General features: G+C 39.2%; 2 protein-coding genes across 5 annotated transcripts; one reads left to right on the top strand and one right to left on the bottom strand.

Moving 5' to 3' along the window:
* Window positions 1-1,199: 1,199 nt before the first annotated feature.
* On the bottom strand, window positions 1,200-71,753 carry ESYT2 (extended synaptotagmin 2). 2 transcript variants are annotated; one of them, XM_081933785.1, is made up of 23 exons: window positions 71,249-71,753; window positions 48,547-48,588; window positions 47,392-47,526; window positions 44,778-44,854; window positions 40,618-40,690; window positions 40,055-40,144; window positions 32,943-32,998; window positions 27,938-28,058; window positions 26,697-26,873; window positions 25,956-26,038; window positions 25,248-25,296; window positions 23,408-23,497; window positions 21,551-21,646; window positions 15,271-15,333; window positions 12,964-13,038; window positions 11,964-12,050; window positions 11,194-11,343; window positions 8,015-8,400; window positions 7,340-7,438; window positions 6,877-7,008; window positions 6,207-6,312; window positions 5,063-5,112; window positions 1,200-4,352 (listed from the first exon to the last, which is right to left on the bottom strand). In XM_081933785.1, the coding sequence occupies exons 1-23, from the start codon at window positions 71,573-71,575 to the stop codon at window positions 4,307-4,309; spliced, it is 2,610 nt and encodes an 869-aa protein (XP_081789911.1). In that variant the 5' UTR covers window positions 71,576-71,753; the 3' UTR covers window positions 1,200-4,306. The 2 variants fall into 2 exon arrangements, with proteins under 2 accessions (XP_081789911.1, XP_081789912.1); XM_081933786.1 differs by lacking the exon at window positions 15,271-15,333.
* DYNC2I1 (dynein 2 intermediate chain 1) lies at window positions 71,333-114,730 on the top strand. 3 transcript variants are annotated; one of them, XM_081933782.1, is made up of 26 exons: window positions 71,333-71,413; window positions 76,466-76,766; window positions 79,198-79,251; window positions 81,163-81,604; window positions 82,065-82,120; window positions 84,697-85,014; window positions 85,146-85,207; window positions 87,333-87,393; window positions 88,345-88,413; window positions 88,541-88,606; window positions 89,971-90,208; window positions 91,940-92,042; window positions 93,150-93,279; window positions 94,139-94,250; window positions 94,871-94,956; window positions 95,779-95,908; window positions 96,637-96,809; window positions 97,169-97,331; window positions 98,949-99,062; window positions 101,357-101,418; window positions 102,707-102,758; window positions 103,743-103,803; window positions 109,159-109,258; window positions 109,471-109,602; window positions 111,812-112,035; window positions 114,256-114,730. In XM_081933782.1, exons 2-26 carry the CDS (start codon window positions 76,752-76,754, stop codon window positions 114,425-114,427), a joined length of 3,195 nt encoding a protein of 1,064 aa, XP_081789908.1. In that variant the 5' UTR covers window positions 71,333-71,413; window positions 76,466-76,751; the 3' UTR covers window positions 114,428-114,730. The 3 variants fall into 3 exon arrangements, with proteins under 3 accessions (XP_081789908.1, XP_081789910.1, XP_081789909.1); XM_081933783.1 differs by lacking the exon at window positions 71,333-71,413 and adding an exon at window positions 71,879-71,896; XM_081933784.1 differs by lacking the exon at window positions 79,198-79,251.
* Window positions 114,731-115,092: the final 362 nt, after the last annotated feature.

Genomic DNA, 115,092 nt, shown 5'->3' with positions numbered 1-115,092 from the left:
TAGCTTCAATTTATTCATTTATTGTAGACTGTGAAATGATCCAGATTTTAAGTGGCAATGAATTCTCTTAAGTATTTCATGCTGTAGTGAATAGTTTTTAATCAAAAGTGTGATCCTTTGTATGTTTGCACAGAACTGTATCATTGTATTTAAATTAATCAGAATAGAGCTGGAAGGGACCTTAGTGGTCTTCTAGTCCAACCCCCTGTTCAAGCAGGAGAGCCTATATCATTTCACACAAATGGCCGTCCAGTTTTTTTTAAAAAAAAATTCATTGGAAAGCACCCACAACTTCTGAAGGCAAACTATTCCACTAGTTAATTGTTGTTAGGAAGTTTCTCCTTAATTACAGGCTGCTTCTGTCCTTAATTAGTTTCCTGTCTTGCCTTCTGGTGGTTTGGAAAATGAGTTGGCCCTTTATTCTTTGTGATAGCCCCTCAAATATTGGAATACTGCTATGATGTCATCCCTAATCCTTCTTTTCTCTAGCTAGTCAAGACCAATTCCTGCAACCATCCTTCATATATTTTAATTGCAGGCCTTTAATTATCTTAGTTGCTCTTCTCTGCACTTCAAAGTCTGGAAGACGTATTCCAGGTCTGGTCTTACTAAGGGTTTATAAAGCAGAACATTTATTTATTTATATATCCGTCTTGTCCCCTTATGTTTTTGGAAATGTGGTCTATATTACTAATTGTCAAGGTGATGAAAGAATTAGATTCTGAGATTCTGATTGGTTATAACAACATTCACATTCAGTCAAATGTCACAATTTGCACAATGGATTTTTTCAAGTAGGAATCTACAGGTACTAAGGATATATAATGTTGCAAACATTTTTAAAATTGGCGACCTGTTCTAAAACTAATGTTGGAAGAAAGGAAAGGTAGCATCAACTACAGAGAAGAAGAAGCAAGATTTAATTCATATGCATAGCAACACTTGTCAAGCAATTTTCTTCTTTTTGAACACTTTCATCAAAGTTTTACGAACCAACTCAATGGATGGATTGCAAATTGCAACAAAAAAAAGCTACAATTCTTAAGAAAATGCAATCATTTTGAATCTGTTCTTCTTTATTTTGATGTATCTGTATGTAATACAATGTTTTAGGAAATGAACTGAGGGCAGTAAAAGCTGCTAATTATGTCAGGTAAACCCAGCAGATGGTCTTTGAATGAATGAAAAGAGGCAGTGAGTTCCGTATGAATCATTTACTGAATAAATACATGCAATAGCAAAATTAGATCAGCGAAAAAATGCAATCTGTAGTCAAACTACTCTTTTCTTTTCCCCAGTTGCTGCATCATGATAGAGAGTTTGAAACAGGAAAGAATGTTAAATCCCTAAGTCAAATAACAGCTTCATTGGTGGTTAGTTTACAGCAGCTCTAAATACAAAATGCCACAAAAAACTGCACCAGTTTCAATAGCACATAAAGATGGGTAAATACAGAGAACAAAGCTTGGCTTTCATTACATGAAATATTTAAGCTTTCTTTTAAGGCACAGAATAGAAAACACAGAAATCTAATCTGATGGTACTCAGTCATAGAATTGCTAATTGGAATCTCATCAATCCTCATCATTCTTCAGTGAACCATTAAATTGTGAACAGGATATTTATTCATGCACTCAGTTTCTATGTCCCAAAGGCAGAAAAAATGTTTTACTCATCATTCAGATTTTGGTCCAAAATTTCTCCATCTCTTTACTGCAAAGCTATTTTCAATATATTTCGCATTGCAGCAATTCAATTTCTTTTGCATTTCATGCAAAATGCAAGAGATATGGTCTTATTAGAAGGAACAGAGAAGATGAATAAGGAAGAAAACATTACTTTGTGTACCTTAACATCAAACTAAAAGGCTTATTTCAACTTATTAGTGGACCTTTGTTTTTCCTCATTTTTATTCATTTTGCTAATTTTAGTTTTAATTGCAAAAAAGAAGCCCAAAGTGCTAGATCATTCTGCATATATTTATTGACATTATGAGTCTCCTCTTCTCACCAGGCTACCCCTTGTTAGTAGAATTAAAATATAACTTTAGAAATTACCACTTAAGCAATGCCACCATATAGTACTCTTACTCACTGATGTCACTTTAAGCCACAACAGAATGCAAAGGTTAGAAGAAATCTTGATTTTCTTCAATAAACTTCAAATTATGGGTTTATTTATTTATATTTTTCCCTCATAACTATACTTAATGGCTGAATCATCCTCTTGCATATCATCCCTTTTTTAGATTTCCCTGAAAGTTGTCATGCAGTAAATGCATTTCTGTCATTTAAAAGGAAGTGGGGACTGCTAACCTAAGCTATGTTGTGATAAGAGTTACTCATGCTATTCTGTATGAAGCCAATGTCTGAGTGATATTATAAAGTCTACCTTAATGAGGCACATTCATAATAAAACACAGGAGAAGCATACATGCCCGTGTGCAGTTACATCACACTGAAATATAGACAACTGATTCTCAAAACATGATATAGACAATCTACTACATATTTTATAGGCACTTTGGTATCCTTAATAGTCTAGTTATTTATAGGGCACAATGGGAAGATCTCTACAAGCTTCAGCGAAGACTGCTCCTCTTGGAGAATTTCTTCAAAATTGTCTAAGCCAGAGTTAAGATTTTGTACGTTCAATTATAAAGCTAATATCCTTAAAGTTTATTCACCCATAGAAATCATTTGGCCAGAGAACTTTTTAAGACTTTCAAAATTCTGATAAAATTTTATTATTTTATACTATTGTATTATTCTTAGAAAGGCATTGCATATATATTCAAGATGATGTGTAGCCACTAATTTCCATGGAACTATGTCATTTCTTGGGTTAAAATACAAAAAATGTGTCATTGTTACAACCATCTGAGAAAGCTTTCAAAAATATTTGAATAAATATAATTAATGCTCCCCCTCTCCCGGGTTATATTCTGAAAGCAACAGTGAATAAAATGTTCACACTCAAATAACCAAGCCCATTTTCGCAAACTGTTCTTGCGTTTCCTGGGCCTGACAAAATCAAATGGAAAAAAGCTATACTGATTAGAAGATACATTTGATTTTAAATGATTCATTGGAAGTCTTTTTTTCCTGCATTATTGTTATACAGAAGCACTGTGGATCAGCTTCAATGCTGTTTTTGCACACTCTGTCCTCCCATTCTGCACTGTCATATTCCTTATTGATAATGTGTGAATGAATCAACTTTGGAACTGGTACTTTCATAAAGAATGCAGTGCTATGAATGCTATGTGGTTACTACATGCATTGATCCAAAAATAAAAATAAAAAACCCGCTCAAGGCACCAATACTGATAGTACTGAAACAACTGTGAAAGAATCAAGCAGAAATTCAGAAGTCTCTACAGTTTGACCTCATTATTGCTGGTATTCCACATACAATTGTAAACATGCTTTAAAAATCAGTTATAAACTGTTTCCTATCGGTAGCAATCAATGTGACATCGCAATTTGTATCAGGGTGGCTGCCAAATCCTAATTTGTTATATATCTTGAGCATTCTGTTGCATAGGCATTTTCCCAGCATTGTGGATAGGATAAATAAACCTTTAATAAGAAGCAGTGAATGGAAAAAAACACGGTACTGTACTACATAAATCTTCATTTTCACATCCTAGGTAAATATATAATATATGCATTTGTGAATTATATGCATTATAATATAATAAATATTAAAGGTTAATATTTTGTATTTCCCTTTTTTCAAATCTTTAATCATACATCATTACATCAATAGTTTTCATTTTTTTAAAAATAAGAAACTCTTAAATCCATAATATTAGTAAGATTAAGTCCATTTTGCTAGCTATGCTATTCTCAAATTTGTTTTTAAGATTTTTATATCATCCTTTTTTCAAAGAAAATAGTTTTCTTTGACATTTCTTCTGCATTTACCCCTCTGAGGATAATGCATTTTAAAAAATAGTATCTATTTACATGGCAGATATCTTGATGAGACAAAAATAAGGTAGAAAAAATGAAAGATAGCCCACTTTTCTTAAGGACAGAAATGCCATAACAGGACCTAATGAAACAAATGTTTATTCTACAAATCCTATTGCACAGTAATATTGCTGTAACAAATGGGGGAAAAAAACTGTTTATAAGTAAGCTGACTTAAGCCTACAGCAAAATCTCAAGATATTATAAAACGGTTGGGGTGATGGGCCAAGTAACTATGAGTTATAAAAAGTAATATTGGTACAGTGCTAATAAAAGACATAAAGATTGGCAAATATATGCTAACAGGAGCTTTTGAAATCCAAAGCTGCCTAAGGTGCAACGTTAATTCTTGTCCCATCTTCTGTCAAGTCATACCTACGAAACAAACAGAAGAAAAAAGAAACAATGAACTCTTCCCCAAATTCTTTTTTTTAAAAGAGTTTTATTGGTTTTGCAAAATTTTTAGGAAAGGGGTATTGGATATGTGTACAAATTTTGACAGCTACATCGTGCAGGAAATGGTATTCCCCCCTAGACTCATAACTTTTACAAAAAGATAAACAAGATGTTATTGCTTAACTAGATTTTGACAGCTTATTCTTACATTGTATCTTTCAATAATTTCAATCATTTATTTTGTATCAAACAAAAAGATTCATTATATCAGCAATTGCACTATTTTTCTAACTTACTTTTGTGATCTGAGTTTTCTCATTGTTGCCTCCTCCCCCCCGCCTGTCAGCAAAGCCTCGGCACCTCCCATATCTTGTGTAGTGTCCTCCGCTTTGTCTAGGAGAGCTTTGTTTTTTTCCATGAAGGCCTCCGCCTCCATAGTTGTATTAATTCTAATTCTACTGCCCTCCCAGAAAATCACCATACCTTCTGGCAGAAGCCACCGAAACCAAAATCCTTTATCAAATAATTTTTTTGCTAATTGTGCATATTTTTTCCTCTTATCTCTTACTTTCTTCGGTATCTGTTTCAGGATGGCTATCTCTCTGTCCTTGTATTTTAATGTTTGCCCCAACTCTTCCCCAAATTCTCAATGAGGTAAAATTGAAAAGGCATCCTATGGCTGTACTTACCATTGAGTACAATTTTTGGAAAGTTCTTCTGAAGCCAGCGGTATCAATACCTGTGAGAACAAAAACTAAATGATGACACAAGATTCTACATGCTTTGCTTCTGTGGAAAACCATCCTAGATTCTGGCTTTGTCTCCTAACCTCCTGTATGGTCACAATCATTGCTCACAAATGTGGTATCTCAACCGTGATTCCATTACAAAGTTAACATATTCAACACCTGGCTCTATTTTATGAATATATTTCACAGCTTCCCCTCCAAATCCATGGATCTTAAATCCTTATAAGCAATACATCGCAGAAGGTAAAGGTAACATCTGAGATTTTTTTCAATTCAAATCTTTACACATCAGCTCAATGGGATTTTGCTACAGAATGCATAAGGGGAGGAAAATAAATAATTATGTTTCAGAATCAGCTATATGTAAGGTTTATGAGATTATGCCAATAATCCATTCCCACCCTCTTGGCTTTCAGAACATGGCTCTGCCAATTGGCATAGGGCCCCAATGGGGGTTGTGATGGCTAATAGACTACGAAAGAAGATCCCACCTCCATATTGCTCATGCACTTGGTTCCCAGTTTTATCTAATTCCTGTTAATTTTAATATTTTTAAGGTGTCAGGTTTCCGAAAGATGCCCTAATTAATTCATGTGCCTCGAACCAAGTTTCAAAAGAAATCCATTTCTTTTATTTATTAGGAACACCATTTCAGCAATACCCCATTGCAGTCAGATCTGGCCTCATTTAAATTATGACTGTCCGTTTCTCCCCTCCCCTCAGTTTGTGTCATAAATCACATTCTCCAACGAGGTACACATCTCACAAGGCTGCTGTAGTAATCTGAGCACCGACTCTAGCTGAAGGTATGCATGGAGTGTGCTTCCCCCACCTTTCCTCACCATGGCAACTTGATAACAGACATGCAATTGTTTTATGAGTTGACATTATGTTTGCATGCTCTTCCTTTTACTGTCTTGTTAGCTGCCCAGTCACCTGGATAGTGAGACGTGTGGCATATAAATTAAATAAATAAATAAGCTGTTAAAAAAAGAACTAGTTGATATTCTACAATACTTCAATTCACATTTATTTGTCACATTATCCAAGCACTGCTTTTTTTTTTTACATCTGTGATACTCACCTTACCAAGCAGACCTTTATCTTTAGACAAGAATCCTCCACTGTTCTTCACTGCAACATCTAAAGTTCTTCTCTGTAGATCAGACAACGGAACGCTAAAATCAAAACTGAGAAGGGAAAAATGTTTCAGGCAGAATATATTCAAAGTACTTTGAAATCAGGAGATCTGTGGCTTCAGAATATTTGGCTAAGGAGCCCTGAAAATCAGCGAGATTTTTGAGGTTGCAACTGTTCAACTCATATCTATTACATAAGGAACATTTCCCTCTGCAAAATTATTTGCCTTCCACTTTTTAATGCTCATTTTAATATCTATGTTATCCCAAGGCTTAGCTTCAAATTCTTCTTTGCTAAATTAATTTTTTTATATTAACACCCAACTGACAAGGCTTTGACAACTTATTTTTTACAAAAAGATATTGTGATCGTACTAATAAAAGACTCATTTTTAAATAATTTTATTTATAGAGATAGTAACAAAATAAACCAAGGGGTGATAATCTGCATTTATTTTTATCTCCCTGCATTGCACTTCTAGTAACAGTGAATTATTAACCCCTTTCTAGATGCCTTCTTAAAAATCAATAGAAGTAACATTTCAGTGCAAGGAAAGAAATTTTAATAATTTCACAACTTTATGCAGTAAAATCAGGAATCAGACTGTAACATACGCCTGATCAAACACTGGATTTAAATTCTTCTTTGAAACACTTGTTTTTCTTCTTCCTGATCTCCTCTTGTCAGGCAATAAATACATTCGAACATAAGGGTCGGAACCTTCTTCTGAAAAGGCAATTAGATTTCTACAATGAAACAATAAAAAATATCCAGATCAGAAATAGTTAATAAAGCAGCACATCTGCAAATTTTGACAATGCTTGGTCAATACCCATTTTTCCAGGATTCGCTGATCTCTTTTTTCCATCTGCCTAAAGAAGAGCCCTTAGCTTGGATTCCCAAGAGAATCCTGGTTAGTCAACGTCACAGTTAAACGGGGAGATTTAACTGGAGGAATAAAGCTCAGCATTTTTGACGAGAAGGGAGAGAAGAAAGCAGAGTTTTCCCAGTTCTCCAGCATAGCTACCATACCTTACAGATAAACTGATAAATGCAAGAAATATATAATACAATCACCTGCATGTATGCACAACCACCATAAGTTTGTTTCTCTGTGAACTGTGACGAATTGTTAACTGAATCTGGCCCAATGGTGACTGTCCCAACGTTGATCCACTACAAAAATCAAGATAATACAAACTATCAGCATTGAGTTTCCACAATGACAAAAAAACAATTCTTCCTTTTGTGATTTTGGGGATATATTGTATCCCAAAGGCAAAAAAATATCAAATAAATACTTCAATAAGAACCCTAAACTACTATTCTAACCCACCTGCTTACATAAGACAATCCTAATTAGGTTCTGTATGTACAATTTACAATTCATTCTGGTTTTCCAGACACAATTAAAATTCAGCATTACTGAATATTAAGTAATTGTTGATTTGTGAAGACATGTTTTGGTTTTGAGAAGTAACAATATAAAACAAGAGGTGCTTATTGTGCAGAAAATTGGGGAGGGGGGAAATACTGGCAATATATAAATTGTGGGGTGCTGAGGCTGGTGCTTTTTAAAATTGTAAATAAATATCTGAGTCAAGGTGGAGACGTCATGAAAATGTCAACTCAATGCCCAGATACTGTAAATAAAATGCAGATTATTGTGCTTAGAATCATTAGGAAAAGAACTCAAAGTAAAAATGCTAATGTAAGAATAGATACAATATGAAAAAGAATTTGGGACTGTACTTTTCAAGTTGCCTCAGACGTTGCCTCAGCTCCTGCGTGGCGATGGGGAGAGAGATGTCTGAAGCTATACTTGGAGTAGGCTCTTTGACTGAAAGGTGGCTGGGAGAACCACTCAAATTGGAGGTCAGAAGACTGGAGGAACTTCTGCTGAGATCTGTTGGCCATTGAGGGTTAGGATTGGAGGGGAGGCCTGCTTCCATCCCGTCAGTCCTTTTATTGGCATCTGCAGCTGTAGAACTTGGGGCTTTGCTCACATCAGCTGCTGGAGAGGGGGGCACCTGAGGCTTGAAAGTACCCTTCCTCCCATCTTTGGAAACAGAAGGCCTCTTCACTTTGGACGTATATTGGTAATCTGGAGATCTCTCTTGGTTTTCAAGAGAAAGGATCTAATAGTCACAAAACAAACAAGAAGATCACTTTCATTCCTTCTTACAGTTCAGGAAAAAAAATTGCCTACATCAATGAATGGAGTTTCAAAGGTTGCAAAACCCAGCATTGGGAAGGGAGCTGAAGAACAACAAACAGATTACAAAGAGAACTAAAGCAAACCTAGAAGAGTTCTCTTTGAGGCTATTTTTTCCTCTCTCTCCAACTGCTCTATATAGAAACATGCCTGGAAAATTTCATGTAGTATGTAATTTACCAGAGAGTTATGCCTAACTAGAATGTTTGCCCTTAATCTCCACCATGATGGGAAAAAGAAAAGTTTGCCTGAATGAAACTTAATTGATAGGAAATACAAATAGCCCTCAACTTATTTCCAGCACAGAGTCTATTATGACAGATCCCTAAATTGTACGTTCCTACTGCAAAGTTCCAATAGCCACTTCCCCTGATCATGTGTCCACATTTCAGACAATTGGCAATCGATCTGCATTTGGAGCATCCCATGGTAATGTGACCACAATTTATATTTTTGCTGAAAATTAGTGTTTTTTTCCCCTGGTTTTCATCATCAACATGCCATAGCAAACAATGGGTTTGCTTAACACCCACCATAAAAAAGGTAATAAAATCTGACTGATCACATGATAGCCTGCTTTTAAACTTTCATGAGTTATGACTGCAAAGGGCAGATTCCGTTATATTCCTAAATCAAAGATTGTCTGTATTCTCTTTTTATGTTTTACAAAAGGAAAGCTTTCAATGGAACATCTATGCATCTCACTTGGTGGAAGTTTCTATTTTGTGGCTGTGGAGAATTAAAAATACACACTAGTCCAGCCTCTTCCATTTGTTAAGCACTGGCAACCTTGATATTCCTCTCAATAACAGTTAAAGATTTTTGCTATCAAGCTTTTTTCAGAACCGTTAACAATCTTCACTGGATTTAATCCCTGAAAAGAATGTGTAAAAAGCTTGCATAGTATAGAATGCCTAGTAAATCTATAGAAAGCATGGCATTTTTAGGCGAAGTATGAAATGCCTTCATTATTTTAATATGCTATATAATCTCCCTAGGCATTATGCAGCATAGTAAGAAAGTCATGTAAAGGGTTAGGACGTATACGAAAATGAAAGAAGACATGCAAAATAAAGTACAAGACTTTCTTACTGAAAAAGAGAGAGAAAAAGACAAAGCATTGACCTACTTGTTCCAACAAGAAAGGCTAGGATGGCATTTTCACCGAATTATTTTATACTTTGCCAGTTTGCCTTTTGGCATTGCCTGGGAAACGTGAAATATTAAGCATTTTGTACTTTGACATCCCATTTTTGGCATTGTATAGATTTCCTAGGCATTCTATAAAACGCCTAATTTCACACATTGAGGGTAAGATAAACAAAAGGAGCAAGCGAGAGAGAAAGAGAGGCAGTAGTCCTGTGGTATCTAAAATCTTGAGTCTGCAAGATGCTACACGGAACGTAACATCAGGTATGAGAATGATATGAGGTATTATTTGTTGTCATACACATGCAGTACACATATACTGTGTAACAAATCTGGCATTTCCAGATATTTTGGATACAATTCCCTAGAATCCCTGATTATTGGGTATAATGTCTGGTATTTATAGAAGGGTAATCCAAAATATCTGAGAGACACCAGATTGCCCTTTCCTGGTGCATATGATGTAATATATGAAAGGAACCTTGGTGGTGAATGATTGAAGTGTAGTACTGCAGGCAAACTCTACCCACAGCTAGGATGTCGATCCTAATGGGACTCAAACTTGACTCAGCCTTCCATCCTTCCAAGGTCAGTAAAATGAGAACTCAGATTGTAAGGGGCAATATACAAACAATGCTCCCAGTGTAAACTACCCAAAGAGTGCTCTAAAACACTATGGGACAATATATATGCCTAAATGCTATTGCTATGCTGTTGCTATTGATTCTATCTCATCAGAAAATATCCTTATTTACCGTCTGTTGTAAAGATAGGTCAATTATGATGCTCTTTGTGTCGTTTTTAACTCTTAATCTTGTTATATTATAGGACAAAGCAAAAGCAATTGGGAGGCAATGCAGAATGGAGAACTAGAAAGGCTAAACATGAAAGCCAATACATAAGACTGTATAATTGCTTTACATTATTATGTATGTTTTGTGTTTTGTTTTTTCTTGTTGGGTTTTTCTTTCTGTTTTTAAAGATTAAAATGTTCAATAAAAACTATTTAAAAAAAGACATGCACACACTTAGAAGTATGGCACATTTGAAAAAAAAACCTCTTAATATTGCCATTTTAAAGGGATCTATATCTTGACGTAAGGAGCACTATAGTTATTTTTATTCATTCCAAATGCAGACCTTCCTATAGATTAAGCAGGTATAAGAAGGGGAATTGTTTCACATTAAAAGTAGAGCTCTGGACATTTCTTCTTAACTTGATGGGAGAAAACTATCCAAAAATTAGGCAGTTCGTCTTAATCACTTTTGCTTTTCGACAACAAAAGGGAAGCATGGCAGTGCTGAACTCTTGCATTCAAAACATTATGCTCCTTCACTGAAATACAGATTCACTTTATGGAATATATTGACACTTTTACCACAGCCTGCAGCTTTGGTGTCAATAACTTTTAATGTGTCCATCAAGTAACTAAGTTTACAACTTCTCACACCTTTTAAAATATTTTCCTGACTTTCTTTCTTAAAACATAATTTGCATATCACTACCATTATCACAATTATTACTTGCTTAATTTTTAAATAAATTTAGGAAACTGTTGTAATATACCCTGAGTGCAAGCTTCATGTATACAGTGCTGTTTGGACCAGAATTGTTGAGATGAAATCTCTGATGCATAGTTAGATCTTCACTTGCAAGGAGTTGGTTAAGAGGAAGCTTAAAATTTCCCAAGGAGCACTGATGTTGTTCATCCTTGACCTATAGAAGAAGGAAAAATAATTATTACAGTTAAATGAAAACCTGTATTTTAAAAAGTTAACAAATTATTGAGTCCTTAATTTTATTCAATTAATCTGATTCTTGACCCATTAATAAACTTAATCAGCTTAGAATGAACCCATGCAAAAAACATGATAGGCACATTGGCTTTTTCTAATAAAGAAAAAGAGAATATAGTATTTAAAAATAATTCAATAACAACACTTAAACAAGACATCTTTGTTTCCTATAATCTGAATTTTGATGTATTGTAACTTTTCTTACTTACACACTTAAATCCGGCATTAGAGAAAGCCAAATTTGATATTACATTTATGCTATATTCAGTATAAAGTAAGCTTTACAGTATATTACATATATATATTACCAAAATAATTAAAACATTTTCTAATCACCTGCCTCAAATTTACTAAGCAAATGATTCAGCATAGGCAGAACTATAACTATTTCCAAGATAGGATCCCTTGTCTATTCAGCAAAACATTTGCAAATGTTAAAAGAGTACAACATTTTTGCTGTAATACTTCCAATGCTGCAGCCATTCTGGCATTCTACCCTCAACAGATACCTCAGATAAGGCAATAACAAGAATGACCTACCTCAACCTCTAGCTCTTGTCGTCGAGGATTATGAACAAAAAAAGTGAAATGCTCTTCCCAAACGGGTTCATTGGTCTTATAGCGGATCTATTCAAAGGCAGGATTCTTTATTAACATACATGGCAAAAAACAAAGCCTACTTATACAGATACACAGGCATTCTTCTGCCTTTGCTCCAAGAATTGCATGTGCTTGGGTAATATATTAAGCCAGAGGTCGGCAACCTTAAACACTCAAAGAGCCACAAAGGTCCGAACCAGAAGCCCCCTGTTCAATTTTGGAACCGACTGGAAGTCCAGTCCCCCTACCATAGAGTCTCCTCCTAACGCGGCCTTCTTTTTACCTTTACCTGTCCTAACTGAAAGCCCTATCAATTGTGGAGCTGGCCAGCAACAGGGAGCTGCAGCAGTGGGAGGGAAAAGCCACATGCAGCTCCAGAGCCGCAGGTTGCTGACCCCTGTATTAAGGGAACTGGACAACAATGAAAATCACAGAGCTGAATATTCAACATACACATGCAAATAAATACATAAAAACATCAAAGTGGTTTGGGAGTCTGTACTTCACACTGTACAATGGGCTTTGTCCCTCAATACAAATTACAGATATCAGGATTTTTTTTTCCTGATTGGATTTCTGGAATGGGCAACAGATTTAACCTTTTATTTCACCTGCACTCCCAATCCAGATCAGAAATATGAGTTGGGGTAGAGAGTAATGTGAAGGATACTGTCCTCCCAGAGCAGCTTACAAGTACAGTACTTCTTATCCAAAGAAGCTCACAGCAGTATGTCCTTTGAGAAAAATCATGACACCCAATTCTAATTCAGATCCAAGTGCCTGCAAATTGCTTAGGGGGCGGGAGAGTAAGGGATTCCATCAGCTTTGAAAGAAAATGTTACACAGATTGATGTGATCCTGTATATACAAAACCTGGAAAAATTAGGATGGTGTGAACTGCATTGCTTTACAGAAAAGGACAAAAGTGGTTAAGACTTACCTTGCTTTCTTGTGATTTATGTCCAACTGTCATTAAGACAAGGGGATTTGGATTACTGTTCATTTTCTTCCCTGACTGAAAATGTAAAAAACAATAATTCTATTATTCTTATCCACATTCTGTGTCACAAACATATATGAGATAAAGGAATCGCATAACTTGCCTTGAAAGATTCGACGTAGAAATTACTGAGGTTTCCAACCTCCTTACAAGTATTGTGTTTTTGAACGAATTGGTTTAAGGTGCTCAACGTTTCATCCTTAAATAAGCATTTCATTTCCCCCTCCCCAAATTAATGAAGCAACATCAGAACAAATGAATGAATGTTGCGGTCAGGAAGCAAAAGGAGCATATGGAGAAAATGCAAGTTTAGAAAGCTAATCTTACATATATGGAATGATTAAGCAGAATGTCAGAATCAAAACATTTGGAGGGTAACAAAATAGATGATATGCTATGGCTTCTATTGTAAGTTTAGCCAATTTTCTTACTAAAACTACAAAAGTAATTTTAAAGAACTCAGATTATGAATGTCTGTTAATAGGCTCCCTACCAATGTCTCAGTTAAATACTTTTTGTTAAAAAGGAATTACAGAAGTTAATTTGAAGCATCTATCAATGCTGTTAATACATTAATTAAATTATTAATAATTAATTTATAAACTGGAACTCCAAAAAGTAACATGATTAAAAAAGAAGTTAAAACAATGTTAAGACAAAAATTGCAGACTAAAGACATGGGTATTCTTATCTCAACACATATTGTTTTGAATTTTTATAGGGGAAGCCGTATTTAGTTTGATTCACCTAGCTTTTAATTATTTCTCGTTATGAAAATTTTTAAATTGGCACAAAATTCATTCAGATTTTCTCCCAGATTAGTTCCATTTCTGAAAATTATCTTCAAGGGCAAAATATGAGCTATAGGGATCTTCATCAATATCATCCACTCTTATATGACATATTTTTGAATATGTGTTCAAGAGGGTCTCAATCATGTCTTCATTTGATAAAATGTATTGTTTACTGAATGTTTAGCCTGTGTATACTGACCTGTTCAGATACTTATTCTTCTTATTTATGTTTTTCTTAAGTTTATCAATTTCTGGTTTTTAAAATGCTTACGTAAAATTTAGACAATTTATTTACTGCTGAATGGCAAAACTGATGGGACAGGCGAAACGCCTCTCCGAAAATAATACACTACCCCTTTAATATAACCAGAACTTGTTTCTAACAGCAATAAAAGTAAGATTCAAGTCTTACTTCTTAACTCAGGAAACAGGGAGGCACATTTCTTTTTTATATATGCTACCAATTAAGTTTTCTACAGGTAAGGAGAAAACAGATATGTAGTGTCTATATATTTGCTTACAGCTAGCCTTTCAGTTTAACCAGCAATTCTGAGCTGTGTATCTGCACAATTTATAAACAAGCTATTCTGTGCTGTCAGCATCTTCAAAAAAGCACTGCTCCTACTTTCCACATTAGTGGCAGGACTAAATTTAGTTTTCCATTGGCAATTTGTCTTATTAATTCCATGCTTGTATCCATAGTGGTGATCCTGAAACAAAAGGGATGCAATTAATAAGCCTACAAAGGGTTTGTGCTTCATGATGACTTAGTGGCCCTTACATTAGTTTTCTTATGAATATTTTGATTGCCAATATGCAAGTTACATTCCAAGTTTAGTAAATGTATTAAAAAAGGATCAAGGAATTTGGAAATTCTCTGGATTAAAAAAAAAAGCATCAACAGGTTTAATAAAATCATGCTTTTGAAAATATATTGGACATTCAGTACCATTTTAGAAGAATTAAATAATTTGTTTAATAGTAATAATATAGCTGACTCTCTAATGCCAACTTTTTTAAAATAATTGATTAAAATTAAAGATTATTTGTTTCTATAATTTATGTAAATGCAACCACTGATGGAATGTGCCTTCCACTCACAGACAAATTAATGTTATCGCATCCTGATCTAACTTTGTGACGCTAAGCTTAGATCTCCTGGAATTCAAAATATTTGAAGATATTTTCCATTCTTTTAAGGCTTGCCTTTATAATTTTTATAAATAACTCAAGGTTGCGAATGTATCTAATCTTTTTGTCTCCTCCTATTGTCCCCATAACAACAACACTGTGAGATGGGTTGATCTGAGAGTGAGTGATTGGCTCAAAGACGGCTCTCATGCCTAACTCATAGGCACTTGTATAGTATTGTATCTTCACCAATAGACCAAAGTGGCAGCCAGAATCTTTATTTAATTGTGTGATTTTAAATGGAAAATTGTATCACTTTTACCTTTAAGACTTTCTGAACAGCAGACTTCTTCAAGGCTTCTGGATTATAATCTAAAGGATTATGCTTTTAAACCAGAAGAAAATGAACAGACGGAGGGTTAATATGACATGCAACGAAGCAGTTCCAATTGGTTAATTAAGGACATGACAACAACCAGCAGACAAAACAAACATTCTCAGAAGAAAGAGAAAAATGCTTGAACATTAATTACTATAAAATGACTTGATATACCCTTTTTTTCTTCTTATTCTGTTTTTTAATTACAATATTTCACTGACTTTTTCCAGACAGGCTAAGATTCTCCTTTTGGCAGTAACTTTCCCCCCTATAATAGTCCATTGCATTGGATTTGATAATATGGATACAAAAATGGAGTAGGTCTAACCAGCTGATAATTTTCATTAACAATTGCTAATTTTATTTCAGAAAAACTGCACCGTCCTGAGGGTAAAGCAGGCAAATTATAATGAATTAAAACAACACTACCAAACTAATTTTAGAAATTAGGAATTCTTAAAAAGAGAGAGAGAGAGAGGGAGGGAGAGGGATTGTAGAATTTCATTTTGTCTCAACATTTCTGAGATGGAATAAATACATCGTTAAATCCAGCTTTAAGCTAAATTGCTGGGCAAAGCATGCTAGCTAATTCAAAACAGGAAAGGGAATTATCTGTCCTCCGGAATAACTGTTTAAAGTTTGTCTGCTGTGAATCTTGTTTTCAATGGGAAAAAAAATAAAAACTTCTACATGTGTCTCAATATTATACATCATGCCACAGAAACATTATACCAAAAATTATGTCTGATAAACTGAAGAGTTGTTGAGCACTAATTCAAGTTTTTTTTAACTAAGAATGACTTTACTTGTAGATTGTTTTACTCCGTTTAATCACCTAAGTTCTCTCTATATATTTTTAGATTTAGATTAGACATTTTTAACAAAATTTCTGCTTGTCTTCTTGTCAGGAAGCCACACTTCCAAATAAAGTTCCTACCTAGTATTTACCTCAAGAAATCTTATGCGGCCTGTTTATTTGAGAACACTGTTGCTATAAAGATAAACTAAAGGCTGGCACTTTTGCCTTGGGATGCGCTAGCTCCCCATTTTCTCTAATTAAACAATTCTAAAATAATAATAATAATAATAATAATAATAATAATAATAATAATAATAATAATAATAATAATAATAATAATAATATCAGATGGGCAAGAAAAAATGCAGTAGTATAAATTTATGGATACTAATTTTTAAATAAAGGTACTGTATACAGCTAATCCTTGATTTATAATCAATTACTTAGCAATCAAAGTTTTGACAGATCAACTAGGGGTACGGAGTACTTATGATCCAGATTCACACTTCCAATGATCAGCCCCCTCTACAGTCGCATGATGCATTTACGGCCACCTGCAAGGTTCTGCAAACACTTCACTGCATTTTACACCGATTTTGCTGAAAACCGCCATTTACTTTCTTACTTTCTTTTTTTGGCAAAACTGCTGAATGAATAATTGATTTGCTTAATCACTGTAGCATTTGTTTAACGGCCACCACAAATAAAATGTATAAAATTGGGTTGGTCACATGAGTGATCTATTTTATGACTGTCACGAGTTACAACCATGGTTAGGTAGGTTTCATTACGACCGTAACTCGAGGACTCCTTGTATTATTCTCTAAATTTATCCTTAGGTTTATTTTAAAAAGTAAATCAGGTATGCTCACTGTATCCTCTGTTTGGCTAGCTACCTAAGTATTGTAACAACTTGATGCAGCACAATGTACTTTAGAAATAGTTCCCTTTCTCTATGTTTTAAAAAGCTTTGGGCTAGTAGTAGTTTTATGCTGAATGTCTATTTGCCTAGACTGGAAAAAGTCTTCCGTTTCTTTTTTCCCCATGTAGTTTATTAGCATTTAATTTTCAGCTCCTAATTGTTCTTGCAATAGTACTTTCTTTGGAGGGATTCACACACATATAACAGACACATTCAAGACTGCCATGAAATTTTACCTCACGCTGTATTTTTAAAAAAAATTCTCCTTGATTTAGGATGAACACCATAGCTGCTTTTGATGAAGAGGAGCCAATGTATCAGAGTAAAAATAACAGATGACAGAGATGCTTGCGGCTTGCATGCCACTGTCATGCAAATGCCATAATGCTTATTAAGGAATCTTTAAGCTATAAAAAGAAGGAACTATTCCAGTTCCACAAAGAAAAAAAAGACAAGGTGAAGTTTAATTTGGGTCAAGTTGCTGTTAAAAGTTTTTTTTCTGATCAACCTTCACTTCTGTAACACATTGCTTCAATTGCCTTAATAGAGTTGGAAGTTTTAAACAATGCACTGGAACCAGAGGAATGATAGCAAAATTAGAGTATATGGGAATTTAATTGTAACATACTGTTTTGGTATTACATTTGAAACTTTCCAACTTGAATCAAACACATAACCAGGCCTGTTTTTACACTGATTTCAGAAACTCAAGACTATCAAGATTCTCAAAGTAAACCCAATAATGATATGCTACAAAACAGGAACGTAGGTAGTTTGCAAGCTTGAAATGATTATGCAATGTGAATTCACAACCCTTATTTTATTTTATGTTTGTAACTCTTTCAAATTTCTACTTTACTGTGCAATTTAATGGCTGTCTTTGTACCAGCTGTTATCTCTCAGCAAAATCTACTTTAATATGCTCAAATGGAAACGCCTAACTTATGGGTCCATATTTTAATGACTGCACAAGGAGGTGTATTTTTTCTGTAACACATATTATTCCAATTTTAATTATGCAACTTGAACCAAATTAAAGACCTTCTGGGCCCTTACATATGCCATACACAATACTTGCATTTACTTTCCAAAACAATTACAAAGTATGTTGATTTTTACAATTCATGACCATTTCATTTCTCTGCAAGCGTCACATTTTTTCAAGGTAATAGGTAATTGAGCATGCTAGTTTCTGAAAAAATTAGCAAATTTAGCTAGAAGCTAAACTAATTACACCACTGAAAATGTAGCCAAAACAATATAAACTTCTAAAACCATGCACTTAAAAAACAAAGTACTGCATGCTCCTCCATTCCAATGTTAGAGCAAAGTGGGTTTATGAACACCAAGGTTTAAAAAAAAAGGTTTTTTTTTAAACAACAGAACACGTAAACCTGAAAACTCACAAATAGCGCTCTATAGACTGAGGTAGTATTTTCACAAAAGACTAGTCCCGATGCTCTCCTCTCTTTTAAGTATCCACACCCAAATTTTCCCTCGTAGATACTCTTTAGAAAAATGCAAATGGAAGGAGAAAGCAGAAAGTCATAGGATTCTGGCAGCCTGAGGGCTCAAGCAGCTTTATCATTAGCATAGATACAGAAAACTTAAGTACTGAAAATCATACAAAGAAAGGATAAACCAATAGCACATTTTTCCATTATTGATCTAGCTTTATCGACATTTCCAGGCAATTTTTTTTCTTCTACTACTGCAATTGGGTGTATTTTAGCTACAGACACCACTTGCATAACAAAATCGCACTTTTCAATAATATTTTTTTTAGTGAACTCATGCACCATCTTTTTATACCAGACATCAATACAGTTGCTATCGTTGTAAATGAAAAAAGAGAGAGATTTTCTGGATATATAGAAGTTGTACTTTAATCTGTATTCATTCTTGACAAAGTGAAAAAGCTTCATTTCTCTTAAGGAAATTTTAATTATATTATACTACCAGATGATTATGATACAATGAGACCCATTATTACATACTGTTTCTTGATATATATTTTTTTGAAAAAGGTATTCTATTCAAGAGTTCCAGGACATAAAATGAAAATAAAACTAACACAAACACAATAACAAATTGCCTCATGTCCACCACAAGTCTTGACAAAGCTATACTAACATTTTTATTGGCATAAGTATTGAAACACATCCTTCCACTTTTCATAACTGGGACATTAATTCCAGGCAAACAAGAGTTGCCACTTCATTATTTACCATGTCTCTCTTTTTCTGGTTTGGAGGCCACAAGGGACTTAAGACAAGGATATGACTGTCCTGAAGGACTGGGCTTAATTTATGCCAGTCTTGAATAAGATACTCCAATAAATTGAGCCCAAAATTTCTATTGACTTTTGTCACAAAATCTCAAAAAGTGATCACATGATCCCTGCAACTGTCATAAATACATGCCAGTTATAAAGCATCCATGGGGATGCTGCAATGGTCATATGAAAAACAATATGGTCTTTCCACGTCATCCTTAGTGAAATGTGCAATGTGTCGGATGAGGCAAGCACATCTTTCTCCTTCTGTCCTGGCCACTTTTTACAGAGGCACGATTGAGAGTGTTTTAACAAACTGCATCACTGTTTAGTTTGGTGGCAGCAGTGCCTCAGATAGAGAGAGTGGTAAGGACAGTAAAGAAGATTACAGGAAGCTCACTTCCTGTTATTCAGAATACTGCTTATAAATGCTGAGTGTTTAGAGCTGAAAGCATTGCTAGAGACCCCACACACCCACTTCACGGTCTTTTTCTGTTGCTCCCCTCTGGGAGGAGGTTTCGAAGTATTTCTAGCAGGACTTCCAGATTCTGTAACCGTTTTGATCCCTATGCCACCCGTCTGGTAAACTCGCAAGAATCATTTCTCCCGCCATGGACATGTATAAATCCAAACTAAACCGAGTTGTTTCTCTGTGTCATATAATATATGTGGATATATGCATAATTATGTATGTATGTATGTATTTATTTATTTATTTATTCATTCATTCAGTGAGTCTGTCTGTCTGTCAGTCAGTCATGTAGTGCATATTGGAGGTGGTGACCCCTTGAGAGCTGTATGCAATGAAATTTCATTTTAATGTATCCCGATTAGTGTACATTCAAAATGACAATAAAGTTATTCTGTCTGCCTCCCTGCCTGCTGCCTACCTATCTAACTACTTACCCAATCATGTCACTTTCTTGAGTCCCAATGTAACTTCGAACAGTTACTAAATGGATCACTGTAAGTCAAGAACTACCTGTACAGATTATTCACTGTTGTTGTTTTTTTTACCAAAGAAAAGAATAGAAAAGCTTTACCAGAATAAGTTTTTAATAATATTGCCAATAAATTTCCTATATATACACTATTATCATTGTTACCAACTTCATCTAGTGCTCAGGAAGAATTCTGCTTTTGAAATGGCAAAATCATAATTAGAAAACTTCATAACGACCATTGATCCTTGTCTAATACTTTATCTTCAAGTCACATTAGTAAACTTCATTAGGAGTTTCCTTCCTAAAGGCTGGATGAAGGCGGCAAATGTATGCTTTGTTATAAACATCATATCCTTGGGTTTATTTGGGGACCATTCATTATTTTTGATTTAATCCTGGATAAAAGGATATTAAAAGACATACCATGATTTACAGTTTAAATATATGGAATTTTCCATGAAGCAGTCCAATTATACATATTTGGGTTCTCTCTCTGCACAAAAATGAAAAATCTGTATAATCGGGACAGTGTGTGTGGGCACATTTTAGTTTTACAAAGTGAAAGGTGTTTCCACAGCTATTCTGGGAACTGCTATTTGGAGACAGTAAACAGATCTTTTAATTATAAGCTTGCAAGCCTATGTGGGAAAGCATTCACACCAACCCTGCTCAAACATTTATGTATATGAAATATAGTCTAGAATAGCAAATGAAAAAAAGTCATTTTCATTAGCAATTCATAACATCAGAAGCTGGCTTTCAGTTATCTCTGCTGATTTGCCACAATGAAGCAGGATACTTCCTTGCTGAGATCATCCCAATATATTGTTTGGATTTTAAATATTTTACCCTAAATGAGTTTCCATTCACAGAGAAAAAGGGCACCATTTGAAAGCATATATACACGCTCCTGTCCTACAGCACCATAGCTCCAGATTTGGAGCGTACTCATTCATTTGAAGCTGGAATTGACCAATTATCTATTTTTCCTTTCAGAAAGTGTCCACTAAATTGTAAGATTACCACATTAATAAACGCTGCAAATTTACTGTAAATTAAAATGACATTGTTCTATAAACGTGATTGGATTACTGATCCTGCAAAATAAATTCAGCCACAAGGTAAGTTTATCATAAAAAATTATCAATGTAATGGAATGCATGAGGAAAAGTAATTAAAACATAACGTGATTTGTGAGGCAAAGTGGCACCGTAGTAAGCAATGTGTGACCGAAGAAAATTAGGAATCACTCAAGAGAAGCTTCATTATCACCTAAAACTTACTGGCAGATTTCTTGCTGAATCCAAATAAAGAATAAGCAACGCTGATGAAAGCCCATCGTCGGCTTGATCTTTATCAGCTCTAATGCTTTTTAGCACCTAAAATCATAAAAATATGATTAAAAACTGTAGTTTCGTGCTTTATCGCTAACTAAAAAGAAAACAAGTTATAGTATGCAAACTAGAAAATAAAAGTGTAACTATACATAATCATTTAAAATTAAGTATATTACTATATCTCATCAAAGAACGAGGTAGCCAACATTTATCCTAAAGTAAAATATTTTAATTATTTCCAAACATAACCAAGCTAGATTTGAATTAAAAAATCTTTCATCTGAAAAGAAAGTCCGCAACATGAGGATGTTTTCCCTGCCTTATTCTTGCTGCTAATGCTATTTCTAAAAGTCCATGGAATTATTTTTCAATATTAACTATTCTACATATGAGAAATGATATACATAGATTATGTCTATAAAACATTATGAAAATAGGAACTTAAGAAACTCAAGTGCCCAAGTGTCCTGGAACTGGAAAAAAATAGTCGCTGAATTTGGAGGGAAAATACTATACTGGTTTTTTTATATTTCCCCATCCCCCTACAAACCATAAGTACTTCAGGCAAAGCAAAAAATATTTATTAGGGGTGAGAAGTCTTTATATTAAATACAGAAACAAATAATATATTCAATATTTATGTTAGATCATCATGATGCAATGACTCAAACAATAGAAGGCACTGATTCTAGATAACATTCCACAAATGTAATAAATTCCGCAAATTTATGTTTTATGTAATTTACTTTCCCAGTTGAGTGTGTTTCTTAACACTTGCAAGTGTATTCAAGGATTTCAGTATTCACTTTGCTCTTCATATCATATCCATGTATACAGTAGAAAAAATTAAAATTAGCTTCTGGGTCCATTGTTCAAAAGTATCCTTCAGAATGTCCAGTTGTAAAATATTTTGCTTCATTCTATAAGTCTAGTTGGAGTGTTCTTCTCCTTTAATTGTAATATTTAGTTCCTTCTAGTGTCTAATTTTAATTTTTTCTGTTGAATATTTTTTTAAAAATAAAGCATTTAAAAATGGACAAAAGCACTTTCCCAGAGGAAGGTTTCTTATAATTAATTTCCAAAATTAATTTCTTATAGGTGAGAGAGCAGCATATGGATTTAGTAAATAAAAATAAAATCTTACTTCAAATTTATCTAGATCCTTAGTTTATTTGTAACTTTCTAAAATCAAAGTTTTAATCACTCTTGCTGTTTATCAAAAAAAAAAAATTATTAAATTCTTAAACTTGAAGTCAAAACTCACCCAGTGCTATAAAACTTGTCAATCCAAAGATTTCTAATAGATGAAAACCAATTAACACACAATTTTCGAAAGTGATTAGAAAAATATGCAAATTTAGTATTCTTTCAAAACTGCCAAGATGGCTGTTCCCTCATCTCCCACAGCTCCAAATAGACCAAAGACCACCATCTTGCAGTCCCCTCACGAGGAGCAGCTGAGTGGAGTATCTGTAGGTAACCTCAAGTCTTCTCCTTGTCCAGAGGAATTATCAAAGAGCCAGTCTATTCCCTGTCTCCTCATTTGCCACAGTCATTGGCTCTGTTTTTTGCAAAGCAATTTTCACTCTGCCATGTTTTACCCAGAGGTCGAAAAGAAACCCCTTATTTTTGGCTTGCTAAAATAACTTTGGATTTTTGTGCCTAAATAAATCTTTGGGTTTTTTTATTCTGTGTTCTTCTAGAAATAGAGCATATTTAAATGAATATGGACAACCACACATTTAAAGACATATTTTTAATGACAGCCTCTTCAAATGCAAAAAAAAGAATAGACAAATATACCTGGTCAAGATTTTCAACAGTAGGCTTCAATGTGAGCCATTCGAGTTTTAAGTGCAATTTTCCTTTGGAGACTTCATCCAAAGTAAACCACTGTAAAGAAAATTCATAAAGTACAGTAAGAACCAAAGCCATTTGCTGCAAAAATTTTACCAACATTACATACAAATTCCTGGGCGAAGCCAACTAAGGACATTTCATATGAAAACAGCTAAAGGCATTGTAGCTGACAGAATAAAAACATTTTATCAAACAGGCAAGAATTGTACTGTTTCCTGCATTTCACCCAGAAAACTAGAGTAAAATTATTTCATAATAAAATACATAAGACTTTTTAGAATTAAGCATCTGAATATTTAACTTAGGACACCTCAAAACACATTTAACAGGAACTTTTACAGCAGTTTGCAGCATCCTGCAATCATATGACCACATTTTATGATTGTTTTGCCAAAAACTGGTCCTTATTTTTGGTGTTTTCCAAAATCATGTCCATAGCAAACCATTGGTTTGCTTAACCACAACATTTGTGGTGTCATAGTGGCTAGAATGCAATACTGCAGGCTAATTCAGCTCACTGCCTGGAGTTCGAGTCCCACCGCGCTCAAGGTCAGGGGTGTCAAACTCGAATTAATTGAGGCCGCATCAGGGTTGGGTTTGACCTGGGAGGGGCATGATCAGGGTGGGTATGGCCAGCTCAACATCACTCATGTCAGGGGCACCTGTGGTGGCCCAGGTGGGGCTGGGGGCTCCATTGTCTCCAGCGGAGGAAGGCAAGACCAGGGAGAATGCCAAGCCCTTGAACTCCAGAGGAGCCTTGCTGTCTATTGTGGCCAAATACTTCCTTCCCTCCCTCCCTCCCTCCCTCCCTCCCTCTTTCCTTCCTTCCTTCCTTCCTTCCTTCCTTCCTTCCTTCCTTCCTTCCTTCCTTCCTTCCTTCCTTCCTTGCCTCTTTATTCTCCTTTCATCTTTCTTCTCTTCCTTCCTACTTTTTCCTACCATGCTCTCTTCCCATCTTTTTCTGTTTTCTTTCCTCATTCCCTTTCTCCTTTCCTGTCCCTTCTTGATGCTTGGGAAAATGGAGTGTGGGGGGATGCTCCCCCTGGGGTCCATTTTTGTCCTGGACAGCCACCTGAATCCCTCTGCCAGCAAAAACGGAGCCCGGGAAGGGGGGGAACACATTTTTGCCAGGAGGCTGCCTGGGCCAAAAGTGGGGCAATGGGGAACCCCTGGCCTCCATTTTCACTGGCAGCGGGCTAGCTAAATGAACTAAAAGCATTTGAGCATCAAGAAGGGCCAGAATTTAACACCCCGCAGGCCTTCAGTTTGACACCCCTGCTCAAGTTTGACTCAGCCTTCCATCCTTCTGAGGTCGGTAAAATGAGGACCCAGATTGTTGGGGGCAATATACTGACAGTAAATCACTTAGAGAGGGCTGTAAAGCACTGTGAAGTGGTATATAAGTCTAAATGCTACTGCTATTGCTATTTGTTCAATGACCATGGATTCATTTAACAGCAGAGATTTGATTAATGTCCACTGCAAAAAAGTAATAAAATGAAGGTGGTCACATGACTGACCTTTTTTATGATTGTCATGTCTTATGACCATGATGGACAGGCTCCTTATGGCCATAAGATGAGGACTGCTTGTATTCCACTCCCATGGCTTTTGCCTTCAATTTCACTAGTTAACATAAAATGCTATAATCAAACTAAGAAAATCTATTGAAGGAAATCTGAAGCCTTTGCTGAAATTGCAATCCATATCCAATATAGGCACTGCAGATTTATTGCATCAACCTTCCTTGTCACTGTCCTCCCCAGGCTGAATAGAGATTTACCTCATCTATGTGACGTTCCTTTTCAACTTCAATTAAGTCTATCGTCAGGCTAAAAAAACACAATGCAATGCATTAGAAGACCATTTTCTGAACTACAGAACCTGAAGCTGGAATTTTGTAGCAGCAAAATGGTGAATACACTAGCAAAAACTGAAAAAGCAATTCTGAACAAAAAAAAGGACATGTGATTGAGGTATGAAATAAAGCTTATCTTGTTTTAAGAATTGTGAATAAGGTGATAGGACCTGCTGCTGAAAACTTTAGATCTTTGAAGCAGAACAAGATGTTGGGAAGAAGGGAGAAGAGAAGCAAGGGTAAACAGTTTTGTGGTTGTCTCTTCCTTACGTAGTAAAGGGCAAACGTACTGTATATTCAAAATGAAAAAGAAACTGTGTCCATTAATTAAAGCTGTGAATTACTATTTCTACTTTAATCAATATTGCTTTGCTTTCTTTTCATATAGTATCTTTTAAAAATGTTTCTACCAAAAGTATTAATAACTTTTTGACGGCACAGAATTTTGCATACTCACAAGTAATAATAGAAATACATTGGAAATATATTTGTCTGCTAGCTTCTTTCTGGCTCTTAGAGCTTACCTTCACTCTTTCATTTATGGACTGATCTGGATAATAGGATTCCAGGATAGGATTTCTCTTTTTTTTTTTTTAAAAAAAAAAAAAGGCATGCAAGTGGCTTGATACTTACTTTCCTAGAAAGTCATCCTTGTCTGGATCTTCATCAAAGAGTTCAATCTCCAAGTCTTGTCCTGGATGTTCATAGACTAAGGCCTGGAAATATAACAAGATAGCCAATTCAACTAAATATATGACTTAGATTACAAGGTTTTTAAATTAGATAAAAACATTAACAGATGATTGTCAAATATACAATGTTTTCTCTCCTATGTGATTAAAAATTTAGGAAGCCTTTTCCTCTGTGAGCCCAGGGCAGCACACATGGGTTTTTATCCTCCTCTTTATCTTATAAAACTGGTAAAGGTACATTGTGTTAGTTATTCTATCTCAGCCCAAAATCATTCAATAATGTCTATGAGTAAGCAGGATCTTTAATCTGAGTCTCTCTTGCCTCAGTCTAGTATTATTTGTTATATAGTATTTATTCCAAACCACTCATTTACTGCCATTTCCACAGTTTTTATGGTGTAGATGCAATATGAAATTGCAACTTGCTAGTAAATCACAGTTGAGGAAATCAGAGACAAGGTGAGAAAGAAGAACATATACGAACCCCAAGGCTCATTTTTATATTAAACATAGCTTGGTATTTGAACTGTTCTACTGAAGTGCAATATCAATTTTTCTCCAACAGTTAAAAAAATCATTCAAAATCAATGTATTTATAATAGAATTATAATACAGCAAGTTCAGAAGGTTCTAAACGCTTAAACACATTTTTCAAAACTAATACCAGGCAGTAGTTTCATACCTCATAAACTTCATTCCACTTTGGATTAAGATTTTCTTTGATAACTTTGCTTTGGAAAATTTGATTTCCCAGCTGAATGATTCCATAAGGATCAGACTTTCCTTTAACGAGTCCCTTTAAGTAAGTATCTTTTCCCTCAAGATCCTGAGCTTCAAGGAAGTGTATTCTTAGTACACCCTGAGAAGAGGTGAGAAAAGTTGACCATCATACAACATTCAGCAGTAAGGGTATCATCAGTATAACTGAATGTTTATGTCCTAATGAATTCTCTAGATTGAAAACTAAATTGGTTCTTTAACTTTATTTTTATGGAGACTAGTCATAGCAGTATTGAATTGATTTTTTAAAATTATTTTGGAGACTAGACATAGTAGTTATGCATTGCTAAACCTATGAAGGTAGTGAGTAAATAAAATAAATAAAGGCATACTTCCTCCTAATTGTATCTTTGCATTTTTAATAAAGATGCACAGTAAGTAACAGTAGGGGTGTGTGTGTGTGTGTGTGTGTGTGTGTGTGTGTGTGTGTAAAGCATCAAGATATAGCAGTGGAACTGAAGCTCTCCCCCACTCTTTGTACACATGTGTGACATCAGCATATGCACTAAGGGAGTAGGGTCTTAATCACAACATTGCAATATCCATTTTTTACTTTTAGGATGCCCCCGTGCCCGCCTTTGCCTTGTGGACATTGCTGAGACTAGGATAAAGGAGAAAAAACATCACAGAGATAAGTTGTCATTAATTTTATGTTATTTACATACATCTAGGTCATAATTTTAATAATAGTAGGAAATGAGTTCGGGGGGGGGGACGGACCCAATAATTTCTAGATGTATCCGAAAACTCAACTACAGACACCAACAAAACCAAATACTTTGCATGTTACAGGTATTCAGAAAAGTGTCTCTTCTCCAGAGTTTCTTTCATGGTGCCATGGAAATCTCTGGATGGAGATTAGCATTTCTTAAATGAACTGGAAGAATTCAACTGGTTACAAGTCACGGTGTCCAGACAATATCGCGATGGTGCGGAAAAGAGGCTTTCTGCTGTTTTGAAATTTAATGGTCCAGCAACAGCTTAAAAGTCACATTCAGAGAATTGTTACCGAGCTGCTAGAAATGTATTATTTGTTCAGTATCCAGATTTTAAGCTCTTTTATAACCAGTCAGAGATTGTTCTGCAAACGGTCTGATAAACAAACATTTTGTTATGTCAAAATATATGTTAAAAAAACCTTACCTTTGGTATGGGGAACCGCAACTGAGCAATCTGCACTTCACTGACAAAAGGAACAGTGATTCGATTTGGAAGTACTAGATAATTAGATATTATATCTAGTATTATAGTGTCAGATAATCCACTAAATGGGGAAAAAGTCAAAGAAAGTTATTTTAAGGTTAGCATTAATTACATATGCTGCCATTATCAAAACAATTACATAGAAGCTGCACTTACGTAAAATAAATATACAAGTTGAAATTCTCTATTTCAGTTCAGTCTTCTGATCAATCTGATTTCTATTTGGGAGGGGAATTGTCTGGGATATCACACCATCAATATATTCCTTCTTCAATACATTTTAATCTTCCATTTCACAAACCAGCTATACAATTTACAAACTTTACAATAGGCCTACATATGAAAACATCCCGTATTTGTCTTCCATGACTTATCACCATCTTTTACAGGCTTCTGTGATTTAGTTTATATGGCTTTCAATTTTTCATTTAAAAAAGACTATGGATTGTCTCCATTATTTAGGAAGGAAAATAACAGCAAACAACCAGCTTATTAAATTGAATCATATGGATAAGGAACAATCCAGCCCATCTCCCTTTCTTGCAGAACATTTTCAGGAGAGAAATAAAATTTTGCACAGCCCTATTCCCTTTAAGCAATGATGCTGACGTTGATTATTTGCTTTTACAAACGATCCAAAAATGGAAGTAAGCCCAAAGCATGTATGAATTTCATCAATACCTTTGATCACCACAAGATGGAAACAGCCATTTAGAAGAAGACAGATGGTCTTATTATATCTGTATAAACCTTATTCTTCCTTCCTGCATTATCTTTCATTGTGATACATGAAGGTCTTACTGATTAGCTCAAAAGGTTCCTTATTCTGCATTTTTGTTTCTTACAGTGCAAATAGATGAAGCAGTGATAGTTTAACATTTACCATATATAAAAGCTATTGTTTTGTTTTTAAAGGCGAAGCAAAACAGCAAATATACAGGCTTGTCAGTTTGACTGCTTTATTGCCTTCCTGCATGCCTGGAAATCATGTCAATCCGCTCCCTTAGGATTTTCATCTTGTTTACAACAAATATTATGAAGTTAAATTAATTATGGCAAATATTACAAAATTACATTAATTTAAAAATTAAATTTGGACTGCCATAATCCTAACCTTAATAAAATTTATTTATTTATTACATTTCTATATTGCCCATTTCCCTACAAGGTGACTCTGGATAGTTTACACACTATAAAAACAAATGAAAAATAATTAAAAGACTAAAACAGACATTAAAATTATTAAAAATTGTGCTTAAAAACAAATATTACAAAGTTCATTATGGGAAATACTATAAAGTTAAATTAACAAGCATTATAAAATTATATTAATATATGGGCATGCAACTATGTATATTTTCCCCATCACCTTTTTTGGAGAAAGGCGAGGGGGAGAGAAATAAGAATGTAATGAAGTGTCTCCAGATGACGAATTAGGAAATAATGAAGTCAAACCATTAATTCTAATTAGGATATCTTTTTATAGAATTGGTATGAAACATGAAGACTGAGTCATCTCCTTCCCATAAATACTATCCATAGACTTCTGTTGTCCTGTATCAAGCCAGGAAGGAAAACAATAAAAAAAGGCTAGGAAAAACACAAGCCTTCCAGTATCTATCCAACATAATATGCTGGCTGCAAAGAAATGGAAAGCAGAGAGCAGGCGGTGTCTATGTGCAGATGTACATCAGGTATAATATAAAAGAGAGATTATTGACAACAGGGATGGGAACAGATGAAAGAAAATAGCCAATACTGCACTCTCATTAACATGAATCCACCAACTGTGTTTCTGGAGCTCCCCTGGATTTGCAAGATACATGTTTATAGCAAAATCCCAGTTTAAGAAAACAATGCTCTGATATGACGGGGTTCAGCTCAGCTCAAAGAGCAGCAAGTATCATGGGATTTAAGTTGTTTACATGAAATGCAGCCAGTTTGTTTAATTGTAAAACATGCCTGCAGACTGCCCTTAGTTACTTTCAAGCCGCTCCTAAATTAATGCATACTGACAAATTTTAAACAATATCTGGTATATCAGAGCAGCTGTCAACAATGAAGACTAATTAAACTTCATTGTGATCATATAAACCCGCCTGCCTGCTTTGTCTTAATCTCTCTCTCACACAAAATGTGTTGGTTTTGATATTTTCCTTATATAAACTACAAATAGTTGTTGAAACAATCCATCTCCTTGAAGTAAAAGATTTCTGGGTGGATCAGGAAGGATAGCTCCATGAAACCAGCTTATTTGTGGGTGAATTAAATTTAATTAATAAAAATATTTATATCCCCCCCTCCAGCAGGAAAAGCTTTACTTTAGGTTAACACATGCCACTTCTAGCTGCCACAACTCATCGGATTAAGCCAGCTACCAGAAGCAGTGCAATTCTCTACGCAGTCAAGTATTGTTAGATCATCAACAGGTGCTATGGATACTACATCTCACTGATAATTCAAAAGAGGATAGTGGCCAAACAAGAGGTCACAGCAGACACTTTTTATTGTAAGGGTGATGAAAAGGGCCAGGGTGTAATTATGAAGACAATTCTGCAGATGCTTATATCTCTATTAAGGGTGCATGAAATAATGTCAGCCACTGTTTTGGGATTTCATCAGCTGTGGTTGGCCGATTGCAGCTTTGCTGATTGACGGTTTCATTTTTTGCTCAGTCTATCAGTGTGATGCCAAGCATCCTACAGAGAAAGTGCATTTGGAAGGTTTCCAGGTTTTAGATTTCTGGCTATGTAAGCGTCCATGATTCAGCTCCATATAGTAGCAATAGTGGTATCAGTGAACAGAACGGTCACGGTTTATAACCACAACTGGGAGCAGAATTTCCATTGCTAAGCAAGGCTGTTTGTTAAACAGGTTACATCAATTATATGTCCTTTTTGGATGTGGTTAAATGAATCACTCTAGCTGTTAAGTGAAGTACATGGTCCTTAAGCAAATCTAGCTTCCTGATTGACTTTGCTAGTTGGAATGTCTGGCAGGGAAGGTTGCAAATGATGATCATGTGGCCTCTGGATGCTCCATCATGATGCCTCCATAATAAATTCATACCGGTAGACAAGCACTAGAATTTTGATCATGTGATTCTTGGGATGCTATGACAGTCATAAATGTAAGGACTCGTCCATGTCTTTTTTTTTCAGTGCCACTCTAACTTCAAATGGTCACTGAACAGGCACTTGTAAGTTGTAAGTTGAGGACTACCTATAATTTATGTCACCATAAGAAACATTTTCACAAGTGTGGAATTCATTGTTGACCTTATATATGCAGATGACTACAAATACAACCAAAAATATAACCCTATAAATATGCCATCAGAATTAGCAATGGAATTGTTGCTACACATTTATTTAGGAAACTTAACTTCTGGTTTTTGTGTACTGTCAATAGTTAGATTAAAACAGAAGATGAAGCTGAAATATTTCAGCCTAATTAAATATCTGCAACATGCTAAACATACTAAATGCTGCTGATTTTGTTAAGGTGTGTGGAAATGTACACCTCAATTGTGTAAAATGGCTTCATCACTTAACCTTAACTTCAGGTCTAAAAATCGTTTGATTGCAATGCAAGCTGGAATGACTTACTATCTTTCTTTGAAAGCATGACCCAACTAGAACTTGACAGCTAGAATGAAAATAGCTTTTCATGCATAAAAACATGTTGTTTTCTTCTGCATGTTACAAAATTAAAGATGACAGCAGAGGCTGATTCATCCAGAAAACTGAGCAGTATAGAAATCTAATTTTGTCACTGATAATTATATAAACCTTTCCCCAATAAATATTTTTCAACAGTCTAAAACTAAAACCCAATCTATTCATTAGTCTGCAGCTTGTAAAACGACTTAAAAATGCCATTCACAATCCTATACAAATAGTCCTCAACATATAACAGTTCATTTAATGATCAATCAAAGTTACAATGGAAAAAAGTCTCTTACAACTGTTGTAGCATCTCCAAAGTCACCTGATCAAAACTCAGACCCTTGACAACTGACTCATATTTATGACGTTTGCAGTGTCCTGGGGTCATATGAACCCCTTTTGCAACCTTCTAATAAGCAAAATCAATGAGGAAACCAGATTCACTTAACAACCATATTACTAACATAACAACTGTGGTTCACTTAACAACTGTGGCAAGAAAAATCGTAAGATGGAGTAAAATTCACTTAAATGTTTCACTTAACAACAGAAATGTTGGGCTCTATTGTGGTTGTAAGTTGAGGACCACCTACATATTTAACCCTTTTAGAAACTGCAGGCTTTTGTTTGTGTTCCAAGTTAAAATCCATGGAGCTCATCCAGGTCATAATTGTTCCAAAGGTGTTTTTTCAAAAGGCAATTGGACTTTCTGGTTTTTCTTTGAAGACGTTTCAGCCCAGAACTGAAAAAGCTTCTTGGATGAGAAGCGAAACGTCTTTAAAGAAAAAACAGAAAGTCTCGTTGCCTCTTGAGAAAGCACCTTTGGGTTAAAATCAGATACTACACTCATCTAACTGACCAAGTGTTGATATTAACCTTACTCCCAACTCGAACACAACTTCTACCCTTCCAGTGATATCCCAGGGCAGCATTATATAGCCCTCAGAAGTTAGAATGCCAGATTGTGGAGAGAGCGTAAGGGAGGCATAGCAACTTCCCCTACTGACTTTCCGGAAATTGGCAGTGGCAAACAATAACGAAATAACACTGTAAGTGCAAACCAACTGTCCAGGGCCCAGGTTGCATGACTGCAGGGATTTGAGACTGCCAGAAGACTGGTCATGACCACCATTTGTTCTGCTGCTGCACCATCATAAGTTTGAATGATCACTGATGGAAGATATGCATGTAACTTTTTGCAAAAAATCTGACGAACACATATGTTGCGTATAAGTTATACGTATCTATAGAAATAAATACATTCAATTTCAGCTTACTTGAGTCCTGGAATATCCAGAAGATTGGTCAGTCCTGTCCAGTTAATTTCCAAAAGCTGGAAAGATATAAAAAATAATATTAAAATGTTGCTTAGAGCAACCACAGCTTAAGAAGCAGGCTATGCTGATGGTCGGTAGAATTTTAGCTAAAATTCTAAAACTGAGAAAACCTTGTGTTTTTAACTTTTTATGTACCAATGATTTGGTTAGAAACTAATATTCTTCAAAAGTGGTCTTCCACCTTTGCAACTTCAAGAAGCCTGAAATTCAAGCTCCAGAATTTATTAATTATTTATTTGCAAAAAAAAATTAAAATTAAATTATAGAATTGCAGGAATTGTGAAACTTAACATTCACATATTTGGAAATTGTCAAAGATCAGAAAGCTTTAAAGTAATGCACATGTTTTTACCAGAACAAAACTGAGTCACAGGATCTCAATTTATGACTATCTAGAATAAGATAATTTAAAAGCAATAAAATAAAATTTATTTTAGGAAGAATTTTTTTTAAAATTCAATGTATTCAACATTTGTTCCAAAGTGGAATCTTCACTTACCTCTAAATTCCAACAACTACAGATAGTTCTTGCTTAGCAACATTTCTGTGAGTTTTGCCCCATTTTGCAATCATTTTGCCACAGTTGTTAAGTCAATCATTGCAGTTGTTAAGTGAATCATGTTAAGCAAATCTGGCTTTCTCTATTGACTTTGCTTATCGGAAAGCCAGCAGGGAATGTTACATAAGGTGATCACCTGACTGCAGGACAGTGCAACTGTTATAAGAACATGCGAAGTGCCCAAATTTTCATCATGTGACCATGGGGATGCTGCACTGGTTGTTAAGTGCGAGAACCGGTCATAAGTCACCAAAGCAGTACTAAATTTGGCCACCCTAAGAATTATGGAAACTGTACCCCATACAATCCCTTCACCACCCTCTGCCAGCAAAAATGGAGCTTGGGAATGGTCCTCGCGAGCTCTGTTTTCACTGTCAGAGGCACGGCGGGCTGGTCCTTCTTTGTTTCCAGGGCAACCTTACGGGCCAGATCTAAGCACCTTGCGGGCAGATCCAACCCCCAGGCCTTCGACACTCCTGTTTTAGAACAATAAATTTATTCACCTGGTGATACAATATTAATGCAGAAAATCATGCTCCAGAATTTACAGCAAAATGGCTAATACTGACTTCTATAGCTGTGCACAAGGATACGTTTTATATAGAAAACTATCATAAGGAATGTGGGATGGATTCATAACTGGCTGACCAACTGCATTCAACATGTAGTCCTCAATGGAACTGCATCTACATGGAGGGAGGTGTGCAATGGAGTACCCCAAGGCTCTGTTTTAGGCCCAGTACTCTTCAACATCTTCATCAATGATTTAGATGAGGGAATAAATGAGGAACTCATCAAATTTGCAGATGACACCAAGCTGGCAAGAATAGCCAACACTCCAGAAGATAGGCTTAAGATACAGAAGGATCTCGACAAATGTGAACATTGGGCACTATCTAACAAAATGAAATTCAATGGTGAAAAGAGTAAGGTTCTACATTTAGGCAAGAAAAATGGAATGCACAGGTACAGTATAGGTGGTACCTTGCTCAACAGTAGTAATTGTGAAAGGGATCTTGGAATCCTAGTAGGCAACCATTTAAATATGAGCCAGCAGTGTGCAGCAGCTGCCAAAAAAGCCAACACAGTTCTAGGCTGCATAAATAGAGGGATAGAATCAAGATCACGTGAAGTGTTAATACCACTTTATAATGTTTTGGTAAGGCCACACTTGGAATACCGCATTCAGTTTTGGTCACCACGATGTAGAAAAGATGTGGAGACTCTAGAAAAAGTGCAGAGAAGAGCAACAAAGATGATTAGGGGACTGGAGGCTAAAACATATGAAGAATGGTTTCAGGAACTGGGTATGTCTAGTCTAATAGAAAGAAGGACTATGATAGCAGTGTTCCAATATCTCAGGGGCTGCCACAAAGAAGAGGGAGTCAAGCTATTCTCCAAAGCATATGTAGGACAAGAAGCAATGAGTGGAAAGTAATCAAGGAGAGAAGCAACTTAGAACTGAGGAAAAACTTCCTGACAGTTAGAACAATTAATAAGTGGAACAGCTTGCTTCCAGAAGTTGTGAAAGCCCCAACACTGGAAGTCTTTAAGAAGATGTTGGATAGCCATTTGTCTGGAACGGAATAGGGTTCCCTGCCTAGGCAGAGGGTTGCACTAGAAGACCTCCAAGGTCCCTTCCAACTCTGCTATTGTATTGTATAAATATATCATAGACCAGTGGTGGGCAACCCGCGGCTCGGGAGCCACATGCGGCTCTTTACACCCTTTAATGCGGCTCTTCTGTGTGCCGGGTGCCCGCTCCCCTCCCTCCTCTCGGGCTTCGGAGGGAAGCTTCTGCAAAAGCCCGGGCGAGTGACAACCAATTTTGGTCCTATGACTGCAGAATGCTGCAAAATACCATAAATGCAGGCCAGTTGTTGAGTGTTTCAAATGTGATTGGAACACTCAACAAGGTGACCACAGTGTGTGTGTGTGTGTGTGAGACAGACAGAGAGAGGAACAGAGAGAGGGAGTGAGGGAGGGAATCAGAGAGAGACTGACAGACAGACAGACACACACACACACAGACAGAGAGAGACAGAGAGGGGGAGGGAGGGAGAGAAAGATAGACAGACAGAGAGACACACACAGAGTGAGTGATTAAGTGAATGAGTGAGAGACAGACACACCCACATACACAGAGTGACAGAGAGAGAGGAAGGGAGGGGAGAGAGACAGAGGGAGAGACAGAGACAGACACACACACACACAGAGTGAGTGAGAGACAGACAGACACACACACACACACAGAGTGACAGAGATGGGGGAGGGAGGGAGAGAGAGACAAAGAGCCAGAGAGAGAGAGAGAAAGAAAAAGAAAAAAAGAAAGAAAGTGGGAGAGAGCGATGAAATTAAAAACAACAACATACAAACCTGACTTACTCAAACTATCCAAGGAAATGCAAGGCCAATGTTCACATTAGTGGTTGTGACTTTGTCAGTCAATGTCAGGATGTAATTTTCTCTACATTGTAAGGCAAATTTTATGGAATTTAACGTTATCGATAAATAATATCGTTCTAAAGTTTTTGTTTTATTAGTTGTGTTATTTGTATCCTCCCGACCTATGTGGATACTTGCATGCAGAATATTCTCAATAAAAACTTATTGAAACTAAAAACAGTGTACCATCCTATGTATTTTCGGTTTTAAAAATGTGGCTCTCAAAGTAAATTTCAATCGTGGTTTTGGCGAGATTTGGCTCAGTTGAAAAAAAAGGTTGCCCACCACTGTCATAGACCAATAGGCAGTACTCAACTTACAACCATAATGGAACCTGCTCATTATGGTTGTAACTTGTCATAGTTATAAAGCAGGTCACCATGTGACTGTACACGTCTCTTTTGAGGTGGTGGTTAAACAACTGTGACTGGACCATTTTTGCAGTAAAATGTCAGAAAATGTGGCGCTGTTACTGCAGGATGCAGCAGGCCACTTGCCAAGTGTTCAGCATGTGCTTAATGTGCCTCTTCATTAGTTTAATGCATTTCTATGTTTGCCTATTCCTATTAAGATCTTTCTCTGAATAACATGTGTTGATTTGGTCATAGATTTCCCTTTCAGAAGCCAACATTTTCATTGACTTCCAGGTTGCAGATATGCAATGTAACCCATTAGAGCAGTGTTTCTCAACCTTGGCAACTTGAAGATGTCCGGACTTCAACTCCCAGAATTCCCCAGCTGGCTAGGGAATTCTGGGAGTTGAAGTCCGGACATCTTCAAGTTGCCAAGGTTGAGAAACACTGCATTAGAGTATTGCGGAGAGAGTGGAAAAATGTTCCCTTTTCCCCAGACGTAGGAACTTTTTTCAGTGATCTAAATTGTAGTTCATTGACTTTCTCCAACTGAAGAATTTAAATTTACATGGGTAACAGTTGACTACCCATGTAGGTATTTGTTAATTAGGAAAAGTGTGTATCACTGTTGACTTCTTTTCATAAATAGTCTACTAACTATAGAATCAATACCTGGATCATACATTTAATGCAGAAAATACACCATTTCACAGATCAAGTACAAAATGTTACATACAAAAGAGCTAGATTTTAATCTAATCTGCTAATTGACCAGTTTTTGATGTGCAGAGAATATTTATATGTCTTAAAACAGACAGTTATATGCAATTCCACTAGTAATCTGAAATCATACAGGCCAGATGTAGTTTGACGCCTTCGATTTGTCTTGTGAGGTATTTATGCCTAAATCAGGACTTTACCCTTTTTCAATTAGTAGGCCCATTTAGTATTTTGAGAAGATATTGTGAACAATCTTGCAAAATAACTGCAGAAAGGGCCTTCCCATTAACATAACAGCTATCTTGGGACATACATCCAATTAAAAAGAACTAAGAAACAAATGGTTACAGTCATTCCTAAGGGATATTGTCTACTTCCAGTTTATCCTTGTCTTTGTTCTGAACAAGGCAGATATATTTGCAATGACTAGACATAAACATACACAAACATAAACAAACATAAGCACATAACAACTCAGCATTTTTATGTACTAAGAATATGAGATGCATCAGAGACCCAGAGGCAGTGTTGACAACAAAGATTTGTTGATGGCTTACACTCTACTTTATGACATGCCAGCTCGCTTTTTATTTTTAATTAAAAGAGCTTTTTGAATGTAAACAGATGGAGGCAAGGTGTATGTTAGGTCCCAGTGGGAATATCAGTGGGTCCACTGGAAATATTCACTGGAATATCAGTGAATCCACTGGCATCTATACAAGCTTTACCAATAACTTGCAAAGTTTAAACTGTTTTTACAATAAAGGCTTGTCCATTATACCCTCAAATTAGCCGAAGGTTGAAAGAGAATTTGCAGTTTGCAAAAAGCAAGTTTATTCCCCAGTATGAACTAAAGATAGAATTGTCAAAATCTACTAGCTTAAATAAAACACAGATATGTGCAGATTGCTTGAAACCTTTAGTGCAAGAAAAGTTGTAACAAAAATGTGATGTTTTCTAAATCACTTTGTGTTTGCTAAAGATATTTTAATAAACATCTAACATTCATACCGCCTTCTATTAGCTTACCACAATAACTGGTTTTTTAAATAAGATATGCAAGGCAAAAGATGCCTCACAAAAATTTTGGCTGATGAACCCAAGAAGACATAAGCAAATTCATTAGACAAGTATGTTCAGAACTATTAATTCAGGCAGTGCTACCATATATAGTCATCACAGCCAGCAACAGACACTGACTAGAGAGTGCACTGAATTATTGCCAAATGTTACTTTGGCCTGGAAAATATGAGAAGAAAATTACTAGATGCCAACTAACCCAACATTTCTCCCTCTGGACAAAATAGTGATTTTTCTCTCTTGCTGTAGCCACTGACGATCCAAGTGATAGAAAACGGCTATAATAAAATGTCTGCTTGTAACTCCAGAGGGAGGAAATGTAAGAATTCTACTAAGTATTTTAGATTATTGTATTATTTTATTGCAACTAATAAACATTCATTTTGTTTTAATGGCACTACACTGAATAACCTTAGGACTGTAATCCTGGAAAATGATAATATCAATATGGGGGCTGCTCTTAAATATTCTGGCTGCAGACATTACAGCTGCCTTGACACTTATGAAGCTTACTCAGTATGATAGTTGTCTAAAAGACATTTTAACAGAATTCTGGTTTATTATTACTGAGTAAACTTTTTAATCTATATTTTAAGTCTTTACATTGCCTTAAGCGTAAACTCCAACTTGTTAGTGCTCTAATAAGCACACACACAAAATAATTTACCAATCCTGGATTGCAAATTACTGAGAAAGATACACAAGCCAGATTTCTAGCTTTGGGCACAATACTGCAGTTGATTATTGCAAGAGAAACCAAGCACTTGTCAATTATCAACAGTTCTTCAGAATCTTACAATATTATCACTGGCTACAGCAGACCTCCCTCCCTCGTGGAAGGAGAATCAGAAATTGGCAGATGATCTGAATGTGTTCTATTGTAGGTTTGAGAGGAGACCATTGTCAACTATCACTACTCTTTCCATCTCAGATAGATGAACAACAGCTAGGTCTCCAAAGCTTGACTCCATCCCTCTGGGGCCCCCATCTCTGGTGATCTCAGAAAAAAGATTTGCAAGGTCTATTTCACAAGCACAAAGGTGGAAAAGCACCAGGGTAAAAGCAACAGAGTAACTCAGGGGTGAAATCCAGCAGGTTCTGAAATGTTGAGTAGTTTGGAGAACTGGTAGGGGAAATTTTGAACAGTTCGGAGAACTGGCAAATGCCACCTCTGGCTGACCCCAGAGTGGGGTGGGAATGTAGATTTTGCAGTATCCTTCCCCTGCCACGCCCACCAAGCCACACCATGCCCCCAAGCCACGCCTACAGAACCGGTAGTAAAAAAAATTGAATTTCACCATTGGGGTAGGTCCCTCTTGCTTAAGAGTCTGATCAACTGGCCCCCGTATTCCTTCTTACTTCAAACTCTTTACTGCCCAAAAAACCCTCCATCAAGGAGTTGAATGAGTACAGACCAGTGTCTCTGACATCGGTAATTATGAAAACCTTCAAATGATTAGTGCTGGTCCAGCTGAAAGCCATCAAGGACCTGCTGCTAGACTCCTAGCAAATTGTCTACAGTGCAAACAGGTCAGCAGATGATGCTATCAATATGGTACTGCACTGCGTCTTACACCACCATATTGAATCCCCAAAGAACTATGCAAGGGTCTTTTTTCGTGGATTTCATTTCAGCCTTCTACACCCTCATTCCTGAAACCCTCCTCTCTAAACATTTTTCAAGAGGCAACTGGACTTTCTGGCTTTTCTTTGAAGATGTTTCGCTTCTCATCCAAGAAGCTTCTTCAGCTCTGACTGGATGGTGGGGAATGGAAGGATTTATACTGCTTGCAGACCGCTGGACGTTTGCATTCTTTTACCTGGTCGTAAAGGTCACCTGGAGGTTTAAAACGTTTTTAAAAGTTTAAAAAAGAAATATAGAAATTTCCACTTACTGGTTTCCTCAGGAAAAATAAAGATAGTGCTCCAACTAAGGGTATATCGCCAAGCAGAGGTTCCAATATAACTCTCATTGTGCCATGAATCTAAAAGAAAAAAGAAAACAGCCATGATCACAGTGCTAAGCCAGTCTGGAGTAGTAGTTAAAGGCATCAGGCTAGAAACTGGGATACCATAAGTTCTATTCCGCCTTACACAAAAAACTAGCTGGGTGACCTTGGATCAGTTATTCTCAACCCTAGCAAGCAGGTAACGGCAAACTACTTCTGAAATCTTTCCAAGAAAACACCAGAACCCAGTCTATGAGGTCACCAGAGTAAATGGTTGACTCAGGGGTACATGCATGTATATCTACACAGCACTAACCATGAATTAAAGACTACTTTAACTATTATATATTATGCAGAAGGTGTTTTTTTTTTAGTAAACCTGGACTTGAATAATGTTAAACAGAATAAAACTATACCATTTCAATTGTAGCTGAGGACTGGAGATACCTTTATGGAAATGTGAACTGCTAACAAGGTATAGTGGATTAAAAAGAAAGAAAGAAACTTACCTGTATACTTTTCACTCCAGCTCTACAGAAGTATCTCTTGATCTCCAAATCAATTTCAGTGTTTCCCACAAAACTAAGAAATATAAGAAAACACTGTAATGTTGTACTATACATACAATCCATTAATAAATTGCTATTAAAAAACAATTTCAGGAAAAGTTTAAGAATTCATTTTTTCCTCTAAATTATAGCAAGACTGTAACCCACTGTGGCTTGGCTAATATGTACCTTTAAGTATCTTGTATATGTTATACAACCACCATCATAGCAAAAATGTTAGTCTGTTTAATGTTAAAATGTTTAATGCCAATTTTATATATTATTCTATATTGATCATATTGCACACCACCCAGGGCCCCTTTCTGAGAGAGATAGGCGGTTAAGAAATAGGAAAATAAATAAATGAATAAATAAACAAACAAATAAATATCACCAAATTAGTGCTGAAAGTTTTAGTAAACCTCACCTTATCCCTACAAATATATATTCCTTTCTTAAAAATTACTTATCACTGTATATTGCACATGATTTTTTTTAATTTGCTACTTTCCCCCTTTTTTAATTTAGTACTGTGCTAGTTTAGGTTACACATCTAACAAAGTAAACAAGACAAAAAGGGAAAAGACTAGCTGATTGTATCCGAACAATTAATTAATGACCTTCAGGTCTACATGGATTGGCTTAAGACATTGCAACACAGCTTACCTGAAATATGATCTACTATTTGGACACAGACTGCAACAGAACACTTTATCCACTGAGTGCATAATGGCTGTGAACTATTTACAGCTAAATCAATCTGCAGATCTAAGACATGACTACAGACCAGTTGCATATTTAGCCCCACTGCTTGCCTTTTATTTCATTAATATTCTCACAATTTACAAATTGATTGTTTTCCATACTGTGCAAAAGGGGAGAAGCAAAAGAGCTTTACTTTCAATATTAACGAACAAGAATACAATTACATTATCCACTAAACTTTAAGCTCTTCATCATGAGTAGCATCAAGAGTATTTGCTCATTCAGAATGCAAAGCTGATACAGTCACTTGGCCAAAAAAAGAATGAAATGGGGAAGTACTATAGCAGTTAAAATTAGATTTATGTTTTCACCAGGCCATGCATCAGTCTTAGGTGACACGGTGCTGTAGTACCATGCTTTTAGCATCCTAATGTTATGGCCTGTCAACCGAAGACCCCCCCCCCCCAGCAGCCGAATCAAAGGAGGAGGCGGCGTGGGGGTCAGGGCCAGCATCGAGGCAACCTGAGAGCTCTGAGGGGGAAGAGGGAATGGAGCTGTCAGAGAGAAAGAGAGAGAGAGGAGAGGGAGGGAGGGAGGGAGGGAGGGAGAGAGAGAGAGAGAGAGAGAGAGAGAGAGAGAGAGAGAGTGAGGGAGGTGGAGCCTGGGCCGTCCGTCAGCCTCAGATGGAGAGTCAACAGCCCCCAGGTCTGGGGGTGGCTGATGAAGAAAAGGAAAAACAGCTGGGTCCAGTGCCTGACGTGCAGATGCACAGGAGGCAGAGAAGAGGAGAGCAGTAGAAATCTGTGGGCCGATCCTTGGGATGGAAGAGCCGCCGCTGCTAGCGAAGCCCCACCCTAGAATAGATGTGGCAGACAGTTTATCATCTTCCTGCCGGACAGACTTGTTAGCCGGCGATGAGAGAGAAACTTTTTAATGGGGCTGCTAGCACTTCTAATAAAGGAATCATTGATTTAACTTCAGAGGGTTTATCATGTTTGGGGAGCTGGGTCAAAACACCTAGAAGTCTAGCAGCAATACAAACCTCCACCCCTGCAAGAAATCTAGGGAACAATTTTGCTCCAATAGCACCATCACACTCCCCGACAAATATAACAGAAAAAAAATAGGGGTCTGTGTTTACACTTTTCACTTTTCCCATAACGCTCCTCAGGATTCCATAGAGAAAAAAATGGGACAAACCCAGGCCCACCGATTAATGGATACATCAGGACTCAGCAAGGCGCAAAACAAGGGGAAAATAATATTAGACTATTCCAATACCCACAACAGACCTAAAGCATCTATTCAGAAAGAATGCAACTTTCATCCAAGATAGAGTGAGAAATTATTGAACTCATATCAGAATGTTAATGCTTAATATTTGTTAATGATAGCAGTTTTAATTATTTTAGTTTTGTTAAAAGGTTGCCCAGAGTCATTTGCTTGTGAGAAGAATGACTCTATAACTTGACAGATAGATGATACATGATAGTTAGATAGATAGATAGATAGATAGAGAGAGAGAGAGAGAGAGAGAGAGAGAGAGAGAGAGAGAGAGAGAGAGAGAAAGAAAGAAAGAAAGAAAGAAAGAAAGAAAGAAAGAAAGAAAGAAAGAAAGAAAGAAAGAAAGCTTTCAGGCAATCTCAGAAGGTGCCATTAAAGGCAATAGTCTTTAACACGTTAGAACACTTAATTGATAAGATGCTTATAAATCCGACTCACATACAAACTGTGTGTCTAAACTATCTTCCCCTCCTTTCAACTTCTGTCTTTATTCTATATCAGTCTAGTCACTTTATGTATCTGTTGAAAGCAATTCATGAAAGCTTATACCTTCTAATAAAAGTTATTAGCTACTTGCAAATAATTTTGCCACCACAGCTTTCCTCCTCCAAAGTAAGTAACATGTGATTTACAATTTGAAGAAGTTTCCAAAAGCTAATTTAAACTCCAATAACATGAAAGACAGCTTTTTTTCTCTCACTGACCCACCCACCATAGAATACCCTTACTCCAGAAGTGACCCCCCACCCCCACTTTCCTGGGCTTCTGAATAGAGGTTAAAATGCGGCCCTGTGGCTTGCATAAGGTGCCCAAAGGAACACATAGTTGTGAGGTTGGCGAGTGCCCTGAAAGCCCACCCTTTGGCTTTGTCAACTAATTTTAACAATTAGTTAAAATTGCCTCCTTGAAAATTTTCATAATTTTATAACTTTAAAAAAATTTAATTCTAAAATGTTAATATCTTAATTTTTATATACTATTTCATATTTTAATGTTGTATTATACATGGCCCAAGTCCCACTTTGAGGGAGATGGGCAGTCCAGAAATATGAAATATAAATAAACAAACAAAACATCTTTACTTTTCATTACATGGCATTTAATCGTTTATGTAGGTAAAATCAAAAGGAAAAAAGAAAAGGGCACAAAAACTAAGTATTCATTTTCAGTTTGCTAACTAGAACATTTTAAAACTTATTTTTAAAATGTGGGATTTCCATTTAATGGAACTCAACCAAGACTTGATTTTTGGAAAAAGCACCTTTAGGATAAACATGACCTGGATGGAACAGTGAGAACAATTAATCAGTGGAACAGCTTGCCTCCAGAAGTTGTGAATGCCCCAACACTGGAAGTCTTTAAGAAGATGTTGGATAGCTATTTGTCTGAAACGGTATAGGGTTTCCTGCCTAGGCAGGGGGTTGGACTAGAAGACCTCCAAGGTCCCTTCCAACTCTACTATTGTATTGTATTGTATTATTATTGGATAATTGAGAATCTCCATAGATACTTAACGAAACTTAGATGGTCTATAATCATTTACTTCAAATGTTAGTTTTTCATTATTAACTGCTAAAAATTGCCTAGGATGTAATAAATTATAAATGGGGTAAAGCAACGTTTCAAGTTCATAATTATTAGAAAGAAAAAAGCTAGTTTCCAAACATATTTCTTTTTTTTTTGTAGATACCTGGAATAAGCGATATTTGGAAACAAGCCTGTTTTTCCCCCTGATTATTATAGCAATGACAGAAAAAAGAACTTAAAAGCTAAATTCCCACAATTAACATATCTTTGTTACTGCCTTCATTAAAAATCTGGAGACATAGAAATTGACACCCATATTATTAGTATACAACAGAAGTTATCCTGCTTTTCAAGAAAGCCCTTCTAAGTTTTATTCTGCCATCATACTATAGAACAGTAGTATGTCATTTTTGCTAGCTTAATTTTTGTGCAACAATGCTTAGGGTAGCATAATTGTCCCATTAACACATAGTGGGTTTCCTTATTTTTATATTGAGCTAAAAGGCATTTCTTTCTCCTGGAAGCAAGCACTGCAACATTTTTGCAATGAAGAACACATTTTAAGGAATTTAAGATACAATATATGCTTACTAAGCCAAGATTACCTGATTTGTAGATCCAAAATGATCTGCCTTTTATCCACATTTTCAGTATACACTTTCACACCATTAATCCTAATGGGCTGAAATAAAAATTCCCAATTTAATAGATCAATAGGTCTGTAAAAACGGTGCTTAAATGTAAAAGTCTTCCTCTTCCACTTTAAAATGTTGTATTATATAAAACAGATCCAGATGCTTACAGAGCTGATAATGTCAGATTGAAAGGATTATTATGCTGAACTATAAAGAATATATATATTTTAAAAGGCAGCTCACTTGACAAGCACTGCTCAATAGCAATAGCCTCAGAGAAAACCAGAGAAAAAAGAAATTCTTAGTTCAAAGCTTGCAGTCTAGTTGATTCTTTTCACCATTAATACTAAGAGAATGACTTGATTTTAGAAAATGTTACTGCATTAAGCTTGCATGGCATGATGAGAAAGCACTTATGGAAATAATTTGCCCAGCTCTGAATTTTTTGAAAATTAGTGTGAACTGCAAAAACAATTCACATGTATCCCTGTAACTTATTCTTAATAAAAATGCATAGTTTCTAGTCACCATTGATAAATACACATACCCATATACACAAAGGCACCATGATATACAGAGCCAGGCACCCATTGCTTCAGCTTCTTAAATCAACAGAGCTGAGTTGAGCAAACAAAATCTGCTCTTAGCAGAAGCTTTAGTGATTATGTGGCTGCCCTATGAGCAAGATTTTCCAAAGGAGAATGGAGCAACATTTATTCAGTATATATATTTAGACCACAAGCATTGAGGTTCGAAAACCTGAATAATCTTGTAATATGAGAAGTTTACATTTTGCAGTATAAATACTATTTTTATCACCATAGCAATCAAACAACTGATACAATACAGTATCTGCTAGATAGGAAGTATATCAACCTACTCCACCCCACCCAACCTAGCCCAAATAGTTATGCAAAATTTACTGAAACTCAAAACAAACCAAGATAGATACTTAATGTAGATAAAAGGTAAGAGAGACAATGTAATCTGGTTCTCTCTTAGGCAAGTGTGTAGGCATACACACTGGTGTATATGTGTAAGTGATACTTAGACTATGAATCAATATTATAGGTAGTCCTCACTTATGACCCAAGATTTCTGTTGCTAAGTGAGACACTTGTTAAAGTAAGGTTTTTCCCTTTTTACCGTGTTTCCCCGAAAATACGACAGGGTCTTATATTGTTTTGACCCACAAAATATGGTTTTGGGCTTATTAAAGGGGAGGGCTTATTATTTTTGGGTTGCCGGGCGGCTGCTCCCTTGCGACTAGGTTCCCGAAGAGCCGGACATAGCCTCAGGGTCGAATGGTTGTGTTGCGCTGTCGCAGCAGCAACGCAGCAGCCATGAGGTGACCAAGTTTGTGAGCAGACACCCGGCAACCCCCCTTTCCAGCCGGGTATAGCGCCGCTGACCGACCTAGCAGTACCCGGAAGGCATCAAGCAACGCGAGTGCCTGTTTGCTGCCCTCCGTCTCCCGCGGCTCGGTGCCTTCAGAATGCCCCTAGGTGAGTGAATGGAGCTCTGCATGGCAAGAGAGGGGAGTTGCGCAGCGGCTTTTCCGCTCCCCGCTCACGCAAAGGGCATCTCCACTGCTGGCGCCGTCCGCCGCTTGGTTTTTTTTTCAAAGCACGGAGGACGGATGCCGCTCTGGAAGTACGCTCTATGGTTGTGGGCTGCAGATTGGGAACCCACTCTCCTCGGGAGCCCACTCGCAAGAGAGCAGCTGCCCAGCAACCCCCCCTCTTCAGCTGGGCACAGCGCCGCTGACCGACCTAGCAGTACCCAGAAAGCACCAAGCAACGCAAGCACCTTTGCCCCACCTCATTCCCGTGGCTTGGCGCCTTCGGGATACTGCTAGGTCGGTGAGCGATGCTCTGCCTGGCGGGAGGGGGGGATTGTCCAGAGGGCTTATTTTTGGGGGTGGGCTTATATTTTTGCCCATGCGAAAAATATGGCAAGGCTTTAGTTTCAGGACAGGTTATATTTTCGGGGAAACACGGTATGACTTTCTTGCCACAGTTGATAAGTTAGAAAACACTGTTGTCCAGTGAATCTGGCTTCCCCATTGACTTTGCTTTTCAGAAGATTGCAAAAGGTTATTACATGACCCTGGGACACTGCAAGTGTCATAAATACATGTCAGTTGCCTGGTGACCTAATTTTGATCATGTGACCATGGGGATTCTGCAATGGTTGTGTAAAAAAATGGCCATGTCAGTTTTTTCAGTGGTGCTGTAACTTCTAACAGTTACTAAACAAACATATTCTATGTCAAAGACTACGTATACAGGATTCCTGTAAATGATAGCATTCACTAACCTGAATTGTAATTCAAATAATCTGAAACAAGACTTTGAAAGTAAAAAAATAGTCTTCCATCAATGATTCAGAGAAACACACTCAATGATTTTTTTTCTTTTTTTTCAGGGTGCCTAATTTTTGCTTTTGCTTTGCTTTTGGGAAAAAAATCTGCTTCTCTGTGCAACAATTTGATGTCAAATGAAAGCAAAGCCCCTCAGTGACCTCAGTATAATATATGATGATTCACTCTAGTTTCCAGTGCAAAAAAACAAACAAACCATACCTGATGCCCTATATCAATTTTTGTGAAACTAAAAGTACTCAAATGGCTGTTTGCTCCTTTCACTGCAGGCTCTATTGTTTCACGGAGGAGCTTCTCAATAAACTGGGAAATGAAAGGCCACATATGTTTCACAGTCTGCAAAAGGAAAAGAGACCACTAAGTTTTCAATGTTAATCCATGATCATGTTATTAGCCCTATTTCATTAAAAATGTTAAATTATGTATAGTTAGTCATTTATATCAATTTACCTTAGCAGTCCCTTAATTTTTGTAGCCTCCTAATGCTATTTCATTACAGTGTTTTACTGTATATAATCATTTGACAATGAGATGAGTGGCATGTAAATTCAATAAATGACAAAATTTATGATTATGTAAAGATAATCTCAGTGTGATTGTGGTGAAAGTGTCTATAGTAATAGACAGATTACCTCCCTGGGTTCTTTAGCCCTTAAATATTTCAATAAAGGTTATTCTCAAAATTTGCCCGATGTTCTCCATACTCTCTTCTATCAGCTGAGGTCATTTTTAAATCTCTAGCTGGACTTCACTATATTTTACTCTGCTTTATGCTTGAGAAAACAATTATACTGAAGGGAAATTCTTAACTGAATATTGATTTACATTTACATTCGATCACAATAAAATAAGAGGGACAATAAGCAGTCCAATAATTAAGTGAATTCAAGTACACAGGACATGTTATATTCTATTTCCATATCATTTTCTATTATACAACAGGATGTGACTTGCTGAGTGTCCCCAGACTTGAACCTAACATATTATTTTAGTAATCCTGAGTTGCCCTAATCAAAGTACCTCCTTATTAATTATATATTTTCCTAATTAGCCTTTTAAATAAATAAATTGGTGTAGTTACTAAGGGTTAATAGCAACTTGACACTACATAATCAACAATCTTTTTTTTTCTTTTAAAATTCCACTAGCGAACATTATATTACAACTACAATTTCAGAAAGATGAACTTTTTTTGTATTTTGTACAATTGCTACCTAACTTTCAAGTCCGACAAAACAACCTTCGGATCTTTTAGAAGATCCAAAACAAAAGCACACCAAGTAAGAAATTTATTTTGTGACACAGACAACATTGCATACTTTTATAGTCTTCTAAACAGTAAGAATGTCAGTTTACCTTATTTAGCCACTCTGCTCTTTCAGTATCTGGAAAGTGGACCTGGCGTTAAAAACAAAAGTTACAAATTAAGGAAAAAAAATCTTTGAAAAGGAAATCACAATGACCAGAAACAAAATGGAGGAATTTGAAAATAGGAAATGGTTTCAAACATATTAGTAGCTACAAGAGGTGAGTTCTGGCTTCTTCTACTGCCGGTTTACTCAGGGATGTGCTTCGGGCATGCGCAGTAGATAAAAAATGCTTCTACGCATGCGCAGAAGCAAAAAACAAGTTGGTGCCACCTCCGCTAATACAACCAGTTCGGAGGCGTGGCTGGCTGAGTTACTACCTACTCGGCCGAACTGGTCCGAACTAGTAGAAACCCATCTCTGGTAGCCACTGATTACAATTTTCCCATCTAACAGTGGCTGAATAGAAAATATGGCCTGGTAATTCTGAATAAATAAGAATGTATCTGATTTTAGCATTAATTTATATATACAGGAGATATAATTCAGTTGCTAAACCAGTGCTTCTCAAACCATAATCTAAACCACTATGTAAGCCTTTCCCTCAGGAATAAAACTAATAATTCCATGGGTGCTAGGGCTGGATAAGAAATAAAGATGCTATTAGTTTTTCATCCATATATTGTCCAGACTCACAAACTTTGCTGCAAACTAATTATCTACTACACCTTTACACAAGCAATTGAGGAGAAAAACGCAAAGTGAGTTTGGATAGTCCTCCCACTTGCCTGCCCAAGCCTACTTAAAATATATCAGTAAACCTGGATCCAGAGTTTGAAAAGACTTTACTGAAATACTGAAGACTTGATTTATTGAAAATGTATTTTCATTGTTATAGTTACCGTGTTTCCCCGAAAATAAGACAGGGTCTTATTTTCTTTCGCCCCACGAAATATGTCCTTAGGCTTATTATAGGGGGAGGCTTATTGTTTTGGGGTTGCTGGGCAGGTACTCCCTTGCGAACTGGCTCCTGAAGAGACGGGCACAGCCTCAGGGGTGAAGCAGCCATGAGGTGACCACATTCACAAGCAGCTGCCCAGCAAACCCCCTCTCCAGCCAGGCAGAGCTCCATGCACTGACCTAGGGGGTATCCTGAATGTGCCAAGACATGGGAGCTGGGGTTGGGCAGAGCGCCAGGTGGCTTCGTGCCTGAGGCTGTGCCCAGCTCTTTGGGAGCCCACTCGCAAGGGAGCAGCCGCCCGGCAATTCCCCCCTCCAACCAGGCAGAACGCCATTTCCCAAAGGTGCCAAGCAATGTGAGCACCTTTCGCCCCCTGGCTTGGCGCCTTTGGGATACCGCTAGGTCGGTGAGCGGTGCTCTGCCTGGCCGGAAGGGGAGTTGTCCAGGGGGCTTATACTTTTGCCCACGTGAAAAATGTGGCAAGGCATTAGTTTCAGGACAGGTCGTATTTTCGGGAAAATACAGTTCATACAGGAAGACCAGGAATCATTTTCATATTTTGCTTCTTTCTTAAGTTTAAATAATTTAATATTACTGGTAGTCCTCTACTCACAATTGGGACCAGCATTTCTTTTGCTAAGCAAGATGATTGTTAAGCAAGTCACATCAAATTTTACTACAGCTGTATAGTGAATCATTACAATTAATGAATCAACTGTTGGTAAGTGAATTCAGCTTTCCCCCATTGGCTTTGCTTGTCAGAAGCCATATGACTAAAAGGTGATTATATCATTTCAGGATGCTGTAAATATATGCCAGTTGCTAAGAAGCTGAATTTTGATCATGTGACCCTGGGGATGCTACAACAGTTGAAAGTGTGAGGACCAGTTACAAATCACTTTTTTCAGTGCTGTTGTAATTTCAAATTGGTCATTAAATAAATGATTGTTATATTTAGGGCTACCTGTATCCTCGGAAAAACTATGGAAAGTTTGACTAGTGATCTTCTAAGTATTACATCTTCAAACAATATAAAATTATAATATATAATATGCTAACCACAATATTTTGATGCTCTTGTCACAAGAAATTATGATTTGCTTATGGATGAGTGAGAACGTTTTTGTTTATAGGCCTCAGATTAGCTAAACTGGAAAGTAAAATGCTAGAATAGAAATTAGCAACCCACTTCTATACTGTTGCCAAGAAAATGGTATGCGTATACCTATATAGTTACCAGAATTAAGACAGAACTTTTTTTTGAAGGATTGAATGAAAAAAACCAATATATATTGTGTATGTGTGTGTATGTATGTATGTATGATTAAAAATGCTTATCTAAAATTATTCAGTGTTAGCTAAAGAAATGTAAATATAGGTAATCCTTGACTTCCAATCATAATTGAGCCCAAATTTTCTGTTGCTAAGTGATACAATTTGCCAGAGTTTACAACCTTCCTCACCACAGTTGTTAACTGAATCACTGCAATTGTTAAGTTAGTGGCAAGGCTGTTAATGAATCTGGCTTCCACACTGACTTTGTTTTGAAGCGGGGGGGGGGGGCTGCTATGGTTTGCCTGGGTTCGGGAGAACCCGTAGTTAATGTTATGGCTGGTTCGGAGAACCTTCAAATCCCACCCCTGGCTGGCCCCTCCCCTCCCATTCCTCCCCTTTCAGGAGTCTCCACACGGCCCGTTTTGTATGTGAGGTAAGTGAAAGGCCCATGTGGAGGCTAGGGGAGGGGAAAACGGGCCTCCTAGAGGCTCGAGGAAAGCCTCGGGAGCCTGGGGAAGGCAAAAATGTCACCGCCTGCCTTGGTGCAGGAGGCCGACTAGGTCACGCCCACCCAACAACCAGGCAGAGAACCTGTTGCTAAAAATTTTGAAGCCCTATTTTAAAGCCTTGAAGATTTCAAAAGGGGAATCATGTGAGCCTGGGACACTGCAAAATATGAATCAGTTGCCAAGTATTCAAAATTTGATCCCGTGATCAGGAGGGGATGCTGCAATGGTCATAAGTGGGAAAAACAATCATAACTCATTTTTTTCAGTGCCATTGTAATTTCGAACAATCACTAAATGAATGTTCGTAAATTGAGAACTACCTGTAATTGTGGAGGCATATCTCAACCCTTCCCTCCTGATCCATATTCCCATTGCAATGACTGAAGCATTTACCCCTACCTAAAAACTACTGTACACCAACCACACCCTTAAGCTATATCTAACCAGTCTTAAAACTGAACTAACCAGTTCAGATTCTTCAGCTAATAGTTTACCAGCATTCTGGAGATGAACTTTTATGAGTTAATTGACACTCAGTAATGGCATTTTTATTGATGCTTCTGGTTCACTGCAGGGGGAAAAAAACCATAAAAACCGATGATTGACATTTCTGAAACGGCTTGCATATAGATTTTTTTTTTGTTTCAAACTTGCAACACCCCGGCTAAAAAGGTTAGTGGTTATTTTTAATGTGCTTAAGTACATGAGAATTATCAATAATATATATTAGATGTTTCTAAGTATTATTATACAATATTTTATTTATACAGAATTCAAGTACAAGGGTCAGTTAATTCTGATGGACCCGGCAGATTGAAGCAATGTCTCCATACAACTTACATTCAGATCTATTCACAGTCCAGGAAAATTAAAACTACTTTTTTGAGTCCAAATAAACTCATGTTTTGGCATACTATTGCCAAAAAGAATAAGTTCTATATTGTAAGATTATAAGCACCTATGAAACAACTGAGAGTTATATAGAAATCCTCAAGTGACAACAGGCATTTTCTACAATGTAGTCATTTCTTCTATCTAAGTGTAACAATTGTGACAGATCAAACTGCCAGTGTCAAATTGACCTTGAGTTTGTGATTGCTAGAGTAAATACCAAACATGCATGTTCACTCTTTCAGGATTTAATACATTTAAGAAAGTCTCTACTCAGAAGCCAACAAAAACAATTCCCTTAAATACCACAGTTGAATTTAGTGACAAGTGGTTTTGAAGAAAAGGATTGTTTAAAGTGTTATTTAAAGGAGGTTTTCTAATAGCATCATTTCTATGCCTCATCCTCCTGGTTAATACTTTTCCATCAACATTCGAAACCATTTTTAAAATTACAAACTACTATTAGCACCACCTTAGCAGGGGTTAAAAGATTTTAATAGTCAAATGTTTCACAACTGAGTTATGCAGATCATCATGGTTTATTTCTTCATTTCTCTATGGCTGCCTATCTCATATAATTACTCCAGGCCACGGGTGTCAAACTTGCGGCGTCACATTGCCATCACGTGACGTATTGTGATGTTCTATCCCTTCGTGGAGCTGGGGTGAGGGTGGCCAGCACGAGACCCATCCAGCCTATGGGCCGCCAGTTTGACAACCCTGCTCTAGCTAGCTCACAACAACCCATAAAAAAACTTAGTTTAAAAACAAAAGCACCCTTCCTTTTCAACCTATACCCCATGCCAGACCAATCATCCTTGTAGCTCACTCAACCCCCATCCTAGCCCAATGATTGAGCATAGAGACAGGTCTTCACAGCTCCCTGGAAATCTAAAAGGGTAAGAGATAGCTCAGATTTCAGGTGGGAGGCTATTCCATAGGGTTGGGGGGAGGAGCCACTGAGAAGGTGTGACTCAGGTGGTAATATTTAAGGGAGGAGACCTAAATCATCACCACCCTAGAACAAGGAGAGTTAGTCCTGCAGGTAGGTTCGCCTTTCCCCTCCCCACCTCAAAATAGCCTAGTATTTTAAACATCTACTTTTATCAATACATTCCTTGCAATTACATTGGATTGTTTTTTCTGCATCCTTGAATTGCATAATAAGATATTTAATTAACTTCCTCAAGCCTTCTAAAAGAAAAGAATCACAGCATAAAATTTAAATTAAAAATTAAATTTGGGTTCTATAGTGTGCAATTTGTTCTCCAAATAAGCTACAGATTCTCTGTTTGCAATACATTTCTAGGACAAGCTAAAATAATTAACAAGTTGCTCTGCAACTTGTACAATGGAATTAGATAATGCTTTCTATGATTATATGATCCATGTGCCTTCGGCGTTTAGTCATGCCGACCACATGACCATGGAGACGTCTTTGGACAGGGCTGGCTCTTTGGTTTTGAAACGGAGAAGAGTACCGCCCCCTTGAGTCGGGAACAACTAGCACATATGAACAGAGAACCTTTACCTTTACCTTATGAGATTATGACTTAAGTAGAAAATAGGAAAAATCCCTTGTTATATTCAATAGAAAAATAAGTACATATATTGCATCCTTATAAAAACTATCACCATTATAAGCCATTTCATTGCCTGTACTTGCTAAAAGAAGTATATTCCATTATACTGCAAATAAGCTGCCACCATGACCAGTATGTACTTAAATCATTTTTAGAAGCCAAACAAATGCAAAGACATATGGTTTAGAGAGAAATTCAGTACCTATTTTATTTCCAAGCATATGAGCAGTTTAGCTTTGAAAAAGCCTTTGTCATTAAGCAATAATTAATTCTGAATCCTAGCCTGAATGTTAAAGAGATTCATTAAAAAAGAGTATTAATATAACAAAACATTTCAGCAACTAAAACGAGTATTTAAATGAAAGGAAAAAGCAACTGATATTTTCTAAAAGCAGGTGTGAAGACTGAAAGTAAATAAAAATGTTATCAATTCATACACCAATGCCTCTTCTGCAGATGTAAGTAAGATCTTATTTCTTAGAACAAATTTGAGAAAGCCCATTTATTTCCTGCAGTACAATATTACACCGGGAATATGGAAACAAGAGAATCTGGATATATGAAGCAACTGAAACCTAGTTTTTAGTTATCTGAAATGTATCCTGCCTATAGATATATTTTCTAGTACATCTTTCATTTACTTTCAAATTGGGACTACAAAGTGACCAACATTTTTTTTAAGACTGACTTAATTCATGACACTACCCTTTGTACAGCATAAGAGGAAAATAAATATAAGCAAGGGAAATGTCAAGGTTGTTTAGAACGAGTTCTAGCAAGTGAATGCCACGCACTAGCAAGATTTTTATGCACTAGGTTCGGTTGAGACCAAATTTCTAAAAACCGTTGCTAATGTCAATCGTCCTTATTTATGACGATAGTTTTTTTATTAATGCCATTCTGAAATGAGATTGCAGTATTCATTTTAAATGTACAAAGCTTTTCAATGCCAAATCGCTTTTTGTCTTCAAATGACTGCTAGTATATTCCAAGAATATACAGATCAGACACGTCCTGTCCAGCAAGCAGCCTTTTGCAGCCTACTTATTTTTTTTTAACCTAGTAGTAACTTTACAGTGGCTGCCACCATGAAAGACATGCTCACTAAGCACTTCACCCAGATTCTGTGTTTGCACTGCTCTAACAGCCACGGAACTGTTGATTAGCATTCCAAGTATTTCTTTGCAGCCCACAAGGATTTTTAATTTATCTATGTAGCCCTTTCTCCTTGAAGAATTGCGCAGGCCTGATATACAGGTAGTCCTTGATTTATGATTGATCGATTAGAGACTGTTTGAAGTTATGAAGGATGCCCAAAAGGTACTATTTCGAAGTTCTGATGGCCACCCACCCCATGCAGTCATGGATCTGCATTTTGGATGCTTCAGCAACCAGCCCAATTTATACCTTGTTTTGACAAAAATGGGGTGTTGGTTCTTACCTGATACGCCCCTTCTCTGGGTAGGTGGAGACAGCAGTCATGCACGGGTTAACTCAGCCAGTAACCAATAGGACTGAGTCTACTGATTTGACGCCATAACCTCTAAGGAGAGTCCTCCCACTTCTTTGATGAAGGAGATAAGTAGACTGCTGTGCTCTAATAGGTTGTTCTCGACATTCACCTCTCCAGATTGTCACATTACTGTCCTTCTGCGAACTATGCCCTCACAGAAAAAGAGGGTGGGGATAACTGCTGTCTCCACCTGCCCAGAGAAGGGGCGTATCAGGTAAGAACCAACGCCCCATTCTCCAAAGTTGGCGGAGACAGCAGTCATGCACGGGATGTACCAAAGCTAGGATGGTCCCCAGGAGGGCATGAGACTAGCCTAGGAGACAGAAGAAGGAAAAACTTGCTGCCTTCTGAAGGCTGCATCTGCTGATGCGTATCTATCCACCCGGTAGTGGCGGATAAAAGGAGTCGGAGTAGTCCAAGCAGCCGCTCTGCAGATTTCCTTTACTGAGGCTTGTGTGGTCCAAGCCGCCAAGGTAGCCGCACTGCGTGTTGAATGAGCTGTGATGTTGGTAGGAGGAGTGAGATGATTACCTTGAGATGGCAGATCTGATCCAACGCCCTACCATAGACTGAGAAGCTTTGAGTCCCTTCTTCTTGGGATGGAAGGAGATGAAAAGAGCTTCAGTGCGTCTGAAGTCAGCTGTTCTGGTAATATAGATTTTGAGGGCCCAATGCACATCCAGTGTGTGCCACATGCGTTCGAGCCGATGAGTAGGGTTGGAACAGAAATGTGGAAGAGTCAGGTCTTGAAACCAATGGAAGACCGAATTTACCTTAGGGATAAAATTGGGATGGAGGCGAAGGACCACACTTCTGGATGAAAGACACCCAGATCAGATCTGACAGAAAGGGCTGCCAACTCAGAAACCTGTCCCGCCGATGTGATAGTGACCAGGAAGATAGTTTTCAACCTAAGGTGTTGCAGCGAGGCCGATCTGAGAGGCTGAAAGGGTGGTTCTGTGAGGTAGTCAAGGACCTTGCCAAGATCCCCTGAAGGGAAGCAATGGATGTCCGGTGGGCTCAGGTTAGAAGCACCCCTGATGAAGCGACGGACATGAGGGTGCAAAGACAGAGGCTCTTCGCGATGGAGAGAACCAAAGAAAGAGCCGCCACCTGCCACCGTAGGATGTTAGGCAAAAGACCTGTCAAGACTCTGCTGTAAAAACTCCAAAACATGGGCTACAGAGGCTTGGAGAGTGACGGCACCTCGAGAACTGCACCATGCTATGAAGGTCTGCCACGTAGCTTCGTAGATTCTGTTGATGGATGGGCGTCGAGACACCTGAATAATCCAGATAACTTTGTCAGAGAGACTAGCCGCTTTCAAGGCCGCCCGCTCAGCCTCCAGGTGGTTAGGCGGAGCCAGTGGAGGTCAGGGTGGTGAATGGACCCCTGAAGAAGGGAGCTGATCATGGGAAGTTGTTATGGGGGACCTACTGATAGGTTGATCAGGTCCGCATACCAGAGTCAGTGCGGCCAATGAGGGGCGATCAGGATAAGTTCCGCCTCCTCTTCCAGCATTTTGCGAATCACCCTCTGTATCAGGGGGAAGGGAGGGAAGGCGTACAGGACCCCATGAGGCCATCTGCACCTTAAGGCGTTCTGCACCTGGTGTCACGTAACGAGAAAAGTACCTGGGCGGCTGGTGGTTGAGCTCATTGCGACTAGCAGTGGAGTCCCGTACCTGGTGGATAATTGTCTGAAGATACGATGATTCAGGCTCCATTCCACAGGATCGATTGTTGTGCTGCTCAGCCAGTCTGCCCGGGTGTTGTCTGTGCCTGAGATGTGTTTGGCATGTAGAGATAGAAGATTGGTTTCCCCCCAGATCCCTACACCAAAGGCAGATTCCATGAGCGATATGGCCCTTGTCCCCCCCCCCCGGCGGTTGACGTGCGCCTTTGCCGTTGTGTTGTCTGTCCGAATCAGCACGTGGGAGTTGCGAATCAATAATTGGAAGTGGAGGAGGGCCAGATGAATGGCCCTCAACTCCAGCCAATTCATGCTGTGAGTAAGGTTGGAGTCCGACCAGAGTCCTTCATCCTCCAGGTGAGTGCCCCATCCCGTCAAATTCGCGTCTGTCGTGACTACGAGCCGTGGAGGATCCCTGAATAGGGACCCCTGAGAGATGGCCAGGGTGACCCACCAGTCCAGGGATTGGATCACCTCTGGCGTCAGTCTGACCTTCACTAGAGAACAACTGCTGTTGGTCTTCTGGTACGGCAATAGAAACCATTGGAGGCAGCAGCTGTGAAGCCGTGCCCAGGGGATGATGGAGAAGCATGAGACCATTTTCCCCAGCAGTTGGGACAGTTGGAGAAGTGGAACCAGATGCTTCCTGCGTACTTCATTGGCTAGGTCCCTGAGGCTGACCTGACGCTCCAGAGACAGGAAGACCTTCCCCTGAGAAAAATCTATGAGGGCCCCTAGGTGGACCAGCCGGGGGGTGGGAACAAGGTGGCTCTTCTCTCGGTTTATGGAGAAGGCCTGTTCCTGCAGCACCCGCATGGTGGTCTGGAGGTCCTGGAGAGCCTGACTTTGTGACCTGGACAACAAGAGAATGTCGTCCAGGTAACACAATATCTATATAGGTGTGGCTCATAGGTGGGCTGCTACTACAGCAAGCAGTTTGGTGAACACTCTCGGGGCAGAGGTCAGTCCGAAGGGAAGAGCCCGATATTGGAAATGACTGCCTGCGTAGACAAACCTCAGGAACTGACTGTGTTGTTTGAGAATGGGCACATGAAGATAGGCCTCTGTGAGGTCCACTGAGGTGAGGAGATCGTCTTTGTGCATGCTCTCTAGAATGGACAGGAGACAGTGCATTTTGAATCTCCTGTATCTTATGAATTTGTTGAGAAATTTGAGATCGAGGATTGCTCTCCAGCCCCCCAAAGATTTTTGCATGATAAAGAGTCGAGAGTAAAACCCCCATCCCACCTGGCCTGGAGGCACAGGTTGGATCACCCGAATGTGAAGCAGATGAAGAAGCGGGCCGCATCCAAGGGAGCATCAGCGGTGTACTCTAGGGCCACCTTTAATTTGTTAATGTCCCTGCGGGCCCTAGAATCCGGGGCAGGGAGTCTCTCTTGAAGTTGTCTCAGCAACAGGAGAGCAGAACGACTAAAGAAAGATGCTGAGGTAGCTGCCAAATGGCCCATGCTGAGGCTTGATGCCCCTTGACCAGCGTTTGCTCAAGCCTTTTGTCCTCAAGCCTGTGGCCTCTGCAGCTCCTCCTCAGGAGCTGCAGAGGCCGCACTAGGAGAGGACAAACTTAAAACAGGTAAGTCAATGGAGGGTTACTCAAGAGCCTTGGAGAGTTCGGGTCCCACATTATACAGGCACTTGTCCAAGGTGTTGGGATAGGGACCTGTACCTGGTGACGTCCACTGGTTCTGGACCACGTCGATGAAGACCCTGGGTGAGGGAATCACCTCCTTTTCCACCTTGTGTTGGATGAAAAGGGAGTCAGTGATATCTGGCTTATTGGCCTCCGTTCCCTGAGGAGTCTTGGGAGGAGGGATACCAGCAATTTTCTTGGCCTTAAAAAGGAGAGATCGAAAGATAGCAGGTTTAAAGAGCCCTATAAAGGTAGGAGGGTCGGGAGTGAGACCTTCGTCCTCAGATAGGTCCAAATCTCGTGCAGGACGTTCCTCCTTTCCGAAAACCGAGGGTTGGCTGGAGGTTCCAGGAAGCTCGTGCGATGAAGAAGCTGAGAAGTCACCATTCCTGCATCTGGAACTCGAAGAAGAGGACCTGCGTGGAGTAGAATGGTTAGAGGACCTGTGTCTAAGTCCCGCTTTTATGCCCCGTTCAATGGCATTGGATATAATAGTAGCCATGTCAGGTTTGTAAGTTGGGGGACTGAACGGAGGAGAGGCATTCTCCTGGGATAAGAGTTCCCCATCAGGAGTGAGGCTCCTGTCCCCATCTGACTCATCCCCACTGCAGACCTGGTTGCCTGAGGCCCTTGCCTCCTCGATTTGGATTATGGATGCTGCAGGAGATAAATCGTCCTCTGAATCCTAACATAAATCAGGAGGGCTAGGTTCATCAGGCCCTTGGGCCTGGAAAGGATGAGGCTCTGAATGGTTGGTCTTGGCCCTGGCCTTCCTAGGAGGTGCCTGCGGTGCATCACCTTCGTGCTGTGAAAGGGTGTTAGCAGTGGCTCTGCAACTAGTCCTTGGGACCTCATCAGGGGGTCATTAGTTGGAGCCTCTGGGGCAGGCCTGTGGCTGTTGGACCTGGGAACTGGAGAGTCGTTGGAAGGATTAGGAGCCTGGGCGGGTGGAGGAACCTGTGGCTCGTGGGCAGGAGAGGAGGCCATGGCCAGTACTCATGACCTGATTGATCCAAAGAGGAGCCTCAAAATGGCCACCGGAGGACTTCGTGCCAAAACAAAATGGCCACTGAGGCCCCAAAGCCTTTGGGTCAGCCGCCACGAGGTGGAGGAGACCGCAGAACGATGAGGCCGATAAGGGCCCTGAATCAAGGCCCTGGAGTTGGAGGCAGCGGCGGTGGTGGGATTTACTTACCTTCCCTACCGGTTCACAAATGAGCACCACAGGGCCTCCCGCAGATGCCACTACCAGTTTGCCCGAACCGGAGAGAACCGGCTGAATACCACCTCTGGGATGGGGTCAAGGACAGGAACTTTTCTGCTGTGGTCCGGACCCTGTGAAACACTCTACCACTAGGGATGAGAACTGCTCCTACTCTTTTGGCCTTCTGGGAGGGAATTTAAAGTTGGTATTGCTGGTTGGCTTGGGACCACAAGGGGAGTGCTCACTGCTGAAAGTGGCTGACGGGGTAAGAAGACCTCATCTCCATTCTGTCCATGTTCTTGGTTTTTTGCATAATTTAAAATTTTAATGTGTGTACTTTTAAATTGTAATTTCATTTCTATTTAACTTTTTATGTTCTGTAGGCTTCCCAGAGTTGTCCTATTGGGGAGATGGGCAATGTATGTAACAAACAAATAAATAAATTTGGGACATGCCTCGTGCAGGCAGTAATGAAGTAATGGATGTTTATCTGGAGAATGAAGACTGAGCAAGACTGAGCGAGTGTTTTGGTTATAGCTTAATAGCATAAAATTTGATATTTAAGATAACAAATCATGACAATATGACTACACATACTGCAACCATTGTAATGTAAGGCACCAAAACTGCAATCACTTGATGTCAGATGGTGTGATAGTTGTACCTTTGAGGATAGGTCATATATAACTTTTTATGAGGCTGTCCTAACTTTCAACCATCATTAAACTAATGGTTGTAAATTGAGGATTACCTGAATCTTTCTAGATCACTGTTATTTAATATAGGCACTGTTTCTTTATATTGCCATATCATATATGGCTGAGAAGCTGAATTGAACCTGCTATGGACTACATCATCCTTGCTGCACTCCCAGTTTTCTTCACTTACCTCTCTTCCTGCCATCCCTTGCCAAAATGAGGCGGCAGAGCAGCGCTTTTGGGAGTTGGTATAGGGAGAAGAATAGTACAAATAGATAATTTTGAAAACGGCTTTACACCAGCCATGCTCAAATGCTACCTTCTCCTAACTCTGCATTTCTCCTAATATATCCGTGAGTGTGTGCGCGTGCATACATACGCACATACACACCCCACTCAATATGAACCTGCTCATTTTTTCTTCTTCCCTTCACATCAATTCTCTTTTGGGTTTATAAGCCAAGGACAGGATTCAACTTTGCTCCCCATTAATCTACATGCTACTAAAAATCTCTGTTATCTGTAACCTTCAGTTAATCCAAACACTGGATAACAGAGCAACCACCACAAATCTGCTTAATTTAAAGAATGTGTTCCCATTACTCTCATAGAATTGAAATTTCAAGGACCTTCAGACAACTTCTACTCCCAAGCTTGTAGCTACTGTAGTACTACTGCAACTGGTCATGTGATCATAAATGTTCCCTGTCAGCTTCCCACCAGAAAGGTCAATGGAAAGCTGACAGGAAATTGGAAGCCACTCCTGCCCACAGTTTTTTTGTCCACTAATGGTCATTCTGTTTATTTTTTAACAGAAGTAAATATTGACAAAGGAAGTTCCAATGGGTAGAAACTTGTTTTGTTATATACAAACTGTTGTAACAGCTTTGTTTGAATAAAAAAAGTTTGATAATAGTCCTTTTTTGAGTTTTTAATGAATAACTAATATGATCTTTTAAGAAAAATACATTGAATTTGACCTAAAAATAGAATTAGGTGATATATTCCAAGTTATTTTTATTTTTTTGTTTTCCACAGATTTTATCAAAAGAGTGTTTTCTTCTGCCTTGCATAAAACTGGAATATATTATAGGTTGCAAACAATGTGACAATTATATAACTCAACATTCTCCTTTAACAGTTCCTCAAGGCATTCAGTCTGACAATATCACACATCTTAACATCTCATACTAACTATTTGGTACATAAAGAGTGCACAAATAAACGTGATTAAAGCTGTATTTGCATATTTATACCTTTGAGTATTTGAGCTCTTGTGGCTTTAGTTTCGGAGATAGTAGTAAAACCTGTTCTCATGTATGCTGTTAATTTTTTGTAAATTAATATGCTAAGGGAATAGATTGTATTTACTCAGCTGATCTTCAGTTACAGAACCCTTCTCAATGTAATGCTTCCAAGCCAGGGGTGAAATTCAGTAAGTTCTGTGAGGTTCTGCAGAACAGTTAACAGAAATTTTGAGTAGTTCGGAGACCTGGCAAATACCACCTCTGGCTGGCCGCAGAGTGCGTTGGGAATGGAGATTTTGCAGTATCCTTCCCTTGCCACGTCATGCCCACAGAACCGGTAGTAAAAAACTTTTAATTTCACCACTGTTCCAAGCCATGAATTACTCATTCTGTATGCACTGACTGCATTTCTCTAGCCTAAATGTAATTCCCAACATTTCTCCTTGTTAAAAGATATTCTTTTCCTCTCAGTGCAGTCTCATAATCTGTCTAGATTAGACTGCAGCCTTATTCTGTCATTTTAGGTGTTGGTCAGATTCCTCCAATTGTAGCTCACCTATGAATTTGATAAGCAACTCATCAATCACAATATTTGGATCATTAATAAACATGTTGATTTGTGGCTCCAAAACACATTTCCTTGAGACACTATTGGTCACCACTCTTCAACTTGAGGTAGAGCAAACAATCCTGATTCTAAGTGCAGTTAGTCTGCCAATCATTGATCCACCTTACTATAATACTATCCAAATTATATTTTAATAGCTTGTTGATAAAATATTACTTGAAATCTTGACTGAAATGAAATAGATTATATACATGTCATTGTCCTACTCCACTACCATAATTATCTTATCAAAGGAGGTAATTATTTTCTTAAATGACCTATTTTTGACAAAGCCAAGATGACACTTAGCAATCAAAGCACTATTTACAAGTTTACAAATGACATGCTTATTATCTTCTCTACTGTTACATCTTGCTAGATATTAACGTTAAGCTAGGTTGACTGGTTAATAATTACCGAATCCTCTTTTTTTGAAGAAAAGGATCATATTTTCTCTTCACGAGTCCTCTGAATTGCAAAGATTGACAGCAGTCCTTCCACCAGCAACTTCACTGTTTTAAGAGGTACCACCAGAGGTGGGTTCCTTCCGGTTCGCACCTCTTCGGGCATACCAGTTCCAGAAATTTGCCGTACTTTTGCGTACTGGTTCCATGGAGGTGTGGCCATGCCTCCATACTGGTACATTCCCCTGCACTGCAGCCCATTTGCAAGGCGCTTCTCAAAGAGAAGGAAGTGAGGGTGGGGTTTCTTCAGAGGACCCGAGGCAAGAGCAGCATTGAAGCCCTCTCTGAAGCAGCTGTAAAAGGTACGTGTGGGTCAGAGGGAGGGGGAGGAATTGAAGCTTCATCCTCCTGGTGCTGTGCGGGCTTTGGGCAAAGGCTGGAGGGAAGGACCTGGCTCGCTTGTGCTCTCCCTCCCCAAGTGTAGTTTGATTGCAGGCCACGTTGCCTTTTCAAACCTGTAATCAGTGAAGCTGGGCTGGAGTTTTATAAAGCCGATCCAAGCCGGGGCTGGGGAACAGCATGGCTCTTCCCCCTGGTTTCCTGCCTCCTTCTGTGGTCTCCTCAGTGCTCACTCATGCTCTCCCTCCCCAAGTGTAATGACTTCCTCCCTAGACCTCCATCCATTTCTCCCACATACACACACACAGCTGGATAATGCTATGTAAAAATCCAGCCCAGCTTCATTGATTACAAGTTTGAAATGGCAACATGGTTCCGCCTGCAATCAAACTACACTTGGGGAGGGAGAGCACAAGCGAGCCCTAAGGAGACCACAGGAGAAGCCAGGAAGCCAGGCAAAGAGCCATGCTGTAGCACACACACTTTCCCCCAGCTCCCCTCTGGCTTCTCTGCCTCTCCTCTCACCCCAGCCTGCCAGCAGGAGGTTAATGGGTGGGCTTTATTGCATTCCAGGCATTTCCCACCCAGACAGCAGGCTGCATTTGCAATGGGGGAGGTGTTTGGTGAAGGCAGGGGGGGGGCAGAGGAGCTGCTTTCAAGCCATTGGAAAAGATATCCAATCTAACTTTTGTGTGTGTGAGAGAGAGGGGGGGGAAGGGAGTAGGAGAGATAATCCAATCCTACTTCTGTGTGTGTGTGTGTGTGTGTGTGTATGTGTTTGAGAGTGAGTGAGAGAGGGAAGGGGGTAGGAGAGATAATCCAATCCAACTTCTCTGTGTGTGTGTGTATGTGTGTGTTTTTGAGAGAGGGGGGAATGGAGGGAGAGAGAGAGGAAGGAGGGGAAGGGAAAAGAAAAAGGAAAAAGGAAACTTCTTTCGCAAAGGAGAAAAACAAATGCTGTCGCTTTAAATTGGAACTGAGCATGCCTGGCTGTGAAATTCTGGGAGTTGAAGTCCACAAATTTTAATAATTTTAAATTGAAAAGGTGCAGGAAAGAACAAATTGGTTATATGGTTATATGTTACATGGTTTTATGTTTTTGAAGTTTTGGGGCTTGTGCAATATGAGCATTGTGTTTCTAAAACGGTTTGGATGATTCCCTGCTTGTGAATGGAGCCAAACTTTCTCTAGGGTCATTATCGCATTACCTCTATCTGGCAGGCATATGGAATGAGCCTCAGGCAGGTTTCTGTTAGCAGAAAAAAAGAAAAACAGCACAGCAATTTAGAGCTAGAAGGCTACTAGGAGGTTATCTAGTTCAACAGCTGCAGCAGAAAACCTTACATTGTATGGATTATTTTGGTGCCTCTAACAGAGAGGAAAATTGCCAGAAAGGAGAAATGGTTTACTAGGACAAGACTGCCATGCAGAAGAAGGCGGAGTAGTCACGACATTTTACCCAATCCATGACATCTCCTGGTAAGTGACATCAAATTGGCCACTCCTACCCAATCACATGATTGCCAAGCCACTCCCACAAAACAGGCCACACCTACAGAATAGGTTCTAAAAAAAATTGAAACCCACCACTGAGTACCACTCAAGACCTGGGAACTTCAAGACATTCAAAATGGCTTCTTTACATCTTTACTGACGTAAACCTCTGAATATTCATTTAAAATCTATGCTACTTAATTGTGGATTGGGAAAGCCCCCCACCTCTCTCCATGTACTTAATGTTCCTCTCCTCCCACTGTTTAATGGTATTTGTTAATTAATAATTCACTTAATTAAGTGAATAAATCTATATAAATAAAAATGTATGTATGTTCAAAATCTCAAATCTCCGAAAGTTCTTCATCAATTGCTTTGAAATTTTGACACAACGTTGCAGTCGACTACATGCATGTTTTTATATACGTATATTATATAGATGTCACACCTGTGACAGGTAAAACATGTTTTGTAAAAACATGCTTTTTTGAAAACCAGCACCATCTGCTGGATGTAAAAGCAACACACGCTATACCATAGCGTTCATTTCCTGAGTATAGTATATTCCAGCGATGGCGAACCTTTTTTGGCTCACGTGCCATAAGTGGGGGGAGCGCAGGGGGATCGTGTGCGTGCGTGCCGCACCCATAATGCAATGTGCGACCCCCAGTGCGCATGCGTGCACTACAGGCTCCCCCCCATTTTTACATGCTTTTTTCATCCTCCCCAGGCTCCAGAGGCTTTATAGGAGCCTAGGGAGGGTGAAAACAGCCTCCCCCCCCCCAGACGCCCTCCGGAGGCGTCAGGGAAGTCTCCGGACGGTCCCTGAAGCCTTCGGAGCGCTCAAAACGACCCTCCGAGCAAACCGGAAGTGACTTCCGGTTTGCTCAGAGGGTCGTTTTAAGCGTTCCAAAGGCTTCAGGGACCGTCCGGAGGCTTTCCTGACGCCTCCGGAGGGCGTTGTGAGGGGCGGGGGAGGCTGTTTTCGCCCTCCCCAGGCTCCTATAAAGCCTCTGGAGCCTAGGGAGGGTGAAAAATGGCTTTAAAAAAAGGTGAACTCAGCTGGCCAGGGCGCAGATGCGTGCTGGCCAGCTACAGGGTAGCGCCTCGCGTGCCCTGACAAATGGCTCTGCGTGCCACCTGTGGCACGTGTGCCATAGGTTCGCCATCACTGGTATATTCAGAACAGTTTGGCCTCTCTCCAGCTTCGTCCCGACTGTCCCTTTATATGTGTGGCTGGGCTGCGGCTGCACCCTTTCCCCTTTCCACCCCTCCTCCAACAAGCTTCGCTATTTCCACCAAGGGAAGCCGAAGCCTTTCGGCCTCCCCCTCCCCTCTCGCCAGGCCTTTGCTGTCTGCGGCTGCCCCATCCCTCGGCCGCCTCCTCCCACCCTTAAGCCGGCCTCCACCCGCCCAGCCCAGTGGAGCTCCAGAGGAGGTGGAGGCAGAGAGTCTCCTCAGTCCACACGGCTGGGCGCACTCTCCACCCCCCTCACAGGGAGCCAGCTATGGCCTCGCCAAGGCAGCTCCGACGGGGTGGCGGCGGTGTCAGCCGGAGGTGCAGCAAGGCTGGGCGGCCGCTGGGTGCCCCGTGAGGAGGCGACTGCAGCGGCGACGGCGTCTCTGGATGGGGCTGTGGCCAGCGGGGGCTGCCTTGCATTCGTGTCGCCAGGGGCGGCTCCTTTCTCCTCCTCAGGGGACCCCAGCCACCTCCTCTCGCCGCCACCGCTGAGGAAAGCCAGGTCGGGAGCGGCGGCCTCCTACTCCTCCTTAGCTCGTCCAGGCCGGGGCCTGTGGGAGTGTCCTCCATGGTGGCTCTTGCAGGGGCCACCGTGGCTCACTTCCATGCAGGGGCCGCCTCTGCCGGGGACCTTTGCTTTCTCTTTTCTTTCTTTTCCATTTAACCAGAGTGGGCCACAGCAACGCGTGGCCGGGTACAGCTAGTGAATAAATAAATATATATATCCTTTGGATGCAGAAGCAAAATAGCTGCTGACTTCCTTTGCCTTTTAGGTTTGGTCATCTGTCAAGATTTCTCTATTTGGACTGTAGATTTCTCCTCTCATTTGAAATGAATTCTTTCTTTCGCCTGTCTCTTGCTATTGAATTATCTTGAAGAAATCTTCCTTGTGAGCCTGAGGCTATTTTCTGCCTTTGCCTTCCTAACCTCATTACTACATTTCGGAGTTTCTTGGCTGTTTGCCTTACCTTCCATTTGATATAAGCATCTCCTTCAGCCTCAGCTCCTTCATAAACTGCTTATTTAACTACACTGATTTGTTTTTAATGTCTCTTAGTTTTCTTCCTCACTGATACATTTGAGATTTGCTCTCCTTAATTTCCTTTTCAAGAAAGCCCAGCCAGCTACATTGTCTGCATTTAAGATTTTCAAGCATAACATAACAGCTTCTTAAGTTATTAAAATCACATTTTCTAAAGGCCCATTTAAGCAGTCTGCTCCCGACTGCTTGATGGACTTGAATGTCTTGAATGTCTATGGAGATTATCAATCATCCTGCTCATGGTTGTCCCAAAGGTATTTTTCAAAAGGCATCTGGACTTTTGGGATTGTTTTTTTTTTCCCTCAAAAAGATTTCATTTCTCATCCAAGAAGAACTGAAGAACCTTCTTGGATGAGAAGAGAAACGTTTTCAAGAAAAAAAATTAAGAAAGTTCAGATACCTTTTTGAAAAGCATCTTTGTGTAGAACTGAATGGGTTCCAGAATAAATTGGGGGATTTCCCAGGGGCTTTGCCACATAATCATGATCACATCTGGAACCATATGGCGGATGAGGCTTTCAACAGGATCATGCTCTGCTACCGCTTATGATCCATCACTCCCAATACTCCCCGTGGTTTACAGAGAAGCTGTGGGTTCTGAAAATGACTTAAGACATTGCTTAGACCACCAGTGGAGGAAAATGAGTGATGAAACCAACCAGACATGGCTTAAAGCAGGGGTGTCAAACCCATGGGCCACGGGCGAGATGCATCACACGCTGGCCACACTATGCCCAGTTTAGCAAAGGGGACAAAAGTCACGATACATCACGTGACTCTGCCGTTACAATGCAAGTGTAACTCATGGCAATAAGAGCAGTGAAAACACTTTTATTTCTCTAATCTTTTATGGTGTCCACCGAGTGTCACCTGGTGGCTCTATTCAGGATCACTCCGTTCCTCTTCAGAGCCATGTAAAGTAAGTTGTGAACACCTGGAGAAAATTGCTCAGATTCATTCCCAGTTGGAACCCAGGTGTAGTGCAGGTCCATGTGAGATGCCTGGGGAAAACTTCTACCCGGATACTGGCAACAGTTTGGTCCTTTGGACCTTATGAAAGGAAGAGTCTTCAGTATTATCAATGCACCATCCTGGGTGGGTGAAAGCCTTCATGGCAACCAGGTGAGTTTAGGCCAGTGATGGCAAACCTTTTCAGCATCGAGTGCCCAAACCAAATCATGTGTACGCACATTGCACCAGAAACCCAAAGACCATCTGCCTGGTGCGCATGCACACAGCAACCATCTGGTCTTCTGGTTTCCGGCGTGTGCATGCTAACTACCCAGCATGTGCATAGTATTCACGCACGCCAGAGCACCATAACCCGAAGACCATGTGGACTTAGGGTTTCCGGCGCTCCAGCACACATGAAGACCAACCGGCCAGCACGCATGCACACGCCAAAAACTAGAAGAGCAGGTGGCCGGCGTGCATGCCCACAGAGAGGACTCTGCATGCCACCTCTGGCACATGTGCCATAGATTCGCCATTACGGGTTTAGACAATGATAAATTCTTCACTGCAGGATGAGACATTTTCAAGATCTTTTAAGGAAGACCTGGTTTGCCCCATCCTTAAAAAATAATCTCTTTACCCCAGCAATTTCCATTCAATCTCCCATCTTCCCTTTTTAGCCAGATTCCAGGCCCAGTTATGGGTCAGAAACTGCATTAGTCACACTTGTGAATGAAACCCATACCCCCCTTTTGGTCTTCCAAAAGGCCTTGAAGACATGGCTGCGCCAACTAGTCTAGGGCCCCAATGAGAATGTGGCACTTTAGAAGTGGTTAATGGAATACAGGTAGTCCTCGACTTATTATTCAGTTCATTTTATGAATTTATTCATAAAATGTCTCACTTAGCAACAGAAATTTTGGGCTCAACTTTGATCACAAGTCGAGGACTATTTGTAAATAACACCCTACCTTCTTCCAATGTGCCCTTTGCTCCCTCCCTTGTCATCCTGTTTAGTTTCATTTTAAATTAATTTTAAATGTATTATCCTCATTTATCATTTTAATCTTTTAATTTTAATTGAATGTCTGTAATCCATCTAAACTAGTCTCTGGCAAGATAGTGGTGTACAAGTTTAATAAATAAATAATAAAATACATTGTTTATGTTTGATTTTGTAAGGTATAGGTATAGAGACCAGGCTTCAGATCAAGGAGAACATGAACCACTCATAAAATTCTAATACTGAGTAAAAAAAAGACTAGCTTTGTTCCACTTCCAAATAAATTGACACAATGAGAGCAAAAAAATGACTCAGCTCTCCAAAGTACCTCATCCAATCAGACAGGTCTGGAACCAATGTTGAATTGATATAAGGACCTCTTATGGAGGGATATGGTATCTATCATTCTCAATCAGAACTGCTAACCAAATATTATTTCCCTCTTTATACACTCTGTAAAACAGAGGTCTCAAACTCGTGGCCTGTGGCTGGCCACGCTCACCCCCGTTTTACTGAAGGGGGGAAGTCGCGATACGTCACACGATGTGACGATGCAAGTTTGGCACCCCTGCTATAAAATATAAAAGATGAATATCTATACAAAACCAGCTATGTATTCCTTTTTTACAGATAATCTTCTGACCCTTATCACATTCGACTCTATCTTCTTCATCTTTTTTCTTGACAAGATATGTTTCAAAGAGAAAGTAGTTGCTCTGAACATTAGAATTTCATTTCATGGGGCTACAGTTTGAGAATTTCATTAGTTCACTTGTGACCAAACATTTTTTTCAAACAAACAGCAAACTGCCCCAACTGTAAACAATTCCCAAACGTTTAATGATAGCATGAAAAACCTATGTGTCATATTTAAATTGTATTAACCTTTTATAATCTTTTAATATTAAAAAAGCAAAAGCAGTTCTTGAATTTTTTCTTGCACAATAATGTTCCTAGTATCTGTTAGGGAAGGCACACCCACTATTACTCACATTTCATGCAGCAACTAAAAGAAGGAGGAAAGGAAGAGTCTGGAATAAAAACAGTTATTCAGAAAACTTATGAAGTTCATGCTAATGTGCAGATAAACAGCCAGGTAGCTGAGATCAAACAGGTGTCATCCAAATAATGTGGTGCATTTCCTTTTTCCACAATTTCAGAGGCAACATCTCTTTGGCATGGTTGGCTAACAGGACAAAGTTTACACGTTATTTATGCATTTATTTATTCAATTTCTATAGCCCATCTCAGCCAACTGATTCTGGGTGGCTAATAATTGTCTACTGGAGAGTGTGTAGAAAAACTTCAAGACAACCCCCCCCCCCCAAGACAAATTTCACATCCTATGACACACATGAGGCAATAGTTCTAAGTTGCCTCAGTGCTCTTAACAAGAGACTCAAAATAAATACTGTGTTGTATCTGGCCTGAAAACAAAAAGACAACCAGAGAAAAGTTATTTATCAGGAAGGAAATAAATACTGCCAAAAGCAAGAGCAACAGCGCATGGTATGTATGATCCGCATCTCTAAATATATTGAAAACCAAATATATTGTCGTGGCTCAGGCGCCTGCATGGTTTCAATCACCTAATGATTGTTTCATGGACGTAGGAGAAAAAGAATACATACATGCATTTCCTCTTACACCTCACGAAATAATGCAACCCCAGGCAGCACCTAGTTGGCATGGTACTTAATCAATATAGAGCTGGAAGGGACCTTGGAGGTCTTCTAGTCCAGACCCCCTGCTCAAGCAGGAGACCATATAACATTTCAGACAGGTGGCTGTCCAGTCTTTTTTTTTAATAAAAAACCCCTCTTCCACAAAACTTAGGACCACCCACCCAACCTCTCCACAAGGGATTGAAACAGTTGATGAAAGCGAAGACTTTTTCAAGAGGCAGATTCATTTCCAGAAAGGCCAGGAGGGTGGGTCTGTAACCCAGAAGAGGCTGGTTTAATTCCAACCAGCCTTTTCCTAAATTTCAAACCCTCCAGACATGTTGAAATAAATTCAGGAAATAAATTCCAAGGCAGGCTCAGGAATTCAAGAGGTGGGGAAAAGGGAGCAACTCTCAACCTCTTGGCACAACACCCGCCCTGCTTAAAAGCGAGGAAAAGGCCTGGCTGCGCCTCCACCGCAGGGGGCTCCTGTTGCTGGGTCAGCCGTGTTTTTTAGCCAATTCGCCCAACTTTCTGCGTCTCAAAAACTAAGGCTGGCTTTTCCCGTGGCTTCGGCCCGACCGTTGCTCAAGCCCGACCCCCAAACATTCCCGCGGGGTGACCTAAGGGGAGCAGGAGACCCTCGAGCCAGGGACCCGCTTTCCGTCCGGGAAGCCCCAGCGCTAACTTCCCTTCACAGACAATCCGGAGACCTTCACTCACCCAGGCGGGAAGGTCTCCCGTGGAGACGGTGAGCCGCACCGCCCGCTCCTCGTCTTGCAGGAAGGCGAGAGCCCGGCCCAGGCGGGAGCTCTTTCCGCCCCGGTGCCACTGCACCCAGAAGAGGCACAACAAGGTGACCAGGACCCAGCTGAAGCTCAGCCCCAGGTAACCCAGTAGGTAGATGGGGAAGACCAGCGCGAAGCTCCGAGCGAACTGCGACAGCAGCCCCGGCAGGTCGACGCTGAGCATCGGCGGCGGCGGTGGAGGAGAATCGGGCCCCGGGCTGGCCCCAGGGGCCGCGGCAGGCTGAGCCCCTGCGCTACTCATGCTCTCTCCGCGGCGGCCCCTCTTCGTGGAGCGGCTGCCGCTGAGGCGCTGTCGGAGGGCGGGAAGCGAGGGAGGGCGCGGATGGGGCTGGCAGAGGCGTTTCCACGCATCTCCCTCCCTGCGCCCGCCTCGCAGTTGCTGAGGGACAACCACGGCCCAACCCCGCCCCCTTGCCTCTCCTTCGGACACGCGCTTCCGGGTTCTGAGGGAGGCGGGGCTTGACGAGCTCGGAGCGAACCATTCGCGAGGGAGAGGGGGGACGGGGAGGGGCTGGGGCTGGCAAGGATAGAAGGGAGAACCCGACCCCCCTCTACTGGGAAGGTAGGCATTTCCTATTGGGACACTTCCCCCCCCCCTCGCCTTTACCTAAAGCGACTATGCATTTAATCCCAAGAGTTTAATTGAGCTGGGATAATTAGATCGTTGCTCAACACGGTCTCATTCTCTTTGGGTCGGCCCATGTTTTTCAAACTTGGCAACTTTTCAGATGGGTGGACTTGCTGGTGAATTCTGGGTGTTGAAGTCCACAGATCTTAAAATTTTCAAAGTTTGAAAATCACTGGCCCCAGTCCTTGCCTAGACAGCAGAGGTGGTATTATTCAGCAGGTTCTGACCAGTTCTTGAGAACCGGTAGCAGAAATTTTGAGTAGTGCAGAGAACCGGTAAATACCACCTCTGATTGGCCCTGCCTCCATCTATTCTCTGCCTCCCGAGTCCCAGTTGATTGGGACGAAATGGGGATTTTGCAGTAACCTTCCCCTGCCACAGCCACCAAGCCATACTGCCCACCAAGCCATACTGCCCACCAAGCCATGCCCACAGAACCGGTAGTAAAAAAAAAATGAATCCCACCACTGCTATACAGTACCCACCACTGGACCCCCATATTCATCTATATTGTGAAGATTTTTAAAAAGTAGGTTCTCATCCATGCAACGTGCTTGTTTCAATTATAACGTAATTCACTTGGGGATTACCATTTTAATTGGAATATCTAAAAGTAATACAAGACCTATTTTTCTCTCTCAGAATAATCACCCTATAAAAGGAGATTGTTTATTATATCTATTATATTTAATCTATCAAATTTTTGCATTACCCATCTCACATAAGTGACTATGGGTAGTTTACAACAACTAATAAAACAATACAAAACAAATGGACACTTAAAAACAACTAAGTTAAAATTTTACAAGTAAAACGTGAAAAATGAACATTTATCAATTAGATTGAGAAGGAACAACTGGCTCAAAATCACTGGGAGAGCGTTCGTGGAAGACACTAGCAAATTTGTCTCCTAGTGGTTCTTAGTATTCCATGAATCTTGGCTTGCTAACATTTCGGTCCTACATTTGCTAACATTTTGGTTTCCTACAATTACAATTATCTATAATTGCACAATAGTTTTACTAGATTAAGCTAATTTTCTGCTTTCAGGGGATGCAATCAAAACAATCTAGACAAAATGTAACTGGTTAGCAATGTGAACTTGCAACATGTAGCAGAATTATCATTTTTTGCTTAATCTTATAAAGCTAAACATAATTGGTTAAATGGGTAATAAGACTGGCAAATCAGCTCCATATTATTTTCAAGAAATATGAAATGCTCAAAAGAAAGTCAATTCAATTTGATGAACGCTTATTCCTGAAATGTTGTATGAACTAATCATTGCAGGTTGTAAGTAATATTTGTTTGGGGTACAAAGACAGCCAATTCAGTTTATATGACTTAATTTGTTTTTACCCAGTTATTCTGAATTATATCCGAACTATGATAAACAAACTGTGATTTACAAGAAAGAGGAAATCCACTCATTATTTGATCCTCCCAGATATCTTGAGACTACTATTCCCAGATCCAGCAGCAAGCAAATATTTTCCACATATTTGGAGGGCCCCAACTGAGGAAAATCAAAATATTCAGAAAGGCTTGATGATAAATAGTTGTCTAATTAATTAATGTAGCCTTTTTTCCATTGTGGATCTGCATACAAGTTACATTTGTCAACTTATTTTTGTTCAACACATTCTTAAATCCACATTAATCCTTGGGTTTTATTTAGAACAATTCTCTTCTCTGGAGGTTTATAATCCCAAATAATTTGGTGCAGGAAATTAATTTACAAACTAATTAATTTGTAATTTATATGGCAAATTCATAAAGTGGATGTATGAACTTTACCGTGTATTACACTGCTTTTAATACCACTGCCTAGATTTAAATAATCTCTTAGTAGCTGTGTTAACATGAATTTAAAAACAGATTAAAAAGGCACATGTATTCATAAAGGAAAATAAAAATGTTCTCAATTAGAAATTATTTTATTGAAATCTTATGGATATGTTCAAACAACACAGTCGTGTTTTAATTAATTGTTGGCAGGATGCTCACAAAACAAAATATATACAAATGCATTTTGAAACAAAGCCATAATTGCAAGCAAATAAAAAGAGTGAAAATGGAATTATATGTTTAAAACTACTCAGTCAAGATACGTTGTGAATCCTAGCCTAGCCAATGTCATTACAGGTACAGGTAATCCTTGATTTGTTACCACAATATGTATCTCTGTCCCAAGATCAACAAATGATGTGGAATTTGTTATAGGAAAACTACGGTACATCATGGCTCGTCATCAGCCAATTGTCAATGGGCACCAAGCAGTTCCTGAAATAAATTCAAGCAATTGAAAGAACAATCAGAATATTACAAAAGCAGTTCTCCCAAGTGGGCACTTAATCTGTACATTATTGTCATAATGTTCTCAGGTTACTAATTCCAGGAATGATTGTTTTTCTCATTTTTTCCCTGTCAATTTCTTCAGTACCTAAGCCAGTGTTTTCAATTTTAACAAATTTAAGATGTGTGAATAACAACTCCCAGAATTCCAGCATGGCAGACAAGGGAATTCTGGGAACTGAAATCCATTCATCTTAAAGTCGCTAAGGTTGAAAAATGCTTACTTAGGCATTTAGTTTTCTCTAAATGAAAAGGATATTAAAACTCAGTTTATTGAATCAATATTCTTTTTCTGCCACGATTTTACATAACTAGCAATAACAATAGCACTTAGTCTTATGTACCACTTCTCTAAGCAGTTTAGAGAGTCAGCATATTTCCCCCAATAATCTGTCTCCTTATTTTACCGACCTCAGAAGGATGGAAGGCTGAGTCAACCTTCTGCCTGTCAGGATAGAACTCCTGGCAGTGAGTAGAATCAGCCTGAAATACTGCATTCTAACCACAGTGCCACCATGCTTACAGTGGTTAGAATGCATTATTTTAGCATTCAACATATGACTTAAAAAAAAGTTAAACATCATGACTTGTAAACCAAATATTTCTTTCCTTCGAAATATGACAACCCATTGTTCCCATTATAACGGTATTTGACCCTCCTGTATCAATTCAGACAGCTTTATTTGAATCCACAATCTCATTAGTATTTGCTGTAGGATATCTCCATCTCTAACCGTTGCCACTGTAATTAACAATGATGTTTTTGTGCCCAAAATGTAAACAATATTTTCAGCAAAAATCTGTCAGGGAATCAGGTGTAAGGAATGTATCAGACCGTACCTCCCCCCCCCCAACCCCTTGTTTTATGAAATGCAAAAAGATGGGGCTCACAATGATAGACTATTATGTGCTTTCAAATTGTTTTTGACTCTGTGTTCTCCTAGTTCTCTCACCATGTTCTAATCTTAGCATACTCTTGACCACTGACCATCCACCTTCTTTGCTGCTGATATTGTTTTTTCCTTCCATTTTTTTCCATGAATATAGATTTCCCTAGAGAACTGGGTCTTCACGTAATGTATCCAAAATTGAATCTGTAAAGTCACTGTGTGAGTAAGATGGATAATTTCTGAATTTGATACATAAATAAATAAAATAAGATCTGTATTAACTATCCCAAAGGTGCTTTTTCAAAAGGCAACTGGGCTTTCTTGTTGCTTTTTTTGAAGATGTTTCACTAAAGCTTCTTGGATGGGAACTGAAACATTTTCAAAGAAAAGCAGGAAAGTCCAGTTGCCTCTTGAAAAAGCACCTTTGGAACAACTATCACCTAGATGACTGAGAATCCCCATAGACCTGTATTAAGTAGTTGTCCTAGTTAAATTTCTGGGATCATTGTACACTAAATTATTCAAATGTGAATCAATAATGAAATTGGTTCTGCATCCTACATTAGGTTAAAAAGTTGTTTGTTATTTTGTGGGCCAGTATAATGTACAAACAGGTTGACAGTTTAGCCTCATGAGGGGTCTTTACTGCTCTTTAGCTTCATTCATTGAGGAACTTGTGAAATGTGAATGGCTTCATCAGTATACATGGAAAGTGAGACCCTGTAGCTTCTGGGTTATACAGATTCTTTTCAAGATAATTGCCATATTCTCTGGACTAGATTTTAATGGCGCAAGATGTATTAAATAAATGGGTTAGCACTTAAGCACATTCCAATTGAATTTATTTCAGTGGTTATAACAGTAGTATGCTAAATTTGGGAGTTGGAACCAAATGTCCGAACCTGGGAAATTATACCTCAGAGACTTATGAAAGAATCTCTCTTTGTAGACATTAATTGTGATAAATGAGATTGTGTCCTATAGTTAAGAGTAACACTGTTCAAACTATGTATCTTTTCTTTTATGTACACTGGGAGCATATCCACCAAAGACAATTTCCTTATGTGTCCAATCACACTTGGCCAATAAAGAATTCTATTCTATTCTACTACATCTTGATATGGTATTTCCTCCAAAAATATATATGAAAAAACCTCTTTGCTATAAGCACCAGAAAGATCCCTGAATAACTATCAGAGCATTCCTTTTCGAATGTTTAGCCATGCCATTTATTTCCTCCCACCCTTTTCTCTTAAAGCTCCAAAAACCATCCTAGAAGAGGCAAAGAGAGCCGCTACTTCATTTCCCCGAATCCTTTGCGATCGACGACCTCGTTTGTCTCCCCCCTCCCCCGTTGCTCATTCTATTGGTTCCCGGGATCGACTCGACCTATCGGCTATGATCTTGGTTTGACTTGTTGCCAAGGAAAACTGCAACAGGGTTGCCTAGGTTTCCTAACGCAGCTGCGGCCTGCAGATTTTTCCGAGCCCGAAAGCCTGGCAGGCACCGGGTATGCTTGCGACCCGCGACCGTGAAGGGCTGCGATGGAAGGCGATAAGGTGAGCGGCGGTTCTTATGCAAAGGCGGCAAAGGAGGCGGCGGGGGAGGAGAGGAGATCCTGTTCTTTGCAGCTTGCTCGGGAAGGGCTCCATTTGCCTGGCCTGGGGAGAGGAAGCTGACTGGCTTTCGCCCCGCAGATTAGGCAAGGCTAAACAAAAATAAACATTGATATCCCGCGGCGCATCTCTTGCACATAGTACTTGGCTTGCGCAGCGCATCGCTCCCACCGCGGTTCACTTTTTACTAGGTGGGAGTATCGTGTGAATCGCCCTAAGACCTCTGCTGAACCGTGTATCCTAATCCATGTATCCTAATTTTGATAAACTATAGTAATTTCCACAACAATGTGAAATTATTTACTAAGACTGTATTACTATTATTATCTTCATCTTTCCTAGTACCTATCTCTTCCCACTTATGACTATAACCATGTTGCTTGTATCTTTAACATTTATATTGTTTTATTTGTTTCCTAGTATGATTTGATTGCTTATTAGTAACCTATGACTATCACTGTTGTATCTTATGATTCTTAATGAATGTATTCTATTTATCTTTCTTTATGTACACTGAGAGCATACACCAAAGACAAATTCCTTGTGTGTCCTATCACACATGGCCAATAATGAGTTCTATCCTATCCTGTCCTATCCTACCCTATCTTATTCCTATCCCTATTCTATTTATACTCCTATTCCTATTGTTAAGCATACCATGGCTTAGCATAATGCATGAACTAGATCTCTGTCCGGCTGCATAGACTTATCCAAAGTTAAGCCAATCCTCCTGATTGATTTCTGAGCAAGTGTGAATGGGATTCGGCTGCATGCAATCTGTTCACATCACTGCCAAACTTACAGGTAGTTGACTTGCAACTATTCATTTCATGACTGCTCAGAGTTACAATGGCACTGGAAAAAAAGGTGATTTATGTCCATATTTCACACTTAGGACCATTGCAATATTCCCCATGGTCATGTGATCAATTCAGAAGCTTGGCAACTGCTGTTATGTATGTATGACAGTTGCATTGTCCTGGGGTCTTGTAATCACCATTTATGATCTTCTGACAAGCCAAGTCAATGGGGAAACAAGATTCACTTAATTACTGCAGTGATTCACTTAACAACTGCAGTAAGAAAGGCTGTAAAATGGGGCAAAACTCAATAAGTGCCTTGATTAACAACTGGAATTTTGGCTTTAATTGTGGTCATAAACTGAGGACTACCTTTAGTTTGGGCCGAATATGGTAAATGAATTTAGGAACCCTACGAGGCTGTGTGTTTTGCAAAATGTCGTCTTTTGTTTAAGAAAGCCTAGCTTCCTTTTTCATCACTATAAACAAACCCAATACAGTAGTGTTTCTTAACCTTGGCTACTTTCAGATGTGTGAACTTCAACTCCCATGATTCCCCAGCCCCTGCTGGCTTGGAAATTCTGGAAATTTAAGTCCACATAGCTTAAAGTTACCAAGTGCAAGAAGCACTAATTTATAATACTGTGTGTACACTATACACAATTGCGATCTATTCAAAAGTTCATAATTTAGTGTTAATTGCAGTTTAGCATCATAGATTCAAAAGTAAATTTCATTGAGATCCTTTTCCTAAATGGATGATAATATAATGATAAGATGCCAATTTTAGATCCAGCTAGACCTTTCTAAAAGGGACGCTGTGCTCAGTGGCTAAGACCCTGAGCTTGTCGATCAGAAAGGTCGGCAGTTTGGTGGTTCGAATCCCTAGTGCCGCGTAATGGAGTGAGTTCCTGTTCCTTGTCCCAGCTTCTGCCAACCTAGCAGTTCGAAAGCATGTAATAACGCAAGTAGAAAAAATAGGAACCATCTTTGGTGGGAAGGTAACAGCGTTCTGTGCGCCTTCGGCATTTAGTCATGCCGGCCACATGACCACGGAGACGTCTTTGGACAGCACTGTCTTTGGACAGCACTGGCTCTTTGGCTTTCAAACGGAGATGAGCACTGCCCCCTAGAGTCGGGAACGACTAGCACATATGTGTGTGATCTTTCTAAAGCATTCTCAGATATTTCCTTCTATTCATGTTTCTACTCATGCAATACCATCATCAAGGAGTGCTGGCTGGCTGGCCCTTGAAGAGAGCCTTTTCTGCCATGCCACCTTCCATCAATTTTTTTTCCGAGTGTGAACTTTGTTTCAAATTTCCAGTCCTTCAGAATTCAAAAATTGCAAAAATTTAATAAAACAACTCTATAACTACCAGTATCTATTGTCTTGAGGTCTTGCTATTAGTCTCTTCAGCCTAAGTGAGTTTTTGGTTTTTCTAGGTTTTTATCACTTGGGTGCTGATAACAAAAATTAAAAGGAAACTGAACTGCTTTTATAGTTTCAGGTACTGTTAATCTTTTCTCCAAGAGAGGTACACATTTTCTTCAATTTTTCCCTTCTTTTTTAGAAAAGAACTAAAGATGATACTTGGAAATCAGATGAACTAAAAAAGCATCTTAAGGTGAACAATAATTCTACCTTAACTTTTTATTAAGTACTTGGTAGAAAATACATTAAGAAATGAGGCATGCCCAAGAGCTTGGATATCATAGTAGGATTTACTTCCTTGTTTCTATGAGTATCAGCTTTGTGTCAGATTATAAATTTCTTTTGAAATATCACACGCATATAAATTATTCAAAATTAATATATTATTTGCATATATTTGCTATTTCTTTTTACCTCCAGCAACCAAGCCTACTTTAAAGGCAGCAAAGATAAAAGAGTAATAAGCTAACAAGATGAGCATGATGTTTAAAAACATTTTGTTTTGGCTTTCTGAAAAAATTTGAATTGAAAATGATATTCAACATTATTTATTTGAGAATAAATATATTCCAAAGTATAACAGAGGATAGCTAAGGATGGGAAGGAAGGCTTGTCCTCAGTTTGAACAACCCTTATGTTAACATATATACCAAATCATGTTTTGCTTGAACATGATTTGTTAAGTTTATATATGCTTTAGTGTTTTATGTGGATTCAGCTAATGTACATGTGTATGTACATATGAGTTATATCCAGTTTGTGTGTTGTTACCTTTTTTACTATTAATCATTATACTAATTGTGTGAGAAGTGAAAGGAAGGATGAGTAAAAAAAATTCTAGTCTTCTCAGAGCTTATTTCTTAAGAGAAATCCATAGCTTAGTACATTATATCTCAAAATTTGTCTATGTATATCATTACTTTCTTGCAGGTATGCTGAAAGGATAAATATTAATATTGTGTTATTGTTTATTGAGCGGTTACAATAATTCTGAAAATGTCATTATCATTATTTCTTGTCATTATTCCATTTACAGTAGATATGCAGACCCTGACTCTGCTCCCCAGATCCCAGGAAATCTCCTAAAATTGTTCTAAATTTTAACATAATGAAAAAGGAAGGGTATTAAATATAATACAGACAAGAAAATATATATTTAAATTTTATTTTTTTAAAAATCTAAATAAATTAAAATGAGGCTTAATTTTATTGTCCTGACTTGATTCATTTCGTTTTTTTCACTTTCATGCTAGTGAAAACCAAGTATGCTTTTTGGCCCGGGAGGTGGGGGGGGGGAGTGCTCTCTTCTTTTTTATTATCGTTGTGTATTTCTTCTGTAATTGTGCCAAACCAAACTTTTTACAATATTGATCTTAACTCGGTGGTATAGGAATTTCTAAAGTTAGGACCAGTCATTTAACTATTGTTCAAAGTTAGGATGGACTTGACTTAGCAAAGCTACTTTTAACCCATCCTCAAAATTATGACTGGTACATCCCCTTAGTCACCTGATCGCATTTCAGGGGCTTGGCAACTGGCTGGCATTTACAATGGTTCCAGTGTTCTGTGGTCATATGGACATAATTTGCAACATTTTTTTGCCAATTTCGGGTAAAAAAAAAGTATTTATTCAGGAGAATGGGTTTGCTTAATGACCATCTGCCTTGTTTAACTACTGCTATGACTCACTTTATCACTTGTAAAAATGGTTGTAAAATCAAGTTTGATCACATAGTGTCTTAATTTATGACTGCAATAACTTCATGATAACAACTTACAGCTGAAAATCTGTGGTGCTGCATCATAGTTGTAAATCAAGAACTATCTTTACTAGAATTATACTACTTGGACTTGTCTACAGTATCTGAAAAAATAATATCCAATAAATCAATCTTTGTTATAGTTACTTGAGAACTTGTGTAAGAGGGGGAAAATTAGAGGGATATCCATGCTGATTCTTATCACAATTACCATAAGGATTACCATTTTTAATACAATCAGTTCTGCATATAGAATTTTGCTGTTTGCAGATCTTTTCCAGAATAGAGAAAAGATACAACTTGATTTGCTGGAACTGATGTATAAAAATATTTCCCTTTTTCAGGGGTCTCGATCCAATACTCAGTCTGAAGACAAGAGGCATCATCCGCGAAAACCACGAGACATTGGCAGAAATGATAATGAAGATCATGACGGCAACAAAGTGGCTTCAGAGGCAGATCCAGAGAAGGACAGAGTTAAATTAAAAGAAAAATTAGGAGAAAGAATAAGATTTAAATCAAGTGAAAGACACAGAGAGGAAAGGAGGGACAAAGGAAGAGAGAAAGATCAAGCTAGAGAACAAGAGAGAGAGATTAGAGCAAATCATGATGTCAAAGAAGAAAAATATGTCTCTGGAAGAAGTGGTGAAAGACACAGTGGTAAAGAGAAGGACAGGAAACCTAAGAAAGATGAACACAACCAAACATTGCCACGAAATAGTTTAGAGAGGGAAAGAGATAAAGAACATGAGAGGAGGAGGAGGAGAACCAGCAGGGATTACACTGGTTAGTTGGTTTGCTTATGTACTTGTTTTACAGTGATTTGACTCCCCTTATTTTGTAAATGAAAATGAATTGGGGCCACTTTCAGTCAGTTATCTATTTTCTTTTCATCAAGAGTAGTTTTTCCGTAGTAGACAAAAAAGATGAAGAGTTAGTAGTCTAGTCTAATGCTTTTCAGAGGTTTAGATTACAGTTCCAGCATTTCTTACTATTAACCGTGATGCTTTGGATTAATATTGGGGTGTGTGTGTAAAAATGCATTTGAAGGACTTTAGGTTTCCAGTCCTGAAGAGGAAGTTGTCACATTTAGGTAAAGTTAGATATTTTCAGGTGGGGGTTGTTGTTTTTTTGGAATAAACTTCAGGTACTTCTTGGGAAGTTATAATGTATGTTTTGTCTATCAAATAGAGTAGAGTTTGTACATTCAAGACAATCTTCTAAATTTTGGAGGTGTTATTTTTAGATCATTCAAAACTAAAAGATGAAGAAAGAGTAAGAAAGAATCATTCAGAGAGAAAGGTAAGAGAAATAGAAGCAATATAAGCAATGTATTGTACCATCAGGTAAAATTGAAAAAATAGCTCTGTTTATAGACACAGAAATCACATTGGACATAATATATTTGGGATTTTCCTTTATATACACTTAACATCCATTTGACTTGTCATAACTTCTTATCCCTGGAAATGAAAGAAAAAATTCGGAACAGCTTCCTAAAAAATGTGGCATTTGAATAAATTGGTCTTAACCCTAAGAAATTATGGAAAATCATTCATATTCTCTCTCTCTCTCTCTCTCTCTCTCTCTCTCTCTCTCACTCACTCACTCACTCACTCACTGTATGAAATAAAAATATTCTGGTTTTATATATATATAAGTATGGATGTGATAACCAGTTTGATGTGCTGGTTAAGATTGTGGCCTAGATACTAGGAGATTTTAGGCCAATCACTCTCTCTGCATCACACTCTATCTCATAGGCTTGTTAAGGGGAAAATAGAAAGCAGGAATTTTAAGTCGGTTCACCATCTTGAGTTGGCCATTTTTAAAAGATAGGATAAAAATCTAAATAAAAAAAATATTGTTTCTAATCTTAAAATTTAGGAATGTTAATGATATAAATAACAATCTTCATTAACTTAATTTTAGTTTTACATACAACATACAACAGTCCTGATTCTGCATCAAAATGTATTTCATTTATAAAAATATTATATTCAATTTTTCCAAAGACGTGCATCTTCCTGTGAGAATCAGCAAATATAGACACACTGTAGGAAAGGATACCAGTGCCATCCTCATGCTGACTTTGTAGTAGGGCAAAGGAGGACTTCTTTAAAATATGTCTAAGATGACTTTTTTAGACTTTACAAGCCAATACCAAGCTTAGTCTCAGAAAATAAATATTTGCGTGGCCAAAGAAGTGGGATCTGCATATGAGAGAGATATTTATGTAGTTAGTTTATTAGAAAGTGTATGATTCTGGGTGAGTTATAGCAACAAAACCCCAAAAACCAAACCTAACACACAACCAGCCTCTGGCGACAACCAGTCAAGCTTGCTAGCAAATTACAAGCCAGGAAGAACCCCATGGTTGCAAATTTGTAATAAATAAATATCAAAGAAAAATTTAAGGAAAGAGACTACAAAATCAGCATAATGAAGAGTATGAACAATGTGAACAAAATGATGATTCTAATGCAGGGGTTGTCATCCTTTTTATACCTACCGCCCACTTTTGTATCTCTGTTAGTAGTAAAATTTTCTAACCGCCCACCGGTTCCACAGTGATGTGATTTATAAAGCAGGGAAGTCAATTAAATTTTAAAAAGGAAAGTGCTTCAGTATTCGGACAGAACCCATACTGCCCACCATGAAAGCTGGAACACCCACTAGTGGGCGGTAGGGACCAGGTTGACTACCACTGTATCTGATGGAAAGTTTGGCAAAACATGAGACTGGGGCATGGAAATAATAAGGAGCATATGAAAAGATTCCTTATCCACTTGGTTTTATTCTTGAATATAAGCATTCCACATTGGACATTTTATTACAATTCTGTTTTCCTAATGCTGGCATGGTTAACTTAATAGATTGATCCATACTTGGAGTAGTCCTGTTGAAATAAACAGAGAGCCAATTTGGTGCAGTGGTTAAGGTGTCAGGGTAGAAACTGGGAGGCTGTAGGTTCCAGTCCTGCTTCAGGCAGCAAACTAGCTGGGAGTCAATAGTCCAGTCATTCTCTCAGCCCTAGGAAGGAGACAAGGGCAAATCACTTCCAAATCGCCCCCAATGGGCCAATGGTTGGGCTGTTGGGGCTGTTTTTCATCCTCCCCAGGCTTTCCTGAAGTCTGGGGAGGGCGAAAATGGCCTCCTGCACCCCCCTGGAGGCCAGAAATGGATCGTTTCCGAATTGCCTGTTGGCCTGTTGGCCTGTTGGGGCCTTTTTTCGCTCTCCCCAGCCTCCAGAGGCTTTACTGAAGCTTGGGGAGGGCGAAAAACGGCCTCAATGTCGCAATGGAAGTTCAGATACAATCCATTTCTGACTTCCAAAGGGGTCGGGGGAGGCCATCTTCACCCTCCCCAGGCTTCAAGAAAGCTTCCAGAGCTTGGGGAGAGGTCATGCACACATGCATAGGGTGTGCATACGCATGCATGGGGGATCACGCATACCTACGCAGGTAGGCGGAGAGGATTGAGTGGGCACATGTGCACGTGCGACCGTGCATGTGCACAGTTTTGGCACACTGCAAGAAAAAGGTTCGCCGTCACTGGTCTAGGTAGTCTTCAAGAATTGAACCAAAGGAAAAAAAATGAAATAAATGAGGCTTGTATTTTAATATGGTAAATGGGGACAATGATGGCATGTACTACTGGAGGTTGTCTCCATGTTTTATCCTGTTGCTTTTATTGATTGTAAATCGCTTAGAATCACCTTTGGGGGAGATGGGCAGTATATAAGTTTAATAAATAAATGAAATAAGCTGATCTCAATGTCTCAGGTTCCAAAGTCTTGCTGAATCTGTATCCATTCAAATGTATTTGAAAATGTTTTTGAATATTTTGTGTTTTATTTTTATTTTTTTGGCCTTCAGAAAGAAACTAGTTCAGGGGAGTTTTCAGCAAACAGAAGTGAAGAACATGAGCAGAGATACAAATCACACAAGGATGAAGAGTCAGATAAGGAGAAGAGAAGACGGCACAGGGAGAGGAAAAAGCACAGGTCCTTTGCAGTGGAAGAAAAGGAGAAACCTTTGAAATTAAGAAATTCCATGTCTTCTACAGAGGGGGAAGAAGATCATATACCTAGGAGACATAGAGAGAGATCCTACCACCACGAGGACAGATATCACAAGGAGAACAGGAAAAAAAGAGAAGAGGAGGAGGGTGAAAAAAAGAAGAGAGACCACAAGGTTTACTGATTATTAAGATTACTTGCTAGTTTTTACTGAACGGGACTTTAAAAATAATAAGGAAAGAAATATCCCATAATACAGAATTCTATAAGTTAATGCCATTTTGCACTTATTTTTCTTATTTACAGCACAGAGAACACAGGAATGAAAGGAAAAGGGGTGAAGAGGACGTACATTATCCACGTGAAAGGCATGTAAGCTGTTTAAATATCAGGCTGCTTTGGCTGAAAATGGTGTGTCTTTCCTATAAAGTAAAGTCCACTGAACAGCCAAACCTATTTCCCAATAAGAGCCCTTAGAATTGTGCGACTTGAATTTTTATTTCCCAATTTCCTTTGCTTTTCAAAGTCTTTCCAAGAATATTCAAAGGCAGGCATTTTAGTACAACATGGGCATTTTAGTGGGTTCTATCTTACTTTGGTTGATGATCGAGAAAGAGAAAGATCCTAAAAAAATTATTATGGTAGTTGCTTAATTGATCAGATGTTTAGACTTGAGATAAGATGTTGCAATTTAATTGTCAGCGTTCCAAATATCATCCAAAATTAAATCAGAGTTCAAGGAAAAGTATTGCTCTAAGTTCCAATTTATTAAGAGAGACATGTTGGCACATATGTGGAAAACCCGAATCTGAAAGCTTCCTGGGTTTTCCACCCAGTTGAAAGTTAATGATCTTGCCCCCCACCCACAAGTCCATCACATGGTCGAATCTTCCACTGCCATGCTGGCAATTCCACCCATCCAGTTCTGGTCAGGTGCAGAGGTGCAGAGACAAAGAATGGCCTTGGGCTTCTAGAAAGGGATTTTTTATTTTGACAACAACACATTCTACTCCTTACTATTCCCCCTCCAAATTCCCCACTAATGAAACAGCTTAGTAAAATAAGAGAGAGTGTGGCAGGCCGAAGATCCTAAAAGGAACCTAAAAGGAACCGACTGCAGGCCTGACATTAATAATATTAAAATGATCATAGAATATTATAGAATTCTTTATTGTCCAAATGTGATTATTTGACAGTGTTGTGGGAATTAGTTGTTAAGCGGGGGATGGCATTCAGGGAAAAACTGTCCTTGTGTCTAGTTGTTCTGGTGTGCAGTGCCCTATAGTGTCGTTTTGAGGGTAGGAGTTGAAACAGTTTATGTCCAGTATCTGAGGGCTCTTTAAATATTTTCACAGCCCTCTTTTTGACTCGTGCAGTGTACAGGTCCTCAATGGAAGGCAGGTTGTGTTTTTTTCTGCAGTTTTAATTATCCATTGAAGTCTGTGTTTGTCTTCTTTGGTTGCAAAGCCAAACCAGTTATGGAAATGCAGATGACAGACTCAATAATTCCTCTGTAGAACTGAATCATCAGCTCTTTTTGTCATCACAAAATACTGACTAAGAGAGAGTGACTGGCCCCAAATCACCCATCCAGATTTCATGCCTGAAGGAGGACTAGAACTCGTGGCTTTTAACCCAGCACCTTAACCACTATAGAACCTTTGTAGCTAAAATCCTTGCTTTGGAAATGCTTTATATATTTGGAATAAATTTTGTATAGATTGATATAATGCCAGTTTGATCTAGCGGTTAAGGCGTTGCCTAGAAAGCAAGAGACAGTGAGTTTTAGTCCCATCTTGGACATGAAGGGCAGTTAGATGATAGGAGGAAACAGTTTTAAATATATTTGCTGCCTTATTTATAAAAATACTAAAGATGGAATTTAAATAAATCAGTATATAAGTAAATAAATAAATAAATAAAGTTTTATATGTGTGTGTGTATGTATCTTTTTGAATATTGAGATAATCTGTTTGATATAAATCTTGCAGTAAAATTATGAGTTACTTTTGGTCACAAACACTGAGCATATTTTTAATCTTAAAAAAATAAATTTTGTTGGAAAAATATTAGTTAAGAATGAAATAAAAAGATCCAAGTATGTTATTTTTTGAAGTGATTGTAAAAGTTGATTTGTCACACCTATTGGAAACTATCTAAAATTATAGATCCTAATTTTCCTTTATTTCTGCTGCTAAACAGTAAAGTAGTATTAATTCTCTTTGAAATATTTGAACATGAAAAATAATGTTTTCTGTATTAGTATTAACATGTGAACCACATATTTGTGCTGAAAAATAGTTTGATGTTATTCTGGTATTTCTCACAATATAAAAGAGTCATAAATAGCAAGTTTTGTGCTATAACAATTGATAAATCCCTTATCCATATTCCATTCCTATTTTTCTTTTAGATATGTAAAACACAGATATTTTCTATAAGAACCATACTTGCTTGATGATTAAGTCAATATAATTCTTTTTTTTTCTTTAGAAATTCAAAAGAAAAAATGAAGAAGCATGGCAAGAGTGAAAGAGAGAATGGAAAACGAGAGGTAAGAAAGTTTTATTTGGCATTTGAAATGATGGAATGATATTGGAAGAACTACAAAGCAGAAACAGAAGAAAAAGAGTTAGGAAAAGAGAATATAATTATAAATCAAAATAAAAGCATGGCAGAAGTTACACATTTTAAAAATCCAAATAATTTCATTATTAGATTAACATTCTAATGGAAGATGAATTCTGTTTATTTCTTCTGCTGATGTGTGTCTTTAGGCTTTGATTAATTTAATTTTTAAAAAATAATATTCTGAAAATTTAGGTTTATAATTGGAGAGCCAAAATTTTGCTGTAAGTAAATAATAAAAATAAATTTACTGTATTCCTTCTGATGTTGTAGCCAAATAAATTGGGATGTAAATACCTTGAGAACAAAATATTTTTATTGAATGTAAGGTAAATGTTCCCCCACACATGCATGCTAGTTGTTTCCGGCTCTAGGGACGGTGCTCATCTCCATTTCTAAGCCGAAGAACCAGCACTGTCCGGAGAAGTTCTCCGTGGTCATGTGGCTGGCATGACTAAACGACGAAGGCGTACAGAGCACTGTTATCTTCCCACCAAAGTGGTCCCTATTTTTCTACTTGTATTTTTTACGTGCTTTTGAACTGCTAGGTTGGCAGAAGCTGAGAAGTAACGGGAGCTCACTCTGTTACGTGGTGCTAGGAATTCGAACCGCTGAATTGCCAACTTCCTGATTGACAAGCTCAACGTCTTAGCCACTGAGCTACCGCATCCCTTATTGAACCTTAATTTCAAGTAAATTACTTTCAGAAAAGGATGTGTAAATATAGAACGTTATAATATTAAAGATATAATGTCTCTAATATTTTTAAAGATTAGAGATTAAAAACATAGGCACAAAGATCTAACTCATTATTCAAGTTCATTGTCACATTTCAATGCTTTTCTCTTATCAGTTGTTTTGTATATTGATACATTAGCACCACAAACCTGATGGTTCGTCAGCACCACGTCTCAAAAGGCAAGGAAATGAAGAAGGTGGACAAAATGTAAGCATTTCATTACTGTTCTATTGTGTTTTTTTTAATGCAAATGTTTCCCCCCCAAAAATCCCATTTTTATGTTACTGCTACTTCATGAGTTAATACTGCTCTTTTTTATTATGATTACTTTAAGGAACCGAAAAAGGAAACCCTTTGTGAAGATTATAATGATTCTGTAAATTATGAAGATGATTTTGAGGTGAGTGTGAAGAGGAACATTTGAAGTGGCTAAAAACTGATCATTCAAATGGGATACAAAAGGGGTAATTTTCATTCCAGATGGCATTGTTTCTGGTTTTAATAATTTAAGAATGTCTGAGGCAGCATTCTACAAACTAGGCGACTGTGATTTCTAATTCTGCCTCCAGGACCAAACCATCCTGTATAATTCTTTTTACAGATTTCCACATTAAATTACTTGTCAGTAATGAAACTTTCTGAGAATGCTGTACGCTTAGAAATATTTTGCAGTTCTAAGTGGGGTTCTTGTTAATCCAGAATTTTCATCTTCCTGAAATATATAGAACAGAATTTTTTTTAGAAGAGTTTATAATTGTTATTGGTGATGAATAATGAACAGTCATTCTTTTAAATCTCATTGTGAGACAAAGAGAACAGTGAGAAGGCATAGCACTATAGAATAGTGGCCATGTAGTTTAGGTCCAAAACATAAGATGGTCCACATAATATTGTAAGGCAGGGGTGTCCAAACTTGGGAACTTTAAGACTTGTGGACTTCAACTCCCAGAATTCCCCAGCCAGGCTGGCTGGGGAATTCTGGGAGTTGAAGTCCACAAGTCTTAAAGTTCCCAAGTTGGACACCCCTGTTGTAAGGGATCCCTATTTTGGGCATCAACATTACTATCTTTAAAATAGCACCTTACCCAAACAAGAGTTTATCGTTGCTTGAAATCTCACAAGACTTTGACATTCCCCACCCCCATCCCACCTGTCAATTTTGCAAGATTTCTAGAGAAATTCCCTGTTGATTTCTATTGGAGTTGTTTATATTAAGATACCGTGGGATTATATAGTGACCCCCAAAACCTTTAACACTAATATACTGATCAACATAAAGAAAACAATAGGGCTGCTGCTGTTCAAAATATACAGGTAGTCCTCAACTTACAACAGTTCATTTAGTGACCGTTAAAAGTTACAATGGCACTGAAAAAAAGTGAGTTATGACCATTTGTCACACTTCATTGCAGCATCTCCATAGTCATATGATTTACATTTATATGCTTGACAATTGACCCACATTTATGACGATTGCACTGGCCCAGAATCATGTGAGCAATGGTGTAACCAGATTCACTTAACCATGTAACTAAGTTAAGAACTGCAGTGATTTGGTTAACAAATGTGGCAAGAAGAGTCGTAAAATGGGCAAAACTCATTTAACAAATTTCTCATTTAACAAGATAAATTTTGGGCTCAATTGTGGTCATAGCTTGAGGACTACCTGTATATTGTGGGTCATCCTTTTAATAGAGTAACTCTATTAAAAGTGATAACCTGTTTGTACTCTAAAAAAAAGTGATCACCATTATCTTTTTGAAGGACTATGAAGATGATTTTGATGACTTTGATGATGAAGATGATGAAAGTAGCCAGAATGCAAAAAGTGAAAAAGGAGGAGCAGAAGCAGGATTACAGAAAGTTACTGTAGCTAAGAGCTCAGAAGTAGAAGAAATTCAGAAAGCAATTAATGCGGAAAATGAAAAGATTAAGGCCTTCCTTCCCAACTCAAGAAAGAATGAACATCTTCCAAAAGATCATGAAAAATACCCAAGAATAGGTATGTGATTAGGTAATAGTTTAAGGTAGAAACTATTTCTTTACTTCTACTTATTTATTGCTGCTGTTGTGAAACATTCTCAACAAAGAGGAACCGCACTGTTTAAAACAAGTTTCCAATCTCTGAGAACCATGCTAGCCTTTGTGGGGTAGCCCGAAAGAGAAACAAGGGCATGCCAAAAGCTTAAAATTCCCTTTCCATTGACTGACAGTTTATGTCATCATTTTCCAAGTACTTTAAATTTCTTCATCCATCCCATTGAAAATTAAGATTCAGCAACAACTTGGTGTTCTGTGGGTAGCATTTAAACATGTTGGTAAACATGCTTGCCACACACCAAAGATTTAACCTGGCATCTCCTAATCTGCTCCCTTTCATTGGGTCTTGGATAACTTCTTCATACAGGGTCAATTCAGAATATTTCACACTTGCAAAAGCTGAAGATTCCAATTTGAGAAAGGCTGATATAATGCTATCGCTTCTCCGATAAACAAGTTAGTTGTTCACATAATAATAGTCAGATTTCAACACCAATCACAATATTATTTAGTTAATTAATTCAATGTCGTGTCATATTCTATATTTATTATTATTTTTTAAGACACATAAACCCTTTTACCACATATCCCACTTTTTGTAGTTCAGGCTCAGATGCGAATACTAAGACTCTTGTAAATTTTTAGCAGGAGAGATTTTAGAGAAAGGATCCTCTAGCTATTAAAGAAATGAAGTTGTAGGGAATATGCATCAAAGCCTTGATTACCAATTAGTTTCCTATATTAGCCCATTGATAAGCAAGTGAAATTGCTGCCATGATGCTTTACTTAGGCTGTTGCTCTATATCCTTACTTTTCCTATTGTGTTCTCTTGATAAATGTCACAGGAATTAATGTCTGTTCTTTTTCCTTTGTCTTCCATAGCATCATTGTGTCTGCCTTTTATTTATCTTAGAACAATGTTTCTCAGCCTTAGCAATTTGAAAATGTGGACTTCAACTCTAGCTACCCATGTTGGCTGGGAATTTCTGAGAGCTGAAGTATGCACATCTTCAAATTGCTAAAGTAGAGAAACACTGAACTAGAGATATAGCATTACATGTTTTATATTCAGTAATTCCCAGCATGGGGAAACAGCATAACATGAATCAGATTAGGCTAAAAAAATATGGGTGGAAAGATGCCACACTTGCCAATTTGTGGCTATTCAGACCAGTTGGGATGTAACAAACCCTGCTTTACAGACATGAACTGATCCTAATTTAACAAAGCTTGTTAGGTTTTTTTTCATATAATAAATTTAGCAGTCACATACTAGATTTATTCAATATAATTTGAATAAATAAGGCTGTATGTGAATAACCCGACCCTCAAATTTTTAACCAAAGAAACTACCTGTGGATAATCCAGCCCACATTTTTCATTTTAGTTTGGTTAAAAATTCAGGAGCCAGTTATCTGTGGATAAGCTTCTCTGCAAATACATACAGGAAGGGCAGGTATTTTTAAAAAAAGTATTATCTTATATACTCTTGGAGAAGCTTCTACAGAGAAGGCAAATCCAGTTTTAGCTGCATTTTGGCACCTAAAATTCTCAGCTTATTTGTGAGTTTATGTGGTATATTACTTTTCCCTCCTAACAGAAGAACCAGCCATTTAATGGAGATAATGTATAATAGTAAATTTGTGTAATTACACAACAATATGTGGTATATTCATATGTTGTTATGTTACAGAAAAGCAAGTTTCACTGGCTCAGTGTCCCACATCTGGAAAATTCATTGATTTCCAAATGGCCCAACAACGGCAAAATATCAGAAAAGTTGCCAATCAACAGAAGTAGGTGGCATTAATATAGATCACTACCTGTAACTATTGGGTTGTGTGTGACATTTTAATATCTTTTGTAACATTACAATTGCTGTACATTGGACAAAGTTCAATAAAGTATTTTGTCATACATACTGTATCCAAATTGATTGAATACAACCTATCAAAATGGTTCAAAATAAAGGAATGTTTTCGTGGTTCCTGGACTTAATGATATAATAATTTTTAACAAGCCACTGTGTGTATAGAAAAAATTGTATTGTTTCCTAGTTCGATGAATTTTTGCTACTCTTTCCTTTCCTTATTTGCTTCGAGTATCCCACCTATTAAGAGAGAAATCTGTATTTTTCTTAGTATCTAATGATTCTTGCACATCTTCATTTCACCATCAGTCATTTGTAGGATTATTTTGGGCTGTGGTATGAGATTTCATGCCTGAGTAGGGGGTTGGACTAGAAGATCTCCAAAGTCCCTTCCAACTCTGTTACTCTGCTATTTCAAAATCTATTTTAGAAGTGAAAAATATATCAGGTTTTTCTTTTCCAAGTTTAGCTTTTTTGGATTATCTTCTGTTGCCCACGTGTTACACAGTTTCCTTTCTACAATATGTATTATTAGTCCATTGCAACGTTTAATATTCAGGAATATTAACTATGACTTTTTATTGCAAAAGTACTAGAGAACCACTTTATATATCATATATAAAAAGATTGTTTATACACACATCTGCATACACACACACATAAATGCCTTAAAATGTTAAGCATGAGTGTTACAAACTTTGCACACATCTGCTATGCGGATATTGAAACCTAAATCTCTCTCTCTGCAGTGTGTGAAACGACATAATTATGAAGAGTACTGTGTAGTTCCACTCTGAAAGACGCAGAAAGCACTTAGAAAGGAAACATTTTATATCCAGAAAGCATTTAATCAAGTCAACATTTTCATTTTATGTCAAAAGTATAGTGGATCGCAATAACCAACATGAAACATTTTTGGTATAGATGCCTTGATGCTGTATGCTTCTTACTTTCAGAGAGAGAATATTTCTAACCAGTGAAAGTTTATTTCTGTTTAATAGACATTTTGCTGTCTTGTGACATATTTTTCAAGGAAACGTAGCTTTGAACTTCTTCGTCTCATTGACCTGGATTTTTCAGTCAGCTTCTGTTTGTTGGATTTGCCTCCAGTAAATGAATATGATATGTACATTCGAAATTTTGGGAAAATAAACACCAAACAGGTATGAAATAAAATAATACCCCAATTATTCATATTTATTCCATTTTATTTTATTAAGAGGTGTTCACATCAACAGATTTTTAAGATGAATAGACAGTGAGATTATGAGATGACAAAATAAGAGAAAAATAACAATACAATTCAAGAGTTGTAGGTCACAGCTGGGAATAAATCTGACAACTGGTAAACACAGGGTCAAGATGGTGCAGCAATGACACAATGTTAACTCCACCCATTTTTATTGTATAGGCAACTCTATCTGACAAAAAGAACTCTGCAAGATTTCGGTCCTGTCTGTCTGTCTGTGTGTATGTCAAAAACGAGTGATCTATGTTGCCACTTTCCATGATGCTTTAATACTAATAAAAAGTACAAAAAGGACTCCTGTAAATATTTCTTTAGATGTTACAAAATAATTCTCAAATGATAGCCCTTATTAGACAGTTTTTATTTAGCTTTCCAAGGAAATGGAGGCTGCCTTAAGTATATACAAAAAGGCAGCATAAAAATAGAATACAGAAATAAATAGCCATTCATTCCAGTCTTGCCAGGCACCAGCATGGCAGAATCATCCAGGCATCAGCATGACAGAAGTCAAAATTAACACGTTAAACTCTTCTTAATTCCAAACAATAACTTTCCATTTCAACAATAAACAATTGTGTGCAATATTAATATTCCTGCTCATGTTAAAGAAGCATGTTATTAGTTTTGTCTTCTTAATTTTTTATTTGTGGATAATAACACATTTTAGTAACAAAATGTTTGTCTATAAAGTAAAATACCCTGGAGTATGATAATAAATACACAATCAGATATGAGAGACCATTTCTTGACAGTAATTTCAATTTCTATTTTAGGCTTATGTGCAGTGGAACGAGGATAATCTGGACAGAGATATTCAGACAGAGGAAATAGAAACTCAAGAAAAATGGACACAGCATCCTGGAGAAACCGCCCTTGTATCTGGAGGTGATTAGAAAATAATGTTTTTAAAGTCCCCTTTGCCTTGATTTATTTTAGCCAACATTTGTGGCCCACATTTGTAGTAAAACTTTTCCAGGACAGTTAAAGAGAGAGAAAACCTGTTTAAAATAAAATTAGAGCTTGAACACAACCCCTGAGAAATACATGTAAACAAGAGGTTTGTTTAACATTGCAACTGGTGGACATGGTGGAAGCTTATACCAGAGAATTGTCCCATTATTCAGAAGAAGAAGAAAAGAGTCTTAAGCTAGCCAGTTCTTTGCCTTAATATTGGTTAGTTTAAGACTTGGGTAAACAGGTAGGCATACAGATGAGAACTCTGTTGAAATTCTTAAAGCAGGGGTCTCCAAATTTGGCAACTAAGACTTGTGAACTTCAACTCCCAGAATTCCTTAGCCAGCCATATTTATTGCTGGCTGAGGAATTCTGGGAGTTGAAGTCCACAAGTCTCACAGTCGCCAAGTTTGGAGACTTCTGTCTTAGAGAATCTCCAAGCATTGGAAATTCTATATCTCTATCACTGTTTTTTCCAAATGGTATGAAAGTTCCCAAGTAAGTAGATACAGTTCTTTATTTCCTTCTTACGACCGCATGTCTCATTTTAGGTCCCAAAAGCAGTCACGATGTAACTGCCATTACACCAAAGATTGATTCCCAGAGACTAGCAAACTTCCTACGATCTGCTTGTCAGGTATAATTTATATGCATATGATCCATTATTCAAATTATTATGAATTATAAATAATATTAGTTAATAATAGTACATATGTGGTGATGGTAATTTTATTCATTTATCCTGCTTTTATTACTTTATAGGTAATGTGAGGCAGTGAACTTATCTAATACTCCTTTCACCTATTTTCCCCACGGCAAAAATCCTATGAGGTGGTTTGGACTAAGAGAGAGAGTGGGTGGCCCAAATTCACCCAGCTGGCTTTCATGCCTAAGACAGAACTAGAACTCACAGTCTCCTGGTGATTGTCTCAGAATAACTCATGCTACAAGAACTCTCAGTCTTTCAGTGACTCAAAGTCACCCATCTGGCTTTTATGCCTAAGACAGGGCTAGAATTCAGAGTCTCCTGGTGATTGGCCCAAAGTCATCCAATTGGTCTTCATGCCTAAGGTGGGACTAGAACTCACAGTCTCCTGATTTCTAGACCAGCAGCTTAACTACTTCACCAAACTGGCTGTGGTAATTTTAAAAAATAGTAATATTGAAGTTAACTTGGTAAACTATATGATCATACAGATGTGACCCAATGATAATTTGAAACAATTTCCTTATACTTTTTTTTCTCCTTTGGGTTCTCTTGTATGGGATAGTTTTCTGTTGTTAGGCAAGGATGTGGGTTCAAAAAACCCAGACACCACTATGGACATTCCACATTGTTTTCTTGCAATCCTTAAAAGCATCTCTGAAACTGGGTTGCTTTATCAATTGTGTGCCATAATTAGTTTGGAAGTCTCTGTAATCAATATGAATAGAAAGTTCCCAACTGTTTTTTTGGAAGGTGATGGAAGTTTTACTTGAGGAAGATCAAGTAGCAACACAGCCCAGGCGAAATCTAAGATCACGGCCATCCAGTCTATCTATTAGCGATAGGTGCTTCCAGTTAAATACAGATCTTCCCTTCCTGAATGGTAAGAATATTTTCTTTCTATCATGTGATGTAAGAATATGAGATTTTAAATAGTACAATATGTAATTTTTCACAGTCAGCTAGATGAAAACAATAAAGGCAGGTTATCAATCTAATAGTAAAAAATAAAGAAGCAAATAAATAAAATAATATCTCTCGTTTCAGCTCCTATCTTCTTTTTCAGCTACTTTGGACAATAATTCATTTTGGTACCCATCAGAATTTAGCTGGGTGTAAAAATAAATGTTATTTTGATGTTTTGGGGTTGGGCTGAGAGAGACTGACTGGCTCAAAGTCACCCATTGCCTTCATAGCTAAGGCGGGACTAGAACACAAAGTCTCCTGATGATTGGTCTAAAGTTACCTAGTTGGCTCTCCTGGCTAAGGCAGGACTAGAACTCACAGTCTCATAATTTACATCTTGGGGCATTCACCACTACACTGATTCTTATGCTTGGTTTTTAGGCATTATCATTCCCCCACCCCCTGCATATTTCTAGGGAATTTTTGCACATAGGGCTCCAAAGCATCTTCAGAAGAATCAGCTTTGGAGGATGATAAAAGGTTTAAAAAGAATTTACTTTTTTCATTCTTCAAACATCAATAATCTATACTGAAAAGAAAAGCATTGAGTTAGCCAAATTCTTCCTGCATTTGGATTTAGGCTTCCCCCCACCTCCCCTCCCAACAGTGCAAATAATACCAGCTTCATTCCACTCTTCCCTTTAGGCCGCAGGATATCCTGTCTGCATATCTCACAGGCTCAGAGACAGGCTTTGCTTTCAGTCCATGGACTTCCGGAAACATCCAATGACCTATCACTAGATAGCAAATACATCATCTGTGTGTGGAATGTTTGGCAGCCTTCTAGTCCTCAGAAATTACTGCTTTGTGAATCACAGGTATGCTTCCTCAGAATTTGAAATTTTGGGAGTTTGTTCTAAGTGCTCCTAAAGTGATGACCTTGAGGAAAGTAGATTGCTTACCCAGAAAACTGAAGCTGAAACTCAAATACTTCTGCCACCAAACATGTTATGTATAAGTCAGATGTGGCAAGGGACCTTGCAAACCAGAAGAAATGTAGCCATTGAGAAATGCCCATGGATGGCATGCTGGGGAGTAAAATTGATCATGAATCAAGTACTGGATGAAGCATTCACATTTTTTTCTGAACACAAACCTATTAGATTATGGATTGAGAATAAATGGTTGAAAATAAGACATTATTCTGTTCTGAGATATGTTCTCCTGCCTTGTACAGGTGACCTGTTGCTGCTTTAGTCCTTGTAAAGCTACTTTGGTGTTTGCTGGAACAGTTGATGGTTCAGTCCTGGTGTGGGATCTCAGAGAGGACTCAAGGATGCACCAGTGCATGAAAGTTAATGAAACAGATTGGACGTTTAGATCTCCTACGTTTTCCACTGGTTAGTGTGCCTTGAGTAATTACACTTGATTGGGCAGCGTCTGTTTGGAGTTTTCACTTCCACCTTGGTTTCTTAATTCTTTCTTCCATTAAAAAAAAGAGATGCATTACAAATAGTAAAAAAAGCTAAGCCAAAGGATGACCCAGAAGAGGAAAGCAAAGTGCATTAAGGTAGCAATCCTGTTTTACTAGTAGTCCTCAACTTATGACCACAGTTGGAACCAGAGTTTCTGTTGTTAAGTGTTAACTATTTCATTGGTTAAGTCAGTTGCAGCTGATTTTATGACCTTTTTGCCATGGATGTTAAGTAAATCACTGCAGTTGATAAATGAATAATGTGGATATTAAGCAACTCTGGATTCTCCCATTGATATTTCCTGTCAGAAGCCATCTGGGAAGGTGACAAAAAGTGGTCATTTAATTTGGGACGCTGCAACCATCATAAATACATTCCAGTTGCAAAGAGCCCGAATTTTGATTATATTCCTGAGGTTGCTGCAATGGTTGTAGGTGTGAGGACAGGTCATATGTCATTTTTTTAGTGCTGTTGTAACTTTGAACAGTTTCTAAACAAATGGCTGTAAGTCGAGGATTACCTGTACTATTTACCTAAGAGTCTGGCAGAGTTTTTTTGTTTGCAGCAGTATTTCCAGCAAGCACACAAGTAAATGAACTTCAGCAGGATTCAATTTAATATAAGAAACTTCTTTATATACTATACCAAACAGCAGAATTCAGATACAATATCAGGAACACAGAAACAATATTCATAGAAGCAAGTCATTGACAGAGTAGAGAGATACAGAGGCCTACATTGTATAAAAGGCTGAGGAGAGTTACAAAGGCCTAACCAACTCTTATATACAGTTCAGCAAGTCTAAGCCATGCCCAGATTCCAAACTCTCTCTTATGGCCTCATACAAACAAATACTATGTTTCACTATTCAAGCAGACCCCACTAGCTGACCTGTTAACATGTGTATTCCAGTCTTTGAACGTACTCTGACAGAGTATCAATCTAATGCAGTGTTTCTCAAACTTGGCGACTTTAAGTCCTGTGGACTTCAACTCCCAGAATTCCCCAGCCAGCTATGCTGGCTGGGGGATTCTGGGAGTTGAAGTCCACAGGACTTAAAGTTGCCAAGTTTGAGAAACACTGATCTAATGAATGGGAGAACATATTGATATATACACAGCCAGTGAGTGTCAACTTTTTAAAAGGGATACAAAGTTAAATCACTGACTAAAACACCTACCTGATGGTTCATGGCAGCTGCAATTCCATTGGGACCACCAACTCTAGGTGAACTCTTAATTTTTGCAGTTGATTCTTGAAGAGGATCTGGACTGGCCAGGTTTTCCCCCCAGAACTTTTTGTTTTCTGACAGAAATCCAGTGACTGTTGGTTAGAACAAGAATCCTTCAAAATTGTCTTTTGGGCACATCCCTCCAAAAGGGCTAAATGCACACATACATACACACACGAATTCTCCCCTGCCATAATGACACAAGACTAGCACAGTTTTGTATAATATTGAAAATCACTGAGCTTGGGGCTGAGGGGGTAGACTTAGTTAATAACTACTGTATTGTACCTTCGCTTCTTCCTTAAACTCAGATGGAGTGTTTACCGCAATAAATCACGCTTGTACTGTATTGACCATTGAACCTGTTTCCACCTCTGTCTTCAAGGAGCAGAACTGTGGGTTCTCCTATCTCTCTGTTCAGGAAGGTATGTAAAGTACTAGGTAGCGATCAGCTCATATTTTTTCAAAAGATTAGTTACTCCATTCTGAATTATGTAGAAATCCAAGTCTGCAGACTGGATTTTCAGTACGAATTCAGTTACACAGTTGGGGAAAGACCTTGAATTCTTGGAGAAAAGGTAAATGAATAAAATGGGTTTTTTGTTACCTCAGTTTGATGTCTGATATTTTATGGCATGATATCTTATGGCATGTTCAATTGCTTTGGCTTGAGGATACTTAATTAGGGAAGGTGTCATATATATTTAACAATCTAATATATGATGAGTATTGTTGCATGTCCTACCTGCATGGCTTTAGGAAAGCCAAGGGCATTTACACACCAGGGCTCCCCACCAGTTTGGAACCATTTCATGTTTCCGTGTTCTTACAGCATCATGTTGGTGACTGTTCAAAGTCATGATGGACCACCCAAAAAGTACCTTTTGATCCAGTTCCAAAGTTCTGACAACCAACCCCTCCCGCAGCCACATGGCTGCATTTTGAGTGCTTGCCAATTGGTCTGCCTTTTCCGCTGTTTAGAATAGAATAGAAAAACAGAGTTGGAAGGGACCTTGGAGGTCTTCTAGTCCAACCCCCTGCCTAGGCAGGAAACCAGCATCCTATGGTTGCACCGCTGTTATTTATAATTTTTTTTGATGAAAACGGGCATTCACTTCTAATTTTTGGCCAAAAAAAAAAAAAATGCCTCGTAGCAAATAGTTTAAGGACCCTGAATTCACTTAACAACCATAGTGGTCCACTTAACAACTGCCACAAAAAGTGAGAAAATTGGGTTGCTCACATGATGATCCACTTACAACCACCAGGGGCAGGCTCCGTTACAGTCACAATTCAAAGTCCACCTGTACTTTGATCTAGTGCACATCACCCCAGGAATCCCAAATGATCCACTTAGATATAATAGAGCATTGCAATTTAGAGGCGCTTTTGAAGCTATTTGTTCACTGGAACTGATGCAGGACTTCCTGCCCTGTGATACATTTCCCAGGGACCTTATCAACCATGGATCTTAATCCTTCTAGTCAGTTACAAATTCACGCGGAGGGCTTAATTTTCTTCTTATATAAGCAGCCCTTAACAGCCAATACACTCTTAATCCTTCCAGTCAGTTGCTCAGCAGCGTAACAATCTCTGTAAAAGCTCCTTCTCTTCATTATCCATTCTTCCATAAAAAAATCTTCTGACTAGAGTCCTGCTGCAGCTGTTAGGAAAAAGGACCTCAATCTGAGCCATTGCAGCTACTTTCAGCTGGAATTTATAGGGAGGATGACATCTGTTTCGATGGACAGATAGCTTTCTCCTCACTCCAGTGCCGTGATGGCAAATCTATGGCACGCTTGCCAGAGGTGGCACACAGAGCTCTCTCTGTGGGCACACATGCCAGCCACCTGGACTTTGGGTTTCTGGTGCATGCATGCATGCATGCCGACCAGCTGATCTTCGTGTGTGCTGGAGCCCTGGAAACCCCAAAACCAGCTGGTCAGTGCGCATGAACACGCCAACCACCTGGTCTTCGGGTTTCCAGCACTTTGGTGTACGGGAAGACCAGCTGCCGATGTGCATGTGTGTGCCAGAAACCAAAAGACCAGGTGGCCAGCACGCGCATGCGCAAAGGCCAGCTGGTCTCCCAGGCTTCCGGCACGTGCACGCATTCCGTTTTGGGCACTCAGTGCCCAAAAGATTCGCCATCACTGCTCTAGTGGTTCAGATTTGGAAGAAAATGGCCAAATGCAGAAATACCTTTCTTGGCAATACCGGTGGAGGATAGCAGCAGTGGTGGGATTCAAATTTTTTTACCACAGGTTCTGTTGGTGTGACTTTGTGGGCGTGGCAGGGGAAGGATCCTGCAAAATCCCCATTTCCTCCCGATCATCTGGGACTCGGGAGGCAGAGAATAGATGGGGGCAGGGTCAGTCAGAGGTGGTATTTACCGGTTCTTCGAACCACTCAAAATTTCCTCTACCTCTAGAACTGGTCAGAATCTCCTGAATACCACTTCTGGATAGCAGCAGGGTGATTTGCCTTTTTCTGCAGGACTGGCTCATGCTATTATTCTTTGCCTCTTCTTAGTGGTTTTGGATCAACAAGAGTATGCTGTACTTCTGGCTTTAAAATGTTTTAGAGAAATTGGGGAGTATTAACAGTGCCGTGCAGAAATGTCCCTAATTTTCAGAGGTTAGATGTAGGTGGAAAGATTTTAAAGTTTATCTCTGAATTCCTGTAAATATGTTTACTTATATACTCTTTTTCCCAACAGAAATGCTTGGACTTTCATTTCAGATTGCTTCGATGGATGAAAATGGGACTCTTAGTCTATGGGTAAATTGAGATATTTTTAGTTTATTTATTTATTTATTCAATTTCTATAGCCTCCCATCTCAATCATTGACTCTGGCCGGTTTATAATTCCAAAAGGATAAAAACAATTAAACAATGAAGCATTTTGAATACAATTTTTAAAAAGTATCCAAATAAATTTACGCAAGAGCCAAGATATTTAGCCAGTTAACAGTAAAGCTAGGAAACGGGCCTCCTTAACATATTCAGCATCCCAGGCTCAGGAAAACAGCCGGGCTTTTAAAGACTTACAAGAGACCAACAGGGTTGGGGCAATTCTAATCTCCAAAAGAAGGATCTTCCACTGAGCAGAAAAAAAGGCAAATTTTCTGGTCCCCACCAGCCAGCGCTCTAATGGGATCTGCAGCATGACCAATCCTGAGTTAATGTGTCATAATACTCAGGCAGGGTTTTTGTTAAAGGGCAAGTCACATTTTCCTGCAGCTTGATCCCCTTTGCTCTTTTTAAGGACACCTTTCCAGATTATCACTATAGGTTTGGTTTTTCATTTGGGACAAGTTGTTTTCTTTTCCAGCCAGTTAAGGCATCCATTGCAATTGAAAGTGCGCTCTTAAATGTCATGAATATAATTCTTAATTACTGTTTCTGAATCTTAATTTGTAAATCTTAATATATAAGCAAAAGTTTATGCACTTTCTTATGCCTGCCTTGCTTTCCTGTCATTGCAAGCGTCATGCTTCTGCTATTTGAACAAATTTACTCTCAAGTGTTTTAAAACCTTGACCCTTTTTCCATTGCGTCATTACAGCCATTACAGTACATGTAGTGTATATTTCTTAACATCTGTTTTATTGGAATACCTTTAACTTTACTAGAACTACATGATTGGTTGCTTTATGACTGTTCAAAGTTCCGACAATCTTACTTGGGGGGTACTTACAACCACCACCATCATGTGACATATTTCAAGTGCTTGGCAACCAGACTGCGTTTTGCAGCGTCCTGCAGTTACATGATTGTGTTTTCCAGTGGTTTTGCAAAGAAGAAAAAAAAGGCATTCACTTCCACGTTTTTGCAAAACAGCATCCATAGTGAATCATTACTTTACTTAACAACCACAACATTCACTTAAGAACCGCAACATTAATTTAATGACCACTGCAAAAAAAGCTGTAAAATCAGGTCATCACATGGTGTTTTATGAGTTATAACTATGATGGGCAGGCTCAATTACAGTTGTATCTTGAGGACTATCTGTATCTACTGTGTCACTTTGTCTTCTTTGAGGGTAATTTTTGACCTTTCATAGGTTGTTGTTGAACTTCAAAAAGGAGATTTGTCTGGCTCACAAAATGATTTAGGTAAGTAAATTTAATTAAAGAGAGCCAATTGGGCATGATTTCCTAAACTTGTTTTGCCATTTGTGCCTCTCTATAGTATAATGTGAATATATCCACCTCCCTAAGAATTGAAACACCAAAATGAACTCAAATAAACAATCTGTAGAGATTCTCAGTCATCCAGATAATGGTTGCCCCAAAGGTGCTTTTTCAGGAGGCAACTGGACTTTCTTGCTTCTTCCTTCTCATCCAAGAAGCTTCTTCAGCTCTGAAGCTTCCTCACTAGCCTGCTAGAGCTGAAGAAGCTTCTTGGATGAGACACGAAATGTCTTTAAAAAAAACACCACAAAGAAACAAACAAACCAAGGAAGTCCAGTTGCCTCCTGAAAAAGCACATTTGGATCAAATAAACAAGATCAGCAGTTCAGTGGTTCGAATCCCTAGCGTTGCGTAACAGAGTGAGCTCCCATTACTTGCCCCAGCTTCTGCCAACCTAGAGTTTGAAAGCATGTAAAAAAAGCAAGTAGAAATATAGGAACTACCTTTGGTGGGAAGATAACAGCGTTGTGTCCGCCTTCGTCGTTTAGTCATGCCAGCCACATGACCACAGAGATGTCTTCGGACAGCGCTGGCTCTTCGGCTTAGAAATGAAGATGAGCACCGCGCCCTAGAATCGGGATCAACTAGCACATATGTGCGAGGGGAACCTTTACCTTTATCTTATTCATAGGCTGAGAGGAAATTTCACTGGTGGAAGAGCATTGCTGACAGTCATTAAGGATTGGAGCTTGTATTGACTAATTAACAGCTTTTTTGTGTTAATATGTATGCCATATTGAATAAGAATACATCTTTATTTTTCTGCCTAGTTAAATTTGTGAACAGAACTTATGAACATAAATTGATAAGTCACACTTGGATTTAAAATTGTCCTTCCATTTAATTATATCAGTGCTAATAAATTGTTGCTATTATAATTATCACAATGCATTTTATTACTTTCAGGATTAATTCCTGGGGGAAAAATTAAATTGGTTCATAGCTCTACAGTTCAGCTGAATTGCAGGTAAAATATGTAGACCACATCTTCTTAATGGGATTGTCTTTGAAAACATATATGTCACTGTTGGCAGATTTCCAAAGAGGGGATAGTAGTTCCTTAGTAGCAGATCACATCAGTAGGGCAAAAAGTGGAAGAAAGCTTGAATAATGGGGCTTCAGGTGCAAAGCCCTGTTCCAAATGCTCCCTTGACAAAAAGTTTGCTTGGTCATGTTAGAGCATTAGAGCACGGGTGTCAGACTTGATCACCTCACGTGACTTATCGCGACATTTGTTTTTTGCGTTTGCAGAGCTGAGGTGGATATGGCCCGTGCATGAGGCATCTGGCCTGCGGGCCGCCACTTTGACACCCTTGTGTAGAGCATCAGTACAAACCAAGCTACATGATCGATTGAGTCACTATTTCTCAGCCTTGGCCACTTTAAAACCTGTGAACTTCAATTCTCCAGCCAACAAAAGGAATTATGGGAATTGAAGTCCACACATCTTAAAGTTTAAGAAACACTAGAATGTGTAGTAGTTGGATGGTGCTGGAGAAAGTTCAGCTTTATGGTCAGCAAAAGAATTTCCCTGAATGAAGTGGGAACCAACCTCTCCAAACTCAACCTACCTCATAAGGTTTTTCTGGGAAAAACCTTATGGTGTGGAAAGAGCTGCAGCCAGGGACTCCTCTATGACTTTTGACCGTAGCCTGGCTGCTCCCATGCTCCCGGGAACCTGGGGAATGTTCCTATAATTTTTGAGAGCTTTACCCAAATTGCAATGATCACTGAGGCGCCGGATGGGGACCAAGATGAATGTGTTGGGGAACCAGAAGTGAGGAGAGGAACTAAAATAACGGCTGGGGATGGCCTAGAATTTCAGAGGCCACTGGAGGCCCGTTTCAGGGCTATGGATGGGCCTGACTGACTGCCTAGATTAAAAACAGCTGGGCTCAGAATGCCCCCCCCACTAAGGATCCCACATCTGTAATTATATCTATCCTCAACCACCTTAGACTGTCTCCCTTTTTTATGACATCTCTGCCTTGCTCCACTATTTGGGAATATTTGAACATTTCCCCCCCGCCTTCTTTCCAAGTACTATCTGGATACTAAAGCCTCCAGCTTTAGTATCCCATTAAGACCTTAGCCCTCCGGCTATTGACTTTTACTACCAGCACCCTTACCCAACTGGGCTTTAATATTCTTTAATATTCTATCAATTTATTCAAGGTTAGACCTGCTCCGCCTGCGGGAGGCCCCTCTCTTGCAGGTATGGCCCTTGGCTCTTACAAGGGCCTGCCTTGATGACGGGTTTGTGAACCCCGAGAGGTGGAAGAAACGGAAGCTGAGGGGATTTTTAGTCAAATGTTTTACATTGGTTTTAGGGGGTTCCAGGGGGGGGGGGTTAACCAGGCCGGGAGGGAAGCCAGCGCCAGTCGAACAGGTGAGTCCAGGAGGGAAGTGAGTGGGGGGGGGGGGAGAGGGAACAAATTATTCCGGTAGAGGGTTGTTTTATTACATCGGTCGCGGGGAGGGGGGGATGCGAGGACAAGAGAAGATCACAAGGTCGGTTGGGAGACCGTGGCTGTTGGCTACGTCCGGTCGTTTGTACCAACCCCCGCAGCCTAGGTGGTCAGGAACTACAGAGCCAGGGCCTGCGGCTGATGCTTTGCAATGCAAGGTCCGTAACCAACAAGGCCCCCCTCATTAGCGAGTTGATCTCGGAGGGGGAGCTGGACCTTGCAGGGATAACGGAGACCTGGTTGGGCCACGAGGGTGGTTTACCCCTCGTGGAAATGTGCCCACCGGGTTTCCGTGCATTCCATCAGCCTCGGGCCCTGGGTAAGGGTGGTGGGGTGGCGGTAGTTATACAGAATGGTCTGGAACCGAGAGAGTTCACTGTTCCTCAGATACCCGGTTGTGAATCCCTAGGTGTGAAATGGGGCCCAGGGAGGCAGTTGGGCCTGCTGATTGTATACTTGGCTCCTCGCTATATATCAGCGGCCCTGCCCGAGCTCCTCGAGCTGATCTCAGAGACGGCGGTTGAGATCCCCAGGCTTTTGGTCATGGGGGATTTCAACCTGCCGTCGACGGGAGCAGCATCTGAGGTGGCTCGGGAGTTCATGGCTTCCATGACAGCCATGGGCCTGACCCAATTAATTCAGGGCCCCACACACGAGGGCGGTCACACACTGGACCTTATTTTTGTATCTGAACAGTGGACGAGTGATCTGGGAATAGGGGACTTAGTCATTACTCCCCTGTCATGGTCAGATCACTCATGTCTCCGGCTCGACTTCCCTTCCGCTACCCCCCACCGCGAGGAGGCGGAGCCAGCCTGTCCAAGCTGGTACCGCCCCAAGCACCTGATGGAACCGGATAGGTTCCAGACGGAACTTGGGCCACTACCTGTAGCCCTGACCCGCGCTCGGTCGGAGGACCTAGTGGCCGCCTGGAATACGGCGGTGGCTGGGGCCTTGGACCGGGTTGCGCCTTTGCGACCTCTCCTGCGGCAGCGATCCACCCGAGCTCCTTGCTATACCGAGGAGCTAAGGGTGATGAAGCGCCATAGGAGACGTCTAGAGAGCAGGTGGAGATCCTCACGCTCCGAGTCTGATCGAACACAGGTAAGAGCCTATTTACGGACCTACCTTGTGGCATTGAGAGCAGCCAAACGTAGACATTGTGCCGCTCTTATTGCGTCCGCGGATAACCGCCCTGCTGCCCTGTTTAGGGTGACCCGCTCTCTCCTGTCACAGGGGACGCGGGGGGCACCCTTGCAGGGTAGAGCAGAGGAGTTTGGGGAATATCTGCAGGACAAAGTCGCTCAGATCCGGAGCGGATGGGCCCCCTCCAGTGGGCCGGACGAGCCGTCAACAGTGAGTCTTGTGAGACCATTCTGGGAGGAGTTTGACTCTGTTGCCCCCGAGGATTTGGACAGGTTGCGTGGACGGCTGCGACCCACCACATGTTCAATGGACCCGTGTCCCTCCTGGCTGGTACTGGCATCCTGAGAGGTGACACAAGGTTGGCTTCTGGGCCTGGTGAACGCCTCATTGGGTGAGGGCTTCCTACCAACTGCCTTGAAAGAGGCGGTGGTGAGGCCCTTGCTCAAGAGGCCTTCACTGGACCCAATGGAGCTGGCTAATTATCGTCCAGTCTCCAACCTTCCCTTTTTAGCGAAGGTTGTTGAGAATGTGGTGGCACAGCAATTTCCACGACACCTTGACGAATCCGAATATCTAGACCCACGCCAGTCCGGCTTCCGACCCGGGCACAGCACAGAGACAGCCTTGGTCGCGCTGGTTGATGATCTCTGGAGGGCCAGAGATAGAGGTTGTTCCTCTATCCTGGTCCTATTAGACCTCTCAGCGGCTTTTGATACCATCGACCATGGTATCCTATTGCGCCGGCTGGAGGGGATGGGAGTCGGAGGCACCGTTTTACGGTAGTTCGGCTCCTACCTCTCCGACCGGTCGCAATGTGTGTTGACGGGGGGGCAGAGGTCGACCCTGAGGTCACTCACTTGTGGGGTGCCACAGGGGTCGGTCCTCTCGCCCCTCCTGTTCAACACATATGTGAAGCCGCTGGGAGAGATCATCCGTGGTTTTGGGGTTGAATACCATCTGTACGCTGATGATACTCAGCTGTACGTTTCAACCCCAAATCACCCCAGCGAGGCTGTCGAAGTGATGTCCCGGTGTTTGGAAGCCGTCGGGGTCTGGATGGGGGACAACAGACTCAAACTCAACCCCTCCAAGACTGAGTGACTGTGGCTACCGGCACCTCGGTTCAGTCAGCTGACTCCAACCCTGGCCATAGGGGACGAACAACTGCCCCCTGTGGAACGGGCACGCAATTTGGGCGTCCTCCTAGATGCCCGGCTGTCAATGGACGACCATGTGGCAGCCGTGGCTAGGGGGGCGTTCCACCAGGTCCGCCTGGTGCGCCAATTGCGCCCCCTTCTGGACCGGGATGCCCTACGCACGGTCACTCATGCACTGGTGACGTCTCGCCTGGACTACTGTAATGCTCTCTACATGGGGCTTCCCTTGGGACGCGCACGAAGACTGCAGCTAGTCCAGAACGCAGCCGCGCGGGCAGTCATGGGGAGTACTAGGTACTCCCACATAACACCGCTCCTGCGCGAGCTGCACTGGCTACCTGTGGTCTTTCGGGTGCGTTTCAAGGTTTTGACCACCATCTTTAAAGCGCTCCATGGCATAGGGCCTAGTTACCTGCGGGATCGCATCCTCCCACATACCTCCCTGCGGCCAATTCGCTCTCACAGGGAGGGGCTTCTCCTGGTGCCGTCCACTAGGCAATGCCAACGGGCGACACCAAGGAGTAGAGCCTTCTCTGTGATGGGCCCAACCCTCTGGAATGACCTCCCCCCCGACATTAGAACCACCACTGACTTCCGCTCCTTCCGGCAGAAACTGAAGACACACCTGTTCCGACTGGCTGGTCTGGCATAATTCTTAACGTCTACCTCCTGGCATATATATTTCCTACTGGTTTTTTAGGGGACTTAATTTTATAGGACACTGGGGTTTTAAATTTTGTATATTTTAAATTATTTATTTAGCAATTACAGTTCTGTCTATTTTAATCCTCCTCTTATTTATGTATTTATCCATTTAATAATTTTTAATTGTTATTATGTATGATGTTTTTGATATGGACTGTACACCGCCCCGAGTCCCTTCTGGGAGAGGGGGCGGTCTAGAAGTGCTAATTAAATTAAATTAAAATTAAATGGGAAGAAATAGAAGAAAGGAGGGGCTCTTTGATGATGGTGGGATATACCCTGTTTCCCTGAAAATAAAGCCTCCACGGATAATAAGCCCAATCGGGCTTTTGAGCACATGCACTAAAAATAAGCCTTCCCCTGAAAATAAGCCCTCCCCAAAAATATTGCAACACAGCAGCAGCCATGGGGTGACCACACTCACCGCCTCCTGCACCTCAAAAATAATAAGACCTCCCTGAAAATAAGGCCAAGCGCTTATTTCAAAAGAAAATAAGACCCTGTCTTATGTTTTTGGGAAACACAGTACATATAACCAATATGTACACATGAATGCTTATCCAAATGGCAATTTCTACTTGAATTCCTTCTGCTCAAGTTTATTGAAGGAATAACAAATATGCTTTGAGAGAGGAATGTCCATTTGTCACTGTGTCTAAAAAATTAACCTCATTCTGAACAAGATTATCATATCTAAAATCACTAGAAAAATAGAGAAAAAAGATGGGGAATTGAATGGAAGATCCAGACTTAGATTGGTTGGTTAATAAATCTAAGATGTTCACTCTGTGCTTCAATATTTGTTGCAGTTTCACTTGTTAATATATATGTTTCTTTTATATTCAGTATTTCTCCAAAAGATTACACATTTATGGGGGTGCCCCAGACACTGAACATTAAATTTCTGCCTTCAAATCCTAATCATTTTGTTGTTGGAACAGATGCTGTGAGTAATATTCTTAATCTAATTTTATTCTTGCCAACTTTTCTTAGTGTAATAGATTTTTTAGAGTGGGATAGTGAGCCTGGGGATTGCTATTACAAATGGCTGCATCGTCAGAATCCGGACAAAGCCCGCAATTCCCTCTGAACTATTCTTTGTGCTATTTCACCAAATGTAGCCATGACTTTTCTTTTTCCCTTTTCAAAACTTCACAGGGTTTGGTGAGCCACGGCACAAGGCACGAGCTGAAAGCCCCTCCCAAGTGGTTCAAACCCCAGCAGGGGGGACCGAGAGCAACCCAAGTTAACGCAATAGATTTTTCGCCTTTTGGAAAGCCGATCTTTTTGGTATGGATGCTCTACATTCTCCTGTTAAATATTTTTTTATTGTTTTATATCATACATTCCATTTCTACCTTGAGCAGTGTGTTCTCGAGGTGTCCAAGGTGTTAGCATAGAAACATCATCATTGTCATTATAATCATATGCATGTAAACAAATATGCAATAATATCAGTCATTTTTACAACATATACTATCTTCCATTACAGCATTGATTGTATAGCCATCAAAATATTTACTTATCGGTTTTTCTTTCCCGTGTAGACCATATTTTCACCTAATTCCACTCGTCTAACCTCAGTATCTGTCATTTAACCATTTGTAGAATAGTTCCCATATTATAAAATAATCCAAATCTTCTTTTCCTTTAATTTTTAGGGTTAACCTAACCACCTCTGCACATTCCAGAATGTTTTATTATTATAATATCATCTGCAGGGGTTTCTGGGCTTTTCCAACATTGTGCATATACAATCCTGGCTGCTGCTAGGATATGTAAAACCAAATGTGTGTTACCCTTATTATAGTTTCCTGCTCTACGTTCTTGATTGGAATCATTCAGCTGGTGTCATGTCAGTGAATGCCTGGATGTTAGTGTGCATACTATGGATAACTTATCTGTGGAGCAGTAGCCATTACAGTTCTGGACTAGGCTTTGCAAACTTTATTCACATTGACAGAGCAACATCAGCAGTTAGGCTCAGGTGTTAATCTCTTCTTCTTGGAGTTCCTAATTCCCCCTATTGGCTGGGGATTTCTGGGACTTGAAGTCCACAGATTTTAAAGTTGCTAACATTAAGAGACACTGCTCTACTTCCATAAGGCCTCCACAGGACATCTGTACTATGCAGCCTGAACAACTCATCAAAATAGTCAAGTGTGAATAGCTGTCATGTCCCAGGTCAAACATACACAAACACACATGGAGGTAGTTGCACACTTTAATAAATAAATTGCTTTTGCAAAGTAAGTAAACGAACAAGTGCAAACATATGCATATGTAGTGGAGAGACAAATGTCCCCCTTGATCAAATTTTATAAGTTTGCCTTAAAAGAGTTCCAGTCCAAAACAGCGGGCAGTGGAGTGATCAAAGTTTCAAGGTCAAAACTTTGTAGACGTTTCATCAGCTGGTCCAGTTACAGAGTCAAAGTTGTGAGATTCACAAGTCAGGAGTTAAAAGTGTGTGGGAGGGGGATCAACAGGCAATTGTCATCAATAGAAAGACTTAAGTTTTCTGCTCATCTTAAATAAAAGGAGCTCTGGTGTTGTTCATTTGGAAGGGCGAGCCTCCTTCCTTCTGAGCAACCTCGCATCCATGACAGCGTTTTCTCTGCTCTCTTCACACATCAAGCCCTTGTGTTGAGCGGTGGTAACAGCTCAGCCTCTTTATCTTTGGAGACCAGCCATGGCTGGGTCTGGCAGTTACTGGACTGCCCTCTTCTGCCTGCTTGGACAGCTCCAATAACTCTGAAGCTCGCTGTTCATTGTCAGTCTCCTCCTATATGAATCTGAGCTCACTTTGACAGTAACTTGATCTTTTTTTCATCCTGAAGCATAAGGGTGCTGAATGCTTCTCGCACAACTGGCAGAATATAGTGATAGAAACTGGGGCACACAAGAGGTGCTCAGTAAATTGTAGCAAAGTGATTGCAAGCATGAGGGTGCATTTATAATAAGTGGCAGGTGGAGGTGTGGAAAGCATTCTGAGGTTCCGATGTGGTCTGCATTCTTGCAATATGCATCGCATAAGGAACAAGTAAAGAAAGACAGTTTCCGTCTTATTTCTGTGTGCCACAGCTTTGTCATTTACACTTTTTGAAGGTCAGGGTCAAGCATTTAAATACTGTATATCTGTGGCCTTCAAGGCTCACTAAACATTCCTCACCTGATGGTTGTCCTTAGGATCTCAAATAATAAATATAGTAATAATCCACTTCCAATAGTAATCCAGTAATAATCACTGAAATTCACAGGAAGAGGTTCTTTTTCAGCTGAAGAAAGCTAAGATCATGCGTAATTTGGTGATATCTCTAGTGATCAGCCATTTAATGTCATGCATTTTTATTGGATGTCCATGCTTTTGACTCTACATCATACTTTTGGGCCACCAGAGGTTCAATAAATTGGAAAAACTTGCCTTAAAACAATACATTAATCAGAAAAAAATATTTTTTTTTTTCTTAAAAGAAAGTTTTGTGTGTTTTTATGTTTTCAGGTGGGCTGTTCAGATGGGAGCATTAGACTTCACCAGATGGCTTCAGAGCTTCCACTTATGCAATGGAACAACAGCACAGCGGGACAGTCAGTAATCAATCTCCAGTGGGCTCTAACCAGGCCAGCTGTGTTTTTTGTTTTGGATGCCACATCTGTAGTTTATATTTGGGATCTCTTGGAAAATGATTTGTCACCTGTAGCCAAACAGCCAATCTGGTCTGATAAGTAAGTTTACAGGATGCTCTTTGGTTTGCAATTGTACAAATTGGGCAGAAACGAAAACAAGCAGGTCTGTTGGGCTTTAATCTTCATAGATACCAGCCTCTATTCAGGCGTTCAGTTACATGGATAAAGGGCATAAAATAGTAAAGAACAATGCCTGCGTGCAGGCCTTGTTTCTTTCTCTCCCCATGCTCCAGTCATTCAGGAGAAGATGAGAAGCAAAAACCAAATTTGCATTTACAAGGACAGGAATATGGTTCCCTGGACCAACAGGGTGGGCAGAAGATCACAATGGTATTCTTCCTCTTTCGAAGTCTGTAGAGATTGTCAGTCATCCAGGTCATGGTTGTCCTAAAGGTGCTTTTTCAGGAAACAACTGGACTTTCTTATTTTTTCTTTTGAAGACATTTCAATTCTCATCCAAGCAGCTTCTTCAGCTCTGACAGGATAGTGGGGAATGGAAGGATTTATATTCCTTGCCGACAGCTGGTCATTTGCATCCTTTTAGAGGGTCATTGAAGCACTTGGAGGTTTATCTGTGTCCTCAGGGTCACCTGAGTAGTGATCCTGATTCTTGTAGTCTTCAGTTTTTTAGCTATACAATTTTGGATGCACACCCTTTGAATAGTGTGGAAGTAAGAACGGATTGCCAGAGAAAACACTGCAGACTACAGGAACCAGGATCACCACTCAGGTGACCCTGAGGCAAAATGTCTTCAAAGAAAAACAAGAAGAAAGTTCAGTTGCTTCACGAAAAAGCACCTTTGGGATTCCTCTTTTGAACTTGCATTCATGTCTTAAGGGAATGAGCTTCTATAATGATGCTCCATCTGCCATGTTGCTGATTTTTACCTCATGGTGCAGTTGCTGCTGTTTAGGCCTCCCCTTTTTAAAGAGCCTTATTCCATAGAAATGATTTCAGACAAAAGCCAGGCAATTATTTTTCAGGCTTCAAACCTGAAGGCAACGGGCAAGCGGATAGGACCATCACTTGTGCCCTATTTTCCATTCATTTTGGAGCATTTATCTGAATGCTGAGAGAAAATCTTGTTTCCTTAATCCAGAGCCATATGTCTGTGGTTCAGGTAATTATCCTAATTGGAACAAGAAAGGAAAATGTTCATATTTCTTAATCTTAGCAACTTAAAGAGTGTGTTAAAATTTATCCATCCCAAAGTTGCCAAGATTAAGAGACCATGGTTCAGATTATTCTCACCAACGAGTTTGAAGTGAGTATCATGACAATGTGCCGTTTTGATTCCTAATTGTTTCTCACTTGATTCTGGCTAGTCGTCAAATGCTCTTAAATAAGATGCTGGGAACAGTGGTGGAATTTAAATAATTTAACAACTGGTTCTCTGCCCTAATGACCAGCTGGGTAGGCGTGGCTTGGTGGTCATGTGACCATGTGGGCATGGCCAACTCAACATCACTCAGGTCGGTGGGTGCTTTGCCTTAGCTGTTACAAAGGAATAAGAGTTAACCAGAGAGGCAGTTTCTGTAAGCAGGGCAATAAAGATTAAGCTGGACACAACACCAGAATGTTTCCTTCCTGCCTTCCTTACAAGATTGTAAGTGAAAAAACAAAACAAAATAAGATTTCTTCCAACAACCGGTTCTCCAAACTGCTTAGAAAGTTAACAACCATTTCTCCCGAATAGATGAGAACTGGCTGAATCCCACCACTGGCTGGGAATGTTTGAAAATCAGACCAACGTAACATTTGAGGGACTTAGGTGTAAATCTGGTAGCCCCAGACAGTGGTCTCAATCATCACCTCAGTGATTCTCCCCATCTAAAATTTGGCCCCAGTCAGACAGTAGAAAGAGCTGGTTCTCCTCTGTCAAGGAATTGTGTTCTCAGATATGGAGATAGAATATAGAAATGTTGGATCTTCTAGTCCACTTTTTCTCAACCTTGGCGGCTTTAAGAATTCCCCAGCAAGCAGTTGAACTCCGCACGTTTGAAAATTGCCAAGATTGAGAATCAGTGATCTAGTCCAGTCCTCCTCAGTATGAAAAGTAGTTGCCCACTCTCTTCTTAAAGGCTACAAGAGATGAGGATCAAGAGAGGAGTCTAACCTGAGCAGTGTCATGGCCCTATCCAGTGAGAAGGTATTTTAATCCATTCTGCAAAGCAAGGAAGAAAGCAAATGCCACTGAAGCTCTTTACTCTCTTTTCCTCTGCTTATTAAACAAAAAGTTGTTATTTCTTTGTCTTCAGGATTACAACAATGGCTGTACTGGGTGAACCTGAGAAACCAAGTGGCGTTCTGGGCATAGCACTTGCCAAAGAATCTGGAATAATAGACATTAAGTATGTCAAGAAGATATGGGCCCTGCCTCAGCCAGAAGAGGCAGAGAAATTAAACCTGCTTTTGCAGCAGGCCTTATAAAATGCAAACAGGCCTGTATCTGAATGCACAAATATGGCCTCGTGGTTTGAAATGAATTTGTTAACGTGTGGGATTTAGCAGAATATTGCATGGCTGAAATATTTTTTTAAATTCCTATTTGTAAATAGTATTTATATGTTTTGAGATGTATCAACACAGTATTTGGACTTGAGCTAGAGAACATTTTTATGAAACACAGAATAAATATTTATGAAAGCATCCCTTTAAAAGAAATATATTTGTTTCAAATACGCTATGTACTGTAAATCTTTATACTTATTTTTGGAATAAAACTGAGCATATAGTCCCATGAGCTTTGAATATTTGGTTTTTAATTTTCTAATTGAAAATGACTGTGGTTTATTTTCCATGTGAAGTTAAAGAGTATTTGCTAGCATTTGCAGAATTAGGCAAATTCAACTTACTTTTCATAAATTCAAATGTGCCACAATCCAAAATTCACTTGTCCACAAGGGGCCCCCAAATCCTTTTTAGTAAATCCTGGCATTTGTGTCAAATAACCCCAAGACAAGAAAGAGCTCATAGTTACATTTAAATGCTGCACACAGGAGACTTTCAATCTCTTACGCAAAGAACAAAATAGCTGCTTGCTTATATACCTTTGAAAAAGGTAAAAAGTTCAAAACCATGACAATGCCTTTTAA

Source organism: Natrix helvetica (genome assembly GCF_964273705.1).
Source record: "Natrix helvetica genome assembly, chromosome: Z".
In the NCBI taxonomy this organism is placed as follows: domain Eukaryota; kingdom Metazoa; phylum Chordata; class Lepidosauria; order Squamata; family Natricidae; genus Natrix; species Natrix helvetica.
This window is presented reverse-complemented; position numbering and strand designations above follow the sequence as displayed.

Coding starts and splice junctions, on each gene's coding strand:
- DYNC2I1 (XM_081933782.1), top strand. Junction 96,810..97,168: donor TACTGCTTTGTGAATCACAG/GTATGCTTCCTC, acceptor TGCCTTGTACAG/GTGACCTGTTGCTGCTTTAG. Junction 112,036..114,255: donor CAGCCAATCTGGTCTGATAA/GTAAGTTTACAG, acceptor CTTTGTCTTCAG/GATTACAACAATGGCTGTAC.
- ESYT2 (XM_081933785.1), bottom strand. CDS start 71,575: ATGAGTAGCGCAGGGGCTCAGCCTGCCGCGGCCCCTGGGGCCAGCCCG. Junction 48,589..71,248: donor CGGGAGACCTTCCCGCCTGG/GTGAGTGAAGGT, acceptor TTTTAACGCCAG/GTCCACTTTCCAGATACTGA. Junction 11,344..11,963: donor GACAAGAGCTAGAGGTTGAG/GTAGGTCATTCT, acceptor CTTCTTCTATAG/GTCAAGGATGAACAACATCA.